This window comes from Mixophyes fleayi, chromosome 9, assembly GCF_038048845.1.
Source record: "Mixophyes fleayi isolate aMixFle1 chromosome 9, aMixFle1.hap1, whole genome shotgun sequence".
Classification (NCBI taxonomy): Eukaryota; Metazoa; Chordata; class Amphibia; order Anura; family Limnodynastidae; genus Mixophyes; species Mixophyes fleayi.
The window spans coordinates 49,738,129-49,882,307 of NC_134410.1; the positions used below are offsets into that span (position 1 = coordinate 49,738,129).

Consider the following 144,179-nt stretch of genomic DNA (forward strand, 5'->3'; position numbering starts at 1 on the left):
CTGGCTCCTGTTTATTGCTTCCATCTCGTTGAACTATGGATTCGGCAATTACACTGCGGACTATTGCATACCTGTCTCATTAATTTAGGGTGTGTTTCTCTCCTGACCTGATTGGACCTTTGGAGTTTAAAAATCCCTTCCTGTTCTATGCATTCAGTTATAGAAGTTACTCTGGACTCCTGAGTAGCCTGTTCTATGAGATTCTTCACTTACCGGTTTCTGAATTAACTCTGTCTCAGTACCTTGGCAAACACTGCTACTACTCTAAACTTTTTGACATCCAGCTTACTTTGAAATCTTCTGTGAGTAATGCAGCTTAAACACATAACTGCTTATATGAAACTATTATCTGCTGGCTAGGAAATAAATATTTCTACATCACTCTGCCTGCTGATACTACACTGAGGGTTCTGAGCTTGTCTTAGTTGTATGTGGACTTAATATGACTAACATTAGTAATAGGTTTTAAATTTATCTCAGCATTCTTTAAATGGGATCTGTTTTAAGGCTATAACTAACAGAATTGTAGGGTTGGATGATAATATATGGATATATTTCTAGAAACACTGTGGACCTGATTCAAGTTCGGACAAATACCTGTTTGTGTAGCATGTCTTGCGTGAATTTGCACTGCACATGTCCAGAAACCAAACTTATGCAATTGCATAGAATTCATATATACATGCCTTTGACACTTACAACCTCTTATAACTTGGAAGGCGGGAAGGACAGAATAACATAGGCCATGTACAGTAAGTGCATGTTCATGCAGATGCGGATAATTCAAATCTTGAGTTTAGCGTAAGTATGAATGTTTTCAGCCATATCTTTTACACCTGACACAGATGGATGCAGTGAACATAGTGCAATTGCTCCAAAAAAAACTTTTTCCACTTGTATGTGTGTCTATGCTTATGGAAAGTACGCATATTTATACGAAACATATTTCCACCCCTATTCACATTGTAATGTATCTTAAGAGATGTTTGTATCTGAATATGGGTGTAAAAACACAAAAATGATGTATTCTTTTTTAACAAATAAATTACACAGTTTGTGTTCTGGCTTGTATCAGGCCCTGCATGTCTTAGTTGCTTTATAATTGCTTTATAAATATTTACACAGGAAACCTGTCTTTAAGACACCTAATTATCTGAACCACATAATAAAGTCCACAGTCATAGGATATCAGGTAAACCACAAATGAGGTGTTACAATTTAAAATCACCCTGTAACATAGGATGTAAAAAATGAGTGGCAGACCTATGGCCACTGCAGGGAGTGGGGCGACCCTTCTGCTCTTCTGGGCATGTGCAGTGTAGCCCAGTTTAAGGTTTCCAATTTCATTTTTTTCCATTTTTTTTCCTTACAGGCTGTATACATATTAATATTATTTTTTTCATTCACTGTTAATGATATTTTGTGTAGCACTCGTTTATAGCAAACTATTAATAAAAAGTATTTTTTAATAAAAAGTTAAACTTCTTAATCGTACTTGCCAGCTCTCCCTGAATGTCAGGGAGACTCCCTGAAATAGGGATGATCTCCCTCACTCCCTGAAGAGTCTGGCATTCCACCTGATGCTGAGTCAGTACAAGACGTGTTTGGCATGATGACACAGTTCAGAAATTGTGTCCTATGCCCATGTATTGATGCCAATGGAGGTGGCCATTTTCATGGAGACAAAGATTTAATCAAAGGCTGACAGGTAGAACAACATGACTTCAGTTAGGGAGACAGAAATGTTAAAGACACTTCAGTCTCAAGAGATTCATTATCTGCTTTTCTTCAACTCATAGTTGCCTACTCTCCTGGAATGTCCGGGAGACTCCCGCATTTCTGGGAGAACTCTCGGGCTCTCGGGAGAGCAGGGCAACCTCCCGGTTCTCCTCCCCACAATAGATAAGTGGTGGGGGCGTGGCTTAATGGCGCAAATATTGCGCCACCTTAGCCCCACCCCCTGCTGTAATTGGCCCAAATTGTTACAATCTTTTAGGGGGCAGGACCAAAATGATTTGATTCGTTAAGCCGACCCCCCCCCCCCCCGCACGCCCACCTCACCTGAGATCTCCCTGAAGCCAACGAGGAAAAGTTGGCAAGTATGTTCTTAGTTGTGTTCAGCTTACTAGTTGATAGTGTTTATAAATATTGCTGTGTGAAAAAAAAAATCCTTTTTCCCTTTACAACTGTGGTTCCCCCCACTGCCCATTCTACAAGTAGTATTATTACACTGTCCTTGTACCTATGGAAACTTTGTTCCGTTTGAACCTTTGTGCTGCCATACCTGTTCCATATTACTCCCTGTATACCTCTACTGTTTCAGACCTCATTGTACCTGTGCCATATGTCCTCTCCTTAACACTGTCACAGCCAGACTGTTTTTATACTGGTGATATCACCCCCACTTTGCTTATATGTATGTATGACTTGTATGTTTATTGGTGGTCACTGGTCCTCTAATCCTATCCACATTAGTTAATGCATGGAACATCACTTCATTAATGAATTCACAGTAAGGGTACTGCATGACCCTGCTTTTATGGAGATCCAATTGAAATAACAAATCCAGAATTTAATCTAATGAAATTGTGGGGCTTCCGTCCAGTGAATTTTTATGGTGGTTTCAAGAAACTGAAGCTTTGTGGCTTCTTATTGAAACCATTTGGCTTCTTGCTGGGTGAACAGCTATAGCAGATTTAATTATGAAACTAATATATAAGCTAGAAAATGGAAGCTCAACTAGCCTGCGCCTCAGTAAAATATACCAACTAGCAAAGGCTAGTTGTGCTTCCATTTTCTAGCTTATATATTTGTATCATTTAATTGGTAACACAACAGTTTACAAAGGGAGCTGCAGTGTGGTTTCTTCTCCTCTGCAAAAAAAGTGGTGGTTGCTACTTTATTTGTGATTATATTGAATATTTTACTGTTATTACATTATTTTTCTGTTTAGAATCGTCTCACAGAAATATCCACAAAAGGATATAGTGTCTTGTAAGTGTCTGAAACTGCATGTTGCTGTGTCTTAGGTGAACCCAAGGTGGTCACTGGCTTCCAGACTGCAAAAGTGGTTTCAATAATGAAACCGCTGGCTACTGCCTGCAGTGAGCCACCAGTGAGCCCTAGTCTGGAGAATAACCATTGATTGATTTTGTGAGTTATACAAGATGTATTTTGGTAGTTGTATGTTAAACTAATATGAACTCAGCAGAAGTAAAGTTACAAGACAGCCCTTTTACTTTACTTGATGAGGACAATGCATTTGATGACAAGGATTATGGGGGTGGAGGTGATGATGAAAATTATGACTTGATGTCATCATCATCACCATTTATTTATATAGCGCCACTGATTCCGTAGCACTGTACAGAGTACTCATTCACATCAGTTGCCACTCAAGCATCTTCTAATGAATTCTGAAAGCTGTAATTGCTCCTGTCTATAGTCACTAGACCATATATTGGTTATGGCATGAACCATTGTAAAAAGAGATTTTGACAGACTGCTCTATATGCTTAACTATAGCAGAGAATAAAACGGGTATTGCTTTATTAGAAAAATAATGCTGACTAGGTAGTAGTCACCTCGACTCAGCACATGCCATTAGTTTGTGAAATCACAAACATTCAGCAAACCTGATTAGCATTAGTTCAAAACAGATCATTTTGGCTAATTAGGTACACAAATCTGGGGGGTGTATTGGTGCACTTTTGAAATTAAATTTGGCTGATTTGGAATTTTCCAATAGAATGTAAGATACTAACTGATGAGTCTGGCTGATGAAGACGGGTTAGGTTCGTTTAAGCGATCTTGATATCGCCAACATAGTAAATCCCTACAAAATAATGATTGTAATAAACCTAATAAAATAAAATTCAGTTAACTTAAAAAAGACAGAGTACATGCCCGACATGTCAGCTACACGACTGATATATTTAGCAATTGAAGGAAATGCCGGGACTTGGTATTTACGTCACTAATGTGCGCGATTTAAAGTGGCAATACCATCAGTTGGCGCATTTACAATGTAATTAGAATCCAATGAGAAACCATTTATAATGCAATAACCCTATCCCTATCCCTATCCCTATCTTTAACCCTAACCCCTAACCCTAAGCTTTCAATTAGATCGTAAATGCGCCGACTGATGGTATTGGCGCATTAAATTGGGAAATGTCCCATTAGTGACGTAAATATCAAGTCCAGGCATTTCCTTCAATCGCTAAATATATCAGTCGTGCAACGGACATGTCGGGGATGTACTCTGTCTTTTTTAAGTTAAGTCTGAATTTTATTTTTATCGGGCTTATTACAGTCGCCATTATTTTGTAGGGGTTTACTATGTTGGTGATGTGAGTGACGGTAATGTGACTACCACCGATGAAGACTGGTAGTCATAGCACTTTATTGCATTGTCATTTTTTGTTACAGTCTGAAATTGCATATTTTTCCAAAAAGTGGATTAATATTTTATTTTCTTGTTTACTGTTATCCCTGATTCAGATGGTTGAGTCGATTTATTATCTTTCCATGTTTCACGTATCTGCTGAATGGTTGCAGCATCTGAATGCACTGCAGTTTCCCTGCTACCAATTTCACGTGACACACGTGCACTTTTTCAATATAGATTGTAGCATATCTTCATCTTAATCATTGTCATCTACAAAATCTGGGCCTCACAAAGCACACTGAATGTGCCCACAAAAAGCCTTGGTTTTGCAGTGCTACACCAAGACGGTCCGCTCAGTGATGATCAGGTGCATGCCTACTCTCTGCTTTTCATTAGATGCCTTGAAGCGCTCTGAGGTGCACAAATATGAAAAGGGCACTGTGCAAAGGTGTAAATGTCACATGACCACTTTAGAACGACTCCTATAATTAAATGGAGCCTTTGCTCCTAAAATACTCAATTTGGCCTAATTGTGTGTTTTTTTGGTTATTACATTGGTCAGAGTTTTCCTACAAATGCACTTCTCTACTGATGGGCTCAGAAATACCATCCACATAGTATTGGATAAACACAAGCTCTGAACTGGGGCAAAACCAAGTTCTTTTGTGGAGTGAAAATGGCCATACTTTCCTCCACACAGCAAGGAACATGTCTAACAATTCTCCCTCTCCATCCCTGTATACCATTTTAATACTTTTACTTTTCAAATGAGAATCTATTTATTTATATTGCTAAACTGGGCACACTGGTGTGCCAACTCCGTACTTAGCAATGATTGCCCTCAAAACTACCAGATCCTCTGTCGGCCTTCTGCTCCTCGGCAAATGCCTTCTTATAAACCTATGCACTTTGGCACAATGCTAGCCACTTCATGATTTAAGAAGCTTTGATAAAAGCGGAAAGACAAATCTAAATTGCTAAAAAAAATAAAACATGTTTCCAATTCATATAATGTAAACAATACTTAAAAAGTTATTAATATGAAGGACAGATATTACAAGACGTGTACCAGCTCTATATACACTGATGGATTTGTGCAGTATACAGACTGATCAGTGTGGACAGCAATGTATAAAAGAATATTAGTGAAAATATTTAATAGACAGAAGTGTGCAAGAATCAAGAGTGCTTCGTTCGTTCAACCAGGAAGAATGAGCGTAAAACTGGTTCATGCTGTGTTTATAAGATTATTCTCATGTGATCATGACTGTTTTATTTTAATTGCATCCTTTTGGATTGCTAGGCAATGATTGGTCTGATACTATAAGATGTGGTTTTAATGGACCAATCTCATCCAAATCTATCCCAATTTGTAAAATTAATTGTACAGGAATGTCATGAACGTACAGCCTGTCCCAGATACAACAATCTGAACAGTTGGCCGTGACTGAGTCACCTTAGTCACTTACCAATGAAAACACCTTTTCTGCCACCACAAAGGAATTACTATGGCGTCCTTGTGTTCACCAAAACTACTTATTAATGTTTCACACTTAAATCACATACACATGTAGCATGAGTCTCACTTGGCTACATAACTTCACAAAGAATCACGGAGAATATATTAGTTTAAATTTATTTAATCCGAGAAATGTTTCCAAAGCTTAATTACAAAACAGTTAATAACAAGACATAAAAATAAGTTGCACAAATAAGTTTCAGAAATAAAATAGAAATAAAACAAGAGTCACTAACTTACTAGATTTAAGACTTGGCGTGAGAGAAGTACACTTTAAGAAGGATGGCACACTTCAACCTAGATACTGTAGGTCTCCTCTTTAGAAATGCACAATTTTACTAGGTAAGGCAGCTGATTTAAACCTTTCTCACATAACTCTCACCCCTACCTTTGGAGGTTAGCTGTCAGTCAGGCCAGATTGATTCCCAAAATGACACAGGGCTTTTGAAGTGAGTTATCTATCCCTGAGATATGTCTGACATCTCAGAGGGCATGATTCTCACCTCTGCTCGTTCTGCCCGGCTGGTCAAGTCCACATCCTCTGTATACACAAACTCCTCAGAGATACTTTTCTGTCCCTGGGCCTGGCTAATTTCAAAAGACTCTTTGTCAATTGCACAGGTCACTTAGGTCAGTCAGCAAAGCACATTTGAAAGGTTACATTCAATATACACATTGTCATACATGAATGTTAAGGGAAAATAACAATAATACATAATCATCACACGGAATTTAAAAAATATCTACAGAATTCAATTTCAAACGTATAGATTCACTCAGTTCTTGTCATTGTCTACCATGCTCCATATGTGACAATGTATGTCAAGTTATGTGTTCTTACTTCCATGTTTCTCGAATGCAGTTGGCTGGATGTAATTCTGGTGATGACCCATTCTTTATACTTCCTGGCAGTCTTAAAAAAAACAGCAGCATCGCCGTTCCTGATATAATGATGTTGGTGCATATGGCACCTACTAGCATGCAGATTCTGGTCCATATTACCTCTGAATTTCACATACATGTGATTTGTTGGTATCGTCTGTGCTGTTTTAAATAGCATAGTCTACATATAGGACTAGGCCACTTTTTTATTGTGACCTCACCTGAATTTCCTTTGTTGCAGAGTGCTATGGCCCAACCCCACCTCATGCCATGATCATGTGAATAAGGAAACAAATGTACTGTACCAATAATTATAATTATTATTGACTGATGGTGCTGCAGTCCATAGCATAAAATTGTTATTAGCTTGGATCAATGAAGTACATTTGAGACTAATAGAAGCACTTTCTGCATATTTTTTTGTTATCATTAGCATACATTTCTAAAACTAAATACCAGAATTTTATATAATTATAGAATTTACAAGAACTACATTTATAATAAAGGTGAAATGTTTCTGTGTTTGCCTGACTTCTGATCCCAAACTATGACCCTTCTTTTAAACATAAAAATTGAGCATGTTTCTTTGATCCAGCTGCCAAGTAGTGCAATGAGCTTGGTGGATTGTGCCACAATAGAGCATTCTGTTTCAGTGGTAGCGAAGCAAATTAAGAGGCTTCTGCTGCTCAATCATACCTTCTATTCAAAACAATCCTGTTCAATCTGTACCTATCTGTTTTACTAAAAGGGGTAAATAATCATTTGCCCTGAATTCAACAACACAGCAGATGGATGTTTACATATCCTAATGGATCCTGGATAAGGATAACCAGAAGCTGCACAAAACTCCTGTCACCTATGGGTGGCTGACAATGTTACTGGCTTATAGTAGCCACTCACAATTTCTCCACCAACAGCTATAATTGTTTTCTTTTAACTTTTGAATTTCTGAAATTGTAAGCTCATTTGGGCAGAGCAATCTTTACCTTGTGTTTCATGTAATTGTATGCATGATTGCATAAATAATTGTAACATATTGGTGTTTGGTGTTTTATAAATTAAGGATTATAAATAAAAAAAATAATAATATTTATAATAATGAGGACTTTTAAAAGCTTCAATCTTATTTTCCTGGTGTCATAGAGAGTCAAGTGATCCCTTATTTCAAAATAGAGGGCCTCCTCTTTTTTTCTTTGTTTGTAGCCAAAAGCATGGAATTTTTGGGGGGAATGGTGAAGGTGACCAGTGATGCCCTTGTGTCACTTTATTGGAATGGATACATGTATCACTCTGCCAGAGAGTGCCAGCAGCTCATTTCCTTATAGCAAACATCAGTAGGCTCACTGTTTACTGGTCCCTGCTCTGCCACTTGCTGAGTACACAAGGGGGCGGGGCCTACTCTACATTAGCCACCAGATTGGGGAACTGCTCTATATTAGCCAACAGATTGGGGAACTGTTCTACATTAGCTGCCAAATTAGGGAACTGCTCTACACTTGGAGGTCTGCATTACACTACCCATCATACTGAGGTGTCTGTTTTACATTAGCCACCAGATTGGGGAACTATCATACACTAACCACCAGATTGAGGGGTCTGCATTAGCACCAGATTGTAGAGGGGAGTGTCTGCTCAATAAGAGCCACCATCAAGGTAAATACCAAATTTAGATTTTTGCATTAACAAAATTGCCATTTTTTTAAAATCGACTTCCTTAATTTTTCTGCCCCTTAAAATGTGCCTCCTAAGGCAGCTGTCTCAGATTTGGCCTATACCTCACATTGCACCTTAGGATTTGAAGTTTTGGTTAACAATAAACTAAAATAAAAAATTAAAGTTAAATTTTTAGAACTATCCTACGTTTTAACAGAGTTCTAATCTAGCCTCTCTAAATTTTAAACGTTATGAACATGTAAGATACCCCACAAGCAGCATTATTGGTGACAGGGAAAATATAAAAATATATTTGTTTTTTTGTATTGAGAAAATTGATACATTACTATTGGGATAGCAGCTAGCAGCCAGGCAAGTGATTCACCACTAATATACATAGTTTACAGCATTGTACAGATAATACTGTAGTCCTACTTACGTTGTTAATGATAACATTCAGCTTTGGTCAAATCAGTGGTTTCTTATAATGGCTGCAATGTACTGAATAATGAATGCCGTTTACACTTACTATGCATTGAGGTAATGCATAGATTATAAGATATGACTAGGATAAACATGTGCAGAATATTTTATTAGGGTGTGCATCCAATTAATTTGTTTTTTGAAAGGCAAAAATTAGTACATCAATCATTAACCCCTTGTCCTCCATCAATCACCTCTCATCCTCTATCATTGACCCATCATTATTCCATCACCATTAACGCCTCACCCTTAATTATTAGCCCCTCATCCTCGTTCATTTACTACCTTGCATTATCATTCTCCAATCTTGTCATCATCATTATCATTAAAAATTAACCAACTCTGATCAGTATTCTCCATTAACCCCCTCATCCTCCTGATATTGTCCACCTGACCGTCATCCCCTTTCCACTCTCCCAGGCTACCGTACAGCTCCAGCTCCAGACTTATGTGCTGAGCCCTGCACCCATTGCTACTCGATCTTGATGCCTAAAAGCAACAGGTCAGTTCCCTCCAATCAACGTTCTAACGTAAGCCGAGTACAATAAAGGTTGTCTATGTAAATTTGCCACACATGCAGAGTCAAGTATATATACACTGATGATGACTCTTCGTAAACCAAGAGCACATGCGGCAGACTCGGACACGTCTCCAGACGTGTATAGCTCTGCATATGGGTGGAAATGTGCTATTTTTCTATGGTTTTTTTTTATTAAACCCATTTTTCCAACAACCTTTCATCAGCCCCATAGTCTCTAATCATGGACTAACCTATTCCATGAAGTGTGTGAATGAGCTGTTCTTACTCTGATATGATGGCACTTCTTACTCTGATCAGTTTAATGCTGGATCTTTAGGAAGACAACCAAATAAGAATTTTTTTGGGGAGCTGATTTTAGCCCAGAGCCCTTCTCTTACCCCCGCTGCAATACATGGTCCAAAATATATCAAATTGGACATTAGAATAAGAAGACTCAACTTGTAGTTCATGTCAGTGATATAGACAATGATGCCCAAATAAAGTCTAAAATCAATTGAAAGATAGTCCTTTCCTTTTGGAAAGAAGGGGTGTCTTGTATTTATATGTCACCAGAGGCCTAAGTTAAAGCCTTATTCAGAGGATCCAAACACAGAGTTTAGCTTTCAGGTTTCCATGTAAAATATAGTAAGTAGCAGTGCTTTGGATACATTGACATGCCTTGTTTCTTAACCCATTTGTGTATCTTGTACCTCCCTAAGGCTCATGTACAACCTTCAAAAAATGCCACCTGCAATGCTTTGTTGTTTGCACACATGATCCTACATATGTCAAAGCGCACTTTATGGTGCTCAGAACTGCTCCTGGAAATTCAATCTGCACCTAGATTTGCAGGAGAACCACCTGAAAATTCTTATGCTGAAAATGATAAATACGTCACTTCAAGTCCAACCTTCACTTCTTATTCATTTCATATTTTATGTTTTTCTCCTAAAATACGGATTTTCAATTAATCCTGAGAATTAGGGGACATTGGTATTCACTTTATTACATGTATTACTTTTGTGTGTTACTACATTGGTGGAAGTGTGCCTAGAAAGGCTCTTTTCTAAAAAAAATGTGATTCAACGTTGCGCAATGTGGCACATTGAAATTATAGGATGGGATATAGTTTCCATCACCTCAGACAACGTCAGACAACCCAGAGAAATCAAATGGGCTGTGTGCCTACCTGGAAAATGGGCCCTGTCTACCAGTTAATTTAAATAACCCCGTTCTGCAAATGAAACCTCATTTTTCTCGAATGACCAAACCTAGGCACACTTGTGTGCGTAATCCATACTTAGCAAGACATGCTCCATCTGCCCAAATCTCCCCCTAGGAAAGTGCAAACTTTTGAGCACAATAAAATACACAATGCAAAATAGTCACTGTCAACATTGTGAACAGAAATATACAAATACAAAATGTTTTCCACTTATAAATGATTGTAATTGACCATTAAAGGCCAAGCAATTGTCATATTTTCTTAGGTTTGTTAACAATAGCTCATGTAGATGCTACAGGGCCAGACACTTGGGGCCTGGTGAGATTCAGGCCTCTATGGCTAATTGCATATGGGTGCCTAATGAACTGTATCCTTTTTATATTGTGTTTTACTGCACAGAATCACAGCACAGAAACGCCTAGGAAAATAAAATGTGCTACGCAAAGCAACCATATTCCGTTATCCTTCTTAAAGAGCGGTTTTAGGTGGGAAGGTGAAGAGAGTGCTGGGATCCTTCAAAATGCTGCTATGGGGCCCAGTTATTCCTAGTTACACAATCTGGGACTGCTGCACTAGGAATTACTCTTTTTCCCTATGATACTGAAAGTTACTGTATGTATATTTAATTGTTTTCTGGAAACTTATGTTTTTTGTTTGGTAGGGTGTAGTAGTTAATATATTTTTCATTTTGTAGGATTAACATAGTAATATATAGTGGTATGTGTCCTAAGCTCACCAAGGTACTATTTAGAATTAATGTAATTCTTTTTGTAATTCTATTTGATCTCACAAATTAGTCCACATCAATTAAAAATGAGAAAAGGAATTTCTCTTAAAAATTTGCTTGAAACTTGAGTCCGCCAAACAAACAAAATTACAATTACTTTATAGAGAATGATCTTGATGTGACTTGTATGTAGGAAGAAAACAGAGCAAACTTCTTTGACATTACAGATGGGTAAGAATTCAGTATACATTGTGAAATAGAATTAATCGTAACCATTCACTTGTGGAAAAGACCATAGTAATAGAAACGCATCTGCAGCTGGCCCCAAGTCCCACAAACTGTCTGCCTCTATGCTGGTCCTTTCTTCCAACACATGCTGCCACAGCTCTCATTGTAACTTACTATATATTGGCACTGGGTGCAGCTCTACCTACATGCGTTATACAAAGGGCAATGGGGCGCTGCATTATACACGTGTGCTGTTGTATATATCATATATTTTTAATATTTTTTTTCCATCAAATACATAAATCAAGATGTTCTTAATGAGTAATGTACATACAATGCATTTTTTGGTCTATCTTACTTGCATACACATGTTCTGTGCTAGCTAGTGGTATGCATATGTGTACTCAGGGCCGTAACTAGGCCTATAACAAAAGGGGAGACCACCCAGGGCGCAACACTGAAGGGGGTGCAGTTTATGAATATTTTAGGTTAATTTGGTTAAAATTCATGGCTAGGGGGGGCGGCATGTTTTTTTCTCACCCCAGGCGCTAAAACTTTAAGTTAAGGCTCTGCATGTACTGTTTCAAACAAAGACTATGCCAGACATCAAGTCTGCACTTGCACCTGCCCTATAGCTGGTGCAAATGATACAGCTTAAGAGAAACCCAGGACTTGAATTGGCCGCATCTGCCTCGACACGTCCTTACTGAACATTGCCTATGTCCCACCTGTATCCCGCTCTCCAAGTTGTAGGCCGTGTTTGTGTCATTTGCGTTCTGACATGAGCTGCATGCAACTGCATTCATTGACATCAGGTCCATTTCTGAGCATTCACATAGATATGGCGCACAAACACACTTACGTCCAAACATGAATCAGGTCCAAAATATCTAGATTTGTTTAAATGCTACCACCCCATCCCATTTATTTGTCTGTCTATCCTTGTCCCTATCTTCTGCTTTGCATATGTTTCATATGTTTCATACCATCAGGAAGGAGAATGTTTAAAACAAAAATGGTTACTTTTGACCTTGGGCCCTATAACTGCATCAGACCTTGAATAAATAACTCAACTATATTATCACTGTACTCATCATCATCATCTATTTATTTATATAGCACCACTAATTCTGCAGCGTTGTACAGAGAACTCACTCACATCAGTCCCTGCTCCATTGGAGCCAGGGGCGGGCTGGGCCGAACCGAAAATTTCTATTTTGGGCCTGTGCATTAACCGGCCCAAGTCTGTATTATTTGGTGGCTGGCCCCTCTTCCGGGACCAGCCACATCTCATCAGTGGCCGCGGCCCCTCCTCCCCTGGCACCACATGACAGGTGCCGTCCCATGTGTGAACTGCCGCAGATGCAATGCGTGGGTGAAATAAGGTAAGTGTGTGTGTGTTATATATTGTGTGTGTGGGCAATGTATATATTGTGTGTGTGGGCAGTGTATATATTGTGTGTGTAGGCAGTGTATATATTGTGTGTGTGTGTGTGTGTGTGTGTGTGTGGGAAGTGTATATATTGTGTGTGTGTGAGTGGGAAGTGTATATATTGTGTGTGTGTGTGGGAAGTGTATATATTGTGTGTGTGTGTGTGGGTAGTGTATATATTGTGTGTGTGGGCAGTGTATATATTGTGTGTGTAGGCAGTGTATATATTGTGTGTGTGTGTGTGTGTGTGTGTGTGTGTGTGTGTGTGTGTGTGTGTGTGTGTGTGTGTGTGTGGGAAGTGTATATATTGTGTGTGTGTGTGTGTGTGGGAAGTGTATATATTGTGTGTGTGTGTGGGAAGTGTATATATTGTGTGTGTGTGTGGGCAGTGTATATATTGTGTGTGTGGGGGGGCAGTGTATATATTGTGTGGGGGGGGGGCAGTGTATATATTGTGTGTGTGTGTGGGGGGGGTAGTGTATATATTGTGTGTGTGGGGGTAGTGTGTGTAGGCAATGTATATATTGTTTGTTTGTGTGTGTGTGTGTGTAGGCTGTGTATATATTGTGTGTTTGTATAGGCAGTGAATATATTGTGTGTTTGTGTAGGCAGTGCATATATTGTGTGTTTGTGTAGGCAGTGATATATATTGTGTGTGTGTGGGCAGTGTATATATATTGTGTGTGTGGGTGTGTGTGGGCAGTGTATATATTGTGTGGAGGGCCAGTATATAAATATAGTGTGTGGGTGTGAGGGGGCAGTATTTAAATATAGTGTGTTTGGGGGCAGTATATTAATATATGTGAGGGAAAGGGGGGGTTTAATATAGTGTGGGAGGTACGCTATTTAATGGTGGAGTGCAGGTGGGGGCTAATTATTTAATGAGTGCTATTTTATTTGTGGGGTGATGCTGGGGCAATTTAATTTAAAAGTTGGGCCTATGAATTTATAATGGGGTAATTAGACCTTTAGTTTAATGCTGGGGTGGTTTGGGAGCTATTTATTGATTGTGGGCTGTTTGTGTAAAATGATATTTAGTTATTAAATGTGATTATGTATTATTTAATGCCTGCGATTGTTGTGGGAAATTGTAATATTTGTTAAATGTAAATGCTATTTAAATTATTGCTGGGGCTGTTTGGAGGGAGGGAAATAGGTTTATCTATTAAATATGTTTGCTATCTAATGTCAGGGTTGGTTGGAGGGAAAGAGATCAATGTAGCAAATATGAATATTATTATTTTAATGTTGTGGCTGGAGGGAGACCTAATTATAAAACGTGGGTGATATTGATTTAACACTGGGACTGGTTGGAGTTTTCTAATTGTTATGTACCCATTTTGTTTCCAAATAGGGCCTCCACTATTCCAGTATCCAGATAATTAGCAAATGAGCTAAAGTAACCAGCAGCCACAAGTGGTGACAGTGACAAGACCAGGTAGGAGAGAGCAGGACAGTCTGCCAACTGTCCTGAATCTGGTGGGGCAGTCCCGAATTTGGGTGACTGTTTCGCTTAGGACTGTTAGGAGGTATGTCCCGCTTCACTGTGTACTGCTCGTGAAGGTGCACCTAACGTTAGTGCACACAGTATTTCCTGTGTATTTGTCTAAAATAACCATGCTACATCATAGGGGGTTACCCTGTCTAAAGTGCCCAGGCCCCTCAGAGCCGTAATCTAGCTCTGGGAATGGGCATAAAAATATATATGTGGATTAAACAACACTAAAATAGCCTCTTTTTATATAGATAAATATATATTGTGCCAAAAACCACCCTTTAAGGATGGGCCGCTACTTATGGGCCAGTGCTGTGTGCTTGCCCCCTGGGCTAAAGTCTGCCAGGCCTCCCCTGATTGGAGCTTACAGTCCAAATTCTCTAACATACACACAGAGAGAGAGAGAGAGAGAGAGAGAGAGAGAGAGAGACTAGGGTCAATTTTGATAGCAGCCAATTAACCTACTAGAATATTTTGGAGTGTGGGAGGAAACAGGAGCACCCGGAGGAAACCCACGCAAACACAGGTAGAACATACAAACTCTGGTCGGGAATTTAACTCATGACCTCAGTGCTGTGAGTCAGAAGTGCTAACCACTTAGCCACCGTGCTGCCTACTCAGGAGAACTCACCCTTTAAATTGTGGGGTAACTTTTTGGGGCTGTACCAATTGCATTAACTAGTAATTAGGTAATAAAAGAATGAAGAGATCATTGAAAACTGTAATGTTTGTTTTCCAATTTTTGCTTTCTTTCCCCTAGTTAATGATTATAAAACATATTTCCTCCAATGAGCTACCAAAAGAAAGCCCTATCTAACCCAGAGAAAACACTCTTAAATTATTTTGGGAAGACTAGTCTAAGGGGCGAATTTAGCTAGCCGCAATGTTCCTCAGAACAATGTGGCTGCGCATTTTTACCGTTACTACGGTAAAATCTTGAAGGAAAATGAGTGGAGATTTTACAGAAATCTCCGCAGCTAAGTGTTTCCAGGACTTCCTTGAGACACTACACGGCTGATTGAATTTCCCCCTAAGAAAAATATTATTTATTGCTACTTAAACATACGCAACCCAAAAAGTGAAACTTGGTCTGGTCATTAAGGGGTGAAAACCTTCTAGTCATTAAAAAGCTAATTTGTGATTAAATCCTTTCCATTGAACTTCAAGGGTTGAATAGATTACATTTTGGGGGGGGGGAGAGTGGGGGACAATCCCAGATTTAGTGGGTGTTCATCTACACATTCCTTATGACTTTTAATTACTGCATATCTCATCATAATAGATTAATCAGATAATAATATTTGCTACTTATAGCTTATAGAGACCTGAACAATTATTTTGTTGAGTTGTGAAGTTAATAAGAAAGGTTACACTTTATTTTTCAAGAGCAAGTGTTTTATGCACTCAAATTAGGTAACTCGTCATAAACTGCTGACTGCTTCCAGATGGAAACACAGAAAGGGTTAACCTGGCAGGAGGAGCTTGTGCATTTTAGGCACTAGGACCTGGAAGCAGACTCACCCACCCTGGCAGGAATCCCTTGGCTAGAAGCTCGGATAACAAAGGCAGATTGAAAATAGCCGTCATTCCAACAGCATCCTCAGCTAGTACCAGTGGCAGCACGGTGAGTAGCTGCTTTCCAGTAATATCCATGCATGTTCATTTTAAACCCACTGGCTGGCAGGGGGTATACTGGACTAATGTAAGGAGTATTATCTGTGCCAGTTAAAACAATGTATCACATACTTGCATCAGCATCTTATTTTCTGGGCAACAATATTAATGATTCAGTGTAATATTGATTGGAGACTGTGCATTATCTACTCTTATTAGTATTCTGATCAGGGATTTAGGTAAGGAAATGTGTGGAATTTTCATATTGTATTTAGCAGAATGAATGGCACTGTAGAAACATAGAAAACAAGAGGTACATAGGACTGTCATGCCTTGTGTCATAGGTGACAGTGAGCAGATAAACGTGCTGGTAATCTCACATAAAGTGGTTGTTACAGTAACAGTGGGCTTGATAGACACACGTACATGAAATGTGGTCCAGTGGTCCTACATTATACAGGTTTAGTAATAAGCATTTAAATGCACATGAAGATTGTTTAGTGGACAAATAATAGTATTCAATTTAAAAAAGATGTACTGTAATATTTCATGAAAATGCAAGCTTAAAAAAAATGTTTGCTGTTTTTAAACTAAAATATGTAAGATACCACACTGAGGACCAAGAGACACCAAGCAAAGCAAATAAAATGGAATTTTGCTCTGAAAACACATTAAGGAAAGAGGAATTTAAATGAAAGAATGCTTTTTTCTAGGAATTGAAGTGTGTCAGGACAATGAACCTCATTTCAATGCATTAAAAGAGGTGTGGGCTTCTATTGTTAATGCTGTTATACAGTATTGTAATAATATATCCCTCAGCGCAGTACATCGGGAGGTGAAGGATTGGTGATATACTGTAAAACATGCAAAGTACAGAGAAATGGGAGAGGCCAATTGTCATAGGAAATTAACCCATCGGGTACCATTCCTGAATTCAGTGCTGCAGTTGTATTGTAAAAATGTGTTAACAGTTCCCGTGTTCCACCCCTTCTCTGCAGCATGGTGTTTAAGGTGGATGTGATAGACATGTCTAGTTACATCCAGATATACATTTGTCGTGCAGGCACGTCTGGAACAATACACAGAGCTCATTTAGAACCTGTTATGATAATTTTAGATGCATTTTCATACTGACAGTACTGTTGTATTATATTATCTAGCACAAATAAGAAATTTCTTTCAATTTGGATAGCTAATCCCCAGGAGTATTTTTGGTTGGTGTAGGCGTGAGAGAGCACATGTAGGCGTGGGTTTGCTCTTCAGCTATTGATCTATAACCCTTTGTTATTAGGAGACATGGTACACTGATCCTATATTTTATTGGTATACATTTTGTGACTAATGCTACTGTTACAGTCATTTGCTTCATAGTATACATATTAACATACACAAATACATATGCCCACTGGTTACCTGTCTATATGCATTTTATGTGTGTCAATGCACATTTGCATATTCGGACATGTCTTTTGGTCTACATAATTTAATATGTTCATGTGTAATACACTCATCCACCCATTTGCAAAAGTATGTTGCTACCTTGCTTGTAGGTATTGCTGCAAATGCTATTTTTTTTTACAAATTAAGCAATTTAACACATGGTAATCAAATTGCAATTGTGGTTTTTATTTCCATTGACTTGCATGGAAAAATGTTGGTTATAGTAATGCTCCATGTGCCAAAAACTGTTAATTTGTTTTTCCTTTACCAGTGCATTTATTCAAAGCAATTTCTAACATTGATGTCTATAATGCATATATATACTAAATACAAGGTTAAAATATAAATGGATAGCACAGGGTAGTTGCCACCAATAAGCCACTATGACGTTACAGGACTGCTTAACACAAATTAGGGCTCATTCACTGATATAGCATTTAGGTGCAAAATTTGTTCATTAGATACTAAAAGTAAGTGTCTGGTTTAGTGCAACACTAATAAATGTACCTATTGTCACTGTCTTTATTATGCTGCGTAGATTTGATGAGGTCCATTGTTGAAGAGCTCATTTCTGTGCATGGTGGTGGCAAGTTCTGGGCAGATTGGGCATTCCCATAGTGAGATTCCAGATTATGCATGGGTTTAAGCACAGGAATCACAAGATTTTGTTTTGTGGACAAGATATTAAAATGAGCTCCAAAATGTGGACCAAATCAGAAGTCCACATTTCCACGAATGCCATGTCATGTAATATGTAATACTGTGCACAATGACACATGAAATAGAGGCCAATCCACACCCCTGTATTTAAACAATAGCGAATTGAGGTTCACACTCATACCTCCAAACATTCCAATTTGTGGAATTAGGGTGGGGGTGTGGCCATAGTGAGGTGAGAGCGTGGCAGGGTTGGTGCGTAGCCATTTCTTATAGGATCCTCTGGAGCGCTACTTTGCCCTCAACCCTCTTCACACCCAAAAAACTTGGCTATGTTATATGTACCAGGGGCATGTGCATGCATTACCCACTCACTGCTGCTCTGTTTTGCAGTGGTGAGTGGGACATACCTCCCAACACTCCCTGCAGTCAGGACAAACTTAATAGCTGTCAGGATGTCAGATTCCCAGAATTGGAACTAATTGAGACAGTTGGAGTTATGCAAATGAGCAGTACATTTGGTGATAAAGAGAAACGTGGAAATTAAGGGGTGTGGGAGGGTGATATCAGTCAGGAATTTCAATTTACTGTTTCACTTTTGCTAGACATGTGAGCTTTAGTCACAGTAAGAAACAATTGACAATAACCATGTACGGCATTAGCTCAGATCTACCATCTGGTTACACAGCTTATTAAAATGGGTGCAATGATGCATTAAAAATACATGCAGTGCCATGAATGTTTTCAAAAATTCAGATTAAAATTACTGTAAGGCAAGAATCTCATGCGAGTAGGTAATCTTCATTTTTACATTGTCATGTTCGGTTTAGACATGTCCTTTAATCCCATTTGAACGTCCTGCCTCACACGATGCTTTAGCTAGCAGCTTTGCCTTTGGTCCTACTACTTGCAGGACATGCCATGTGATAATTGCCTTTCTTGTTGCATCCCTCAACCATGGCAACTGATTCTTTTGTGTCGACTAGGGCTGCGGCAGAATCAAATAGATGACATCATGCCACATGTACGAGGAGTGTCTTTTATATTTAGGAAATGTGGTGGCTCGTGAAAGAATAAAACAGATTTATGAAGATGAGTCATGGGAAATGTTGTAAACTGTATTTGCTGAAATGATTTTTTTTATAGGCAAACTTTAAAACAATGTACAATAGATTTGAGAATAAAAACATAAAACAGACGATTAGAGAATGTGTTCGTAGTCACACCTCTGCCATAATTCAGGATGCTGGAATAAAAGCAGTGGGTGTCGCGTCAGCTGCTTATCTGCTTTTAGACTAGATGGTGTGTAAGCAGCATGGAATCCAGCCCTCTGGATCATACTCATCATATTTCATCAAGCTGATATACAGTACATTTCAAAATAGCATTTATCATTATGTAATAAATGTATGTTCATAGTGTTTCATTTATCTGTATATTGTATTTTGTGATTTTATTAAGACTTGGATCTCCATCACTCGATGACATGTACATTTGGTATGCACATTAAATTCCCAACAGTTAACACATGGTGTCAGCTGTCTGTGTGCTGGTGAAAAAGTAGGTGTGTCTTACACAGATTGATCTGTTACATACTGGCAAGTACTTGGATGAGGCCTAGATTATTTAAAGCAGCTCCACACCTTCAGATACATTGAATTGATCGGCCACAGTTCATTGACATGTCTTCTTTTTTTTACTAAGTACATTGATTCTGTATCTTTCTGCCACATAATTAAATAATCAGTTGATTGTGTAATTGCTTATTTTCATTGCATATATATATATATATATATATATATATATATATATATATATATATAAATATATATATATACATATATATCCATACACACACACATATATCTATATATATATATATATGTGTCTGTGTGTATATATATATATATATATATATATATATATATTATCTATAATGGTCAAAGTGGAGATTCAGATGTGGCGGTATAGAAAATGTTGTGTTAATTAATAGAATTTGATAGTTTTACAGTCAAAGTAGTAGGAGAATACCAGTGTATAACAGCCCTCTTTGACCAATATACTGTGTATGTATGTATATTATATAATAATCTTCCTTGAAGGTGGAAAACCCCTTTAAATACAAACATAATAACTTTCCTATGCTGTGGTTTTTATTAAACCTTTGAAATTATATGTAAGGCCAGAAGCCTTAGATAAAATGTCACCTTTACTTACATAATCTAAGCTCATGAATTTCCAAGGTCCAGACATCATCATGGGTTTCCTTGGGCTCAGGTGTTAAGTCTGCTATTTGCCTCAATTAGCGATCCCTCTAATTAGCCATGCCTCAATTCAGTCACTTTTAGTATCAATTATTCACAAACTTTGAGTAACATGAGAATGTGCTTGTAACAAGTAAAAGGAATTATTAATGTTACAAGGGGATTGCCCTGTTTGCTGGAGTCTGGTCGAGACATGGGAGAAACATCCTAATCTCTGCATGATTGCCTCTTCTAGGTCTCCAGAGGAACTAAGACATGGAGCTCGAATTTGGTCATTTTGATGAGAGGGATAAGACCAGGAATGCACGAACATCTCGAATGAATGGATTGCCCAGTCCTACACACAGCGCCCACTGCAGCTTTTACAGAACCCGCACTTTGCAGGCCCTCAGTAACGAAAAGAAAGCCAAAAAAGTCAGGTTCTACCGTAATGGAGATCGATACTTCAAGGGTATAGTGTACGCGGTGTCCCCTGATCGCTTCAGAAGTTTTGATGCTCTGCTGGCTGATTTGACCAGGTCCCTCTCTGATAACATTAATTTGCCCCAAGGTGTTCGCTACATCTACACCATCGATGGAATGAACAAAATAGGCAGCATGGACGAGCTCGAGGAAGGTAGGCTAAACATTTCTAATCTTTCTATGATCTGTGCTGTAATAATATAGCAATGCAATAAATGTCTCTAAAATTTTTTATTCAATTCTATATTTGTTCTGTACAAATCTGTATCCTAAAACAGACATGAATGCGTAGCAGGTGATCTGTAGACCAAAAATAGATATTATAAGAGGATATATTGACAAATAACTTAAGAAAATGTAAAATATATTTAATCACTTGATTATAGGTATCTCTGATAATAATAGCAATAGTGTTCTTGTTCTGTAACTCATGGAAACAAGATATTCAAAGTAGACAGTATAAAGCCTAAATGTGATGTTCTGTGGTTGTCTAAACAAATTCTGACATCCTTGACTCATCGTTCCTGTTGTGTCTTATCATCTCATATTGCTGGACATAACAGGTCATATAGGAAGATAGGAGCACAGTACTGTGTCTCATATTACTGTGACTCAAACCATAATTTCCTTTCATTTTCTAAACTGCTTCATAAAAATGAAAATATTCTGAAAATAGTATTTTTTGCTATGGGTCACGGCACTTTTAGAGTATCTAGGTATCAGTTTTTATTAATGTCGTATTAGTAGACCAAAAGAGTGTGAATTTGGCATCTAAGAGGTACATGGGGGACTTGGGTCCTTACACTTTATGGCTCTGGGCACTTGCTTAGGTTGCCTTGCAGGTAATCTGTTCCTGAGTGATTAGATTTTTATGAAAACCGCCATCTACACCAAACACATTCATAATTCCCATTCACAGTAATGAATGTGTCTTGTACAAATGGCCCTTCTCTCACATGCAGTAATGGAGATTCATGTGGGAAAGGAATTCCCCTATCACCACCATCTGTCACTGGCCAATGGGCGCAGGTGCGTTCTCCATACATTAGCACGTGTGCTGGTGACACAGCAGATGATACTGTATAGCCCTAGGGTGAAATGTCAAAAGCGGCAATGACAATTATTTGGAGGGAATGAAATTATATGGAAAATGTAAACTAAATACAGATTCATATGTAACTGAAGTTAAAATATACAGTGTGGAAAAGTATGAAAACTGGATCTAAGGAAAAAGGGATTTTGCTCAATCAGATTTTTGTTTTGATATAGACAGTTATAATGTGGTTGCTATAAGTAAGACCACATTTGTTTTTTACACCAGTTTTTTGTAGTTCAGTATATTTAAATTCCTTGGGCCTGATTCATTAAGGAACATAATGAATATGTGCAAAACAGAAAACTAATTTTCACCCCTTGCATTGTAACATGGTTTTTGTCCAGGAGACTTAAATAAGAAACTTCTTAATTTAAGTTCCTTAATGAATCAGGCCCCTTGTGTATACTTCTTCACTATTACAAGTTATTCTGCACAAAATAGTATTCCCCTCAATACTCACATAAAATAATGTGTTAGTAAGTATTGGTTAATGCAATATTGTTTGTTCTGCTAAGGAAAAATGAATTATTATCCATAAACAGCAAAAGAACAGACATCCCACTGCCTAATGTATCACAGACAATTGGAAGTGTTTGCAGGGTATTACTAAGTAATTATGCATGAGAGAACCTCTTTCAGATATCTGAATTTTATTCATGAAGTAGATGCCTTGTTTCCATGTTATATAAACTAAGGCTGAATTACTTTCATGAGATCTGTTTTCAGCTTTGTCAGTTATTATATAATGTTTTTTAGGGAACATTCCGCTTTTAGCATTATAACAGCTATATACCTCAAGCTAAATCCTTTAATTACATAAAGTTGCTCCAGCCAGCATTACGATTTTGCCCTAAATGTTTAAAGACCACTTAGGGGCTTGGCACATAATCTCCAGGAAGTTCACACTGCTGTGATTGATGAAGTGCACACATCACTTATACTCATTTTGGATATTCACAGTTGGTTAAAAAAACATTTACCAACAGCAAAATTTGTGTCATGTTAACACTTGGATGCCCATGTACACATGTTTAGACAGGCATAAAAGTATGATTTCAACATCCAGACATTTGGGGTAAAGATGGAAATAGAAACACTTACTTTTAATCAAGTCAAGGGGCTAGATTTACTAAGCTGCGGGTTTGAAAAAGTGGGGCTGTTGCTTATAGCAACCAATCAGATTCTAGATGTCATTTTGTAGCAGGTACTACATAAATGAAAGAATCTGATTGGTTGCTATAGGCAACATCCCCACTTTTTAAAACCTGCAGTTTAGTAAATCTAGCCCAAGGTCTCTGTTTTACATATAGTACCTTCTATTTACAATCACATTTCATTAAGGTCAAATGAAGGACTCTTATAACTTGACTGTATGTGTAACATTCATATATTATAAATGACACATGTACATTTTGGACAGTCTGTCTTTGTTGATCTACCATCTCATGTATTGGACCTAAACTCAGGAGAGTTCTGGTGTAATCAATTTAAATGAGGATATGGATCATGAGGCCCTTATACCCCACTAACTAAATATCCTGGTCACATTCTCCCGCCATTCTCCAATCCAGACATATTTTGCTCAGGGATAAATAATTATTCATATACATATATTGCAGAGACATATCTCCCATTGCAAACCACATATTGCAGAGATACTCCCAACTGCCAAGCACCATTTATATAGCGACCCCCCCCCCCCAATTGCCAGCAACATGTTGCATAGATTCTCCCTCCCAACTACCAGTCACCGGTTTCACAGAGACTTCCTAACTGTTACATGTTGAACAGAGATCACAGAACTACTAGTCACCTGTTGTAGCGCAGAGTCCTACAGCCAACCCCTCAACTGACCATGCATTCACCTGCTGCTTGAACATTCTCTTTCAGATATTGCTCATTGAGTCTGAGTGACCCCAATAGGCCTGTGTGCTTAACCTTTACAGGTCTTGATGATCACTGCACAGTACAGTGACAGTAGAGGTGACAGCGGCCAGTGTCTGCACATATACAATAAGTCACGTTCACAATATACCAGTTGGTAATTTGCAGTTGTCCAGTGGAACACAATCAACCACCTGGACAAAAGTACCTTAATCCCTCCACCAATTCCAGTAGTTTTTTACTGTGGGGCTTTTGGGTTTGAGATATATGTAACCACCGCCCAAAAAGAAAAGACTGGTGGGATTGGCATCTTCATGTCCAGTAGAGGACCATGATTAATTTTATCACACATATGATATACAGATTAACACCCATGTAAAATACAGTCCACATGCACAGTGCACTGTTTAAATGAAATAATAAATAGATATACAATCCTCAACCATTGCTTGTGTAAAACAGCTTAGACTAGTTTCCACTATAACTGGGAGACCACAAGCATGGGGTCACCTTGCAATAGTGAAAACCGGCCATAGACTGGTCACTGTGTGACTAGCGTCTATATGTGGCGGAGGGGGGTTTCTGAGCCCCTCTAAGGTGCGGAGGCCTGGGTAATTAACAAGATTGGAACCCTTGGCATAACTATTTTGACATCTCAGAGGTTCCAGATTAATATACCCATGCCCATTATAACAAAAATTAAATAAAGACAAAACACACACATTCAATTTTAAAGTTAAAATGTATTGTATAAGAGACTCTCCAGAACCCTCCTTCAGCACTTAAATAATAAAAAAAATCTATATATTTTGTTATTTCTTAATCCATTGTGGTCCAATGAACTAAAAGAAAAAAGTCCCAATCTTCACCAGCTATTCCTAGGTATACTACAAGCAATGTCCCAATGTTCAGATGTCAGATGATTCCTAATAGCACAATTGCAGCATGTTTGGCCAATATTGTTCGATTTTTACTATAGCAAGCTATTAAAAGTATCAGTCTGACGTTATGTTTGTTATCTCTATTTTGAAAAGTATTCCACTCCCTAATCTGTTTTATGACTAAGGCTGGTTACAGACTACAGGAAATTTCTCCTGCTGTGATATTAACGATTTTTACCAATGACTGAAAAAAAGAAAGTCCCGATCAGCACCCTGATTCATGTGTACACACTATACACGGTTTACAAGATTTGCCTGCAGATCTGTGCTCTTCATCTGTCATAACCATCGGCTGAAAAGATTGTGACTCTGCACTCTCCATAGAGATCTATGGACACTGCCGTTCGTGAATCCATACACAATGCTGAATTGCAACAACATCGTTCCATCGTTGAACGAGATTTTTAGTCCGGTTTAAAAATCAAGTGATATGATACGATGTGCTTTGGCGCGATAATCGTTCATCACTGCAGTGTACACACTAATGCGATATTGGGCCGAACAGTCGTTTATTATGTTATTGGCCCGAAAATCGGCTGAAAACACTGTAGTGTTTACCCAGCCTAATAAGGTACCACTCTATTTCAAACCTGTGTTTGTATAGGGCTTGTTTTCAAATACAGTTTTATATCCGCCTACGACGCGTTACCCTGAACTGCATCGTGGACATAATATAAGCGTACTCTAAAAAATGTGATCTAATCACCACTATAAGAAACACATGCAGCAAGCATAGCCAATACATTCCTTAATAGCTTATGCTGCATTCACTCATACAATAATTATATTGGACAAAAAAATGTTCCATGTGGCCATAGGCTTCGTCTGGTTAGTTTACAAATGAGGCTAAGATTATATGTCATATATAGCTATGGAATCTATTATCCTGGATCATTGTAAATAGATGTACAGCTATTATGAATGGATGTATAACTATTATTATGATAATAGATTTGTAGGATAAGTCTTAGGGCTAGATTTACTAAACTGCGGGTTTGAAAAAGTGGAGATGTTGCCTATAGCAACCAATCAGATTCTAGCTGTCATTTATGTAGTGCACTCTACAAAATAACAGCTAGAATTTGATTGGTTGCTATAGGCAACATCTCCACTTTTTCAAACCCGCAGTTTAGTAAATCTAGCCCTATGTCTGACTTTTTATTTTACTGGAGGTTGAACAGAGTCAAATAGTCAAAAGTACTCACTGAAGAAATGTAAAAATGGACAGAGGAAGTGATACTACTCATGTTATAAATACACACAGCATTGTTTCTTATCTATGCCACCCATTCATTGGAAACTTCCAGTCCAACTAGCTCAGTGACAGGAAAGCAGAATAGACAGACTGCGCCTCTTTTTTCCATGACTTTCTACATGGAATTGTGTGTCCAGAAAAATAGCATTTTTATACACTATTATCTTAGTTTTGTTATTTAAAGGATTTTAATATAGTTTTTAATTTCTGTATATTTAGGTTTTTGATCACTGTGCTGCACACTTTGCATGCACAAAAAAAGTATAATAACTTCAAAATGGCAATTTAAACTGTTACCATTCTTCAATATCAAAACACCTGCCACTAGAGAAATAAGTTAGTATCCAATTAGCGTATGCTCAAAGTAAAGGGGGTTTCGAGAATATTTTATGCTGGAGTAGTGCTGCAATTGATCTGCTTTGATGCACTTGTAGAACCCAGTTACTTTGATGGCCATATAAGCTAGAGCATGTAATCACTCATTAGTTTCACTGTCCGGTGTCTTCTGTGCTGACATTACCATTGGGCCATCTGTCATTCCTGTGCTGACTTGGCAGTTCAGCGTCGCTGTCACTGGAAGGCTGCCCTGCATATTATATAGAGGCAGATTTTGCATTGTAATACCAGGTGGTACAGCTTTTACATGACAATGTGTTCTTATATTGTTTGAAGGATCGGATTTATATGAGCGAGCCGGAAACGGTCAATTTGTTTAACCTTCTTTTTTGCCACAGTTAAGTACTGCATAGTTAGTGCATTAAATAAAAAGAAATATACACACTTCACATAATTGACACTATTATGTATTCTCTAATCATGACATCAGATAGGACACGAGAATGAGACCTGCACCATTCTCTAAATACACAAAATATTCTCAATGCCAAGTGTCCTGGGATGCTGAAAACACTGCACTTTAGAAAGCAACTGAGCTGTAAGCCATTAGTAGCCCTGGTTCTATGGCTTTATTTAGATAGCTACAGGAGATTAAAGGAATGTGTACATAGTTCAGAAGATTTGTACACATATTTAGCACATTGAATGCTTTGGGAAGGAACCTACCTTAATGCATTGGTGAGAATTTAGGCATTGGTGGCCCTTCAGAATCTTGCTATATAGCCAGCTAGTTACTCCCCTGTTCTAAAAATTAGAAACTTTTCCTTTAAGTTTTTCAGTGGTACCAAGTAAAAACTCATTTTCATTGCACCATCCTTCCTAGGGAATCATCACATTTATATTTGCTGTTTTTGATCATTAGCCGAATGAATGACATAGGGGCAGGCCCGGCGCTCCCATTAGGCAAGGTTAGGCACTTGCATAGGGCGCCGGGCTCTGGAGGGCGCCTGGACCATACCTGTCACGGCTGCCGTACAGCATTCAGATGCACGGGGGAGGGGGGAAGAGGCTATTGTTCACCACCGCCGCCTCTCTGCTCCGTCTCCTCCCCTCCACTCACTAGTGTCAGTGAGTGGAGGGGAAGAGGTGGAGCAGAGAGGCGGCGGTGGTGACGTAAGGAAAGACGGGGTGAGGGGTGAGGAGGGAGGAGGGCGCCGTTTTTGCGGGGGGGGGGGGGGGGGGCGCCGATTTTTTCAAAATCCCTAGGGCGTCATGGACCCTAGCACCGGCCCTGCATAGGGGTCTACTCATTATAGGGAGAAAAGCTCTTGATCTGGTGAAAACTCTGTATTTACCAAAACCCCCAGGCTAGTTTCTGGCTATCACCTCTTTACCATGGACAGTGACGGTACAAGTGCTGCTCTCCTTCTGTCACTGTTGTCATCTCAGGATGGGATACATAAAGAAAAGCTTTGTTTATTTAAATTAAAAAAATTCTTTGAATTGGAATGGTCCAATTCAATTAGTTTTTATGTATATTTCTGTAAACAATTGATTGATTTATTTTTAATTATTCTTTACTTTTTTAATGCATCTGTAACTGGAAGCCCAAGCCCCGGATTCCAGTTCCAGAACGCAAGCCGAGTCCTGCCAATATTGAGTATCACTCAGCTGCCCCAGCAGAAGTTTATTGTTGTATTGGGCTAAAGAACACATTCTAACTCTACAATCAACAATAGAAAATCTTCCATATCGCTGGGTCTTTTTAATAGACCCCATAATATCACTCAACCAGTGCTTTTAATGCCCCTGAGATGCTCCCACACAGAGCGCTGGCTACTGACATGAGAAACAGCCAGCAGCTTCTTACATGTGAAACTATTGGCTGCTGCTCATCCTTGTCACGTTGAGAGTGTGGTGCAGCCAAGTGCCACACTTCCAGTCCCAGGAGGGGAGGATGACGACCCCACCTCCCACCAGATAATGGAAGCAGTGGAGGTGGGAGCACAGCGCGAAGGGTGTGCGCTACTTCGGATGGGACGTAGCACCTGCCAATCAGTCTGATAAACTTTTGTAGACATTCCAAAATACAAATGTCATAGGGTGGGTCAGATATAAGTCACAGTAGGCTGGTGCTTCAGGCCAACAATAGATCTTTTTCTCCCAAGCAAGTCAGGTTTTTTTCTTGGGCATTATTTGCAATATTCCGTGGTAAGTGCATATCCAGGACTAAGGCTGTGCGACTGCAGACTCAAAGGGGGATACTCAATTAGGTCGGCATTCACGGCACCGCACCGGAACAGGCCGTGAAGACATTCTGCCGGACCGCAATATCCTGGATTTTTCGTTCGCGCCCCATCAGGATGCGAACGAAAATCTGTGATGTTGCAGTACCGTATTAACATACTTACTTATGCAGCGAATCCCGGACCTAATTGAATACCCCCAAACAATGTAAATCTTGCCCTGATTATAAGCATTCAACTGAAGTACTGCAAGAAACTGTAAATGAATACAGGACTGCATAAAGAGCTATATGACTGGAGCATACAGCTACTTGTTTGGTGCACAAAAATAAAATTGTTCCAGCATTGGGCCTTGGCTCTGATGACGCTGCTGTGTAGTGCACTTTGTTTGTAGCATGTATGTCACAATAAATAGTAAAATAATCAAATAAATAATCAGCTATGTTTACAGCATCTGAATCCCATAAACAATTCATAATTGACATCTATATAGTTTAGGATTTGATGTCGTTGCACATAGATTATGCACCTGACAGCATCAGGGATTAACCTTTATAAAATACATTCTGCTAGGACACCTAGATTAAAAATAAACATTTTACTGTCGCATACATTTTTCATAAGCATCCCGTAAAAAATATTAAGGCAGTACATTGAATTTCTATTCAGAGTAATTAGTAGTGTTGTCTACTAATGGTTTGCATTTATAATTACAAATAAACACTAACTAATTCTGTGCAGCTTCGTTACTGATCTAAGAAAAAGTGAATACATTAAAGAGGAACGTGCTGCGGGTCCTACTGACAGGGAGGGTATAAAACAGAATTTTTTAGCATATATATTTATAAATGAGCGCAAGAGCAATATGGCAGAATTTCATGACAGTCACACAGTACAGATTTTATAAATAGTATGCTGGAGTGAAGGGGGTGTTTAGATAAGCATGTGCTTTTTTTCAGCAAAGCAAAAACCGCTCCAATTAATTTGCAAATCCCATTGAGGCCTAGAAGCTGAAAGAAATTAAAATGGATGGGTATGAGATGTGTTTAGAGGGACTGGCAAGCAATACTAATCCTATAAGCAGCGCAATTCCTTCCTTGCCTGCAGAAATGCATATTTAGGCATAGCTGAATTTTGAAATCTGTATTTCTATTTATTTATCAAGGCTTCATTTTCTTAAAAATAGAGATTTGCCAGGCACATTTTGAATGCAGTCTTTTGTGGACGATCGTTTAGAGATTGCATTGTTTCTATGACAACCACTTTCGGTTTACCTTCAGCGTCTTAATACAATGGTTGCCTGCTAGATCTTTTGTTTTTCCTCTTACAGGAATATATTTACACATTGTAGACATGAGCTAGGTAGATATGTAAGTAAATATGTAGTACCTATATCTTACATTAGTTACATAACATTTTAAGGTCACAGTTCAACATACAAGAGTTTTAATGAGATATATTTATAGGTATTTGTAGTGAATACAACCTAAACCTGATTAGAAGATGCACAATCCCTAGCAGTACATACAGTGCTTACAAACTACAGTCTGGAATAAGGTGACAACATTCTTTTGTAATGCTAAAGAATGAATGAAGAACATATATGCAACATATATGGGATCTATTATTCAGAATGCTTGAAACTTAGGACTATATTTACTAAACTGCGGGTTTGAAAAAGTGGAGATGTTGCCTATAGCAACCAATCAGATTCTAGTTATCATTTATTTAGTACATTCGACAAAATGACAGAATCTGCTTGGTTGCTATAGGCAACTTCTCCACTTTTTCAAACCTGCAGTTTAGTAAATATACCCGTTATTAGAGTTCTCCAGATAAGGTATTTTTTCAGTCATTTAAAGCATGATCACTAAAAGATACTAAGGTACATTTAAATATTACCCATGTATTTCCCTATACAGTCCCTGGTTTTCTCCTCCTCATAAAATTGTTAAGTTGTGTTTCTCAGAGTGACTGTAGGAGGAGACGCCTGGTGACCATGTCTGGTTGTATGATGCAATAGAAATATACAGGAATATCTATATATCTGTTTGTATGGCACCTGTTTTTTCTGTTTTTAGATTATTTGAGATATTAGTCCTTATACAGTGCCACTGTGCAGCACCTTAAGTCGATAATTAAAGTAGACCGTTCACTATTCATTTTATGTGATTACTTAATAGCCAATCAACTCATTACCCCATGAGTACAATCAGACCTAGTGAATATTAAGCAGACAGTGCCTCAGTGATATCACTTGTTCCTATTAATTTGGTAGGCTGCATACTCATTCAACCCACAAAATGGATGCCTTCATCTATGCAATGTCTTTTAAATCAAAAGGGGATACTGGAATACTAATACCTAATCTATGGAAATATTATAATTTTCCCATTTGTCCTCAAACTTCCAGAGGTTTCCCTATTCATTTTTGCATCTAATCTATGTTATATCAGCTCAGTTTTCCCCAGTATTCTCTCATTTTACTCTTTGCTTATTTTAAACCCTAATCACAATCTAAAGTGTAATACTGTTATTTATTAACATTTATTTATGTAGCACCAGCATACTCCACAGTATTTTACAATTGTGACCAAGTACAGTAATAAAACCATGCTTGGCAACTGTCCCGTAATGTCCGGGAGACTCCTGAATTCCAGGTAGGCCTCCCACACTCCCGGGAGAGGAGGACATTCTCCTGCATCCTGCCTACTTTCTAGTGAACTGGGCAGGATGGGCGCCAAATTAATGCAATTTGTGTAATTTTGGCCCCACTTCCCGTGGAAAAATTACAAAGTCGAACCATTGCTTTGCGGGGGCGCTGCCAAAATGACTCTATTCATTGCGCCCTGCCCTCTCATTCTCAGTGATTGAAAGGTCAGCAACTATGAATAAAATAAGGCTGGGTATTAATAAAACAGACAACAAGCTTATAATCTGTAAGTAAAATAGTAGTTAGATACATGAGGTTAAGTGCCACAAATTGTATCCTGGACCAGCTAGATTGCAATGGGAAAAGTGGTTAGCGGGTTTACATGGACCATTCACACAACATGTTGGATTGGTGATCAGTAGGTTGTTTGAATTTATATGTAAGTTTTGTGGGAACTAGGTAGAGGGATATTCATTGTGTACAATAGCCTACCTAGTGTGGTTAAGAGAGTGGTTCGGGACTATGATAAACTTCCCTAAGCAGGTCTGTTTTCAGGAAACTCTTGAGGATTTGGAGGCTAGAGAAAAGTCTTGTTGTAAGAGGGAGGAATTTCTACAGTGTAGGTGCAGCCCAAAGAATAATATATAACCAGTAATGGGAGCAAGTTATGAGTGAGGATGAGAGGTGCAGATCTTGAGAGTGGAAGGGTTGAGTTGGGAGATATTTGAAGCAACTGAAGATATGTGGTTGTGCTGTCAGCAGAACTATTGGCTGTTTTTGTATGATTGAGATTGAGATGGAGAGAAGACATTGAAAATGAAGGGACATTACATTTATTAACACCAAACAACACGGATGGAGAATGATGAGAAGAGGATAGATAAATGTATGTTGTGTTATATGTATACTAAAAAGCTTATTTATTTTCCAAGAGACTTGGTATATAGATAGGGAAGATCAGAGAGTCTAGAATTGAGACCTGTGATAGAGGGAGAGGAGGTTGATCCAAACTCCGACATCACTCTATATTTTAACTTTACTCTAAATTATAAATATACTCTGAATCAACAATCCTAAAGTCCTGTTGGAGCCTCAGTTCCTGGTCTTATGGTATTAAAAAAGACCTCTCTGAGGTGCAAGCAACAATCAAAAATGTTTTAGTTCCCTAAAGGCACGCGGTGTCTCATCACGTGAGGCTCCGATGGAACTTCGCACTGAATTGAATTAGTCCCTTTGTTTCAAACATCTATAATGTAGCAGAGCCTTTACAAAGTATATATATGACTGCCACTAACCAATGCTTGGGGTCAGTCACATAAAATAATAATTATTATTTTATGGTCTACAAAACTGCTATGTATAGTAAATATACCAGCTGCTTATATACCAACTCATAGTTTGTAACTGCCTCTACTTTCTAGTCCCAGGATTTGTCCCTGGAAATGCCTGTATGTTTCAGTGCTAACCAACTGCATTTTAGGTGACATTCTTACAATTAATTCCTATTATCTAGGCTATATATGTGAATATGTATTGTACAGGACTATTTCAAGTAAAAATGTACACATTAAAATAAATTCAGTAAACATGACATGTTGAGTATTGTAGTGTTCCAAGGTCTACAGAGACCATATCACAGGATCAGTGGCAAAATGTATCTGTAAATTGTTTGAAAATGTTGCCAGGTGTTCTTTCAACAACATAACCTGCAGTATGGTTCCAATTTCAACACCTCCATTCTCACTTTAAATTATTATGTTCACCCTGTGTACTGTAAAATACATTGAAAGTGTAAGTGGGCTTCTCCACTTAAAGTAGAGAAAGAAGTACATTGGTGCTCTAGTAGGAGAAGATGATATCATCATTCATAGTTGGCGTTTAGTGATGTTATCAATGTATTAATTAATAACAAAAATATTATATACACTCTGCTGTAGATAATGCTAGAATACACTAGTGACATTTATTAATGTACTATATAAATTACTGTGAATATCTTTATAATAGAAAAGTGATGTTAACATATGTATGACTTCCTTTAAATAATATCTGTATAAACAGAGTTCTAATGTCATCGCTTGTGAGTTATGATGTCATATCTTCCATGTTCATTGGAAAAATGTGTAAAGAATAATGCGCCCCATTACTGAAAATGATTTCAGATATTAGCAGGCATCTCATATTTTTGTGAACTGTATAACAGAAATCAGCCTACAGCCTCATGTTTAATATATCAACAAAACTCCTTAGTGATTCTAAATCTGAGATGTACAGAAGGGAGTGCATTAGCTCATATAAAATATATATTATATCAATAGACTTTGTCTAGTGACTTTTCTGTAACTAATATCTATACAAATGACAGGTTGTTTTACTATTGTAAGCAGTTGCTGTAAAACTTGTGAATTATAAGGATGAACGTACCCCTTACAGTAAAATATCACTGATATTAGAAGTCACCGCACAGTGACCTTTATAAGGACGTGGAAAAGCATGGTGACCTTCACTATCCTTATAATTTAAAGCATGGGAACATTATACCATATGTAATCAATGCTTAATGTTATTTTCACTGTAGAGTTTTATAAGTCACCCAAGAGTTCTGTGTATTGTGATCTTGTTTCTTTATTTGAGCATAAAGCTTATAAGGGACTTATAATATCCTTTTTATTTACAAATGGAGTACATACTGGATATAATAATCATTAAGGAACAGTACTGTGCTTTTCATGTCATGTTAGCTTTAGATAAACTACCTCTTTGTGCCTTTGAAAAGCTTAATTGTATTGATGACACTGAGGATTAGTTTGCCTAAAGCAAGTAAAGATTATCTGTCTACACATATCACAGACTCTCTGTATGTCTGTTATATCTTAGGTGAAAGCTATGTTTGTTCATCTGACAACTTTTTCAAGAAACTGGAATACACTAAGAATGTCAACCCAAACTGGTCGGTCAATGTGAAGACTTCCGCCACTCTTAAGTCACCCCAGTCCCTCGGAAGCTGCAACAACGCCCAGTTCAAGGAGAGCAAGGACTTTGTCCGTCCCAAGTTGGTCACTATCATTCGAAGTGGAGTAAAGCCACGCAAGGCTGTACGTGTCCTCCTAAACAAAAAGACGGCTCATTCCTTTGAACAAGTTCTTACCGACATCACTGATGCCATTAAACTGGAGACCGGAGTGGTCAAGAAGCTATACACTTTGGATGGAAAACAGGTAGGGTAAGATTTGGGAAAATGTTTGACTTACTGTTGCACAAATTAATAAAATTATAGACATCTATATTTTTTGGCATTAATGAGGTTTACAGTAGTGTAGTCATAAGATGAACTATTGTTTTATGCAGTGCCGGTGCTGCTGTTTTTGCTGCCTTGTGCAATCTTTAATCTCCGGACCCCTTTAAACCCACACACTGTTCAAATTCTAAGTCAAGAGGGTTTTGTTTGTTTGCACCAGCTACAAGGAGGAGATGAGTGGGTTGAGGCCCACTTGCACACACGCTTTTACACTTCTGTGCAAAAATGAGATTTCTATTTGCGAGGCAAGATTATTCTAATGAGATACAGTGGTGGAGTTAGTGAATTTAAAAGGCATTCCTTGGTTTGCGGGGAGGGTGAACAGCCTTTCCTCCTCATGAAAAAGACAGAGGGGTATATTTACTAAACTGCAGGTTTAAAAAAGTGGAGTTGTTGCCTATAGCAACCAATCAGATTCTAGCTTTCATTTATTCAGTGCATTCTACAAAATGACAGCTAGTATCTGATTGGTTGCTATAGGCAACATCTCCATTTTTTTCAAACTCGCAGTTTAGTAAATATACCCCAGGGTGTGCAGGTTGGGAAATTGTCTCTATACTGTGCCTGCACTTCAGCAGGAAAATGCAGTTTTCACAAAGGAGTTATTATTCATTTATGTGTATAAGTCTTTCTATTGTACGTTGCTTAGCTTAGTGAGAACATATCTGCACTTTGTATCCATCCAGCACTTTATATTTAATAAATTTTACCTGCACCAATGTAAATCCAACAATAGTTGACCATAAGATACAAGAAGTGTTCTATTGAGCTGCCTTTATGATGCCAGAAATATCACCTTGAAACATTGTTGTTGACAAGGATATAAAAAGATGTATGTAAAACAATCAATATACTACATGTACACTGTAGATACATGGAACCAGTATGCCATGTTACAATAACAGAATGACTACTGTAAAAGTGCTATTATATTGGTTAACAATAATGTACTTCAATGTTATATTGGTTGTAAAATTTTTAAATATAGTGCACTTCAATTACTGTGACATTAGTTTTCTCGTTTCTGACAGATATACTGTAACAGACTAGCAGACGATGCAATACGTAATGTTTTAGAGAGGTCAACAGTATGACCTCATAAATCTGGGTAACATGCACTCATTTCACTTTTATATCCTCATGCACCAGCAAGTCCTAATAACGTGTGTAGCCAGCCATTATGATAAAGATTTAATGCAAACTGCTTGGCGAGTGCCAGAAGTGCATCCCTTAATACATAGGGTTCTATTTATTAAGGTGAGAAAGGCCATATCCCCAGCAAAAATCTTTGTTGCTGAAGGTAAGGCTTCACCCTTATCTATTAAAGGCTATTGTCATGTTTTTGCCAGCAGTAGCTCCGTTGGCAACAAGAGATTCTCTGATGAAAGCTTCCCCATGCAAGCTATGGAAGACAATTTGACACATTTATGTACTGCTGTAAACCTCCTGTCATTATCACCATTGCAGCATAGCAATAGTAGAATAAATTCATTAAAAAAAAAATCTTTACTTATTTTAAAAAGAACATCTTTTTCTAATACTTTTTTGGATACTTTTGAACATTTTTTAATTTTTTTTTACCCTTTTAATTTTCCCAGTACTGTAATAAATGCATAAACCATTGTTTCATGTACTTGGCTTTACCCAAATAGGTCTCCAAATATCAGGTAATGTATTGCTTGATAACTCAACTGGTGGATTGTTTACAAGGCACTGACTGGTGCAAACATTTACTTTTTCTCCAATTTGCCATCTAAGTGTACAAAGACTCAGGCAATACATTGTCATCTCAACTTATGTATTTTTCACTTCTTGTCTATCCCCTCTAATGGAAGCACTTATTGTATTTGGGAATTTGGAATCCCCAATATCATGTTTGTTGTATTGACTGTCAATTACTTTATGGAAAATGAGGGCATATGCAAAGAAAAAGATAAAGTACCCTCCCCCCCAAAAAAAAAAATCTGATTTTTGTAGATAAGTAGTCAAATAGTAAATAGTAAGTCAAACATATGAAATTATGGACTGGATACCCCATGTTTGCAATTCAGATGACAATGAAACTTATGATTCTCTATCATACTCTTTATAAAATCATGACGCAAAGGGCCTAATTTAGAGTCAGATGCAATTTACACTGAAATCGTAAATGTAAATTGCATCCCGTAATTTACACAGTATTCCAAGTGGCACGAATCTTTAGATCTGTGCGACTTAGAATACTGTGCAAAGTGCACAAAAACGCCTCTTTATCTGCCTTATGGGTCGGCATGTAAGTGTATCGTGCACTGCACCCTGTAAAGCAGATGATTGGATAAAAAAAAGTGTAAAAAAAATTCAAAATTGTGCTCCCCCCGAAACCAGCACAAGGGTTGGTTATGCTATTTGAAAGGAGGTGCACATCTTTTTTTAAATTTAATTAGTTTTTTACTTTTTCTTTTAATACATCAAGGTCTCTTGCACCAGCTGAAAGCACCTGCAAAAGATACGTCTCCTAGAGACCTATCTGGGTGGACACACCTTTGCATTGCTCGGGTCACCCACTACCTCTCCCGTTCCACCTCTCAAAGTACAGAGAGGATCAACGGGGAGATTTGTCTCAGTCAGAATGCAAACTGAGAAGGATCTTTGGCCAAAACTGCTTTTTGCACAGATCAGAAGGACTTGCGTCCAACTCTAAATCAGGCCCAAAGTTGTCTTTATTTAGCTATGCCTTGGAAGCCAATAAGTTCAGGAAAATTCCAAACCATTCACGTTTTTTGCCGCCAACCACAATTGCTGGACGTATGACAGGGAAAAAGTACGGCAGGACACGTTAGATCACTTTCCTTAAACATGTACATGATAGGATTAGAAATCCTGTCTTACTAGTTTGTTAGATCTGCATCCTGTTGAACTGAGATGGCAAGTAACTCGTCTGCATTATTTTTCAAACCAAGCCGTCCCTGCTTTATACACCAAAACGGAAAAAAAAAAACCCTCCCTAGCTTTTTTTTTTGCAGTGTTGTTTTTCAGTTTAATTAAATCCCAAACACTGATCGGAAAAGACACAGCAAATCCTACATGTGTGAAAGCTGCATAGCTATCAACCACATATGGGTTGTGTGTAAAGGAATACATCAAATAGAAATGGAATAACCTAAACAGCCTAAGTAGCCCCTCGGTGTCCTGGGCATTTCTACAAATGTTTTGTGAGGGCCCTTTTACATATATCCATAGAAGAGGCCTGGAAATTATGGCAGGACATTATACTTGCCGAATGGAGACTGGAATTAACATCAAAGTATTAAATAAATACCCAGTATAAGGGTGTTTCTTATTGTGGCAGGCATTAAGTTATTCTGTACATGTCATGATGATCTCTGTTCTCACCAAGTGATCTTAATTACATTGATCCCTGGCTCTATTCGCGTAATACTCTCCAGGTCAATTCCTACTTAATGCCATAAATTTGTACAGATTGATAGTATAACTTCAGTAACTCATAAAGAGGAACCAGAAAGCTCTGCAAGAACATGTAACAAAGGACAATATTCCCATGCACTCAGCTGCCTGATAGCAAAACAGAACACATTTGAATAAAAAACTGCTTCTACAATAGAAAAGCAGAAGTCTTAGTTGCATACATTTGCAAAGACATGAGTAAGCCACCTAGCACTTTCAAGGTGCTTTCGCTAATAGGATGGAGCCAACTCTAATTAATGAAAGTACCAAAACTGGATCATATACATATGTTTTATATTTGAAAAAATTGAGAGTAAAACTTATCAGGAAATACAGGAGGTATCTTGAGTGCACTCATTGTCAGCATGGTGGCTCAGTGGTTAGCACCTCTGCTTCACAGAGCTGAGGTCTTGAGTTCGGTTCCCAAATAGGGCCTTATCTGTGTGGAGTTTGGAGTACCCAGAAGAAAACCAGGCAATCACAGTTTCCTCACCCATTCCGGGAAAAAAAACTATTAGGTTAACTGGCTGCTGACAAAATTAACCCTAGTCTGTGTGTGTGTGTGTGTGTGTGTGTGTGTGTGTGTCTGTGTGTCTGTGTGTCTGTGTGTGTGTGTTAGGGAATTTAGACCATATGTTCCAATGGGGCAGGGACTGATGTGAATGCCAAACATTCTCTGTACATCACTGCAGAGTTGGATGCACTATATAACTAAATGGTGATAATATGCTAGTTATAAATTGATTCAACAAGTACCTCCATTTTTCATTTAATAGCTATTGAATGAAATACGTAAAATATATGTATATGGAAGGAACTCTTCCCCTTTAAGTCTAACTTTTACTAGTAAAGATTGTACTAATTTATTGGATGTTAAAAACTAGGAGACACAGAAATAATATGCTGCCAGGCTTATAACAGTATCCATAGTGTATTATCTTCCCTGTGGGATATCTGTCTGCAGAAGCACAAATAGTGGGTTTATTTGTACTTAGCAATATGTAATAAAAGGACATGCGTTTTTTGTTGTCACTGAATGCTTTGCTATTATTTACAAAAATACCTAAATCATGTCATAGAATTTACTTACCCTGTCATTCCTTGATGCTTTCTACGCTATTTGGCATGGCTACAGTGAGATAAATGGCTGCAGAATTGTTTAGTTTCACTGAAAGGTCAGCATCATTGTTAATAGGAAAATACTTTTGTATAAATTAACTTTGAAATGCATGAAAAGGCAATGTGGTTTAATAGTAATTGTATAATAGTGTTCTAGCTGGTGTGCCCGTTTATGTATGAGTGTGTCAGTCTACAGCTGTGCCAACCTTCATCAACATGTGGCACCCAAACAAAGACCACCTGCATGAAATATTTCTATATTATATATTTACATATTATTATACACATTTAATCATGGTTTGAATCAAGGATGGATGATTTCCATTTTTATTTTATAAAATAGCAAGGAAACCGTAAGTATAGAGTTGAGGTTATGGGTAGGCACAGTAATACAAGTCTGGGGGCAAGAATTATAAGGCCACAGGATGAAACTTTAAGGAACAAGCTGAGAACGTGGCCTGACTTGTGGGTCCTTCCCCTATATCTATACACCTAGGAAACACCATACCAGTCATTAATTTAAAAAAGCAGATGTGCATTGGAATAAAAACAAAGGGGCCTATCATACTCCAGTGACTGACAATGTTTCTGCATACCAGCTTCAATTACCAGAGCCATGTAGTAGAAGAACATCTTGATTTTAAGTATGGTTAAGCTCATTATGCAGTGGCGCACGCAGGGGGGGTTTCTGAGTCTCTAGAACCCCCCCCCCTGCGCTAACTAAGTGGCCAATGTCCTATACAGCAGCCGCGGCGCTGTCAAAGAAGCGTCTGCGGCGGTGCTGTATTGTATACAGCACCGCAGCAGACGCTTCTTAGACAGCGCCGCGGCTGCTGTATAGGACAGCGCTGGCGAAATAGGTAATATTGCAAGGTATGGTACTGTTGTGGCCAAAACTGTAGAGTTGAATGGTAAAATAATTTATTGTTAGCTCTCCTGGCAAACCTGCACTAGAGAAGTCTGATCCAGATATAGACTGATTGATAATTTTCAATATAAAGCATATTTTTCATATTTTATCAAATTGAATAGTTTTGTGAGCCACATTCATAAAGTCACTGAATTTGTATTGTTTTACCTCTACTGGCCATATCATACATATGTATTACTATATGCCACTGTTACTGTATGTACAATTTACAGTTTAAATGCAACTACATTACACACAGCAGGCTTTTATGAATATATTTTACAAAAACAGACATTTCCCTGTTGGCAAGATACATTAGCCACTATTTAAACATTTAGAACAAACACCCTTTTATTATTCAGGCCACAAAATTTCATTAAAAGTTCATGATTTAATGCAAATCCAAGAAAGAAATTACTTGGAAACTTAAAAGTGGAGGTCTCTTGAGACATCTGACATATAGTTCCGGGACACTAATATCCGTAAAATCATTTAAAAAGATTACTACAACAAGCATATTAAAAAAAAGCTGAGCTGACAAAACTAGGAATAATCTTTATATTAAGTCCACTTGCCATATCTTGAACCTTATCAATTGCTGCAGACTCAAGGATTACATGTAAATTAGACACAGAAAGAATTTAATTCGTTCCTCAGCAAAAATAGTTCTTTAAATAACGTGTCTGTAACATTTTCAGCCGCAGTCTAAGAGCACATTTCTGCTCATCCTTATCAGAGTAGTATAGGATCTATATAATTTATAGTATAAGGAAAATATAAGTTTTTACATTTGCATTCTGTTATAAGAAACATGGGAATTGCCATATTGTTTCCCTCAGGGGTACTAATTAAGTGAAGAAAACGAGTAAAGTATTGCATAATGTTTATACTGTAAATGCTGGGTGCAAGAATGACTGAAATGAGTTGGGTGAATTGTGACCATAAGAATCCTTGTATGACTTAGATGACTATACTTAGACTTTGAAACATTGGACGCATAATGGATGCCCCAGCAGGCTCACAAAGAATAGGCCCCGGCATTCTCTGGAGAGCCAGTGTGTGGAGAGGACACACTCTCAGACAGAGGTAAGGTGTCTGGCCTCTGCCAGCATCAATGTTGAAGTTCTGGCTACATAGGTGCAATTTTTAAGGTCCATTGTGCTCACTAAGTTTGTAAAGAGTAGTGTTCACACAGCTTGCTGTACGAGTTAGAGCTTAAATACACATGTTACTGCACTCAATTTGTAGCCTGCTGGAGAATTGATTCCTATATTAAATGCATTGTCTTTTGTCCTTGTTTTATTTTTATTTTTTTGTATAGAAAATCCATTTACCTTAGGGATTTATGATCAATGTCTAAACTCCCATGTATGTAAGCTCTAAAGAGAGGTGAAAACACTCATGTATGCCCCAAAGAGATGCATACATACTGGGCCTGAGCCCTCTTTGCATGTAAGTCCCGTTGCGTGCTCTATCTAGCGTAAAAATTGCTCTGCACATGCTCAGAAATGGACCTTACGCCAGTGAGCACAATTGCATCCAATTCAGTGGCGGATCCAGGGGGGGGAGGCGATCGGGGCGATCGCCCCCCCCCCTAGCAGGGGCTTGCTGCTGGCGGCTGCACACTGTGCAGGTCCATTAGGCGGTGATAATTGTGATAATTGTTTTAAACACAATCAGAGCATCGGGACAGCACATTATCACTGCCTAACGGACCTGCACATACTGTGCAGCCGCCGGCAGCCTTAGAAGTTAGAAAGGGGGCGGGGCTTAAATCCCCCCCCCCCTACATCGCCCAGGGTAGAAAAAATTTCTAGATCCGCCCCTGATCCAATTCATGTTCAAATGACAGTCCCGTCTGCCTACATCTTGAAGGGAAAAAGTGGAGGCACGTAGACAATGTACAGTAAGGGTGTGCTCAGGTCACTCATGCACATCTGTCCCATTCAAGTTCAGGGCATCTCTTAGGTACATGATTTTTAGCCGTTTCTCTTGCACCAGCTACAGAGCAGATGTAAGTGCCAACTGATAGTTATGACTGACACGTATGCATGCCGTATCACGCCTATGTTTACAAATAAGAGAAACTATAAAAATCTATTTTATGTACAGTACATATTAAGAACATCCTGAATTATGTATTTAATTTAAACAAATTACAAAAAAATATTTTTAAGTATATATTTTATTTCTGATTATAGTATCAATAATTGTAAATTAGTTGTGTGCAATCTTACTTTTTTGTTCTGATGGGACTTGATATTACACATATGCATTGTGCGTACCCTGTAGTGTGCTCTGCCTGTCTGCATACAGCAAGTACCATATAGCCAGAGTGTACTTACACCCAGATTCAAATGAAAATGTTTCTTGAGATGCGCTTGTACTTGAATACGGACATACGTGTGCGCAAGTTACGTCCCATTTTTTTAAATCCAAGTTACATTGCGTTTGAAGATAAACCAAGCCCACAATGAATAATTTTTATGCAAATGCATCAAGTTTACTGCCATGTTATGCTGAGATGAGAATACACATGCAGCAAAGTACAAAGTCCTGCCTGCTGCCATTTTCCATTCTTGTTTTTAAATTTGGTTGCAATAAGAGGCAAATTTTTGTTCTTACACTGCATTTAACAAAGAACACCCTAAACTACCCAGCTCCACCCACCAGAGGAAGCAAGATTTTGCGCTCTCGTTTAAGCGGTACACTTTCCTGTACATACATGTGCAGTCATGCTAAAATAGGCTCATGTCATCACAACCTTCTGTCTGGGTGTTTGTAGCTTCATAAATGACCCTTACTGAATTTCTATAGAGCAGGTGACTTACCAAAAAAGCTATTACTATAAATTATAAAAACTGTAGCACAGAAAATTGTGCAAAAGGTGAATTATGGGAAACATGCATAAGTGCTCCACAATTCTGAAAACAGTAATGACAATTTCCATACATTCCTCCAACATACACATTGCATTGGATCTTCAGCAGGTCTGACTTGTCACAGCAAAAGTGCATAAAGTTGCCCGTTTCAGCTTTTGCTCAAAAAAGTGTCATGTTCCACCTACAATGACATTAGCTTGATGTCCTTTAACCACTAACCCTCCCTCCTCACCCTCCTCCTCTATCTCTTCTGTATCATTAATCCCCCCCAATATTTACAGCAATCTCTCAATAAAAAAATAGTTTTAAAAATTAAATTATAGCACCACCCCATTTCTCAGGAGATTATAAATCAAATTTGCCACTCTCCCGGAATGTCCGCAAAATTCCCTAATTCAGGGTATTCCCAGACTCCTGGTAGAGCTGCCACCCTCCCAGAACCTACTTACCTAAGTTGTGAAGTGGGCGGGGTAGGGCCTTGATGACATGATTTGCGTAATCAGGCCCACCTCCACTGCGCTGCGTTTTGCATCACTGTTCAGCAGAGGGAGGGGATTGATGACACTAATCACATCACCAAGGCTCCCCCCCTGCACAATAATGGGAATCACATCATTGTGTGACAGGAGGACTTCATCACACCCCCCCCCACACTTGCCCCTCTGAGCTCCACAAAGTAGGCAAGTGTGCTTTAAAGAACCTGAAGCACAAAAGGTCACAGGTGAAAGTAAAAGTGCCTGTTAGTGTGAGCCCTTCTTGTAGTGTTGATATAAATTTCCCCCCGAAGAGGGATGTATGTAAAAGAAGCCTATTGTTTGTTAAGCAACCAAGATACATACAGCTGTAATTTATGCAGCAACCTTCCCCCATCCCTGGTCTTCCCTGAATTAACTGTCTTTTAGTTAAGGTATATAGGAAATATATGTGATATATTTTCATTTAAACCTGATTGCTCATGTGCCGTCTTTCCTTTTTAATATTGAAAGAGTATATGAAAATGTAATTATTAACACAGTAGCGATGGGGGAGAACAGGGTGTGTGACATGTCAAAGGTCACCATCATTTCAGGCTTCTGCATCTGTTGGAGGGCTGAATGCATAATATAGGTCAATGGAAATGGCCAGAGGACAGAAAATGGGATACTTGATTTGCATATTGATTCAGCAGATGATGTAGTGTGAGGACAACAAAGTGTTCCATAAGGTGCAAACAAACACAGCTATATCTCCTTATACCAGCTGCTGTGTTACTAATAAACAGTTACTTAGTGCTATACCATTGGAGGCAAGCAGCTAGGATAGCTTTAGATAAAAATCTCTCATGTCCCCCATGAGATAGGCAGATCATCTGATAGAGTCTTATCATAGAAGGACAGATGTAAAGTTATATATGTATAGTAAATATCATCATATCAATGATAGATGTTTCTTATGTTGTAAGTAATCCCTTAGGGGTCACCTAAATTAGAGGTCAGGGAAAGTCAGGGAAATAAGGCAGGTTCAAGCTGCACCTAGGAAAATATATTCCTTAAGTGTCCCCTACCCCTAACCAAAGCCCTGGGAGCTGCCCTGACCTAAGTCACTGAGAAGGGGGGGGTGTAAGCAGTAGGACCAATCACAAACCGATTGACATTGGTCCTCCCACTTACATTCCCCATGACTATTACAGAATCGGCAGAGCGACAGGAAAAATGGTTGCTTTTTTCTAGGTACTGCAGCTTTAAATGATGTAGACATCACTTTATAGTGGTAACTTTATTCTACATGATCAATATCTATCCTACCCTATATTGCAATTGTTTCTTACATATGTTCTGTATACAATGAGAAAACTCACATCTCGACAAGCCCTTAAATATGCATAACTTGACACATCAGTGTTGCAACCTTGCCCGCCTAATGAATACAAATGGAAGTCAATGCTGATGTTATTAATCAGAAAGAAACATTATATGTCATAATAAATGTAACCTTCATGGACATTAATTTATTATATGTCATGACATTTCATAATTCTAATTTAATCCCCAAACCTATGCTACAGTTCTTGCTAATATGTACATTATAATATTACATTGTTAATACCCATGTATTTTTAGATACATGAATAATATTTTTTTTTCTCTACTTCCCACGGCTTCCATTGTATTCAGATACACATATATGCATAAGCAAAAAAAAGAAGCTTCCATGAAAATAACATTATGGTGACACTGCATGGCCAGTCCTTAGCATTTGTTCTAGACGCTTCTGAGGACATAACTGTGATGTATATCTGCGACACAGAGCTGGATTCTGCAGTCCCACCTTCCATTCTTCACATGTGTCTGTATTGCTATAATGGCGTTTTATACTTGTAGTCTGGCAGCTGCAAATTCAGGTTGCTAGGAAACAGCCTCAGCAACACAAAGGGTTCTCAGCTGGATTGGTGTGATCTGTCCTCCTCAGAACAGCTGGGCAGCATTGTCTTACCTCCTCTCCAGCTCTCCATCTGAGGAGACCAGCTGACTCATGTTAGGTATCTTTTGCTAAAGGCCAGGCGCACCTTCGGACTCGCGCAGTAATTTATGAAGTGGAAAAATAACGCATTGCAGCACATTTTTTATGAGCTATTGTGCACATTTGCCTACAAATTGCAGCCTTTGGAGCATTGTGTCCTTTCATAGTCTGAGCAGAAGATTTGCATAACATTTTGCAAATGTATGGACCGAGAGGAACATTTGCAAATTACTGTCTGCTATTTCAGTAGGACCAACCCTTTTTTAATTATAATTTTTCATTTTCCCCATCTAAAACCACTAGTGTTATATCCATATTAAATATCTCCTGACATTGAGGGTCTGTCAGCAGGGCTGCCTTTATGTCAAGTGTTACCATTTTAGACTTTCATTTATCAATAACACTGGGAGATTGGTACACGTTGATGCTTAGTCAAAGCAATTGTGTCCCATTAAACGTATTGCTGAGTACCAGCTATCACCATCTTCAAACTAGTATTTGGGCACATCAATCAAATTAAATGTTTTAATTTGTATGCATTTGTTAGTGACCAAACTGCATTTTGTATGCAATGGCAAATCCCCACAGGTCAATATATCATCAAGAGCATAGAATTGTTTGTCTGCATTTAACAATGTCACATAATAATTATCAATGTGCATGTCCATTATAACTGTAGCACTGGGCAAAATAATAGGCATGTGCCATCACACTAAGTAAACAGTGTTTGTGCTGTGTCTTCATTTTATTCTGGATGTGGAAACTGTTCTCTATGTCCATTTCTTCTTAAAGGTTATCTCTGCTGATGTTTTTTTATTCCCATCCACTTCATTACAACACTATAATAATCTATTGTTCTATTAATGAGCTAGGGTAGTGGTTTATTTGTACTTCCCTGTATATGACATAAAACTGCTCTCTGAGTACAGTTGCACATAGCTTAGCTGTGTCATGTCTGAGGACAGCAATAAACAGTTCTACCTAGATGATATAAAGGCCTGAGTGAAAAACACAGAAGAAGTCCAAAAAAATCAATCAGAGTTGAGTTGCAGTGGGGCATATACAAACCAATAAATGAAGATATCTGGAAAACACTATTAAAAGTTTATTGTTTTCTATAAAATACCAAAAACAATTCAAAAGTACTAAAACTTACAATACTGCATATGAGTTTTGAAATAAATAGATTGATTTATAGATGGAGTAAAATTACCCAAATGGTGAGGGACGGATGATTTTAAAATCACATATATTCTTCCATTAATACTCCATTGCAATTTGCAATTCAGTTTCTGAAACACCAAGGCTAAAGTTTCAAGCCTCCATGACATGCCATAACACTCAACAATGACAGTGCAAGTATCATCTTTAATCATAAGATGAAGGCCAACTCTTAAAAATCAGTTTAGTTTTCTATTTTAAATGTTTATGGAGGGCCTGATTTAGCTAAGTAAATGTTCATAAGCTCCTTGCTTTATCCCACTTACTGTGAAGCCATTGTTCCAGTCCTTCAAAAGACATGAACCAGATGCGCATCTTCACAATCTAATGAATGCAGAGCTCTGTGTCTGGAGCTGGCCATGGTCCTGAATGTTTCCACTGCCCACAGAGTCTTTGATGATGTACAAGAGACTATCAACAAATCAAATGAAACTGGTTTACTGTGCATCCCCCATTGTTGTCTGAAAGCTGACTTCAACTTTAATGAAGCCCCAATTATTGTTGGCTCAGTTATGACATTATTACTGTATACTGATTACATTTTTTCACAGACATGAATAATAACTCAAAAAGAAATGTCTGTAGGTTAAGTACAAAGGACTCATATAGATATTCCTGTTTTGTGAGCTACACTTGAGCATACAGTACTTGTGCACATATCTTAGCAAATAGGGAAACGGGACAGACATATGAAAACTGGCGTACGTGAAAAAAAAGCTTGGCACTAATGAAAAGGGTGGCGCATAGGAAAATGTGTTGTAATCAACCAGATATTGATATCTTTTTTTTACAGTTTAGAAAATGAAAGCAAATTACTCATTGGTTGCTATGGGTTACATCACCATTTTCCTGTGCATAACAGATGAAAAAGAGTTTAAAAACGATAACATGTCACTTTGCATTTGGCTGCAAAATTTTGCACAGCAGAATTTGGCTTTAAGTGTTCGCAGTCCTAATTCAATCCCACTGCACAATCAAATGCATTGTCTGTCTTTGTCCCAGCTCTATTCATAGACTGTTCAATTCATGAAATGCAAATTTACAAACATAGTGTGGAATGCCAAAAGCTTGGAGATGGTATCACCGGAACTTCTCACCTCTACAAATTGGCCGGTCCCACCGCAAAACTGTATTTAGGTGAAATCTCGCCACCACTTTACTCATTTTCTACTATGCACAAGATTGTAATGTGAGACTTTCCATGGTATGTGTAGCAATCAAGACTTATGCATATGAACCTGGTTTCAGGGATGAAAAAAACTATATACATAAATTAACATTAAGGCCAACATTTCTGGGACTTATATTAGTTTGCCATTGAACATTGAGAGGCTTGCATTAAGTTGAATGCATATTGAGTTTCTATAATATGCTTTTTTTTACGTCTGAGCAGGTGCACACACCACTGTTCTTTGGAAAAAAGTGCTTTGTGCACTTACCCAGAGGTGAAAAAAGTGTATTATACACCAGAAACGCAATGTGCGTTCAACTTAACATAAGCCCCTGTGTTTGTTATTGAACAAAGAAAGGCAAACTTTAAATGACCACAAAACCTAAAATGTAAATTGATTCCTTATTAAATAGTCTAATATTTAGAATGTATATGTAAAACATCTCATATGTTGACAGAATCTAAGATATTTGATATTTCATCTATGCAGTTGAATGTGAGCCTTCACTCTCTGTTATAATTTATACACTGGCTTACTGCAGTATCATTTAATGGATAAGGGCATGAAACAGTGACAGATACTATATATATATATATATATATATATATATATATATATATATATATATATATAAAAAAACAAAAACAGACATAGATCCTCTGCACTCACCATGTACAGACTGGGGTGCAAGAGGGGGTTGCCCACATTTTATAGACAAGAAAACAGGGACACTCTGCACTCTCCAAACACATAATTAATATAATTAATTATGTGTTTGGAGGGTGCAGAGCGTCCCTGTTTTCTTATATGTATAAATATATATATATATAGATAGATAGATAATATATATATATATATATATATATATATATATATATATATACTATATATATATATACATACATACATATATATTTATACTATATATATATATACATATATATATATATATATATATACATATATCTATTGCCATACATATTTTACAAACATACTGTCACTGTAAAATATTAGGCAATTTCAATTTAAAATTAGTGGGCAGACTAGTATTTTGATTTGGGGGGATGCAGTACACAAGATACACTGTTACAAAGCAATGTTTAATATACAGTAGACCACAGCTTTATCTCCATATTCATTTGGTGTTCCAAGCTTTGCCAATCTCTCTCATGTTCATTCCGTCTTCTTGCTGCGATTATCAATATAAAAACACTTAGTTCCTTTGTGTATACAAAGGTGTCACTGGTGACTAACAATAACCTTATCATTTACAGTATATACTACATAACCACTTTACATACAGTCAGTCATGAAGCCTTAAAAACAATGTTACAACAAAACCTGTCTAAGCAGCATAGTTGCAGACTCTCCCGGGATGTATGGAAGACTCCAGAAATAGTAGGTTATTTCTCGAACTCCCAAGAAAGTCTGGCAAGCTCCCTGATAGCGGGCCAGAATGAGAAATGGTTTGACGGAGCACAGAGTGAAAAAACTTCATTCGTGTTAGCTGGGTCCGCCCACTACTATATGATGACCAAATTCACATTATCTCCTCAGAGGAGACAGAGTTTCAGAGGGGAGCTCTGTAAAGTATGACAGACGGGTCACTTCTCATTCATACTCACTGATGTCTTCTCGTGCAGTAATGGCAGCCATAATTACCAATCAATACGGAATCCTCAAAATACTGTATGTAATAAATATATATATCATCATCATCATCATCATTTATTTATATAGCGCCAACATATTCCGTAGCGCTTTACAATTGGGGACAAACGTAATAAACTAATAAACAAACTGTGTAAAACAGACAAAGAGGTGAGAAGGCCCTGCTCGCAAGCTTACAATCTATGGGATATATATATATATATATATATATACACGCAAGTTAGCCCGTGCATGATACTCATGCATTCTAGTCAAGCCACTTAAGGTGTTAAAAAGGTTCTTGTCATGCATTTGGGCCTAGCCCAGGCCTCCTCAGGGGAAGAGCGTTACTTCCCGACGCAAGCGCCCTTTTTTAACGTGGTTTTTTCCACATGTCACCACCTCATCATTTTTCTTCATCACCTCATTCTTCATCTTCATCGCCACATCCTTCATCAAGCTACTTAAGGTGTTAAAAACTCCCCACTGTCACCCCCGGCAACCACCAACCACTCCCAACTGTCACTTCTCATTCAAGAAATATATAGGTCAGTGTATAACTCTGCCCAGCAGGTGGCGCTGCAGCTTGTTGTTTTTTTTTTCACACACGCCACTAGGCATTTATATAGTAGATACACTTACTGTGTGCTTCCTTTTTACTGAAATGTCATATATAATATTTGTATAGGTGGAGATTAATTGGGATCACTGGCAAACTTTATTTAACAGTTCCCTTAATGCACTACAAGGTATGAGACGTATATTTTGTATCGTTTAGGAATTATTGCTAAGATGGGTGTCACTTTAAAACACAAATAAAGTTTTAGGCAAAATTATCAAACTGTAACAAAGATTATTAAACAAATTAACAAAGACAGTTGTCATAATACAACTGTAACCAGATGGACCTCCTGGACATGTAATGGTTTAAAATGAGATCTGGAATTAGCCATGCATATACTGGAAATCTGGGACTGGGATACAGAAATCTGTTTATGCATTGTTATAGTGATGTATTTACTCAGATTTTTCTATATGTTTATTGCATTTATAACTTGAAGACAGCACACAATGAAATTTGATGCATATATAGTGGCTGAAGAGGAAATGTAGAAGTGGCTCTATGGAGACTGTAAATCAGTAGGAGAAGTGGCGGTATAGCACAATTCCAACGTGTGTCGGCCCACTTTGACCACTATATATGTATATATCTAAATATAAATATATATATATATATATATATATATATATATATATATATATATATACATACATATATTTAAAATCAGTGAATGTATCCCCACATGGTTATATAAATAAGTTGTATTCAAAATGTATGATTTAGATTTCACCAACAGCGGAACACTACATTACTGGACTCATCATTTCAAGGGGGAGCATTGAAATTTAGTACGTTATATTGCCATATTCTTCTCCAGAAGACCCGGACCACCGGGCACATCCACAAGAGGTGCCAAAAAGTGCCCCCTGGGTCACCACACCTGGGGCATTCCGAAGAGGCGCATCGTCCCATTCTGTGCAGCTTAGCCGGGACCAAATATACTCTATAAGATGTGAAAGTGGGCCTGCTGGAATCCAAGACAAGAGATGGCATATTTTGTACCCCCATCACCAAACTCTACTCCTCATCGGAGAGAACACCCAGATCAGCCTCCCATTTTATTCTGAGGGGAGCCATTCCTGCCGGGATACCTGGGGAAGCAACATTGCATAGAGCACAGATATAGTCTTATAAGACCCCACAGACCGTAATACATTTTTTTTTTTAACTCAAAAGCTGACCGTAATACATTTTTAACTGGAGAGTCCACCACCTGAGGCAGACCCCCAGGAAACTGGACAGTTATGGCATTTCTCAGCTGCAGTTAATGGAAGAACCGGGTATTCTGTAACTGGAAGAACTCTCTCAATTGTGCATATGTTAGTAGTTGACTGTCTGCACATGTTTGACCAACTATATGTACTCAGGCCCTTCGCCACATCACTGAATACTCCAACCCCACCAACTGTCTGAATCCAGTATTTGACCAGAGGAAAGTGTCTGGGTCCGTCCCTTCACCACCCAGGAGAACATATGCTATTGACCATACCATTGATGCCTGTTTTATAATAGGGGCAACCACACTCTGTCTGTGCCTAGACAACAAAACCTGTAAATTACCTAGGGAGGGGTCCGTCTGCTCGCCCAGAAAGTGTCTGAGATTGGAGTCTTGGATAGCGCTCAACCATGAAACCACGAGTGTAAGCTGGGAAGCAGGGTAGTACATACAGAGATTAGGCAGGGCCAGTCCTCCTGAGTTTTTTTTAAATCGCACCCTTGATCTCTTACCACCGCAGACAAGGGAAATGAGATACTTATTAATGTTTTGGAACACATATAACAGTAGGAACACCAGTAAATGCTGGAGCGGATATAAGTACTTAGACTGAACTACCATTTTTTAAGGTTTATCCTACCGGTGACTGTAAGGGGAAGTTCCTGCCATGTGTGGCTCTTGGTCTTTAAATATTCAGTTAATGGGTCAATATTAAGTGCAACGTATTCCGAAGCCTGGGCTGTCACCCATTTACCCAAGTGTTTGAACTTATTTGTCCAGAGAAGCGACTGACAAGACACAACACCAGTCGGAGCTTGCCACCCTAGCGGAAATACCACCGATTTATTCCAGTTAATCTTGAGCCCTTAGTAGATTCCAAATTCCTACACCACCTCTAAAAGGTGTGTCAAGGATCCATCAGGCTCCTCGATCAACATGTCGTTTAAATACAGTGCTATGCTGTCAGTGGCTCTTCCCATCTATAGTCCTCTAATGTTACCATGGGAATGAATCACACATGCCAGGGGTTCAATTGCTAGGGCGAACAGGGCTGGGGATAGAGGACAGCCCTGGTGAGTTCCCCGACCAAGACCAAATGGGGCTGTCTTGAAACCATTAACACTCATTCTGGAACCCTGTGAGGAATAAAGTAGCCAAACCAGGCTAATAAACCTGGGGCCCACACCAAAGCTCTCCAGTACCTACCAGAGGTAGTCCCACTCAACCGAGTCAAAGGCATTGGCCGCATCCAACGAAAAGACCACTGCCCTTGCCCCAGCTGACCGGGTCCTCTGAATTTGCATAAATAATCTGCTAACATAAGTAATCGTGGATTTGCCAGGCATAAACCCCATCTGATCCGGGTGGACAATCTCATGGATAACCCTATTGATTCTAATGGATAAAAGCTTTGCCAAAATTTTGGCATCAGTAGTAATTAAAGAGGTAGGGTGATATGAATCTGGATACAAAGCATTTTTACCAGGTTTAAGTATAAGGATAATTATGGCATCAGACATAGAGGAGGGAAGTGAACCATGCTCCAGCAATTGGGAATACGTCTCTAACAATTTGGGGACAATAAATTGTCTGCACTGTTTGTATACAACAGTATAGATTCCTATAGTACTCAAAATTCACTTCGGCAATTTTGGGCTCTGTATACTGTGTGACATTATGTTTGTCTATAATGGCTGGAAATGTCCTAGTGGAAATTTCATCTCTCGCTAGACAAGTCAAGTAGCTACCTCCCATGTCGGATTGGAAATACTGATTGTTGCTGGAGAAGAGAAGCCGCTGACTCTGTTTCTCATGTAGGAAATTAATCCAATCTGACTGTGCCTGAAACCATTTCAGCCTATCAGCAACCGTGCGTGACTCAATATATAAAACCTTTAGGTTCCGACATCTCTGCTCCAGCTCTCCCTCTCTATGCCCATTAAGTTTCTTTATACTTGCTATTTCCTCTATAAAAGCTCCTCTCAAAAGACCTTAAACAAGTCCAACAGTACTGCTGGGTTAACCCCATCTCATTGTCTGCAAAGTATTCCTCGCAGAGGCATCCAGGCCAATACCCCGCCAAGTCTAGACAGCCAGTGGGGATTCAGTTTCCAGAGCATAAAATTCATTTTTACAGTTGCTTTTGGTTGCGGACACATGTTCTACAATGGATACACGACCGTCAATCACAAGTCATCTGCACTTACACCTGACCTGTAGCTGGTGCAAGTGATACGACTGAAAAACCCGTACCCTTCAGATGCCTAAAGCTTGAATCGAATACTGCTTCGTGCGCTCAAGCTTGATATACTCTTACTGTACATTGACACCATGCATATCCCATTCTGCTCCTGAAATCGTAGGCTGCTGCAAGGGTCCTTTAAGCTTGAAGATGAATTGAATGTTAGTGTGTTTATTGGCATATGGTCTGGTTCTAAGCATGTGCAGTGCGATTTTATGCAAAATATGGCACTTATCGACATTTGTGTGCCTTAATGAATCTGGCCCTAGGCCTCCAGTACCAGATTGCAGTTTTATTCATTGTTATACATCGCCCCATAGGGTAAATATGAAGCTAATGATCATGTATATGCTTTCCACTTGTTATCCTTCTATTTTCCTGTTTGCATTTTGTTGGCGATTCAATTCTGCGTGAGTTGTTATAAATATAGTGCGATGCAACTCGTGCAGAACTGATTTTCCCTCTTAGAGTATATAAATGCCATTTACAACATATTACAGTATTTGTGACTTATGATTAGAACTGATTAATGAATTAATGCTTTATGGTACATTTAGTTAGGCACTTTCCTGACTCTCAGACAAAGAATAAGAACGGTTGCCAAAAGAAGGATACACGCATTTCTATTGTACATACCTATTGAGAACAGAAACACTCAGGAGAGATTCTGATGTGTGATGGTTTCTGACACATAATGACACAAGAGGGTTTTCAACTTCTTGAGATTTTTCTAATCGCAGATTTGCGATTCTAGCAGCACAGAGCAAAGCTTATCACACCAACCTTTGGGTATTGTGCTCAGAGCACTGGGATTATTTTGTAGAACAAAGATGTGTGAGCCAGAGTGCGCTCCCACTGCAAATTCAAAGAGCTAAGTATCTTTAAAAAAATAACATGTTTGCAGTACATTTAAAGATGTATCTACACTCCCCAGATGCTTTAAGAGAAAGAATAAATGTGTATCTTTTAATTAATTCAAGTTGTAAATGAATCAAGATACAATCTGTTAAATCAGTGACAGTGTGTACTGTTATTAGCCAGGTCTGGAAACAGTTTCCAATTTGTAGTATTGTGATACTCTTATAGGCATGAAATGTAAATAAAACATAATTTAAGGATTTTGTCTTCCAGAGCATGCCTTGAGCAATGTAAATATTAGTGTCGGGGAAATTATTACTTATGCTCATGCATACCTAACACACCCCTCTCCTTTGCTTAATATATAACATAATGTAGCATGTTTGGTAAAGACATTGGAAGGAATTCAATTGGCCGCGTTACTTGAAAAAGTAACATGGCCTGCGCACTATTACCGTTATTAGCAATCAGATTACAGCTTTCATTTATTTAGTTCTACAAAATGACAGCTAGAATCTGATTGGTTGCTATAGGCAACATCTCCACTTTTTCAAACCCGCAGTTTAGTAAATATTCCCCCAAGTAGAAAAATTCAAATGAAGTGGAAAAATGTAGTATAATTACAAATATAATGTTAGGAACCCCTCTAGCCGGTACAGCACAACCCGGAGTCTGCTCTGCCAGTCAGGTGTTCACTGGAGCCCCTAGTGGTGGGGACAGACTTGGCCGCAGACTAGCAGAGGGTCGTGAAGTGCGTACCGACTGCCTTAAGTACCCAGATGGACCAATCAGGGCCTGCCCCTGGACACACACTTGCAGGTTAATGCCTGCTAATTCAGCCCACAGGCTGAATCTGATTATTTAACGATTTGCGCGTGCGCGCCCGGCTGCCGGGACGCCGCGCTGAAGAAGCGTCCGCCCATTGCCTTGGCAACGGTCGGGCGCTGGGCGGAAGTGACGTCCCGGTCGTCAAGGTGACGGCAGGGACGTCAGAGGGCACAGGAAGCGAGCCGCGGCAGCCGTGGATACCGCCGCGGCTCGTGACACATAATTAATAGTTCGAGTTGTCAGTTTTACAAACAGAGCCCTGTTGTCATCTATCAGTACACATAGCTCAGAAAGTGCAATATTTAGGAATGCTCACTTACAGCTCACTAGAACTAATGGCATCACAATATATAGGCCGAATATTGGTTCAGACCAGAAAATGGCAATCTTCACTCAAAGTAGGTGGTGGATCCAGTCTAATAGCTAGAAAAGAGAAAATGTGCTGTAATTTACAAAACAAACCAGAATCATGCAGAAGAGTTCTAAATACCTGCCAACAGACTGAATTTACATGGGACCAGATTGTCAGCCTCAAATTGGATATGACCTAACAGGTAAATGGACATGGCCTTATGTGAAATGGGCACAGTAGGGAGGATCGAGGCATGGGTTGGGGCTGTGGCCACAGTTGGTATTTAAGTGTCTAGGCTGTATTAGTCATGCCCCCATTGAGCTCACAAAGATGTCACTACCCCATCTCCTTAAACAGAAAAATCTTGTTGAATATACATATTTTGCAAAATGCCACCGTTATGTTATCCTGCTTACTGTATCTGTATAGTATAACAGGATGTAGAAAATGTTTCAGCTTCAGAAGTCTAATGGTTTACATGCAATTTATGCAGTATGTTTACATTTTTGTAAATCCCCTTTTCCTTGACACTGAATTTGCAAAGCTTACTTGCTACCCCAAACATATTTACCGTATTTATCGGCGTATAACACGCACAGGCATATAACACGTATCTTCATTTTAAGAGGGAAATTTCAGGAAAAAAATTTAAATTTCTAAATAAAAACTTTGAAGCAAAATAAGAGTAGCTCAGAACTTTTTTTTTATTAATATTATTACCACTTATAAGGTAAATAATGTAAAAGGACAGTAAAAGCAACTGTTTTAACAAAAGAAACTTGGATATTTTGTTTTTACAAAAGTTTACTCAGAAATCACTATCTGGGAAACCAAGAAACTCTTCATCTTCACTGCTATCTTCAAAATCGCAATGAACACTGCTGCTTTCACTGCTACTATCTTCATAAATCAGCTCATCTTCTTCACCATCCAAAGCATTACTTATGCCACATTTCTTAAAAGATTTGATAACAATATCTTCTTTAACTGCGTCCCACGAAGTCTTTATCCACTGACAAACTTTTGAAATGCCAGGTCTTTTCATTCGCCCAGAATTCGTCATTTCATGTTGGTTTTCATCACACATGTATTTATTCCATTCTTCACGCATTACGGCTTTGAAGGGCTTGTTAATGCTAACATCCAATGGCTGCAATTGTGATGTAAGTCCTCCTGGAATGACAGCTATTTCTGTTTTGCATATTTGAAATTCTCTCTTTGTTGGTTCTGTAAGATGAGATCTGAATGAGTCCAGTACTAACAAGGATGGCTTCTTTAACAAAGCACCTGGGCGCTTCACCCACACATTTCTAATCCAAAGCTTCATGCCTTCTTCATCCATCCAACCTTTGGGATGAACATGCACCTGTATGCCACTTGGAATTTTCTCTTTAGGCAAAGTTTTCCTTTTAAAAATGACCAATGGTGGCAGCTTGTTTCCATCTGCAGTGACAGCAAGGACCACGGTATAATGATTTTTTTCATGCCCTGAAGTTTTAATTGTTACTGTCTTGGCACCTCTTGCTTCCACAGTTTTGTTTGAAGGAACATCGAAGGTGAGTGGTACTTCATCCATGTTGCCTATTTGACCAATTTCAAAAATTTTTCTTTTCCTTTGTTTGATAATAAACTTATGAAAATTTATTATCTTCTCTTCATAATCATCCGGCATACGCTGGGCAATCCTGGTTCTTGTTCGCATCCGAAGCTCATGCCTCTTCATGAATCTTTGGCACCATGATGCTGTTCCTTTGAAATCATGTATTTGCAACTCTTTGCTGATTTTCACTGCTTGAATAATGATCATTTTTGTTGATAAAGCAATACCAGCTTTTCTATGATTTACTACAAATTCCTTCACCTGTTCTTCTAATTTTGGCCATTTAACAATACCGCTGCGAAAATTGCATTTTGTTTTTGATAATGTCTTGAGTTTTTCTTCCATTTTTTGCCACTCTCGTATTGTGCATTCTGTTGGTGGCTCTCCAAAATGCCTTGCTGCAGCCCTATTTCCGTGTTGTTTGGCATATTCCACAACCTTCAACTTGAAAGCAGCTGTATATGCTCCACGCTTTTGTTTTAAATCCATTAGGGATACCAGTAGTCACACTGCAGTGGTATACTTTTTACCTAAGTTTAAATTTAAAAAAAGAGAATTAGACGTGAGGAAGGCGCGGCTTGCCGTTGCCTACTGATTGCCTCACACTCCACACGCTGCTACTGATTCACGCTGCTGTGCGGTATGTACGGAATATTACCGGTATATCGGCGGTGTATATGGTAAAAACATGGCTTCTTAACATTATATCGGCGTATAACACGCATACATCATTTGCCCCCTATTTTCAGGGGGAAAAAAGTGCGTGTTATACGCCGATAAATACGGTAATTATATGAGATTTTTCCAATTGCACTGTTATCTACAGTTAGGGACATTCCTTACACAGCTTGGAAAAATATTTGTTTATATTTTGAAAAATAAAAAAAGCTTAAACAATGAGATGACATCACTATGGACCATATATACATGTAACATAGGTAATTTAATATGCAGAAATAATTTCAGTGTCATGTTGGTATTACAATTTATATATGCCCTGTTTGGGGTGTGTGAGGAGTCACTGTGAGCTGTTTCTTGCACAGTGATTGTGTATATTTCCTAATTATGCAAACATATTACAAAATCATTAATATATGCTGGAGAACAATACTCACGTCTCTGCTGAAAATGTTGTTGAATAGAAAGTGTGAAAATCGTATTGAGTTATCCATACTAAGATGGTATTCTTAATGAAGATTAAATGGAATTAAACTCTTTTAATTACAATTAATACAGCCTTTGGCTACCGTGTGGACGGTGTTCTCTCTTCTATGGTCGGTTATGCTCCATCACTAATCTGATTTCTATGCTTCTGTAGAAAATTTCTGCCTCTGTAGAAAATTTGCCAGTAATAATCTGGCTGCAAGCCATGTACTGGATCCACGGACAATCCAACGTGAGACTGCTACAGAGATAGACTAAGGCCAAGTTGTTGCTGAACTATAAATCAAATAATTCCCTGTCAGCCATAACAATGGCACTAACTTACAGAAAATGTAGCTCAGCAAGAGTTCATGGTCTGAAAGTGAATGCATCTCCTTCTCCTTGGTTAGATGGTATTCACATGGCAGCATTTACACCTCTAACTTAGTCCAGAAATATGGTGCAGCCAACTCAAAACTATACTTAGTTAGAAGTGAAAACATAACCTTTTTAGCCTACTTAATAGACGACAGACGATCAGAACTGGTCTCTCATTCATCAGAGGCAGCTGCTGATTGGCTGCCTGTCTAGTACCAGAATTAACTTATTTCGCATTATGAGCTCCTCAGGAGCGGTCCGTGTGTTACACCGGATCAAGAACAGAAGAGAATCCCAGGTAAATATATATTAATCCCACTGCACTACAGAAAAAAATTGGAACACATTTGTATTATATGGTAGCAATATTATTTATTAATTTATTGTACATGGCAATATTTATTTTATTTATTAAAACAGGGCAATATTTAATTATTTATTTATAAATAGGGGGCATTATTTAGTTGTTCATTATATAGGCACACTGAGTGCTTGTCCCTAGTGGACTGGACCTGATGATGAGCAGTACTAGGCCAGGCCTGGCCAACCTGTGGCTCTCCAGGTGTTGTGAAACTACAAGCCCCAGCATGCTTTGCAAGTAGATTACCAGCAGATACTTGTCAGGACATGCTGAGATTTGTAGTTTCACAACACCTGAAGAGCCACAGGTTGGCCAGGCCTGTACTAGGCTGTTGCACAATGTATGAGAAGCATCCGGTTTGACCATGTGGTTTTTCCTTAAACCACATGTGATTTAGGGGTTTTGAAACCTCTGCACATTGCCAGAATTTAGAGTTTTCACCCTCCAAACCCCTGGATAGTAAATATTTAAGCTTGGAAGGCAAAATCGCAAGCGTTGTGCAGCAATGTGTGGTGGCCTATGTTAGTATAAGCTGCTAGTAAGTGCTGTTTTAAAAATGACAGAATCTGGATTACAGCACATTTGAACTTGTTGGACCGTATTATTTAATAAACTCAAGTATATTCTACTAAAGGGGAACACTTAAATAACTTGTATGTTAAAAAAGACCCTATTTACTAACCACTAATGAAAATGTGCAGCCTGGGGTAATCTGTCAGACATCCACTTCTAAATCAACCATAACTAATTTGCGGTTGATTGTCCAATTGCATTTTTGTAGTAAATAGCCTTTTCATGGAAATGTAATAAGGTTGTGTAAAAAGCAATCTGTTTGCAATGTGCTAAAAATAGACTTTGCAATTACAGTATTTTCACAAAAAGTCACAAAATTTTTGCAGAAAAGTCACAAAAAACGTGATTAACATTATGCACAATTTAAAATGAAGCACTGAAAATATAACAAAAGCATCAAGTTAAAGTTGGTGCTTTCTGCAAATAGAATATAAGTGGTCAGGATATTTAGCGAACGCATGCAGCTCCTAATCCTGTGTTTGAATTGTACTATCTGCTAAGAGTAATGATGAACATGTTTGCTGTTAGCTTTTCCATTACCGTATGAAATAAGCATGCATGTGTCATTTGGTTGACCATTAAAACATTTAACCATTATAAAACCTGGTGCCCAAATTTTAGACTTCAATTTAGTCTTAATTATAAATACAAATACAGTACATTTATATTTATATTACTGCTGACTGTCAAGATTTTCAAGGACACACATGTGGATACTTTACTTATTATTAAAGAGAACATTTTTATTTATTTTTGAAAACCACAAAACGCAGCTTACTAAGCTGAGATCATTCTCCAGAAGATCTGACCTTGCACAATTTCAGTTTCCATGAATAATTCTACTCCACTGGCCTCCTCAACCACAACTTGTTCATTATTGACATAGTACAGTGAAATATTCAACCTGGGAAACACTTCATACAAAACACTGCAATGTCTTCTGTTGTAGTGTAGCTCAAATTACATATTCAAATTGATATCTGGAATCTGATGGACAAATATAATGTAATATTACTTTTCTAAGAAAAACTCCTCTCCCTTTAAAGGATATCTGCAGGAAGGATGTGACAGGAGGAAGGCAGGAATCATCTGCCCCAGACATGCTGCTTTAAGCTAATAAAATGTATTATTATAATCCCATAGCCGATACAACAGAATTTTAGCTGCGCTAAAAACTTGGCATTTGCATTATTTAACTAAAGACATCTTGGCTGCCTGTCCTGTCAGTTTCACTCAGAATATATTATACCTATCAGGCAAGATCTCTTACCACACAAATCATGGAACATTTGCTCATAAATCTGTGCTAGCCAAGTTTGAGAAATAAATGTTTGATGATGAGTGCAGTGAAATTTAGAATGATAAAAATATTAATATCAGCACGATAAATGCAAGTAGACATATGTTTAGAATGACGACAGATATTGGATAGTGTTGCGAATATTTAAATTAAGGTAACAAATATCCAGATCCACTGTGAAATAATGTACAATTTGAGCCTAATTTATGGGCAAATCCATCTAAACAGATCTAATTTGCACCCAGATAAAGCATGTTGAGGTTGCAAGGGGAGCAAATGCATGAAAAATAATGCCTGCTTTTATGTGTACTGTAAGATTCAAACACTGGGAAGCTTTATCGTTACACTGCGATTTAGAGGTCAACTATGACGCAGAGTGAGAACCCCCCACAATAGGCCTGCAATAATTCTCAAGCCCGTGATTTTATGTTAGGGACAGTGGATGTGGTTGTTATATACAGGTTGTGTGCTTGTAATTGTTTTGCAAAATAGATGTCTTCACACACACAAGTTGCCCTTTTTTCCAACGCCACATGTTGCAATTTCCATCTGTTACCAGTTTTTAATCAAGATTAGTCCTGGTTAATGCTGGAAATCACATGAAAAAAAAACTAGGGTGTAGAGTTTTTTTTTGTTCATTTGTTCATTTCAAAACACTACTCGTAGAGCTATGAGCCAGCCCTTTGTTTTACAACGTGGGCAACATTCTTACATTGTCACTGTTCATCCAATCTATTGCGAGTACCGGATGCTCCAATGCACATTTCTGTCCTCTGGTACCTATAACAAGCAGTTTTCAATGTAAGTACTAATGCAGAACAGAATCACGGTAATGTCACATTTATATGGTACTGGAGATCTGGGACAGAGGATACAGCACTCAAATCATTTTCTAAAATTATAATAAATATAATAATCTTTGTGACATAGAGTAGCTTTGATTTGCCTTTGAGCACTTTGCTGTTTTGTTAATGCTCTTGCTACTGTTACATCTCACAGTAGAAGCAGAAGGTGAAATCTATACAAATTACACAGGTATGCTATATTAGTGGTGTATCGTTTGATTTACAAACATAGTAGGCTCCCATAATGCATGCGTGTACAGTGAAGTACAGATTATAGTAGTTGTTTGAGGCAAAAGTGCAGTTTGACAATTTCTCTCAGGATAAAGTATGAGTGATTGGTATCAATGCAGCACATTTTCTCCAGTCCGTTACATGCCTCTATTTCAATTTGGAAAAGTCAACAATGCATAATATTAAACATGATAAAGATAGTGGAGGTGCAAGCTGGGTGCTATAGGAGGCAGATGTGTCGCTTGTGCTCATTGGAGGTGAAAATGCTCAGTGAGTAAGAGAAACGGCTGCACCCAGAAGTTTACATCGGGGCTGACCTATTTCATGGTGCAGAGATGCCATTGAAGATCACAGATAGTAAAGACCAGAAGACTAGCCTAGCGTATGATATCTTCATATGCAATATGTGCCATAGACCTATAGTCTTAGCCGCTATTAGTATCAGAGGCCCAGCATTTGTTTCTACATGAGCCATGGTTATAGTTGTTAAGTGTAATAATAAATACTTAAAAAATAACACTAAAAAGAGCTTTATAACTTATGGGAGCTATAACTATTCCCCATACTTCACTTGACAATGTTTACATTGGACTATATATTTCTAGAGGGATCCCGGCCCTTGTTATTTAAATGAATTTAATTAGATATTTGCTTCTGGACTGATTATTAAATGGTCAAAGGGTCAATAGCTTTAAAGTCAGAAATGTAACAGATACGGACTAAATGGATTCTTATTTTTTCCCCATGAAACCCTTACATCCACCTTTCCTGCATTATCAGAGTACTTCACATTTAACTCATGTGAGGAAACAATTGCGGGTACTTGGTTGAAAGCTCATAAGATAGTGGTAAGGGCCATTTTATCAAACTGGCCCACATTGCTAAAACGTATATTAAGCATGGCATCAAAAATCCTTAGAGAAAAAATGTTTAAGGTGGGTCAATCTGTACATTAAGGAATGTCTGAAGAATAAAATACCAAATATTTCTAATACTATTAAAATAAATGGGAACAATTTTATTTTGGTTAGGTAAAATAATATTATTTGCTAATAAATACCATGTTAGCTTTCCCTGGAGATTGACAGATAAGATAAGATATTATATTCTTTCCCAAGAAACGTATATGTCTGGTCAGCCAGCTAATAACCTGAGCTCATAATGTTGGAGTTTAAATCATTTTATATGAGGCTTTACTCACATAAATCATCTATTCCCTCTGCAGTGATTAATGCTTTCCTATCTCTGAATGACCCTATAACTCTCAAATAGATGGAAATTGTAATCAAATAGCTGAGGATGATATGGGTTCAATACCTACCAAATTCACAGGAGAAGAGATGGAATCACAAACTAAATGGATGTCCTGCTCCACCAGTCCTAGGATAAAAATCTAGAATAATGATGGTGGCATGTATCTCTCCAAGCACAACTATTTGCAATTAAATATATATAAAACTGCCAAAGCCCGTGCCAAAGCAACATTATTTATACAAACAACTCTATCCAATGAAATTAAAGACACAGGTAATATATATTTAAACATGTGAACAATACATATCTCATGCTCCTCATTGGCTGGAGTAGCAGGAACAAGGGGGGTCCTGCTGTCTAGATTGCAATTGACCCTTTGGTCATATCTGTCATACATCGGTAGTGTGCTACATGATGCCAAAAACAAATCAATGATTCCCTCGTAAAATGTAATATAGGATGTTATTCCCATGATGATGCAATATAATGTTTCCTAAGTATTAGTCCCAAAGCTGACTCCCAGACTTAATCTCCTCCTTATTCCACTGCTGACAACTTGTTTGTTTAATTTGTATTCTTCAGTATGCTTGTTTCCTAATGGGAAAATGCATGTCTGACATCACCTATGTGACCGTCACCAGGCACTTCACCCCAGAGGTATAATTCCACATAAAAAAATCCACAAATCTTAAAAAGTTTATATGACAGATGGCAGCTAAGTAGGCATTCGTTTTTCTACTTGATTACAGTGAAAGCCAACATATGACAACACATAGACTAGAGCAGTGGCTCCCAAACTTTCTCAGTTGGGGGCACCCTTGGGTCTTCAAAATTTTTCCAAGGCACCCCTAGGGCAAGAAAATTACAGAGTAGTCCTGTTTTTTAAGTACTAGGGTCAAAATAATGTTTAGGCCCATCACCACCACACTGTGCCCCTTGATCATTACATTGTGCCCAACGCCATCACCATTGGCCGTCACTGATGGCTTCGAGGTAGACCTTTGTTAATGTCTGCATACAATACCCTCTTACTGAAGAGATGAATCAGCAGATTCAAGCAACGTTAAATTAATTTTGCTAAAGTGTGTATCTAACCAACAATGAAAGTTAGGTTATATAATAATAAAAGTCCACAAAGGTAGACATGTCCTTTAAAAACATTTTACTAACAATGCCTTAACATATGTAACATATGTCATGTACCTGATTCCTTATCAAATATTGACAATGTCTTTTGGCTATACTGCATGCAAGGAAGTGAGTTTACAAGAGACAAATAGAATAAATTGATAAAACAATTGTTAGCCTAAGTAGTCTTTGGTGCTAAGTACAGTCAGGTCCATAAATATTGGGACATCGACACAATTCTCATATTTTGGGCTCTATACACCACCACAATGGATTTAAAATGAAACAAACTAGATATGCTTTAACTGCAGACTTTCAGCTTTAATTTGAGGGTATTTACATCCAAATCAGGTGAACGGTGTAGGAATTACAACGGTTTATATATGTGCCTCCCACTTTTTAAGGGACCAAAAGTAATGGGACAATCGACTCCAAAGATATTTCATGGACATGTGTGGGCTATTCCTTCACTATTTCATCATCAATTAAGCAGGTAAAAGGTCTGGAGTTAATTCTAGGTGTAACATTTGTATTTGGAATCTGTTGCTGTCGACTCTCAATATGAGATCCAAAGAGCTGTCACTATCAGTGAAGCAAGCCATCATTAGACTGCAAAATCAAAACAAACACATTAGAGAGATAGCAAAAACATTAGGTGTGGCCAAATCAACTGTTTGGAACATTCTTAAAAAGAAAGAACGCACCGGAGAGCTCAGCAACACCAAAAGACCCGGAAGACCACGGAAAACAACTGTGGTGGATGACAGAAGAAATTTTTCCCTGGTGAAGTAAAACCCCTTCACAACAGTTGGCCAAATTAAGAACACTCTCCAGGAGGTAGGTGTATATGTGTCAAAGTCAACAATCAAGAGAAGACTTCACAAGAGTGAATATAGAGGGTTCACCACAAGATGTAAAACATTTGTGAGTCACAAAAACAGGAAGACCAGATTAGAGTTTGGCAAACAACATCTAAAAAAGCCATTACAGTTTTGGAACAACATCCTATGGACAGATGAGACAAAGATCAACTTGTACCAGAGTGATGGGAACAGAAGAGTATGGAGAAGGAAAGGATCTGCTCATGATCCAAAACATACCGCCTCATCAGTGAAGCATGGTGGTGGTAGTGTCATGGCGTGGGCATGTATGGCTGCCAATGGAACTGGTTCCTGTCACTCACCGGACTGTGAGTGCTTCTTCCCGGACTATTAGGAACCGTGGACGTCCTCTATCCTGAGGGACTGCGCATGCGCAGCCCTTTCCAAACCTTCAGTGTATGTTCCTTTAACTTAATTGGCAGATCAGGCAACCTCCCTATATTAAGCACCTGTGGTCAACACCACGTTGCCTGATCTTGGAGTCTCATTCCCCATGAGTCTCTGAAGGTGTTCCTGTGTTTCCTCGTTTATTCAGCCCAGCTGATTCCTGTGGTTTCCAAACCACTTCTACCTCTGTGGTTTCCAAACCACTTCTACTACTGTGGTTCCCATACCACTTCTACCATCTACTGTATCATCGTGACTGTGAGCTGATTCCTATCCGCTGCCTCCGTGCACTACAGTCTTCAAACCACTTCTCCTACTGTGGTTCCCATACCACTTCTACCATCTACTGTATCATCGTGACTGTGAGCTGATTCCTATCCGCTGCCTCCGTGCACTACAGTCTTCTAACCACTTCTACTCTACCATTTATTATTGGGACTGTTAGCTGATGCCTATCCGCTGCCTCCGTGCACTACAGTCTTCAACCTGCAACTCGTCTGTGTTTCATCATCGTGACTGCTAGCTGATTCCTATCCGCTGCCTCCGTGCACTACAGTCTTCAACCTGCAACTCGTCTGTGTTTCATCATCGTGACTGCTAGCTGATTCCTATCCGCTGCCTCCGTGCACTACAGTCTTCAACCTGCAACCCGTCTGTGTTTCATCGTGACTGTTTAGCTGATTCCTATCCGCCGCCTCTGTGCGCTTCAGTCTTCAGCCCTTGTCAACTCTCCCGTGTTTCCTTGAGTCTGCTGCCACTATTGCTACCCGCTACTCTCCGTGATCAACTGTTCCAGTTCAACTCTGCTCTGGTGTCCCATCGTTACTGCACCTGCTGGTTGCTATTGGCTACCTCCGTGTTCCCGCAGAGACCCGCTGCTGTTACTTCTCAGCGCTACGCATCCATCTACTGCTGATCCGCTCTCCACGCCTTCCTGGGTTCCCTGCTGGTCTACCTACCTGTGCGCTGCACCTGCTAGACCACCGCTTCACCCATCCAGGGACTTTGCATCCTGCCGGCCTCCTGCCGTTCAGGTATCTCTGCACTTCTGTCTGACTGCCTTCTCCTGAACCACGGTATGCATACTTCCCATTGACTGTGCTGTGTATTGCATACCTTGCTGGACTGTGTTGGTTCTCCTCTGGAGTGTACTATCCGCTGAGTCTATTGCCATCATTGACTGTGTTATCTCATGCTGGATTACTTCAAGAGACTTTCTATATTGGCAGTGTTGTTCAGTCATTTATACATTTATATTGTGCATATTACTGTGGATCAAAGTCAAGGTGCCCGTGTATATATTGTGTTGCAGTCTCTCCCCGTGCACCTCCTCACGTATATATTCAGTGGTACAACTTGCTAGTGGCAGACCACTGACCCCTGTTTCCAGTTTCACCTGCTCCAGTATCCTCTCACATAGCAGTGGTACAACTTGCTAACGCAGACCACTGACTCCCCGGATACCTCCACTTGGATTCCATTCCTTCACTCAGACAGCGGTACAACTTGCTATCCGCAGACCGCTGACTCTCATCACCTCCTCGTTTCTGTTGGACATTCCTCCTCACTATAGCAGTGGTACAACTTGCTACCGCAGACCACTGACTATCTTCACGTGTCCTTTGTCCATACAGTTCCTCGTGTATTACTACCTCCATATTGCCAGTGCTGCTAGTCATAGACTTTCCTGAGCATCTCATCATCTGCTATTTCCTGTTCCGTGATCACCCTGCTACCAGAGTACCATATTACCACCTATACTGCTCTGGTAAGCCTATCACCTGGTGATCCCTGGGTAAAGACTCCTAGTGCCCGTGACAGTAAGATCAGGCCATGACAGACCCAGATACGGAACCTACCGCTAAAGAGATGCTGCAGCATCTGGTCAGCCGTGTGGAGCAACAGGATGCTCGCCAACAGCTGTTACTTCAATGTTACCAATCATTAACCTCCCAAGGAACATCTGGACAGACTGTTACAGCTAATATTGAAGCTCCTGTGCTTTCCTCCATTTCCCCAGTGCCATCCCAGGTGTCTACAGCTCCTACGCTTCACCTGCCTACTCCGTCAAAATATGACGGGGACCCCAAAACTTGTAGAGGTTTCCTTAACCAATGTTCAGTCCATTTTGAACTCCAACCTCAAAATTTTTCTACCCATCGTTCCAGAGTGGCCTATCTTATCTCATTGTTTTCGGGACAAGCCCTGGCTTGGGCCTCCCCCCTGTGGGAAAGAAACGATCCAATTCTACAAGATAGTGCCAAATTCATTTCCACGTTCCGAAGTGTGTTCGATGAACCAGGTCGTGTGACCTCCGCTGCTTCCAGCATTCTTCGTTTGCGACAAGGCTCCCATACAGTAGGACAGTATGTCATTCAATTTAGGATCTTAGCCTCTGAACTTCAGTGGAACACTGAAGCATTAGTTGCCACCTTCTGGCAGGGGCTCTCCGATAAAATTAAAGATGCACTGACTACCCAAGAGCTTCCTTCGTCACTAGAAGATTTGATCTCTCTTTGCCATCGTGTAGATATGAGATTTCGTGAAAGAGAGTCTGAGAAAACAACAGCTGTCAAAGCACCTCTTCGTTTAAACCCTCAATTTCGTCCAGCTCCATCCTCTGTGATTCCCATGGAGATAGGACGTTCCAAATTATCTTCAGAGGAAAGGAAACGAAGAGTAAAGAATAGACTCTGTATCTATTGTGCTGATTCCACGCATATGCTCAGCTCTTGCCCTAAGAGATCGGGAAATGCCAGGCCCTAACTAGTTCTGGAGAGGTGAAGTTAGGGTCCCTGGAGTCCTCTCCATTGTCTATGAAATCTAAAGTCTGCGCTTTTGATGTTACGATTTCCTTTGCTACCAAATCCTTTGAGTCACAGGCATTGATTGATTCCGGAGCAGCAGGAAATTTCATTTCTAAATCTAGTGAATCAATGGTCCCTACCAGTGATCACTTTAAAAACACCCATTACTGTGACGGCTATAGATGGATCACGCCTCATCAATGGTCTCATCACCCAGAGTACGTCTCCAGTAACCCTTCAGATTGGTGTACTACACCATGAAGAAATTTCGTTTTTAATTCTTCCAGTTACGACAAGTCCGATTGTCTTAGGCCTTCCATGGCTTCAGTGTCACTCTCCCCAGATTGACTGGCGCACCCCTCAAGTTACGTCTTGGGGGTCTGAATGTCACCATCATTGTCTCTCTCAAATTATTCCTCTCAAAGTACAGGAATCTTCCATTTCATCTTCCTCACCGGGACTCCCTCCTCAGTATGCTTCATTTGCCGATGTGTTTGATAAAGCTCAGTCTGAACGTCTTCCTCCTCATCGTTCTTGGGATTGTCCGATCGACCTTCTACCTGGCAAGACTCCTCCCAGGGGTCGGGTCTATCCTCTCTCGTTACCTGAAACTCAAGCCACATCTGAGTACATACAGGAGAATCTCCAGCGTGGGTTCATTCGACCTTCCACCTCTCCCGCTGGAGCTGGGTTCTTCTTCGTCAAAAAGAAGGATGGATCATTACGCCCTTGTATAGATTTTCGTGGACTCAACGCCATTACTATCAAGAATCGGTATCCCATTCCGCTGATCACTGAGCTATTTGATCGCATCAAGGGAGCTCGGATATTTACTAAGTTGGATCTTCGTGGTGCCTACAATTTAATTAGAATCCGTTCCGGTGACGAATGGAAGACCGCGTTTAACACCAGAGATGGGCATTACGAATATTTAGTAATGCCCTTCGGGCTGTGTAATGCCCCCGCTGTTTTCCAGGGTTTCATCAATGAGATCTTTCGGGACTTATTATATGTATGTGTCGTTGTCTACCTAGACGACATATTGATCTTCTCACAGGACCTGCCTTCTCATCACCAACATGTGGCAGAGGTCCTCTCCAGACTACGGAAAAACTCGTTGTTCTGTAAATTGGAAAAATGTTCATTCGAGTTGCCCCAGATTCCATTCTTGGGGTATATAGTTTCCGGAGTTGGCCTGAAGATGGATCCAGACAAAGTAAATGCTGTACTACATTGGCCTCAGCCAACTACTCTTCGTGCCATCCAGCGTTTTTTAGGTTTTGCCAATTACTATAGACGCTTCATTCAAGACTTTTCATCCATTGCATCTCCCATTGTGGCCCTAACTCGGAAAGGGGCTAATACTAAGCAATGGTCATCTGAGGCTCTCCAAGCCTTTCAAATCCTCAAAGAGGCCTTCTCGTCTGCTCCCATTCTGCGACAGCCTGATGTGACACTCCCCTTCTTCCTAGAAGTAGATGCCTCTAATGTGGGCTTAGGAGCTATTCTCTCCCAACGCTCGGAGCAACAAAAATTACATCCTTGTGCCTTCTACTCTCGGGGTCTTCTGCCCGCAGAGAAAAATTATACTATCGGGGACAAGGAGTTGCTGGCCATCAAAGCTGCATTAGAGGAATGGAGATACTTGTTGGAAGGAGCTCGCCATCCGGTGACGATCTTCACGGATCATAAGAACTTGTCATATTTGCAATCTGCTCAATGCTTGAACCCTCGTCAAGCAAGATGGTCTCTTTTCTTTTCCCGTTTTGAATTAATTATAACCTTCAAACCAGCCGCTAAGAACAAGAAAGCTGACGCTCTATCTCGAGCTTTTGTGACGTCCTCTGATGTAGAAGAGGTTCCCAACCATGCTATTCTAGACCCCAAATGTATTTCTCTGGCTGCTTCATCCACCAAAATGCTACCATTTGGGAAGACCCTTGTGCCTCCTACTCTGAGGAGGAAAATCCTTTCGTGGTTCCATGCCTCTCGTTTTTCTGGACACGCCGGTGAACACAAGACCTTTGAGATTCTCTCTCGTAGTTACTGGTGGCCTTCAATGAGGAGAGACGTCAAAGAGTTTATTGCTTCCTGTGATTTATGTTCTCAGTTCAAATCCTCCCGCAGAACTCCAGCAGGGTTGCTGCGACCACTACCCATTCCGTCCAAGCCTTGGACCCATATTAGTATGGATTTCGTTACTGATTTGCCACCAAGTAAGAATCACAATACTATTTGGGTAGTGGTAGACAGATTTTCGAAGATGGCCCATTTCGTCCCTCTGTCCGGTTTACCTTCCTCGTCTACTCTGGCTGAACATTTCATTAAAGAAATCTTCCGCATCCATGGATGTCCGTCTGAGATTGTGTCGGATAGAGGAGTACAATTCGTTTCCAGATTCTGGCGGGCCCTTTGTAAAACCTTGGGCATACGATTAGCACTCTCATCGTCTTACCATCCGCAATCTAACGGACAAACGGAACGAGTCAATCAAGATCTTGAGACTTTTATTAGGATGTTCTCTTCAGCCAACCAAGACAACTGGGTAGAATTGCTCCCTTGGGCTGAATTCGCCCATAACAACATGTACCATGAGTCATCATCCAAAACTCCATTCTTTGTGGTCTACGGTCACCATCCGTCTTTTCCGGAATTTCCTGCCCTCCCGCCCACCCAAGTTCCTGCTGTGGAGACTGCTTGTCAAACCTTCAAAAATATCTGGTCTCAGGTCAAAACCTGTTTAAAGAAGACATCTAATAAATATAAGTCTTTCGCAGATAAGAAGAGGCGGGCTATTCCACCACTAAAAATTGGAGATCGTGTCTGGTTATCTACCAAAAATATTCGTTTGAAGGTTCCATCTATGAAATTCGCCCCTCGTTTTATTGGTCCATATAGGATCATTCAAGTTATCAATCCAGTATGTGTTAAACTTCTTCTTCCTAAGAATCTTCGGATTTCCAATGCCTTCCATGTGTCCTTACTCAAACCTCTTATTATCAATCGTTTCTCGACTCCTCCCTCAGCACCGCAGCCAGTTCAAGTTCATCAGGAGGAGGATTTCGAGATTACTGAGGTATTGGATGCAAAAATTTCGCGAGGAGTCCTCCGTTTCCTCGTTCATTGGAAGGGCTTTGGTCCTGAAGAGCGTTCATGGATCAAAGCTGAAGATCTTAATGCTCCTGCCCTTCTGAAGAAGTTTTATTCCAAAAATCCGGACAAGCCCGGTTCCAGGCGTTCTGTGCCCACCTTTAAAAGGGGGGGTACTGTCACTCACCGGACTGTGAGTGCTTCTTCCCGGACTATTAGGAACCGTGGACGTCCTCTATCCTGAGGGACTGCGCATGCGCAGCCCTTTCCAAACCTTCAGTGTATGTTCCTTTAACTTAATTGGCAGATCAGGCAACCTCCCTATATTAAGCACCTGTGGTCAACACCACGTTGCCTGATCTTGGAGTCTCATTCCCCATGAGTCTCTGAAGGTGTTCCTGTGTTTCCTCGTTTATTCAGCCCAGCTGATTCCTGTGGTTTCCAAACCACTTCTACCTCTGTGGTTTCCAAACCACTTCTACTACTGTGGTTCCCATACCACTTCTACCATCTACTGTATCATCGTGACTGTGAGCTGATTCCTATCCGCTGCCTCCGTGCACTACAGTCTTCAAACCACTTCTCCTACTGTGGTTCCCATACCACTTCTACCATCTACTGTATCATCGTGACTGTGAGCTGATTCCTATCCGCTGCCTCCGTGCACTACAGTCTTCTAACCACTTCTACTCTACCATTTATTATTGGGACTGTTAGCTGATGCCTATCCGCTGCCTCCGTGCACTACAGTCTTCAACCTGCAACTCGTCTGTGTTTCATCATCGTGACTGCTAGCTGATTCCTATCCGCTGCCTCCGTGCACTACAGTCTTCAACCTGCAACTCGTCTGTGTTTCATCATCGTGACTGCTAGCTGATTCCTATCCGCTGCCTCCGTGCACTACAGTCTTCAACCTGCAACCCGTCTGTGTTTCATCGTGACTGTTTAGCTGATTCCTATCCGCCGCCTCTGTGCGCTTCAGTCTTCAGCCCTTGTCAACTCTCCCGTGTTTCCTTGAGTCTGCTGCCACTATTGCTACCCGCTACTCTCCGTGATCAACTGTTCCAGTTCAACTCTGCTCTGGTGTCCCATCGTTACTGCACCTGCTGGTTGCTATTGGCTACCTCCGTGTTCCCGCAGAGACCCGCTGCTGTTACTTCTCAGCGCTACGCATCCATCTACTGCTGATCCGCTCTCCACGCCTTCCTGGGTTCCCTGCTGGTCTACCTACCTGTGCGCTGCACCTGCTAGACCACCGCTTCACCCATCCAGGGACTTTGCATCCTGCCGGCCTCCTGCCGTTCAGGTATCTCTGCACTTCTGTCTGACTGCCTTCTCCTGAACCACGGTATGCATACTTCCCATTGACTGTGCTGTGTATTGCATACCTTGCTGGACTGTGTTGGTTCTCCTCTGGAGTGTACTATCCGCTGAGTCTATTGCCATCATTGACTGTGTTATCTCATGCTGGATTACTTCAAGAGACTTTCTATATTGGCAGTGTTGTTCAGTCATTTATACATTTATATTGTGCATATTACTGTGGATCAAAGTCAAGGTGCCCGTGTATATATTGTGTTGCAGTCTCTCCCCGTGCACCTCCTCACGTATATATTCAGTGGTACAACTTGCTAGTGGCAGACCACTGACCCCTGTTTCCAGTTTCACCTGCTCCAGTATCCTCTCACATAGCAGTGGTACAACTTGCTAACGCAGACCACTGACTCCCCGGATACCTCCACTTGGATTCCATTCCTTCACTCAGACAGCGGTACAACTTGCTATCCGCAGACCGCTGACTCTCATCACCTCCTCGTTTCTGTTGGACATTCCTCCTCACTATAGCAGTGGTACAACTTGCTACCGCAGACCACTGACTATCTTCACGTGTCCTTTGTCCATACAGTTCCTCGTGTATTACTACCTCCATATTGCCAGTGCTGCTAGTCATAGACTTTCCTGAGCATCTCATCATCTGCTATTTCCTGTTCCGTGATCACCCTGCTACCAGAGTACCATATTACCACCTATACTGCTCTGGTAAGCCTATCACCTGGTGATCCCTGGGTAAAGACTCCTAGTGCCCGTGACAGTTCCCTTGTATTTATTGATAATGTGACTGCTGATAAAAGCAGTAGGATGAATTCTGAAGTGTTTCGGGCAATATTATTTTCTCATATTCAGTCAAATGCTTCAGAACTCATTGGACGTCGCTTCACAGTGTAGAGGGACAATGACCTGAAGCATACTGCAAATGCAACCAAAGAGTTTTTAAGACTAACAAGTGGAATGTTATGCAATGGCCAAGTCAATCACCTGACCTGAATCCGATTGAACATGCATTTCACTTGATGAAGACAAAACTGAAGGGAAAATGCCCTAAGAATAAGGAGGAACTGAAGACATTTACAGTAGAGGCCTAGCAGAGCATCACCAGGGATGAAACCCAGTGTTTGGTGATGTCTATGCGTTCCAGACTTCAGACTGTAATTGACTGCAAAGGATTTGCAACAAATTATTAAAAAGTGAAAGTTTGATGTAGGATTGTTTAGTTTGTCCCATTACTTTTGGTCCCTTAAAAAGTGGGAGGCACATATAGAAACCGTTGTAATTCCTACACCGTTCACCTGATTTGGATGTAAATTCCTTCAAATTAAAGCTGAAAGTCTGCAGTTAAAGCACATCTTGTTTGTTTCATTTCAAATCCATTGTGGTGGTGTATAGAGCCCAAAATATGAGAATTGTGTCGATGTCCCAATATTTATGGACCTGACTGTATTTAAAGAAATAAGGCAGGCAGCTGATATCCTACCACTGTCAAGTGTGGCGTTGGATTAAATCCACAAAGGTTGCATACCACATTCTTGCATTCTGTGCAGGTATTAAAATTAGGACTTTCAATAGAAGTCAGTCTTTTGTTTGTGATTTCTAGGGATCAACTTTTTTTGTGTAGGTGCAGGTTGACTAGAAGCTGTACCTTATGTGCCGACTCCTGGTCACTGATAGACAGGGAGCCCAAGCGCACGGTGATGACGTCACAGTAGTCGCGCAGTTCCAAGTCAATCAGTTACCGGGAGCCGCTACATTGTGTGGAGGCAGACAGACGGTCATACTAAGGGGCCCAGACAGACCAGGGAGCCTGGACAGACGGTGAGGTCTGTACGGGCCCCATAGTCTGCCCGGGCCTCTCACAGCCGTACTGGTTTTACCCCCCTGATGGCTGCCCTGCCATGGGTACATTTTACACTCTTTAGATGAGACTGAGGGAGGTAATGAGGGGGTTAATGAATATGAATGGAATTAATTGATGATGTGAGGATTCATTTTTAATCAGTATGAGGGAGTTAATGCTTATAAGGATAATGACGTTTAATGGGTTGTTATAATGAGGCTCTAGTTAATGATTTTGAAGAGGGGTTAATTAATGATGAGTGGTATGGTATTGTGTGACAGTCACAAAAATGCTCTTTGTATTATATGGCGGTCACTAGGATGCTCTCTATAGTATATATGTATCACTAATAGTGGCAAAATTATCATGCAGTACAGTATAAACCTTGCAATATGTTGTGTATGCTGCATCCATTGGCGTATTTTCGTTGAATTTGAAAAAAGCATTTTTTAATTCATCATGGTAGGGTGTTTACATGTAATCAGAGTTATATATGGGGGCAGCACGGTGGCTAAGTGGTTAGCACTTCTGCCTCACAGCGCTGGGGTCATGAGTTCAATTCCCATCCATGGCCTTATCTGTGTGTAGTTTGTATGTTCTCCCCGTGTTTGCATGGGTTTCCTTAGGGTGCTCCGGTTTCCTCCCACACTCTAAAAACATACTAGTAGGTTAATTGGCTATAAAAATTGACCCAAGTCCCTCTCTCCGTCTGTGTGTGTGTGTGTGTGTGTGTGTGTGTGTGTTTCTGTTAAAGAATTTAGACTGTAAGCTCCAATGGGGCAGAGACTGATGTGAATGAGTTCTTTGTACAGCGCTGCGGAATCAGTGGCGCTATATAAATAAATGATGATGATATTTAAAATATGTGTTTTTTTAATCTTTACATGCCACGCTTGCCCCCAAGAAGAGGTACAGAGGGCATTGAGAGATTGAGAGGGTGGAACCCCTTCTTGGGGGTAGGGGCACACACACCACCATGGTTGGAACACCCTAAAGTTTGCATACATGTAGGCAGAGGCAATGTTTAATTTATACTGCTAGGGAAACCTTTGAAGTGGAGGGAGATCCAACTACTATTACATTAATACTAACCCTGCTAGGTCCCTGCTACTGGATCAGGGGAGGGCTGGCAAATTTTAGCCCGGGGGGCAAGACTCGACTCAGCAGTCTATTTTAAAGGAAAGTAATGCAGGTGACCCAGCCCAAAGTAGTCCACTATGGGACTGGCTCCCCTGTTCCCCAGCCCAGCCTGCCCCTGTGCTGAATAAAGCTGCCCCACTCACATAACCAATGTGTGTCCTCCACACTCACTGCTGTCTCTGACTACTTTGTTTGCTCCACCTACCAGTTCAATGTTTTGCCTACTTGTGTTTTAGCTCAACAAGCTGTGATATGTTCCACCTGCTGTTGCTGCTACTCTGCCTAACATAGCATATTGCATTGGCCTTGCCTATAACCCAAGGGCTAATGGTGTGCTCCGCCTACTTTCATATTGGGCCCGCCTACCGTTGATTTGGTTCCGCCTACATGAGGTCACTTCTAGTATTTTTTCCAGAACCACTTTACGTTCCCGGTACACCCCTGCATTTGTTGTTATTAGTGGTTTAAACACATTGAGCTGTTGCCATGGTTATATTGTTACAAATGTAAAAAAAAAGTAAACAAAACGAATAAAACTGATCAATTCCAGAGTTCCCTAGAAATGAATTGCTCTGTGCTAGAACCAGCAATTTATATATCACATAAGTACTGTGTCACTTCACTTTGTCAGTGCTGATGTTGCTGCTGTCTATCTTTATGATCCAATATTTTTGTGTTACATGTTGTTCTTTTTGATACATTCCTGCCTAAAAGCAGCAATGAGTGTTGCAGTACAGGCATTCTAAGATGGAATATGTAAGTCCCCTGTTTGTTCCTAAAGAAGTAAAATATTCATTCAAACATCTCTTTGAAATGCAAAATGTTGCAGCCTAGTACTTTACTTGTCAAAACATCTGTCACCTAAGACATGCAATAAAGATGAGTTTGGTGTATTGAGAGTGATGAGGAATGACAAAGTCACAGTGTTTTGGGCTGTTGTTTCACCAGCTGCTCTCTAGTTTCAAACTGCCTAATTCAGAGTCAGTTTGGACACCAAGCTATTTTGCCTTTCTATTTCCTCTGCTATTTATGTGGAGAATGAGACAATATGCAGAAAATGGGGGTGCTTTCAGCATTTGATCGATGACTATAATTACCACTTGGTTGACACGTACATTGGAGCAGGGTCTGGTAATATATCTCAGTGCTGAAACAGACCTGCGTCTTTTTAACTCAGCCTATATTTATGTGGTTGTCACAGTGATTATCAGTTTGCAAGGGAAGAGTTCTTTCAGAATGCTAGAAAAAAATAGACACTAATTTTAGATTTTCCTGGCTGCACTATTTACATATTACTATTATTAGCAATAGTAATATAATAACATTAGACCTCCCAACGTATAACAGTCATGACAAAATAAATCCATTTTTATTTGTCTAAACCTTGCTCCCAGTGTGCTCAAACCACCCAACCACATCCACACATCCTAGAGGCCATTTCCATTTTCCAATAAGCCTTGATCATGACATTTACACCAAAATCAGGACTGTTGTCAGGTACATTACATTAACACCTATGATGACACACAAAAGTTAGTGACCATTATCTTTATATATATATATATATATATATATATATATATATATATATATATATATATAAGAAGAAGTTTGTTTGTTTGTTGGCGAATATCTTCAACAGCTCTCAAGGTAAAGCTGCCAAATCTTTCATAGTTATTTAGTATTGAAAAGTAAGCTATTAGACCACATAGCGACAACGCGACAAAATGAAACTACTACTACTACTTCTGTACATTTCCCTTTCCTAAGAGACTGGACCCATAAGGTTTTAGGCTTCCGTGCACTGTCCCTCTTCTTTGTACATCCCTGAGCAATGCATGAAAGAGAAGTTCCAAGCACCAAAACAGCTTTTATTTATTTATTTGAAATTCTCTTTATTGGTTTTAAAAAAGAGAAAACAACAATAATAAGTACATCGAACATATAAACGATTCCATAAATGAAGGCATCATAATATAAATGATAACATCAGCTTAACTTATCAGAATAAAAATTGGTTAGATATATTAGTCAAAACAGGCATCCAATGTGCATAACGAGGAACAATAACTATATTATAATGATATGTATAGGAATCATAAGCATCCATAAACGAGAAAAAAAATATCCAATGGGTAATAGGGGATAAGGAGATATCAACAGGGGATAGTAAAGGAATGGTAGTTGTTTACGCCAGGGTAGCATAAGGTTATGTCTATGAGGGTGTGTCCCCCAGTTAAAGGACGAATACATACACGGGGAGAGGGGAGAGTGGAGGACCTCAACAACAGGGAAAACAACCATGTTTACCAAAGATCAGAAATCACCAGCAGTGGCGGATCCAGGGGGGGGGGGGCGATTGGGGTGATCGCCCCCCTACCAGGGGCTTTCTGCCGACAGCTGCACACAGTGCAGGTCCCTTCAGCAGAGACAGTATGCTGCCTGACTGCTCTGATTGTGTTTTAAACACAATCAGAGCAGCGGGACAGCACACTTTCACTGCACTTACACATACTGTGCAGCCGCCGGCAGCCTTAGAACACAGAAAGGGGGCGGGGCCTAAATCCCCCCCCCCCCTAAAATCGCACCGGGTAGGGCAAATGTCTGGGTCCGCCCCTGATCACCAGTGGTCATGAATCGGAAGAGCAGGACTTGTGTAGTCTCAGCTCAACTGCCTAAGAAGATACCACGTAGTAAATTCAGTTTGAAAATATTCTGTTGAACAGGGGCTGTTAATGATTCAATTTACAATCCACACTTTTTATTTATCAAAACAGCTTTTAGATGAGTTTGCTCTCAACAAAGAAAATTGAATTTCAAACTAGAAGCACTTTATATATTATAGCTATAATATTGTTGGAAAAAAGTTATGTACAGCACTATTAAATATTTAGAATCTAATTAAAATTCAGAAAACGTTTCTGAATAGCATAGTCTTGGTTACGTTAAGTGAGCATCCCACTAGTTACTACCAAATTACGGATATTTATTGACCATTGTTTCATTTACTGAACCCTGATTATTCAATGCCTACATTTCTAAAGTGAATGTAATATAGCCTAAAATGATGAAGAGTTTTGTAGCTTAGCACGACATGTAAGACCCATGTAGACCTGTTCTTTGAAGCAAATTTGAAAGGCATGTTGCTGTTTATAATACATTGGTGTCAGAAGAACATCATTGTACTGTCAACTGTTATATATTAGTTTTGTGTGTCTCACATGTGCCATGTACATCTGATTTATGATAAAGGCCTTTTAGGCATCAAATTACTGTGGTGCCCCTATTACCTCATCTATAATAGAAGTGCTGCTTAGGTAGCGAATACTTTATAAGTCTCTGATTCTTTGGATGTCAACCAGCTGAACCAAGTAGCACTGAACTCTGCATTTCTGTCTAAGACGGCCAAAGTGATGTTTTCCATAGACTCCATCCACCTAAACTTAATCACCTATGTGTTTATATCACAGAGGTGATGAATACCCACCCTTCATCATCTGCACAATTTACTGTCTGAATTTCACCATGAAATTCTATGCGCAGTTAAGTAAAAAGCAGTGCCTGGTTCACAAACAAACATTGGTGATGTCAAAATGGCTCTTTTGGGCTCATTGGGGCATATTCAATTCTTTAGTTTCCCTGCGGCGTTAAAACTATTACCGATATTACTGTAATAGTAAGCTAGATTTCAGCTCACCACTGCCTGAGCCGCGACCTGAAATCCAGCGAGAAAAGTACCGTAATACCAGTATTTACTTGCACTATTACCGTAATGATGGTAATAGTGCGCGCACCGCAAGATTTTTGGCTGTAACGCCAACAATTGAATATGCCCCATTATGTTTTACCTACAATTTGGAGGCTTTGATTTAAAAATTTAGATAAGTTTTCCATAACCAATAAGAAAGGTTAAAAACTTTTAAACTCACAATAACCTGGAAAATAAAAATAATGAAATGAAGCTTGTGTTTTGAAAGCAGGTCCTTCCCTACTCTTTGTTTTTGTGTCTGCATTTATTTTTTCTGCCTTGTATATCCGTTTTATGTATGTCCTGTATTTCCCTCCTGTTCGGTGCTGCGAAACATTGTGGCACCTTACAAATCTGCAATAATAACAATAACTCAGGCATTCCACTGCAGTTTTATTAAAACACAATGGTGTAAATCCTTCCTTTTAATCAACAAGCTACAAAAATGCATTCTACAAAGTAATTTGTTTTACCTGCCCCCATGTAGTATTTAGGGGGATCCCTTCACAATATTGCAAGTTAAAAAAATCGGGACAACATGTGTCCATGCCACACTCACAAGCCACTCAAGCATGCCCCAAATCCGCCCAGCTACACCCACAATCCACCCAACCAAGACCCATATCCAGAACTGGCCCCAAATTGAGACTATTCAGGGGTATGCCCTGGGACTCCTCCTATTAGCTGAAGGCTGAAATAATGTAATGCTGAGAGCTCACAGGTCTCAATCAATCCTGTCCTCCTCAATAGTGCCAAAAGGAGCTTCAGGTAACACAGTAGGTCCCTCTAATTGCTACATGAGGGGTAGGTCAAAAATAGGGAGTTTTCCAGAAGTAGACAACTCCTTTAATATAAAATTAAGTGCTGCATGTTTAAACCTCTTTCTGCCAATAGTATAGCATTTTATGGGAGTGTATATTGTCATGTGTGCTATATGTTTTTAAGATCTAACTAGCTCCTTGACTGCACTCTCCCATTTCGCTGTTTCTCATTTATTATAAGGTGGATGAGACTGCTGCCTTCTAAAATCCCTGGAGTTTAATGGGATGCTGTCCAAGTGAAATCTGCCTGCTGCACAACAGGCAGCAGACGTGAGGAGACTGTCAAACAGGGCTATTTTTTTTTTCAGCATAAGAGCTTTAATTCACTGCAGTCAATTATGCAGTTTGCTGTTTTAAACATTACACATTGCACTCTTACTGCTCCCAACTAGAGGCACTGCATACTGATACTGAATACAAATGGCTCAGGCTTGTCTTTTACAGTACCGGGTACAAGCAGAGAACAAAAAGGGAGACATTTCCAACACCAAACGAAGGACAAAGTTCTGCAACCATTTTTTCTAGTACTAAAATATAGCAGATTATTGTGCATGATGTAATTGTTCATACAATCAGGGAACAGGAGCTTGAATAATGCATTGTCATGTCGGAAGGATGTTGCCCGTTCCCCATGTCCAGATAATTCATTCCGACAGAGCAGACGGCCATGGTATTATCGACTCACAATAAATGGCATCTTTGCTAAGTCTGATGTACAGGATGTAGAAGAAGTATCCATCCGCTAAATATTTCACTTGCCCTTTAAGTCTTTGTTTGTATCATCAATAGAATGATATTATGCATAAGACAATAGAGGGCTACAGTATAATAAGCTATATATATAACATGATGTGTGGAATATAATGCTAATAAAGAAAAACTCCATACAACTTTACTATTAGGAAAATATATTTAATTAACTCCTTCAAGACTAATATTTTGTGGTGGTTTTGTCCTATTTGTTCTTTGCTGCATTTAATCCAATTCAGGGCCATCTTTTCCATTGGGCACGGTGGGCAGCTGCCCGGGGGCCCCACGAGCAAGGGGGCCCAATAGGCACGGCTCTTAATGAGAATAAATAATCCTGCAAAAGAAAAAAACCTGCAAAAAAAACCTACAAGGGTCACTGAGCAAGTACATCTATCTATCTCTATCTCTATATATCTATATCTATATCTGTATCTGTATACATCTATATATCTATATCTATATCTATATCTATGGGCCCCGGTGCACTGCTTTGCCCGGGGGCCCATAATGTTGTTAAGATGGCCCTGATCCAATTATCTTAAATTCTTAGTACAGAAAGTAAACATACCAGCTGTAAAAGGTCTGTAAGTCAATATGTCCACTGTCTGCAATAACAAGACTTGTCTATGTATGTAATCATGTAACACAATACAACACTGAGGTTACTCCCTTTGACATATGGAATAATCAGAGCAATTCTGTACATTCTTGATATAGCTTTTGTCTTGCATAATGAATGCAAACATGTACATTGCAAAAAAGTCTAAAATGTTTCTTGGGGACACAAATAATGTAGAACACTGTGACTGAACAGGAGGTAAAACCACATGCTGGGTAAAGAGTATGGGGTTGGGGTTCTTAATATTTTTCGATTACAACCAAAAGAATGTTTGTGGCTCAGCTTTGCAAAACATGGTTCAGTTTTTATTATGGCTGTGATCTTCTTCCTTTTAAGTAAAAGTTATAGAACATTCACAATAATAATAATACAATCTAATTCATATGTTTATTAGTTGGTAGTACATAATAGGAATCATTTGCACCCATCCTAAATGACAGTGGAACGTATTCTGGGTCTTGACCTATAGGTTAAAAACGACTGGTCTAGAGAGGGAAGTATTGGAAAATGAGAAGTCTAAAATTGTAAATCTATTATATTTCTTAAAGGAATGGAGTAGATGTTATGAAGAGTAAGGCTTCTTAAAGACATTAGTGGGCCCAAGACACCGATCACATTACTCAACCCTCATGACTCGTACAAAACATGAATTAACTAGCAGCTGCATCCCAAACAGAGTGGATCAAATATGTCTCCACTGGTGCACATTACGCTGAATTTGAGGAAAGACGATGAGAGCTCTGTTCTGAAGACTCAGTTTTAGAGATTGAAGGAAGCCAAGTGTTTAGGATTAAGATGAGGTGTAAATATATATATATATATATATATATATATATATATATAATATGTATATATAATTTTTCATTTAATTTTTATTGTTTTTTATATAGCTCCACTCATATTGCACAGTACTATACAGAGAATACGTAATCACTCACATGTGTCCTAATTCTCTACACATACTCGCACACACACTGACTAGGGTCCATTTTTCCAGATGCCAATTAACCTATCAGTATGTTTTTAGGCTTTTAGGCTATGGGAGGTAACAGGAGCACCTGGATGAAACTCAAGGGAAGAACATACAAATTCCAGGGCCCAGGTCAGAATCAAGCTCATGACCCCAGCGCTGTGAAGCAACAATGCTAACCACTTTGCCTCTTGCCTTTGCGAGAGATTCCCTAGCGAAAAATATTCTGTGGTCTGTTCCAATACACAAAGAATCAGTGGATCAAAGCCTTATTCTGGCTTCAGACACCAGGGGCTAGATTTACTAAAGGGCTGTTTGGGTGAAACCACCGTTTTTGTTAGATTTGCCGGATTTACTAAAGCCCAAACCTCAATTAAAACGGACAAAATTGTCATTTTTCAAAACCACCACTTTACAAATCGCCATCCCGATTTTAATAATAATGAATATACAAAGCACCAGATTTACTACTGGTGTCTGCAAAGCCGCCACAAAACCGCCATCCAAATGGCCAAAATAAAAGAAGTGGTTGTAAGTGGCGAGATATTTTGCCATTCAGAACATAAGAGAAAGCACTGTTGACATTTAAGTTATTTGGGCAATCATTATTGGTTAAGTAGCAAAATTAATTTAATATAAACTTATGGAGGAATTTTCTTTTTTTCTATTTTTTTTTTAAAGAGACACTATTATAGCATTATGTTATGGTGAAATGTGAATATATAATAATATTAACTGATTGTTAATGGTGGATATAATTATTTAAGTTGCACAATTTGGCATTATATAGTGCCCGAATAATATAATAATTAAATAATTTTGTCCCCTTAATATAATGAGGTGAAAATTTTCCTCCATAAGTTAATATTAAATTAATTTTGTCCCTTAATCAATAAATAATGATTGCCCAAATAATTTAAATGTCAACTGTGCTTTCTCTTATGTTCTGAATGGCAAAATAACTCAAACAGCATGTTTGAGCTATCTAGCCATTCAGAAGCAGATATTAAAACTGTCCTGTCCTGTCTCTTGGATGGCGGGTTTGACCAAACCGCCGGCGGTTTAGCTTTTTCAATACGCCACACATCGCCAGCTTCATACCCGCTGGCGATGTGTGGCAGTTTAAAACCGCCAACCAAACTCGATTCTTAGTAAATCTAGCCTCAAGTCTCACAAAAGATCACCGATTGAGGGGGAGTGATGTGATCTTCCATCTGCCACAAGAAAGAGGCATGGATCCATCTTGAAATAGCTTCTCAGAAAATCAAAATATTGATATTGGTACAATAAACCTTTTTGAAAAGAGTGCACTATATCTGCTTCTTTTAGACAGAGGGGCAGATAGACAGACATAGACAGATAAAGCGAAAAATGGATACATGAATCAGACTTGTCTTCTTTAGATATATCTTGGTGAGCAAGTTGGTGCTGTTCTAAAAAGCTTTCAGAAAACTAAGCAGGCTAAAACATCTGCTTATTCATGGAATGCTACAGATGAATTACATGCTCAGAGAGTATGTAATGTTCTGAGACTATAACTTTAAAATCTGGATTGATATGGGTTCCTTATGGGCTGCTTTGAGAAGCAATACAATAAATTACAGACCTTATCAGTGAAGTGAATAAAGTATCTATTGCCAGATTTGCTTACCAAGGCAACCCATCCATTAAACCACTAGATAAAGTTGAGAATATAACTTACCACAAATTACTAACTATTCTCAAACAGGTTTCTGTTACATGCTCCATGTTGTCACCATGCTGAACACAGGTACCAAGCTGCCAGGCAGCTATCTAAGACCAGACACATATGAAGTAGATGCCACCTGAATAACTGTATAGTAATAATATAGATCTGGGGGTAAATGTATCAAGCTCAGAGTTTTCCATCCGGTTTGAAAAACCAATCAGATTCTAGCTATCATTTATTTAGTACATTCTACAAAAACACAGCTAGAACCTGATTGGTTGCTATAGGCAACATCTCCACTTTTCAAATCCTGCCGGAAAACTCTCAGCTTGTTACATTTACCCCCTGATCTACTTCTAATGCAGCCATGCACTGTGTGTTTCAATGTGTCCTCTTTAAAATGGCTTACTTGGCAAGTGTAACCCTAATGCCAGATGTTTGTAATAATTAATGTAAGATGGTCATTGTCTAAACTTTTTCCTCATAATATGAAATGGAACACACTCATTGGCGCAGAACTAGCAATTCAGACGTTATATATGTCATTATTCTATTTTGAGTTACAAGCAAACCTAAAATACAGTTTTATAACAAATTCCCTAATGGCCTATTGTGCAGTCGTATGCATGTAACTTACTGGCTGTGTTAATGTTTTACTCAACATCATGAGATCAACTAAAACATATTTTTTTTATTAAAATGCATTTCTTTGACTTCTTACTGAAGTCATCAAGGGGTTAACATCTGCTTGCCATAGCGCCAACAATGACATCAGTTTCCCCAGCCATTTCTTCTGGCAGCGGGTAATTACCGACAGCAGGGCAGACAGCGATGGGTATAATTATTAATTCTGCAGCAGATAAGGATGTGGCTGGTGAGGAACTCGTAAAGCAGCATGGTGGTGCTTAGGGCACTGACCTTTGTTGTGGGGCATGACACTGCCGCACTGTGACAACAGCTGCTTATTTAATCTTTTGTAAGAACAATCAGCTCCATATACATGGGCTTACTCTTCTTCCTCGTTTATATAGTCTAAGCAAATAGATTCAAATATGTAGAATAAATCATGTATGATAAATTATGATGCATATGATACATTATGAATTGTATTATTCATGATACTGGTTTGTTTTTTTTAGAATACCAATTTCATGAGCGTTTAAATAAAAATAGAAACCAAGTAAATGTGATCTAATGCATAAATGCATAGTTTCAATACATTGTTATTTGAGTTGACCCAAAACTATGTTTCTGTGGTGGTTTTAGGATTTGCAATGTGATCACCGTTGAGTAGATTTCTAAAATTCTCAATGCCGTACTCTCATACTCTCATGTATGGAAATTATCATCATCATCATTTATTTCTATAGCGCCACTATATCCGCAGCGCTGTACAGAGAACTCATTCACATCAGTCCCTGCCCCATTGAAGCTTACAGTCTAAATTCCCTAATATAGACACACACTCACACAGACAGAGAGAGAGAGACTAGGGTAAATTTTTGATAGCAGCCAATTAACCTACCAATATGTTTTTGGAGTATGGGAGGAAACCGGAACACCCGGAGGAAACCCACGCAAACACAGGGAGAACATACAAGCTCCACACAGATAAGGCCATGGTCGGGAATCGAACTCATGACCCCAGTGCTGTGAGGCAGAAGTGCTAACCACTAGGCCACTGTGCTGCCCATTCTTAAGCTTTGCCTACATAAGAGTGGAGCAGGGGGTGCAGAGGTGTGGGGTGCATGGTAATGCAGGGTTGCACCCCCCTTCAATTCCCCTGTACCGCCCTAACACACCGAGGCTGCTGCTCTAGTCTAATAAGAGCACAGCAGATGCCTCTTCTAAGAGCGCGCCAGTCCAGTGCATATGCAATGAGAGCAAGCGCAGGACCTCACATGCTCAGTAGAGGCCACCCCGCTGCTGTTTTGAGGGCAGAGTGGGGGGCCTGGGAGTGACATCACTGGGCCCCTACCCAAATTCTGCTATGCACCTGGCAATGCACTGTTCTACAAGCAGCTACTCTGTTGAAATGACAGGATATATGTCAGATTTGGCCACACACATTGATCCCAATTAAATATTGTGTTCAAACAGGCAGCGATTTGTGACCTGTTTAGTTTAAAACAAATAAATTGTCTGCATGGCTTTGTGTAAAGTCAGAGAAATAAATAAACGAATGAGATATGTTCCTGGTAAACCGCACTTAATCCCTATTTATCCCATTATTCTATGTCAAATGGTTTAGTAGCATCTGACAGCTTGTGATCTTCTAAGCATTATGGTGGTCACTGGCATCCCCCTGACTGCAGTCAGCAGAAGGAGGGGAGCACTACAATGTGAGAGGCGGGGCACTGCTTTAATGACTGCACTGCCATTGTTTTTGACAGTCCTGCTGTGAAGGGAGATCCCTCATCCAGCCTCTCTTTGTTTTCCTAACTCAGACAAAATGTGCAATTTCAGATCTTCTTTGCCTACAGGCTTCTGGAAACGTTGCTATAAATACACAGTATAATGAGCTGAAGAAATTTGAATCAAATTAGTAGCTTGCTTCCCCGAGCAATAATCTGCTATCAGCTCACTTCCCAATGCCATAAGACATGTCTAGCTGGCAGCTCAAAGAAGCATTTAAGATGATTTAACTCCTTGAATACTACTTGGGGTGACTGAGTGGTGAATTGGGAGAAATTCTGATTATCCAGGGAAGGTCATCAACCATGTATGATGTCACTGTTTTTTCTTTTTACAATGCATTTTAAGTCAGCCCCCAGAAATGTAAAAAAAAAGTTAATATGCCAAAACCAGCAATATTATGTATTGGCCTGTTTCCCAATATGCTTTACAACTTAAACGGTCATAGTAAATTATCTAAAGAATAGAGAGAAGCAGCAGAATACAAAATAATTCTGTTTTAATACCTTACATCTAGCAGCGCACATTGTCATAGTTACAGTATGTATCAGGGTATGGTATTATGCAAAATGATATGTCCTCATTTTTTTTGTTTCTCTCTCTTTCACATAAACAAGACCATAACCCCCACCAATTCTTCATACCTTAGAAATTAGAAATACCAAGATCAACTCTATTTTAAGACTTTTATGACAAGTAAAAATATCTAAACCAAATATCTAGGTGTCCTTTTATCAACAAGATGGTTATATCACATCACTACCAGGGACAGGCTGGGCTAAGGGGCAGGGGGACATTTGCCCCCCGGGCCGGTCCCATAGTGGGCTTCCTTGGGCTGGGTCACTGGGCCACCTGCAATTTGTTCCTTTAATTGTCTCTAATAGGCAGCTGAGTCAAGTCTTGCCTCCCGGGCTAAAATTTGCCAGCCACACCCTGATGACTACCTACTGTAAGAATGAGCAGTCCAAACTCTATCTGCTGGCTACACAAGACGTATTTAAACTCTGTGGTGTTTAGCCATACTTGCCTACTCTCCCGGAATGTCCGGGAGACTCCCGCATTTTGCGACAGTCTCTCGGACTCCCGGGCGAGTGTGGCAATCTCCCGAATTCTGCCCACTTCACTAGGAAGTGCCCCACTTCCTATTGAAGTGGGCAGAATTAGATCCCAAACGCCCGATTCCTGGTGAATCGCGGCGTTTAGCCCCACCCCCGCTGTCAAATGACACGATTTGTGTCATTACATTGTGGGGGCGGGGCCAAAATGACGCGATTTCGGCGACCCGCCCCCCGCACGCCCACCTGCTACAGAGAGTCTCCCGGACACCAACTCAAAAAAGTTGGAAAGTATGTGTTTAGCAATAAGCTGCTTTGCTACGGAAACCCTGCAATGATTTGCAAATGCAATATGCTTGTCCAGCAGCACAGGGAGAACAGATCATTGTCACATAATAAATTATTTGTCTTATGTTTAAAACAAACAGAACATAAAGGAAAAAAAAAAAAGTCATATGTCACTTTATAACCTGTGGCTGCTCACAGAAGTCTTTGACATCTGCAGGAGAGCAGGAGAGCACGAGTTTGCATCAGAGGATTTGGACGAATTATATTTTTGGCACCAACATGCAAAAACAACTGTTTTTATTGGCGGGACAAGATTATTGAAATGAGATAAAGGGGTGAAGAGGATAATTTCTATCGGTGTTCCCAGCTTCGAAGGTGGCTGACTGGGAGTTAGTGTTTCCAAAATGTTTTTAGCTCTATGACTGTACTTTACAGTATGTGTAATTTATTAATTTAAAAGTTGATTGTTGCCTGACATTCATTGCAAGACAAAGGTTTGATAATATCTCCATGTTGTTGTTATGATGTAAATGATGGTGCAATTATAGTAAATATCTGAGACTTAGTGGTATTGTGGCCTGTATTTTGGACGGGTATAACAGATACCTACTGTACAGACTGTTATGGTCCCATTGTCAGGGTTTGTTACCCTGTCTCGTTCTGTCATGGTGACCATCAATTACAGTTTTGTTTTTAGTTCAAAGACCTATTGGCCTTTTAAATAAGCAGCGGTGGATGTAGGGTGATATTGGGGGCAGAAAGAAAAGGTGACAGGAGTGGTAAGCGTTGCCTCTTTTGGGAACCAGGTCCTACACAGTTAGAGGAGAGTTCTGTCTAGGTCATGGAGAGATGGGTAAGTGACAGCAGGCTATATCACATCCAGCATACACTATATTGCGGCACATGACACGACACAATCATACTGAATATGTGGTATATAGGCTGCTGAGTGGCATTTGAGGCTTTATAGAGGTATTTTGACTCTATGGTGCCTATCACCATAGGCTGCATAAGTGTAATATTTAAAAAAAAATAATGTGTGAGTGAATGGTGTACAAAAAAGTTTTATGGGCGAAATGGCGGCAGTGGTGATAGGAGACTTGGCTTAGCCAATAAAAAAATCTGACTAGAGAACACCATTGGATGAAGTCTGGTTATTGTAAGAGTGTACTCGTCCACTCCACTGCTGTGTGACCACTATGAATCACTTTTGCCATGTGCAGTGCACTACATGTTATTTCTCCCCTAACGGCATGTTCATTTAACTGCTTCATTCTAACTGAATATATTGATTGTGCGTCATACCATGGTGTTACGTGTAATTTGTACCTGACAGTCTCATTGTACAATAGTTGGCTTTGATAACAGGGCCAGGACCTTTTAAGTTGTGTCAATTTATTACTTAATTTCTTTGATTATTTTTACTCTAAAATATGTAAAGGATTTAAAATTTTGTGCAGGTAAACAAGGTTGTTGAATAAAGTGCTGTCTTAAGCTGCTTCTCTTCTTCCAGGTGACCTGTCTCCATGATTTCTTTGGAGAGGATGATGTCTTCATTGCGTGTGGACCAGAGAAATTCCGATATGCCCAAGATGACTTTTCCCTGGATGAAAATGGTGAGACTTCTTAAATAAATGGTAAAATATTGATTCAGAGGCAGGCAATTCTGTGCCATTTTTTATTTCTTAGGAAGTATGTAGTATTGTTTGTGGGCAGGATTGTTTGTCTGGTAGTGCAAAGGGGCAAAAGCAAGTTTTCCTATACTGGTATGGGAAAGGTGTGATGACTAATTGAAATACAAGAGTGCTTTCTGCTCTACACCACCATAAATATCACACTTTGGTAAACAAAATATCCAATTATAATACAGTATATGCATCATTACACTCTTATACATTACACAGAATACTTCAGTATAATGCACTAACAGTATAACATTCTAAACACTCTCTAGTTGTATAATAAATAATCTACCGACAGTCACTCCATTCATAGTCACAGCCACTTGCCCAACTTCTGTATTCATAGACGTAATAGTCATTATAACAAATTAAGTATTTCAAAACTTTTTACGTATGATTTCAAAGTAAGCAATGAAATGGTCACCTTTAGTAGTATAAAACTATTTTGGACAGCTGGATTCATGAATATTAGTCATTTGATATAGAGATATAAAATTGTAAAATAAGAGACTTCAAATACAATGAAAATATCTTAACAAGGACTATTAGAGCCACAGAGCATAGATAGCACTGTCTAAAAGTTGTGAGCTAGTTAAGTTCAAGCCCGTGATTGGATGGTTGCAGCGGGTGTAGTACCTATTAACGGTACTGACTACCCTGACACAGAACAGAACGACATGAGGATTCCGAATGAAGACTACACCGACCTGTAAGAAAACCTACTTACTGTAATGCAGATGACTTCACATCACGACTCCCTGTCTTGCAGAAAATTACGTCATGAGCAAACGCGACTTGGCTTAAAGCGGGGATGGACGGACCTGCCTGTCATTTATGTAAAGTAAGTACTTTTTTTGGGATTGGGGATATTAGGGTTAGGAGTTAGGGTTAACCCTAATCCAAACCCTAACCCTAACCTTAACCCCTAAAATAGTACTTACATTACATAAATGACAGGGGGGTCCGTCCATCGCCGCTTTAAGCCAAGTCGCGTTTGCTCATGACGTAATTTTCTCCAGCTGGCAAGACAGGGAGTCGTGATGTGAAGTCATCTGCATTACGGTAATTAGGTTTTTTCACAGGTCTGTGTAGTCTTCATTCGGTCAGTGAACTGTAACTAGGTAAGGCAGTGGGAAGTATTGCACGATACATTCAATTACAAGCAATTGTTTGTTTCCAGAAGTTGCCAAAATATCTAAAAAAAAAGAATTGGGTTCAAGTATACTTCCAATAGGACTACAGCAAAGTCTGCAAACTAGTGATGTTTGACCATATTGTGCAAATGCCTAAGCAGCACCTTACATTTTTAATTTGATCAGCTTAGAATATTGTAAGCAATTTTTATTCCATCTGTTTTTTGAAATTGTGTCCCAGATAGAGCTGGACAGATAGTGGCTTGGTCAAACAGACCTATTAAGTCAGCAGTTATTTTGTAGCACATCTAATTCGTTTGACAATTTTCTCTCCTGCAAGCGTTTCTTACAAAAACTGTGTTACTTTCCAGTGTGTCTTTCTACAAATGTGCAGCAAACCATATAACCGCTTTGGGGAGCATGCTGACATGTTGCTGATTTCTTTTGCTGTTGTATTATCTCTTTCCTGGGGTTCGGTGTGAAAACCTGGCATTGTGTGAATAGAAATTCTGCCTGACCTAACAACAAACTCCACGGCTGGAAACCTAGGAGCAAATAGACTTTGCTGTCTGGAATATTTAATGCCAGAGGGGGAATACAAAAGGAATGATATTTTTATATGGTTCCTACTGACAAAGCATGTATACTTGTGCTAAAACCGTTTATTTTTGGTTGGCCAAATCTGTCTGCACTTTTTACCCTGCTTTTTTTCCCCTTAATTTCTTTGCTTCCCAAGAAAACTTTTTCAACCAGTTTAAATAGGTATTTGATTTTCTATTTCTGTATTTCCGGTCGTTTTGTCCCAGCAGAGTGCCGCGTCATGAAAGGAAATCCAGCACAACCAGTGAAGACTGGTCCCAGTGCTCTGAAAAGTTCAGCAAAGAGTCCAGCGCCAACACGTCGTAGCAAGTCTCCTGCTGATTCAGGTGAGTAACAGGACTGATGAAGGATTTTAATTTTAATACCTTATGGGACAGATAGGGTCATTATTACATCATTATAACCTGTAGGCTTACAGCATATACCACCTTTGCCCATACTCTAAACATTCCATTCTTACGTTAGCATATAGCTTTTCAACCCCTTACAGAGCAGAATATAGCACTATCCCCATCTCAGATAAACTAGCATCAACTGATTATACCCATCCCCTCAGTTCATTAATAAAATAAAGAAAAGTTTTATGAATAATTTACAGGGTGCATCTCTTAGTCTCTGCCACCCCTACGGACAGGCATCCTGTGCCTAATGGTAAGTTCAGCTCTGGGGACATATGTAATACTAACTGCTGTGTCAGGCAATCAGCATGGGAGGTGCAGCCACAACTGATTGCTTTACCATCTGTGATGGTTTGAAATAAAAGTCCACAGCATTTAAGGGTATAACTGCACATAAAAGAAGCATCAGTAGTAAATAGCAACAGGGGATTGGACTCTACTATCGACTCCTGTTACTTATTACTGATACTTCAACATTAAACAGTGATTTTTATTTGCTGCTATACCCTCCACTTTTACGAGTTTTCCCTTTGCATTAAATATGCTGTTAGGTCATGGGAAGACATTTGCTAGCACAGGGGTTATTGTGCAATAGGCAGATGTTCATCCGACACAGTACAAATCTACCATGGACCATCCAGTATTTTTTATACTTGGTGACAGCTCGTTGAGATTTTCATTGTAAAAAAATAGATGTTGCCCATGGTGTTTATGAGCCACTGTCGATATACGTTGTATGAGTTGTCTATGGACTTCAGGAAGTCATTTGTTTAGCCAAGCTCTTAATAATGTGGTTTGATGTTGGGATGTGCTGTACCAGTTTTGTGTCACTGTTGTTATCTTATATAAATGTTGCTCCAATAAACTCCATTCTTTTCCAATCTGATTTACTTAAGCACAATTATTACAAAACAATTATTTTGCTGAATATTCTTATAAATGCCCCTTAATGTTTCCATGAACATGTTTTTACAAGAGAAGTAGGCAGGTTCATTGAAACATATTGATGCAGAATCAATTGACCACACATCAATAGGAATAATTACAGTATGTTAACCTTGTTGTCCTAACTTCACTGCTTCTGTATGTACCCATTACTCCTAATGATCATCATTGTTTATTTAAATGGTGCCACAGATTCCGCATGCGCGGTACAGCTAAAAGTACAAGAGTGCAGAAGGGTTAAATCAATACAGAATAATACATAAACGGGAGGTAATGGGCACGATTAAGTGTATTAACAAGTACACAAATGCAAGTAGATGTCATAGTAAAAACAGGATACCATGCACAGAATAAGAGCAAGTGGTGTAGACACAATACATAATACCACTAACACATAACAGGGATGTAGATCAACAGACAAGAGACATAGGGTTGAGAGGGTTCTTAACCTTTTTTGGGCCATGTATTCATTTTGCAGCCTGGTAAAGCCTATAGACCGACTCTCGCAGCCTCCATGCCTATCCGCGCCAAATATGGTATGGAAATATCTGTGATTTCTATTGGTGACAAAGTCAGAGGTACTGCTAATACTGCTGTGGTTTGTTTCCTACATTCAGAATTGAGGGGAATTATACATTTCAGTTAGAGGTTTCTGAAAATAAAGATGTACTTTTCTTCCCATCCAAGTTCACAGACGGACTCCCAGGTTGAGAACTTCTGATCTAGAGGGGGGGGGGGCGTGAGTGACAGTAGAATGAGACGGAGCAGATGGGAATGTAGAGGGAGAAAGAAGAAGATGGAGCAAATCATAAGAAGGGCTCTAGGAGGGGGAGGTATAAGAAAACAAGAAAAGGGAGGGAGCGTTAGAAGGCTTAACAATTGGGGGTTAGTCCGATGACTTTATAAATTAGATCAGAGGTGGGCAACCTGATACACTTCGGGTGCTGCCTGCTCTAACTTTTAAAAGGGCCGTACTCTTAATCCCAGTAATTATTTAAAATAGTACATTTAATCATATAAAGAAACGCCTATCTGTAATAATATATCAGCAGGCATTTTAAACAAGTGTTACAAGCTATAACAAACAATTCTGACAATAAGGCGAACAGAGCCGGTGAAGGATCTAAGGGCCACAAGTGGCCCCAGGGCTGCCTGTTGTTCATTACTGATATAGACACACATATTCCTATAGCTGTAAATGTATTTATCTATGTACAAGTGAAGTTGTTCTGTAATTAATTCATAATCAAGTACAGTAAGAGCATTACAATGCCTTCACAAGCAATTCAGGATGTCTAGTATTGTAATAGTTACAAATTAATCTCTGAAACAAGACAATCTAATCAGCAAGGGATGTTTTCCGGGCTTTAATTTCATGCTTCCTTAATGGAGTGGTTGGAGTAGGAAGACAAAAGCATTTCTTCAAGGCTGCTGCAATTATAGAATACAGATACAGTGTGCCAGTCAGGTCCTGAGTTTACATTCCTCTCCTAGGGACTTTTGAAGATGTCCACTGTAGGGATGCAGCAGATGTCATGGTGTGGGGAGAAGATGCTTGATGTTGATGTGTAAATGGATGTTCCAAACCTAATAAAATTATACTGATTTTCTGAACACCTGATGTAAACCTATGGAAATAACAGAAATGTAAGAGCTATTTGGAATAGCAGCTGGTGCAAAGGATTCAGTGGTCCTTTTATTAATATCATAAATCATCTATGTAACATTTTAGGGTCACCATTTTAGCCATCCATTCATTTTACAAGCAATGGCTCTTATCTGCAATTATAGCCTTGAGTGCAGCGGACCTTTCCTTCTCATTGTTCTTCTTCATGAAGTGCTTCTAATCTACTTTAAATATAGATCCCATTAAAACATGCATGGTTAACAAATTAGGGATAGGCTAGGTGACATCATACACTTAATAAATGTAAATACATACGTCTCTACTGTCATTGTTATGAATACTGCAGGTCTTGATGGGGTTTTGTTGCAAATTAGTTAGAGGTTTCTCAATGTGGTTTTGCACACATCTTCTCTTATAGAGGATCTACCATCAGGTTTTCACATGTTATTTTTTTTTGTGTTTTGCTACATAGTGCATTTTGCAGTATGGTGTAAAGCTAAAGAAAAAATAGGGTTCCACTGGAATCTCATTCATTTAGCAGAGCACATTTTATTCATAGCACTGCCAGGCCAGACTTCCTCAAGCCCTTACAGCAATAGAGCTGTAAGTTATGGAGGAATTTGACCTCTGAGTGAGCTCTCTACTCGGTCACACTGACTTGCCTTTCGGCAATCTATTAGACTGCACTATACTATTTTCTAGACTGCCACTTGGCAGGGATAGCTGCCAGAGACACACCACATCTGACCATGCTGCTTAGTCTTGAGAGGACTGGTTGTGGGAGACACATCTGAAGCCAGCGAGTTGGAGAATGTAGAATTGTGAGGAACAAAGCTGAAGTCGATGGGTTGGAGAAGGTAGATGTCACGCCTGAGGATCTGTCCGTACCCAGATTTGGTGGGTCTCTGGTGTTAGGCTGGTGACTTGATACACAAAGCTGGGTGACCTGATTATGTTCCTTTGCATGTAGATAAAAGGACTAGTACAGGTGGTGATAAACTAGCAGAAGAGACCAGACAGAAACTGAATTGTTGAACTCGAATGATACCAGAATACTGGAACCGGAATGCTGGAACCGGAATGCTGGAACCAGAATGCTGGGTGACGGAGCTGGATGATTGAATCAGAACGAAACCGGAATGCTGGAACTGGTAATACTGGAACCAGAATGCAGACTGCACTGTAACAACAGAAAGGATTGCAGACTGCTGGGAACCAGGTTGGTGTTTGAAATAACAACGTTGCACTGGGAACAGGTGAGGGCTCCAGGAAGTCCTTTTATAGTAGTTGATGATTTTTTATTGGAGACTGCGGTCGAATGAGCAGAAGCAACACTCTGAGTTGCTGAGTTGGATCAGGTGACCAATAGGGCAGCTCCCAGGAACTGGTTTTGGCGGGAAACCTGAAGTGCAGGCTGCTATCCCCTAATTGGCTGGGAGGAATCATGTGACCGAATCCAAGATTGTAGCGCCCATACCCTGATTCTGGATGGATTTCTGGAGTGGAGACAGACTGGGCAGCATCTTGCAGAGAGATTTGAAACCAGCAGAACCTGAGGCCCGCAGGGATAGCTTGGAAAGACAGCGGAGAGGAAAGTGACAAGACCTGAGAGCCTGGTGTGGGACAGTAGAATAGTGAGGGACAAAGTCGATGTCGATGGGTTGAAGGTAGAATAGCGAGGGACAAAGCTGAAGTCGATGGGTTTGAGAAGGTAGAATAGCGAGGAACAAAGACAAAGTCGATGAGCTGGAGAAGGTAGAATAGTGAGGGAAGAAGTTGAAGTTGGTGAACGGGTACATAAAGCAAGACTCTTTGAAGCACCAACAGAGAAAATCCAAATTTTGCTCATACAAAGCTTGGTAGGAGTGAGGGTCTATAAAAGCTGCATACAGGTGTGGTCTCTTAGTGCTTGACCTTTAGCAAAAGTGCTGATTGCAGTAAGTGATAAAAAGTGTTGCAGTTGTCAGTTTTGACAGTGTAGTGCCACCTGTCATCTGCAGCTGGTATTGCATCGGATCTTTATACAAATCAGTTTCCTCTACAGCTCTTACTATCCTGTTGTGGTAGCTGGTGGAAACTTGCTGAGATTAATGCTGTAAATATGTGCTATTGTATTAAAATATTATACTATCCTATACTTGTTGGAGGTATAGCAGGGACGGATGTAAACTTTTTTGTAGGGCAATTTATAATGACCTTGTATACTTTGCTCCTCAAACTTCATGTGTGTCATCCCTGCAGGTAATGTATGCCTTATAACTCTCAGTCATCTTATAACTCTCAGTCATGTTCTTAACTATTCTAACTATTATTTATCTTTTTTCACAATATATGGGGATTGTAGCTTACAAAAACAGTTTAGCACAATATAACTGTAGACATGTTATCAAAACAGACTTACCCCACATGATAAAATCAAAAGACATGACACCATCATTCCCACTATTAAATCTCCTCCCCACCACATCATAAAATCCCCAAAATAAATCTCGAACACCCCTCTACATCAGAGATTTATTACCTGTCCCCAATACTCCACATGTTGAAGCACTAATAGCAAAGCATTTTGTTGCTAAGAGCAAGGAGAGGTGCTGGGTGAAATAACCCAATTGCTTGCACTAGATCAGCCACTGAGGTAAAGTAGATTGATAATGGAAGGTTGGTTTGGAGTATGGAGAGACTGATATTCGGAGGTTAATTGGGGGAATGGGAATGTGATAAAAAGTTTGGTTGGGGTTAAGGGAAACTATTGCTGGGAAGTTGATTTGTGGTAAAAAAAATAAACTGATGATGGGATGTTGTTGAAATTGATCATGGGAGGTTGATTTTGAGTTTGGTTAGGGCTTGGAAGGATAAAGGGAAATTACTAAAAGGAAGGCATTTAGGATATAGGAAATGCAGAAAAGTCGGCTGGTTGGTGTAAAGGAAAACTGATACTGTGAGGTTGGTTGAGGTAAATGGAAGTGAGAATGTAAAGTTGGCTGATGTAAGGGGAAACTGATAATGGGAAGTTGGTTAGGGTAAAGGGAAACTGAAACATAGAATGGGAAATGTATTGGTTTAAAGGAATATTGATAAAGAGAGAAGCTAATAATGAAAGCTTTAGATGAGACTTAAGTTTTTAATGGTAATAGAATAGAATTGGAAAATAAAGGGATAGTGTGGGAAACAAGCAGTAGTAGTTGATATGGGTAAGGGCATCAGTGATATAGTTAGATAAAAGGGAACAGAATTCTGCTTGGGTTTTAAATTTTAAATGTTTTTTTTCACTAACATGTTGTTTATGCAACAATTTCAGCTACATGCAAAACATTCATAAACATAGATAGTCAGAACTAGATTAAAAGGGACACAACCTCTCTGGAGGCCCTCCAGGCCAGCTATACCTGGTCAGGGTGCAAATCATGTGTGGAACAGATGAATCAGGTGCTCCGGGTGCCAGAGGCAGGGGGTGTGTGTCCTTGCCATCTCCTCGTCTCCCTGAGCAGGGTCCAGGGTTTCTGCAATGTAAGAGACAGACTCCCGCAGAAGCTTAATGGAATGTGGCATTAATTAAGGGAGTGGTGCACCCTATGAATCTCTGGCCTTGGTATCTACAGCTGCAGCCTGAAGAGCAATTTGGAGAGCTGAGAGTCAAGTGGGGAAGGTGCTTTGGTGGCAGCACCACTAGAAATTGCTGGGAATAAGGATCAGCTTAGTTCAGCTCCTTGGACTAAGAAACTGGAGAAACTTGGAGTATAAGGTAAGGAGGGTTTTGTATGTGATACAGTGACAGCAACAGCAATGCAGAATGACAACACAGTGACACCCACAGGAGCAGCTGCCACACTGGAAGTACAGCAGTATTGCAACACATAGCACTGCCAATGCCGCTGTGCACTAATAACTATTTAGGGTGAGTGTGCACAAGTCGATAAATAATAAGTTATATCATTTAAATGCTTTTGGACGGTATACACAGGGGGGGGGGGGGGGGGTGTATAATATACCCAGGGGCTGAGTGATTTGTACAGGGAGACAACAATAATATACCCAGGGGCTGAGTGATTTGTACAGGGAGACATGTATAATATACCTAAGATATTTGAAATAACATATACTATTTATAAGTCTCAACTGGAGTGTGATCCCAGCAGGGAATCAGCAGAACTCTACTTACGGCCATACAATTACATCACAGATATGTAAGTGCATAATGTTTATATTAGAAATGCTAAGGCTCGGTTCCCTGAGAACCGAACACACCCAAACTTACCAGATCCGAGTACTTTTGCGCGCCCTCAGAATTGAATATGAGACAAAACATCATTGTTACGTCGTCAGATCTCGAGAGTTTTGGATTCTATAGGTACCACCCTCCGCGGCGATCCAGCGCCATTCCACAGAGGGACACAGAAGGGGTAGCACGGTTCTTGGCAGTCTCTAGTGCGGTTGGGCAGTGCATAGCTAGAAAAGAAAGAGGAGGAATAGCAGTGTTCTTCAAAGTCTCCAGTGACATTCAGGAGAGCTCCATTTCTAATTGTCATTGCTTAAATAGAAATAATAGGGCTGGCAGTCTTGGTCTTCTAAATCACAGTCACATTTTACTGTGTTATATAGCTCACACACAAACAGGAGAGCTCCATTGCCATTGCTCCATTGCTAATTGTCATTGCTGAAATAGAAATAATAGGACTGGCAGTCTTGGTCTAAATCTGCAGTCAAATTGTACTGTGTTATATAGCTAACACACAAACAGGAGGACTCCATTGCTAGTTGTCATTGCTGAAATAGAAATAATAGGGCTGGCAGTCTTGGTCTAAATCTGCAGTCACATTGTACGGTGTTATATAGCTCACACACAAACAGGAGAGCTCCATTGCTCCATTGCTAATTGTCATTGCTGAAATAGAAATAATAGGGTTGGCAGTGTTGTTCTTAATCTGCAGTCACATTGTACTGTGTTATCAAAATGGATTCACAGCAGTACACAGAAGACCAGTAGCACCAAGCAGCTGCTGGCACCAGTCATGATGATAGTAATCCCTCTACGTCATCTGCTAAAGCCTATGTTAAAGTGCATAGTGTTTTTAAGTCAGGGAAACAAAAATGTAAAAAAACACCTTTTACCTTGGTCAAGAAAAAAAAACTTGTAATTCAGGCAAAGTTATCTGCAGAAAAAAATAAAATTGCCAACATGCCATTCTACACACACAGAGGCAAGGAAAGAATGAGGCCTTCTCCTTTCTCTATGAGTGCTAGTTCTGCAACTGTCACTGACGCATCTTCTTGTAAGGTCAGTCATGACCAAGCAAGACCTTGTCATTCTGACTCCAAAAGTGGTGTTCAAATACTTTTATGTGTAAAAGCGGAGCTGGAAGAAAACAGTAAAGCATTAGAGCATAGGCAAACCGAGGGGGGGTTTCCTAGTGCATGGAAACCCCCTCCAAGTCTGGGGCACTGTATAATTGAGGTGGCTGGACCCTTCCCCAGCTTCACACGGCTCTGCTTGAAAAGGGAGAACTACGTGCACCTAACAGTAGTGCAGGCAACATTGCCCATGTATATTATGGGGATAGGAAGAGTTGGAGAGCAGCCAAGCACTGTCTAATATTATAGCCACACCCCCATGCATGCTGGTCACGCCCACTGGCGGTGTGGTGTGGAAATCCCCCTCTACAAATCCTGCGTTTGCCCCTGTAGAGGATAATGTATGTTCAGATTCAGAAATGACACAAATCCCTGAGAAGAATATATCAACGAGAGCTATGTGTAAGCCTGACCTTTCTGATAGTGTACCCATAAAGAAGGCCCTTTTCAGCATTTCTGCAGATGTGTGTATGAACAGCCTAAGTGTAGCCGGTGATACACAAATTGAGGATGCCAATTTGGAATTGCAACAGGATGAGGGGGATATGTGTGGTCTTCTTCTTATCACGTGCAAGAACTGCTTCCACTGATGCAGGACTTACACAAACAACATCATCCCCATCAACATCCTCATTAGCGCCCTTGTCATAATTGGAGTGACTGAATATGGATTCAGATTGGCATTTATGAGGTTCGGAGACATTTTTTCATGTTTTTTGGAAACTACTTTACTTAGTGTTTTGTTTTGCCATCTTCTGGTTAAATGATAGAAAAGGTTAAACTTGATGGACTATTTTCCTGGTAATTTATATTCAAAAATTAATATAAAGTGAGCTGCCCCTTTCTTTGCTAGAGCCTTTGTCTCCTGTACAAAGGATGAACTCTACTTGGCCCTTTCCAAGGAAATAAATGTAGGACTCTTTGGGTCCAATAGACTATTGGCTCCAATGTACTTATTTGTAAGGTGAAGTAAGGCCATGGCAATGTCTGTGGAAGGTATGGATTTATAACTTTCACCAACATGCATTATGGGAATGTCAATTAATTATATTTGCTTTATTGTCTAGACATACACATAGATGCCTTGTTTCAGAAGGATACTACAACACAACTTGTTTTTGTTCTTAATAGCAGATGGGCACCACTAGTAGTCATACTTTCCCTTCAGAGGGCACCCAGGGAGCTGAACAGAATAATAATATCCCAGCCAGTTCAGATTAATGGGATCAGTGGGCAACTAACATTGTCCCTTGACCGTGGACTCCAATAATTTAATTTAATAACTTTATACTCCATTCCCTACAACTCTGTATCAGATGGTAATACAGTTTCATGCACTCTATTGATAATCTAATCCTGGGTGTGTCGTTGTTACTTGGTATAGTAACCTATGCCTTCATGTTACCATGAACTTGCCATGAATGTCTTTGAGCAGTGTTGCAAACTACTTTAGATAGAGGGATGTAGATGGCTCACTCATCGCTAAAATTTAATACAGGTGGAAATTCTTGTATTTAAACAGCTTCTTTTTATGGTATACTATCATCATGGTTGAGCAAACCATGAATTACCCTCTGTGTAGCAGAGTTGTTTTGGCTTCTGTCCTATAAGAATATCTGAGAAAGGCCAGATGCACAGGTGATTATAATCACAATGGATAAATCCTATGGGAGCCAAACTGTCCAAACAGAAGTATAAAAAATATAGTCCAGTTATAAGAACTGGACCCTTAATGCAGCTATGTATACAGGTGTACATAGCGCTAAAGTCTCCATAACCTGGTTGTATGCAGCTACCTTTCCCTGAGCACTTTATATGCTTATCAGAAGCATCTACCCTGCATTGATTAACCCTAAAGAGCTGTTTATAGGCAGGACTCTGAAGTGGTACTTGTTTATGTCATGCTCACAACACCCAGTGGGTAAAGCAGTGATTTAAAGGATTGCTATATTAATGGTAATCTTAGAAGGTGCCTCATGGTTTTGAGCCAGCACCACACATCAGACTTAAAAAAATAAACATAGTATTCTCAGACATGATGGGTTCTAGAGAATTTTAGGTCCTTTATATACTAAGTTTCCCTTCTTACTATTCACAGATTCACTTTCTACAGTTATGGATCCACATACCATCTCTTTGCATTAGTCTCCCCAAAACGTCCATGTGTCACCAGGCAAGAAGCAAACAGTTTTTGCTAGCATCAGCAATGTAAAAAGTATTCAGAATTTCCGCGACTTGTTCTAGAGTTGACATGGCAACATTACATTTTCAAGTACAATCCATGTGTAAATATTAAAAATAATTAAAAGAGTAAATACGTACAAAATGTGAATTGTATATCAAATCAGAATATACTTGGTTACAGATTTAAAGCCTCCTTTCCTATTATGAACTCGATTGGCTGGAGATAAAGCAAGGAAGAGCAACCTAGGCGCCTTAACCATTAACAGTACAAGTTGTTTCCCAATTAGTGTCTATTATTTTCCAAGCTGCTTTCGTTTGCTGTGTGATGATGTCCAGTCACTGAGTAACCATGTGTTACAAATTGTTTTATATTTTTTATTTCATAGTGGAAAGAATTTACTTATTATAGATTTATTTCAGTCTTATTTCACATTGGTGATCTTTTGCCTTTTACGTAAATGTCAGGAGCTGTCCACATAATCATGTCGGCATGCTGCATTTAACAGAAAGGTAGAAATAGCATATTCCCTCTGTCCTCTATATTTCTATCTTCCTGTCTTATTCTGTACATATCAAGGGTATGGTGATGATGCAAAGGTCTGGCCTCCAGCAGGCCTGAGCACAGATAGTTCATACTGTAAATACCAAGGTATGTAATATATTTAGACATAAGATTTGACTTACTGTGAAAGCTAAAGCATTGGCATATATATATATATATATATATATATATATATATATATATAAACGCAGAACTTCAACATTTGAAATATTTGTAGTGACAAATGCCAGGAGGAGGGAATCTCCTCATACCCACACAGGGTTCTTAAGGTAGAAACTGAGTTGAACCAAAGTGTGTACTCAGAACTATATCTTACAAGGAACTTCCATTAGGGATACCATATTTGAAAACAAGAAGACCCATTTTGATGTGCAGGGTGAAGCACAGCAATTGTTTAGAGCACACTATTTTTAAGTATGCAAAGCTTCCTTTTAATTATGTTATGCCTTCAAGTCATACTTGCCTACTTTTGGCAAGTTGTATCCAGGATAGGGGCGTGTCTAGAGAGCGGGGCGCAGTGAATCGCGTCATTTTGGCCCTACCCCTGCGACAAATATGCCATTTTGTCAATGGGGCGGGGCCAAAATTATGCGATTCACCGCAAATCGCATCATTTTAACCCCGCAATTGCAGGATGCAGGAGATTTGCCAGCTCTCCCAGGAGTCCGTGAGACCGACCCGAATTTCGGGAGTCTCCCGGACATTCCGGGAGAGTTGGCAAGTATGCTTCAAGTCAATGGCAGCTTAATACGAAGATAACAGCTTGATACATGTGGATGTTGTCAGACCAGGGGAATAGTAGAATAAACCATATAACCTTCAAGAGCCTCAGAGTTCTGGAATACTTCATTGGAAATGGGAGCTATTTCTAAATAAGGAGACACTCTTCTTAACTCTGATTATATGTATACAATGCAGAGTCATGTCTGATGAACAGTATTCAACAGAGCCCAGTCTCACATAAAATATACAATACAGAGCCCGTTCTGGTGAATAGTTTATACCCACAGGCATCAATCTCGTTAGTACAATACAAGAAAACAGGTCTGAAAATGTTTCCCAGCCCCCATTCTGGTGTTACTTATGTTCATGAGCGTTGTGGCACCCTGCTCCATTCACTTGCAGTAAAGGCATTGGGGAAGCCTAGGGACCTCCAGTGACCTTCCAAACTCAATTAAAACCACATTTAACAATTGCATGTTAAAACCATTTGCATTTGACACGCGGCTTCACTGGCATTTATACCTGCATTTATTTTTTACACAAAACAAATGCCAGTGGGTCTAAGGCCGGACACAGTAGAGAGCCCATTTTTTAAGAGTACATAACCCACTATGGTGATTATTGTACAATTCAGAGCCCCTGTTGTTGCATATTGTACAATATACTGACCATTGAATGGAAAAGAACATAAGTGCTGCTTATAAATGGTGCACATACTGTGCCTGATTCATTAAGGAAAGTTAAGAAAAATATTAGTAGTTTCCTCAACAAAACCATGTTACAATGCAAGGGGTGCAAATTAGAATTCTATTTTGCACATAAGTTAAATACTGACTGTTTTTTCATGTAGCTCAGAAATATCAACTTTAAATTTCAGTGTACAAATAAGCTATCATGTTTTTGTGTGCTACATGAAAAAACAGACAGTGTTTAACTTATGTGCAAAATAGAAAACTAATTTGCACCCCTTGCATTGTAATATGGTTTTGTCCAGGAGACTACTTACTCAATTTTTACTCAAATTACTGTGTGTTTTACATGTATTCCCTTTAGGTGATAAAAATGTTACTTTTATTTACAATTACTATAAAAATCTTTAATAAAATAGCAAAATATTTGTGTAATAAAGGGATTTAAAATTGCTGTGAGCATTTCAGGATCTCTTTATTAATTTAAATGTCTCATAAGTCTGGATCAGGAATTTTCGTGAATATATAATTTCATTAATCAGTTTCCATAATTAACTAGTAGTGTGTACAATACGCTGTTTTATCTAATAGCAACAAGCCCTTTAAATAGCCCTACAGTATGCAATTTATACATTGTTTCAATTGGAGGTATTGAAACAGACCAGCTTCTGGAACCTCAAATCAAACTCAAATCACTGTTCTATAGTGATTAAAGGGACCTATTATTATAATATATTCTTCTATACTGTATGTTTTTCATATTGCAGTTTGACCATATTGTGCAGTCAGCCTGTCGGCCAGCTGTGGGCTCACACACACAGTTATCTTCCAGCTACTAATCTAACAAAGGGGGCAATACAGAAATTTACTCAACAAAATATCCATACAGATGATAAATATATATCTTAGTTTAGCTAAATATACACAGCATATACTGTAGTTATTCTCAACAGAATTAAAAAAAAATGGTAGTGGTATCACCAAAGTTACTTATATGAGACACTTACAGTATAGTATGGAGAGAGTTTAGAGGTAATATGACTTGAATTGCACCAGTAAGTGTTTGACAGCCCTGTCCTTTAAAGGTCTCTAGTTATGTGTAGGTGCTGGCCATGCCAGACCTACCTCCTGCTGGTCTGCTCGCTTCTCAGTTCATTGCTGACTATATGGTCTCAACTATAGTACATTTTCAGGGGGTACCTCCTGACAATCTAAGGACAGTGTTTTGGCCTATAAATCAGGGACAGTTATCAATTAAATGCCTAGCAAGGTGGTCTTATGGTGCCTATTAGATATGACCAAGGATGATGCCCCCCTTAATATGCAAGAAATCCTTCCAACTACTAGACCTCACTATGTGTTAGCTGGATTTTGTACATTCACACACATACTAATTTGCTAATTAATTTTACCTGAATTGAGAGAACACAGGCAACCCATTAAACACCTGTTGGGCACATAGAGTGGCTATGTGAGCTTTACTTCTCTGGCTCAGTGTCTCCCTATTGATCCCTTTCATAACAGTGCCTTATCCTCTACTATGTCCTTGGAGAATGGTAGCAAGTACCTGGGCACAGATGCACCTTGTACAGGTCCTGGGTGTCCCGGGGCTACTCAAAGTACATTAATGGCTAGATATATTGGTGCATGTTCAATATTGGTTATATTGGTAAGATTGGTGAAGGTTGACTCTTTCCATAGGTCTGTAAACAGTGTTTTATTATAGACTTGCAGTGAACCATTAATAAGTCTTATTTGTTTATGTTGTTTAACAGCTAATGGAACATCAAGCAGTCAGCTATCCACACCCAAATCTAAGCAGTCCCCAATCTCAACCCCAACCAGTCCTGGAAGTCTTCGCAAGCACAAGGTATTATGTTTCTTCTCCTACTTAATAGTTATGTAATCTAATATCTCACTACCTTGTTATTCCAAACTCTATCTGGCTAAATTGTATTATACTGTATGTACATTATTTCTAGGTAATAAATTGTCTGCAGTACAGCTTGTCCGTTCAATGTAAACCTGATTATAAAATGTTACAGGGCAGAACTATTATAATGTACAATTGCTGCATGTAAGGCAAACATTAGTGAGCTGTTTTTCTTATGGTGTTATCTCCTGTTTCATTAATTTATCTGTAAATGCCTTTAAAAATGTGAAGTGAGTTTATTTATAAAATATACCAGGGCCGTCTCTTCCATTGGGCACGATGGGCAGGTGCCCGGGGGCCCTGCAGGCAAGGGGGGCCCGTCCGAATCCTAAAAAAATAATAATAAAAAATAAATATATATATTTTTTTAAAATACTTACCTTGCGTTCACATCAGCGGTGATCCGGCTCCCTCCCTGGTCCCCTCTTCCGTACTGTGCTCGCAGTGAATGCTGGGCATGATGTCACACCCAGCATTCACTGCAACCACAGCACGGAAGAGGGCAGAAGAGACTCAGCGGCGCGGAAAAAAGAAGAGGATCGGACTTAAGGTAAGTTAAGGGGCCCCTATATATATATATATATATATATATATATATGTATAAAAAAGTGATTATATATATAATCACGTTTTTTTTTACATACATATATATTTTTTTTACACACACACACACACACTATTTATATGTATATATATATATTATTTTTTTTTTAGGGGCCCGGTACACTGCATTGCCCGGGGGCCCATAAAGTAGTTAAGGTGGCCCTGAAATATACAGTAGGCAAATTACAACAAAGGTGCATAGAATAATGTACAGGTTTTCTATTTGATCATTTCAAATGTAGCAATTTACCTTGTTTGACTACATTTGGTCCCAATCCAAGACTATCAAGGTGAACTTCGAAACCAATGAGTTTGATGTATGAACTATTTTTTAAATAGTGTAGGTGAACATGTGCAGGATTCCATTCAATTTAATAAAGTCCTACGTAACGCATCAAAATAGCATGAAAAGGGCATATGCTTTTTAATGTGAGATTATGCATTTTGTGCAGGAACTACATTATCATGAAAACAGTTTATTACAACCAATAGTTGATGGTAAAGAGAAGTTGGGCAAAAACAATACATTTTATCTAAATGACTGTAATACACCTTTTCATCTGATCTCTTAACCCCTCAAACTGCTATAAGCACCATGTTATTTAAAAACTGACAACAACCACTGGATCAATATTAAATATTATTATATTAGATAACAGTTTTACCATGTCACATCTCTTTTATGCTGAAAAAATGTGTTTTAATTGTGCAACTGTGACATGACAGCCCTATATGCAATAATTTCTAGATTAACTAAATGTATGTCCACCAACATAATAGTAGTTAGAATATATAGTAAACCTTACAATTAAGTAATGAAAATAAACAGGAGGTTATGGTTATACAGAGAAAAGATCTAATAGAAAAACATGGAATTATAGGTGTTAGAAGTGGTGTTCTCCTCATTCTAATCTGTTATCCCTACTCTGTTGATCCAGAAAATCAAAGCAAGAAACTAACTGAAAGCATTGCATAACTAAAGTGAAAACAATATGCCAACGGGATTGGCCTTGTCTATATTGTCTAATTAATTTTTCCTGAATTGGGTGAATACAGGCATAGCAATAAATGACTGTTCAGCAAACATAGTACCTATGTGAAATTTTCTTCTCTGGCTCCGTGTCTCTCTGTCAATGTATCATGCTAGCCATTTGTTATAGAAATGTTTTTATTTTAATACTATTTATTATTAGAGTAATCTGTTCAGAAGTGCACAGATTCACAATACATTTTAATAGTTCTAGTACCTGCCACTAGTATACGAATCACAATGTATTTATAAAACATATTTTTTATTCCAGCCATACCTGTTATTGTGTATCAACTAAATGAGACATGAATGATTCTTGCCCAGTTATAAAGGAAGATGTTATAGAGTCATGTCTTCTTAGCGCTAAATGATCAATGAAAACAAACAGAATATAATTCTAACTGGCTTGTGTTCTAAGACATTAACACATCCCTCTCTTGCTATTTTTTACAGGATCTGTACCTACCCCTGTCCCTGGATGACTCCGACTCTCTTGGGGACTCCATGTAAAGAGTAACAGAGTATTGTGTCCCCAATGAGTAGGATCACACAGCAGAAAAGATCAGATCAGCACACTGGTGCTTTTTAAAGGATCCAATTACAGCTTTTAATCTTTTTTTATTTTTCTGTGATTTATAGTTTTTGTCATCAATGTCATGTGACCCAACCTGACGGGGAGAGCCAACTATTTTATAGTGATGAAGCAGGCTTCAAAATTATGTACTGTATGTATGGGTGCCATTCACAAGTTGTCCCAAGTACCAAACTTGGTGCTTGTATCGGCTGTGGATGATGGCAGACAGCTGACACCAGCCATTGTGAATTGTATTGTTATACAGTGATGTAACAATCAAGACACATGTAGGTTTACTAGGGAATGTTTAGAGTGTGTTAATGATCATTTTGTACGTCTGTTTTATATTGATAACCTAGACCCCCTCTTGTAACATGAAATTAGGAATGCCAGTTTAAATCAGAATAATTAATTGTGGGTTTCTACTGACTCAATATCAGCCTATCACCTTCTAAAGTTAAAGGGTCACTCCGATTTTTAAGAGTTGCTCAAAGTTCGCTTATGTATGCAGGGCAATTGGATAGTGATTGAGAAGCATGATTCATTCTTCCATTCTTGGTGGAACTGTTTAACCCTGTTTCTTTTATAAGCATGGATATTTAATTCGCTTTTGCAGTGAGAGGGATAAACGTTACTACATACCTATTTGTAATGTTCACCTACAATTTGAGCCACTATTTTAATTGTTATTTTTTGACAGTTTTGAGAAGTCAATTTAACAAACAGAGAGATTTATTCATCATTTCTGAGAGTGACTGGCTTATGTTAGATGACCTGGGCGCCAGTCGGCCTCCTGACTTTCTCAACACAATTTCAGCGCCCTCCCCTTCCACTGGTTCAATGGTTCTGACCACATCACATTTTATTATACTTCGGATTTTTCTCTAGCACCAATGCCACATTAGGGAAACAAATGACTCCACTTCAGCAGCAGATGGCAGAAGTATCGGCATTATGGGAAACAAATATGAGTATTATTATGTTTTATATATTTACAGACAGTGATTAATGTTTTTGTATTTTATAAGCGGTTCCTTGAACCGTCAGCACTACAGACACACAATTCATTTAGGGACATTACTTATGATTGATCGGTTTAATCAGAAAACATGTAGACAAAAAAGAATTCAATAACATTATATGCAATAAGAATATTTCATGGTAATCTAAATTCACTGTCAGGATTTAAACTCTACATACTCTTTACATAGCTAATTATAAAATGCAAGTTATTCTGCCAATGCATCTGTTTTTACAAAAAGAGAATCCTTCTTGATATCAAATTGTTAAAGCTGCAAAAGAATAAATATTGTTAGTGTAGAATGATTATTTCCTCTTGAGTAAATCTCATTCGGCACCATGTCCCACCATATAAATTGTAGCACCTTTTTTTCCAAATTGAAATGATCTTGCCATCTTATAACGTTGCATTAGCGACTGGTACAGTAACTTGACCTAAGCTGGAGTATTCAGTCTTGCACATGTCACAGATGTGATGCGGGGCGGTACAGCCTAAAATTGACTTAAAGGGACACCTATCATCCAGCAGAAAATCAATACCATTAAATATCATTGATACATTTCTATCCCTTTACATTCTAGAAGGGAATGGAAAGAAAGCTACTAGTTAAAATTTAATAAGTTCATATATGAAAGAACAGTTTATATAATTCCCTTTGATGTGATAACGTTTCCATGTCTTTAAAGAAGTTTAGTTAGTCAACATTTTTATTTTATTTTATATAGAGTCTGTGTCATTTCCTGTTCATTAATCTTGCAATCCAGAATCATTATCTTGGAAACCAAGCACTAAGCTTAATTCCAAGTGTAAATTAGATTAGGTTGGTTAAGGATAAAATTACATGATTTGGAATATTTTGGGATAATTAATATGTTAAGTGTATATAAAGTTCAAAGTATGGAACTATTGCTAACTACTCTTTCATAGGTTAAACACATATATGTAGGCGATTTTGTTTTCCCTGTGATACGCTGCACAGAAAATGTGCATTTATTAATTGTTAAAAATAAAGTGCTGGGTTACCATGAAATATTAAAAGGATCTGTTTAACTGGAGACAAACCCTGCCTCCATATATACTGAACGCCTTGTGCTTCTCAATAAACCTGCCATTTGGGTAGCAGTGGCATCTGCTAAGCTGTCCATGTTTAGTGGATGTCGCTGCGAGTGCCTTATTGTCATATTAATCAATACATTTTAAGCAGGGTATGTGTCCACAAGGTATGAGATGAATTTATTCCAAAGACTAAGCCCCTGATGTGCAAATTCTCTTAATACACCGATGGGAACTAAAATTGAGAAATTCCAAATTGTAAAATGTACTTATACTAAGAAGCAATATTCACACATCTACATGGAGAAAAAACTTCAATGCTAATAACAACACATATTTGAGGTGTGTTTTTTTTTCCATGAGTTCTTATATATTTTCAAGTTGAATTAATGCATGTCAAACATAACATGTCGCCGTCTAAAATATTAAAAACTGCGTTAAGAATTTAGAACCAAATGATGTGAACTATACCAGGGGCACAGGCAGGGGGGGTTTCTGGTTCTCCAGAAACCCCTCCCCACCTCGGAGAAGGGGGGCTAAACAGTGCCCCTACATAGCTGCACTGTACTGTACAGCAGCCGCGGCGCTGTCAAAGAAGCGTCTGCTGCGGACGCTTCTTTGACAGCGCCGCGGCTGCTATACAATACAGTGCCGCCGAAATGGAGCTGCTGCGCATGCGCCGCCGCATGCGTAGCAGCTCTCTCTCTAGATTTTTTTTAAAAAAATCCTGCGTGCGCCCCTGTATACCACTGATTTTGGTTCTATACCACTGGTTATTTTGTTCTATATTTGAAAGCAGAAGAAGCACATTAAAACAGAGAGGTGTGAACGAGCCCTTCAATCAGTGGTTACGAACCTTTGGGATATCGTGACTGACACAGAGGCCACATGATTTGTTTTTTAGTGATGCAGGAATATAAAAATATTATAATAAATATCATAGATTCAATAATAAACATCTGTGTGTAAACAGTGCATTACAGCGTATATGTATAATTTACATTTAAAATACAACTAATATATAACATCTATTGCATATATTCAACATATTTTCTCCTGTTTTTCCTGAATTGTTGTGGCCCATCCAGCCTGGCATTGTGACATACATATGTGCCCTGACTTCTACACACCAGTTGGGAACCATTGCCTTAGATACTAATGATATAATGTGACATATCCCCTCACCCCCATGCAATATTGCAGAGAATGTAAAATGTAAATCATTGCACGTCAGTGGTCTGTCTCTAATAAATCCCTCTTGCCTTGTCACAGTCACTCCTGAAAACACTGTGATTCTTTGTTTTCAGCTATTAAAATGTTTTGTATTAGGAAACCTGGTTACATTTTTTATAATATTTTATTTTTCACTGTGATTTATCAGGAACCTACTTTTATAAACTGGTTGTTTGAAATGATTTCCAAATCTCTAGTGGAGAACTCATTTTCTGAACAATTACTCATTTTGCAGACAAAATGTTCATACAAATACACAAAGGGTATCTGTCATTTTTAAGTGTTTTGATATTTTTTGTAAAAAGAAAATCAATGTTTCTGTTTTAGGCATAAGAATAACTTATTTGTAACAACTGTAACTTACCATTTAACTTATTGAACATTGTCGTTGTCATATTAGATACTGTTTACTGTCTGCGGCCTATTTGTGAGTTGTTTGGCACACGTATGCCTTTACACAATGCATGCTTATATAATGTGACATGTTACTTACTATGAGACTATGGACATTAAAAATGCAGGACTTAGGGGCATATTTATCATAAGGCCATTTCCCCAGAATTATAGGTGGCCCTATACATAAAGTGGTCACTGTCAGTGATAGCACTGCAAAGCATGAGGGAGCCTATTTACCAAGCATTGCACTGGTTATGCAGAAGCACCTAAATGTTGCTTAGCTGGCTTAACGAGATTTTATTCAGAAATTGCAGAAAGGTAAAATGATATAAACCGAGAGTTAGGCTGAGGGATACACAACCAACACAGCCACTAATCCCAGTAACAGGTTTTTTATGAAACACCAAATATGATTTTTCGCTGTCTCACACTGTGGTCATGATGGCAGAAGAATAAGTGGCTGGAACAAGCTCTGTATTGATACTAGCTACCAGCATTAATTAAATGTGCAGAGTTTTCCAAATATTCATAAACAGTTTACCTAAAGAAAAGTGTTCTAACCAATGCTGCATGGTTTATATAGTTTTTTCCAAGAGGGAGCACATTTAATTTGTTGCCAATATATGTTATTTGTACCATATGTGGGTATGAAGATTCAGTGTAAGTGGAGCAGACATCTAGCTCATCCGGCCTCTACGGTACATGCCCATTCCTTTTGATATGTGATTGGTATCTGATGGAGGGCTACCAACTAGTCAGACATCTGACCTCAGTGTGAGAATACAAACTAGTATCTTCAGAAAAATTAAACTTGAAAATAAATCTTCAATATGTAATGTTTATTAGTCTTTTAACTATAACATATGTACATATTCTTGTAGTAACCAACATTTAGAAATTCTGTATAGGAACACATTGTTTAAACAGTGTGTGTGTGTGTGTGTGTGTGTGTGTGTGTGTGTGTGTGTGTGTGTGTGTGTATGTGTGTGTGTAGCACACAATTCTAATTTCTTATTGGTATAAAATAAAAGTGCATATCAACACAATGCAGCTGCAGCATTTCCTTCTAATACCATTACCATTAATAACATTGTTTTAAGTGTGAAGTCAACAAGGCTTGTTTTCGGGTCTCTGTGGAATAGAGCAGATATGTCAGGTACCATTATAGAAGTGGGTAGTTGGGAACATTTACTTTCACATGGGGGTACTTGTTAAAAAAAAAGGTATGGAAACTCTGTGGTAGACTGCTTGGCTCTTTAATACACATATCTTGTTAAAATTCTTCAATTCCCATTGGTGTGATCAGGTAACTTCCTACTAAAGCAGATCACTTACAATATATGCATTACTGAAGCTCATTTATGGGAAGATGTTGTTTCGTGGAAAACACGCTTTATATTTGGAATTCCCATGTTATCCGCTTTAACCCATCGCCGCTTGTATTTGTGTACTTATGAATAAATGAGGATGCAATCTGTATAATTGCAGAGTAACCACTGCCGGCATGCATGCAATGTGAATCACATCCATCATAAAACTATACATTTGATTGTGGGTTGCAGCTTGATAACCTGCAATTTTTTATAACTTGTGATGTGAACTAGGACTAATGTTCACAGCGTGTCATCATGGGGTTGTTGTGTACTAAAGCCGAGTGACCGCCAGAGTATATGTTCTGACAGCTAAAGCAAAAATGTATTATGACTTGTCTTAATCTGTGCGCTAGCTATTCAGTGATCCTCTCCAGCATGCAAGAGGTTACAGAGTAATTAGGTTGCTTGTCTCTGCAGAGCCCCATAGGCTGATTGATTAGCGAATGTTATGACCCAGTGATCTAATTATCTGGTGGCTGGCTGAAACGTCAGACTGCATGTTGTTTATCCATCACATAGATCTATTTTGATTTGATTTACATACAGGTATTTGATTAATATGATAAGGTTCATATAGCAGTGGATTTGTACCTGCACAGTTAGATTTTGGTTTATTTTTCCAAGAACACCGTCTCACTATATTTAGCGTAATATTACTCCACATAGAAAATAAGATCCCCTCATAAGTGTATTCAAAGGCAGGAATATAGAGCGAGCGCTCCCATTTCTTAGGTCTGAAAGAGAAACAGCTTCACATAACCAATGTGAATTTGAATGTTATTTGGAGAAAATGTTAGCATGAAATTTAAATGATGCCCTGGAGTTCCCTTTACAAATGAAACTGAGGCTATGATATTATACCTGTAACTGTTCCAGAAATAGAATTTTTTTAACATTTTGATCAAGCCAAAAGTTGGCACCAAAGCTTATTTTTTTTGTTCCTAGTTATTTCTTATCCTGGATTTACCCAAATCAGATCTATTAACAAAACAAGGGAGAAGCACAGAACCACTTTAACACTAATCTAATGAAGTGCGTGATAGCGTCAGTCATATACATCTACTGTGAGAGAGTTCCATTCCTCTACTACTAGGTTAGCGGAACAAACCAATTTGTTTTGATAATAAATTGTGTTGCTGAGTACAACCTTCAAATAAATGGCTTTCATGATAAAGCACCTGCAGAAGTCATGTGAATATAAAATATGAATGGGCCACCTTAGTGAGCCATCAGTCAGGGGTTGCCCCATTGCTGCCACAGAACATTCTCAGTTTTGCACTGTGCCACAATTATTGTACAGTATGTTTTTGTCCTGCGTGTCTTCTCTACAAGAATGTTTAGGGGATGTATTGCACTGTTAGTTATTTAGTGTCATCAGACAGATGACACAGGAGACTGAATGTAAACCTGCACATAAATATGCTAGCGGGATGGGGAAGGCTCATTAAGAAGTGTTTATTTGATTTATTAAGGCAGGTGCTGGCATCCTGGATGCTAAACTAAAGCTCCCAGCATACCCTGTCAGTAAGCTGGGCATTGCCTACGAATGCCTCATAGAGTGCTAAGGATTTATTCTCTGAGCATTCCAGATGCATTACCACCATTGTCATGAGAATGTCCGGATTTGAGGCAAAATATTTATTTGCCCACATATTAAAGCTGTTTGCCATAACTCCCTTAATTGATAACTTTTGGGGGATAACTAAGGATATTACAGATGGTCTCTAAGCTGAAGGCAGTTTATATAGTTTAAACACCTTAAAAATAAATAGTTATGGCAAAAGTAAACTATAGCACTGCTGTTTTTGTGCTGCTAATTAGGCCTAAATGCACAATGAAAATATAAACTTGAGCCCAAGCTATTTACCTGATGTTGAAGTCAGGCATGATATGGTTAAGTCTTGCCCTTAATCCTGGGCACTGATGTAGATTGTGTATCCTTGTTTATTTTACATGTATAAAGACTGGTTTTGGCAGAAATGTTTTATTCTGCAGTTTTAATTTTTTATTTTTGATAAAATGATGCTTAGCTGCATTTGGCTCTTTAAAACAGAGCAAGGATGAATTAAATGAGACATTGGGGAATAAGGTCAGTATATAACAACTAGGATTTTTAGGAACATTAAGGGTCATTTGTGAAACGCAAAATCTGAGCGTGCACAATGCTTCACGTGCACAACTACTAATCACTGCAATCCCCAAATCAAGGTGCACGACCAGTGTTCTTTGGAAACACCTTGTAAGGTGAAACTGCACCTAATTCTTGGATGACGAAGAAACCTGAAAAGGTGCAGGGGAGTGTAAAACATCACATCAAAGTCCAACCTCCTACTACTTTTTAGTTGTTAAATAAAATACTGCTCAACTTCAATTAATTAGGAGTGAGAGGACCCCAGGTCTGTCTGCATGTTGTGTTACTTTTGTGTGTTTGAAGATTTTGATTGCATTGCTCTAAGTGATGTTCTTTCCAGCAGAAGTGCAAATGGAAAGTTCAAATTGTGTAACATTATAGTATAGAATTAATAGTATAGAAGTATAGAGTGCCAATCTCTGGGACTTTTGAGGTTGTACAGCGGAATTAGTGGCGCTATATAAATAGCTGATGGTGAGTTAATGAAATCTCGTTTTTGCACTTCAGTGCAGTACAAAAGGGGCAGCGCAAGAGTGCCTAATCTACATTCAGCAAGAAACAACCTCAATCCGGCCAACTCCTCCCATCAGTCTGCGGAAAGTTCTTTGTGTCCCATTTTGGCTGGCAGATCAATGCGCTTCCCCAAAAATGATGCACCTGCAAATAAAAGAATGACATCACAAAAGAACATTTGCGCTGCACTGCTCCAATTTTGCAGTGCGTAAATGACCTTTACTGGCTGTAAAAGAATGGGTGATATGTACTAATAATATCGCGTTATTTTTTCATATTCCATTTCATAGCTTTGCCCTACAATGCCTTTTTTAATAAATGAGTCTGTTCATAATGTTTTTCTTTACAAACCAACGTCTTAATTGCAAAGTAGCCAATGAGGAATAATTGTTCCCACTTCTATTGGTTATCGAGATGTTTTTTTCAAATACAATATTGCTACCAAAACATGCCATACTAAACAAAAACCTCTTACAAAAGTATAATACATTTCTTATGTATATATATATTGTGCCATATTTTATATGTGAACCCCAATAAAGTGACCAAATTAATCCAGGATGTATTTAGCCGACATTATTTTTAATTTCACGCTCCTTATAAAAGTCCTTAATGTCTGCAATCTGATAACTTTTCTCTCCCTCTTCTTTGCCCAATGCTATATTTATTACTGACCACAAAGGTATTTCATGAGCAAAGGGCACTGATTCAAATGTTTGAAAAGCTGGTGAATACCAGAAGGGTTGAGCCAAACTGTTTTCACTGTATCATGTTGTAATATAGCGCAGCTTGAAGCCAATGATTTCTTGCTTAATGTATACAGCACATGTATGGTCTTTGATAATTATGCCTCACTTGTGGTGCGTTTTTTTTTTTTTTTTTTGTTTAGCATTTATTAACCCTTAAGCTGCTAGATGGAGTCCTTAGTGCACTGCAGAGCAATGGGCAGTGGATTTCATTTGGAAGCATTGGGCTGAACTAACATTTGTTTTGCCATCTAAAATGTACAGCAAAGCTTTTTATTGATGTTTAAAAAGAAAGATGTTAGGCATAGATGTAGTTAGGATTCAAGTACTTAGTGGATTAGTGGGTGTAACTTTTTAGAAGTTTTAGCTTGTTCGTTAACAAGACATTTGGGGTGCATGCATGGAAATGTGCAATGCATTTCTTCATATTTTACTACTGACAAGTATGGTTATCTTGCTTGACTATTTCATGATTTTCTTTCAAAGGAGTTGGGTTATGATAAAGGATTTGCTAAGTAGACTTAGGCAAGTGGTTTTTTAACCTTGATTCCATCTCCATCCTTGACTGTTAAGGGTGCAGGAGGACAAGTGTTGACTTGTGGTGGACAAGATGATAGATAAATGTATGATGGAAAGATAAGATCATGCGGTTTGTAGAGCGAGTATCTCCTATTGTACTGTAATACTGTTATCATGCTGTCAAGGACAGACAGCCACAGTTGTACATTAATATTGCAGCATTCTGTGGCTTTAAAAACCACTGACAGTAGTAACTTGATAGGTATTTTAAACAACGCAACAAATAAGGAAAACACATATTTACAAAACACAAGACTCTCAGTTAAAGGGTAATGTCATTGTTTCAGCAAGAGCATTACATTGGTGAGATCGTTATAGGCTACAGGGACAGACCCAATAAAGGTTCTGGGGCTAAATATTTTGAATCATATTCTTTGCATCAGCAGTATAATGTGAAGAGATTCCAACAGTTTGTATGTTACTAAAATGCAGTGTTTATCAGTTTAGAACTAAAGGTAACAAATGTGTCCATTGAGGGAGTTAACCAGTTTCCCCGTGAAGTGAGAGTATACAAATACTCACTTTATCTCACAAAGAGGTCAGAGACGGAGGTGTGTGACTTTAGGAGCTGATTGCAAGAAAGGTAACATTTTTACTTGGTATGATCACCAACAAGTCTTATACACCATATATGGTATCTCATTGCCTCACCGCAGTTTAATATTATATTGTAATGTGTTAAAAAATCAGGCAGTCATTGCCTTTAATAATTGCCAGGACCAATAAGCCAGATCTACTGCCAAATAGTGAAAAACTTATTGTTGGTATAACCACAATCATACCGTAAAGCAATTTAAGTATCATGGTACAAATAGCACTGGAATGTGGTAAGTCATAGCAACCAGATATTAGCTTTCACCAGGGATGTAACTCCAGACATGCAACTGGTATAGAACACGATGGTGAAGGGGGTGGGCTGGCATTTGCACAGTAGGGCCCTGTTTCGGCTTTCAGTTCCGCAATAGGGGGCCTCTACTGAGCATGCTCAGAGGGACAGAGATGAAAGCACATGCACAAGATCAAAGCTCATATCCGGTGAAATGTAACACATGTGTTCTATTTGCACCATGCTAATAAATATATCTTTGTATTTGAAAGAAGTGGCATATCTCTCATTGGTCAATGTTGTGTACAGATTTGCCCTTCTAAATCTGGTATATTAAAACACAACCACCTCTGTCTTAACCTTTGTATAGATTTCTTACAGAAAACACTGTTCAGCCCCTAACCTATGCACCATGTAATGTTTCTGCACTGACTGCTACCTAATGAAATATTTCTTATCGTACAATGCTATTCAGCAGAAATTGTTCTCCTTTTATAGTTTTTTATATATAAGTATTTGTCTTTTTTCGCATTGCCATGTAAATTTGGAATGTGTGTAAACTCATTTACAAAAAAATAAATAAAACTTGGTTTAAGATATATCTGAGTGATTATATTATTAAATTGTCTACTGTATATCATTATTTGCTTTGACCATGAAAGTCCAATAAATATGTAAGTGAATGGCCCTGTACGCACACCTTTTGACAAGCGTTTGGCTCTCTTTGTGTCAATTTCCACGAAATCTGTAACATTGAGAAACACTCATTCTCAAAGCAATGCAGTTCCATGGGATTGCTCTTTAAGTACATAATACTCTATGCTGCAGAGAAGGTTTGAAACGTGTTAATGAAAGAGCTTTGAACACTCTGTTAAAGCGAAGACTATGTAAAAGGTTTTAGGACCTATTTTTTAATGTCCACATTTCCCCCCGTTAATTATCATCCTGACAATGATAAGGAATAATAAAACGCAGCCAATTATTAAAAAATGATCCGGGGACAATAAGAAGCTGTCCTGGCAATGACTTTACTTTAGCAATAACTCTGGGATCTGACCCGGACTTTTAGAGTAATTTTCAGGATTTAGCAGAGGGGAGAGCACCTACGTTGCCAGAGAGGGATGTGAAACTCCCTCTGCTGCGATGCTCTCCCAAAATGACAGAATGGTGAGATAGGGCTAAAAGCCCAACTTATGTCCCACAATTTTTTAAAGGCAGAAGTGATAAAAAGTGTGTGTGTTTGGGGGGGGGGGGGGGGTGTCCTAGTGGTTAGCACCTCTGCCCCACAGCACTGGGGTCATGAGTTCAATTCCCGACCATGGCCTTATCTGTGTGAAGTTTGTATGTTCTCCCTGTGTTTGCGTGGGTTTCCTCCAGGTGCTCCAATTTTCTCCCACACTCCAAAAAACATACTGATCTTTTTTTTTGTCTGTTTTTCCTCTCTGTCTGTCTGTGTGTGTGAGTGTGTGTCTATATTAGGGAATTTAGACTGTAAGCTCCAATGGGGCAGGGACTGATGTGAATGAGTTCTCTGTACAGCGCTGCGGAATTAGTGGCGTTGTATAAATAAATGATGATGATGAAGTAAAGTCATCCTAAGAGGAATCTGGTATGCTGCACAGTGAAATGCATGTTAGGATTCTTCACCCTTACCACCTTAGTGGTAGTTAGAGTAGCCGTGTCATTGAATATCACGTTAACCCGCAGCAAAAGCTGAGAGTCTGTTGACTCCAATGCCAAACCTGCACTCCCAGGAATGGTGAAGAGTTTCTTTGTTACATTTTATATTATTGAGGAATCAAAATAGCCATATTTTCCCCAAAGAATTCCCACTTATTAAGTAATTGAAAACCACACTGTATGAAACTATTAACACTGCTAGCTTGTTTTACTAATGCTTGACAAGACAAAAATAGAAGCTTTTGTAACCAATAGTGTGTGGAAAAAAATGTAAAAATCATGGAGAAACTAAAAAGAAACAAATACAACTAAACTATTAAAATAACAGCAGTAACCAAGTAGGAAAATAGTAAATAAATACAGAGTAATATGCTAGAGAATGACTGCTCCAAAAGTAAAAACAGAACTAGTGCCTATTAATTAGAGATGAGCGGTTTGGATTCCTTGAAATCCAATGAAATCCATCCGATGTTGGGATCTGAGTGAAACCGAGTTTCTCCCCCCAAATTCGTATCGAAGAGGACGAAAGTAATTTTCTGCCATCTTTTTTATGCAAAATGTATTTATATATATATATATATATATATATATATTAGTCCTCCCTCATTTTCTTCAGTGTGATTTTAGAACAGACAGCGTGTACGGAGGAGGTTAGCTGCAGTGCTCTGCCCAGAAAGTAGCATTAAGGGTGAACCAGGGACTTAGGAAAGCAATAGCATCCTGTCATTATTGTAAAGCAGTTCTATAGAGAATAGTCAGTTACAATAGTTTGCTTTTAATTTCAATCTTAAATACACTTTGGCTACTACACTAGACTAGTGGCTACTGGTTGTTAATGCCATTGCATTGCATATATATATAATAGTACGACACAATACATACAGACAGATAGATTTCATTGTAAACTAACTAGTATATTTATTTATTTGAGAAAAACAGTGCTTTTGCTGACAGACTATTAGCAGCAGAATCCAAAAAAACAGATTTCTTTCGTTTAAACTTGAAAGTTTTTCTAGTGAAAGTAATCTTGTGTGGGACAGTGACAACTGAAATAATTTTGATTCAGCAGCAGTTTCACACCCCAAAAAAGGCTATATATTATTATATTCTAATCTTCTCTATTTTGCAATACTTTTCTATTTTGGAAGGGTCATTCAGTGAAATCTATATTTAAAGAAGGCTGTTTGTGAGGGTCAGCATGCATCTGGAACCCCCAAAAAGGCGCTATATATTGTAATCTTTTCTATTTTTCAATACTTGTCTATTTTGAAAGGGTCATTCAGTGAAACATTTATTTAAAAAAGGCTGTTTGTGTGTGAGGGTCAGCAGCAGCACACCCCTAAAAAAGTAAACAGGGTGTTCTTGTCTTTGACTCAGAGCAGCACAACCCGCCGATAAAATATAAAAGTTGTTTGTTAGAAGTATATTGTGGAGCAGTGTCATAAGAATTGTAAGATAACATGCCTTCCTTTTCCTGTGTCATTGGGCGTTCCACTAGTATGGTGGTAGGCATCTACATGTAGCTCCAATCTGTTCAAGTAGCATTACTCCTCTTGGCAACCATGGATCACTGTATAGATCAGGAGCAGCCTAGTACCAGTACTGGCAGTAGTACTACTGTTTCGACCTCTACTAGTAAAAAAGGTAATGCGGGAAGAAAGTTGACGAAAACATCCTCAATATCCAAATATTATTTCTCAAATTCAATCTCAAAGAAAACATTAGCTCTTGATGTAAGGAGGAGGATTAATGAATGTGGTGATTTGTCCAAAAAAAAGGGAAATAGCTAACATTCCATACAGCACCCAGAGTGGCAAGACTCAGACCATGCCCACTTTTTACTAGTAGGGGTCTTGCTACTGCTGGTACTGGTATACGTACTAGAATGTCCATTCCAAAACAGAGTGCCCAAAGTGGTCGTGCATCTTCCTCAACTTCACATGCACCACCTTGTCGCTCAGTGTGTACATCTGTTACTGACACCTCCAAAACAGACAAATCAGTGAAGGATAACCCTGAGGTTGCCGAACAACTTAAGGCACTCACAGAATCCTGAGGAGAGTCTAAAGAGGGCATCCATGAGTGCTATATGTGATTCTGAGGTTTCAGATTCAGACACTGTAAAAATAATAAAGTAGCCTCCTTCAAAAAGTCCTCAACCTCTTGGAAATGTGTGGCTGGGTAGTAGTAGTATTAGTGTTGATTATTTGTAAAAAAACAAAACAAAAAAAACATAAACTGCTATCTATTCTGTCCAGTTGTGGGGGCCCAAACAAATCTAGCACTTGAGGCACAAAAGTAGCAGCCCCTGTCACTGAAGTAACATATGGGAGGGGGGGGGTCCGAGAACAATTCCATCTTGCACTATTTTACAGTTTGGAATTGGTCTATCAGCTTGTGTAACAGTCGACAGTATTATTAGGTTGCCAATTCACATAGTGGACAGTATGATTAGGTAGACATTTCAAATGTCGACAGTATTATAGGATTAGGGTCAGGCTAGGGATATGGTTAAGGACAGGGACACAGGGATATAGTTAGGCATAATACTATCTACATTTCAATTGTCAACCTTATAAATAGTGTCTGCATTTCAATTGTTGTCCTAATAATACTGTGTCATTATATTGTCATCTTTGTAATCCTGTCTATTCTGCTGCCCACCAAACATTTTATGTCCAGGCTGTAGCTGTCGAACACATGTATGTATCACACCTGTTGAAAAATGTCTACTGATACCTACGCGGTCTGTCTAATGAGCTTGTTACGGAGTGTTTTGGGCTGAAGGTCACCTGCTGGTATTGGTGCTGCTAAGCAAGGAGGTGCAGAGTCTAACACATCTCTGGTCTTCACCAGGGACTTCTGCAAGGGAGTTTGGGGTGTGCTGCAGGTTGCGGACCTCTGAGATAGCTACCGGCGAGGTATGAAGTGAGCAGACGTAGTCGTACAGGCAGTAGTCAAACAGTGCTGGCAGGCGAGGTACAGAGGAGTAGGCAGAGGCGAGGTCAGGAAAAACCAGATAGCAGAGTCAATGCCAAAGGATTATCCAAAGCAGAGTCAGAGGAAGCCGTGTCAAAACACAGGAAGTCAGGTAGAAGCCTGTAATTAATACAGGAGTGCTGGAGTTTAGGGAGACTTAGATACTCTGGCACCCTAATGGTGCCAGAGCCTCCCTAAAATAGAGGACACTTGATTCTAATTGATGGACAGTGGTTTCGGCGGTCAGAATAGCTGACCACCGACAGGAAGCTGAAAGAAGTGTCTCGTTGCCCTAGCAACGGACACTCATGTGCTCCTAGTGCCGGGCCCGGCAGGCGAGAGTGGAAGCGCCCCGCTGCTAGGCAACGGGGCGCACAGGAACATCCGGCAGGCGTCCATCCCCGGCTGTAGAGGACAAGTGGGGACGGCGCCAGACAGAGCTCTAAAACTGCCAATGTTCTCCCCTCTCCAATATATTGCTGCTGACCGTCTCCAATGTATTTTCTTCATTGCTGACCCTCTCCAATGTATTTGCTGCAGTGCTGACCCTCTCCAATGTATTTGCTGCAGTGCTGACCCTCTCCAATGTATTTGCTGCTGACCCTATCTAATGTGTCACACATGCTGTCTAACTAGTACGTAGTTGGTGTATCTTCTATATTCAAAGGAAGATGTATCTGATGTAGACATCTTCAATGAGGATGATGATGAGGGTGACCATTGGTTATCATTGAGGGGACCACTGTTATTCAAATTCCCATTATTAATTTGTTAACATCCCTATTTAATCTCCAGTTGAACAACCAACAACCAAAATGTTGGCTTTTGTGGCGGCCCAAACAAATTAAGCACTTAAGCCACAAAGTGGGGCAGTGCCTGTTGCTAGAGTGCTTGTTTTGTTATCCTATGTGCATGTCCTTTTTTAACATTTGGGTGGGTGGGTGTCCCCAAGGATAATGCCATCTTGCACGATTTGGGCTATTCCACCTATTTACAGCATGTTATTACCGCTGGCAACTGGCTGCTTGTTGGGTGAACAATATGTCCAATTTTGTCTCTTAATTTTTAAGAATGCGGATTTTAAAATTAAATTGCTTTATCTTGTCAAGACAGATGTTTGGCAACCAAATCTGCATTAATGTGAGTTATGCATACTCTGGGAAGGCCAACTATTACCCAATCTGAACTGTCTGGGTTACATATATTTTACACTTCACTAATATAACATATATGTATTATTGTACATTCCAAATTTATATACATTCCATATTGATGTCAATGTTAACGTTGACATTTTTAAATACTTGCAAATATATAAGAGTGGCGAGTTCCCTTGTTTGATTCACAAGTACAGCATTACAGCACATATTCATTTATTTTCAGTCAGATTTACCTTACTCATACCGTAACAAGCACTTATAGTATTACAAGGTGTTTGAAATCTCTGCTCTCAGTTCCCAATGATAAGTGCATAGTAAATAAATCGATGAAGGTGCAGGCCACCTTCATCTATTTAGTTTTATCAATGTTTAAATGTATTAATTCTACCACTGTCCATCCAATGAACTCTGCCTGTTTCTGTAGCATAAATCTCTATAATGGATGCTCTAATAAATTCCAAATTGTATGCGTACTTTTTTAAATTTTTTACTATCGGTGCACTCCACTTTCGTTGATCATCATCCAAATGTATTTATATCTCGCCATCAAATTACGTTATACTTTACAATTGGGTATCTATCTAACTCTCTAAATGTTTACTAATGCTGCTGTCAATTTTTCCTACTTGATTTCTAAAAGACATAATGCATATCCCTTCTTTCCTGAATTCCACCACAGAAGATTAATGAAGGTTCTTATGATCTCTCAAGTGCTTTTTTGCAAGGTTGCCAGATCATCTATTGTGTCTCCTAGTCTAGGGTTTGTATAATTTATTAAACTGCCATATATTTGTGCCACTGCTCTGACACTAATTTTAGCCATCCAGATCGCTGCAGACTTGGCTAAAATTGGTGAAAATTAGGACCACTGTGAAGGGATAAAATAGGCTGGAAATGAATGTTAATGCTATAAATAGTAATATAGAAGCAAAAACAGCTCAAAATTACATTATTTTACATATTTTTCACAATTTTTAACTAAATCCAGATCCAAAACTAAAACCAAAACCTTTCATGTTTGTTCGACAAAATTGGTAGCAAAGCCGAAACACGAAGTTGGGTTAGAATCGAAGCCAATTATAACACAATCCTCTTGAAAAAGTCCAACAGATGGCCAAAACGCATTAGAGGAGACGATAACAAAAATTATAAACTCACTGAGTTATATGTGGACTAATTGACAAGAGATATAATTAGGCTAGAGTATTTAATTTTCAAAACATCTATGGTAGGTGCCTCCAGAATGGCCGCAAGACACTTTGTGCAGATTTTTTTGTACAGAAGTAATGCTCACTTTTTCTCGTGCCCACAGAGGTACGAGCAAAAATGAGCATTATTTTTTACTGTAGTAATGGTAAAAAAGCGAGTCAGGTACATCAGGGGCAATTGAACCCGCCCCATAAAGTGGTATAGAGGAACAGCAAACAGCGTAACGGTACCTGATAAATTCTATCCAGGATCTTAACTGCAGTATACATGTAAACATTTACTGTTTTATATTGAAATAAATGTGTTACAATTCTGTTTTTTACAAACTAGGTCCTTGTCATTACAGTCACAGAGCCAGAAATATGTCGAAAACATTAAACTGTTTATTGCAGTGAAAACACAGTCCAGTTGATGCAATGTAAACACAGACCAGGTCGGTGAATAAACAGAGTTCCAGGTATTGCAGAATAAAAGGTATAAGGCAAATATCAGGTTTACCTCCATGTGAAAAGGTACAGGTGAGTGGTAAATGCTTACAGAGAAGCAGGAACTGGCTAAAGCAAGGATTTCCACAGAAACAGAGAAAAGCAAGGCAGTTAGTCCAAGGGTAAACTAACATTAATGACCAGCAAAGGTAATTGGGAGAGGCAGGCATATACAGGAGTCAATCAGGTGTGAATGATTAACTTAGTGCAGCTAGTTAGTCCCTGATAGTGAGAAGAGAAGGAGGAATAGCAGCACGTCTGGTTCACAGGTACTGCAGGGTAAATACAATAACAAAGTCCAATATAGTCGTAGAGGCAGGAGCTGCTAAGATGAAGCAGCATCCTGAGACAATGCTGCAGAGGAAGCGAGGCAGATCCTGACAAAATGTTATGATTTTTACAAAGATGAATCTCTATATCTATAACATCATGCTGAGAATATCACACTGAGTGGACAGGGATCGGACTGACTACAAAAGAGCAGAGAGAAGTATGGCAGCAAGAAGCCTGAAACAAGGTGTTTAGCTACTTGGAACATAGTCGGGCTCAACAATTCGAACTAGTTTATGTTACATTACTTACTATTGAATCAAGCAGCCCTATTTAATTCCTTGTTTTTTCTGCTTTCTTTACATATGATATGTGGATGGAGAAATCTTATCCAGACACCAGACAGACTTTACTATCACAAGGAATTGGATTATTGCTGCTCATGTTACAATACAACATCATTAAGATTGTATCTTTGAACTGCATATTTTCACTAATTTGGACTCACATCGGACTGATTCAAGTATGGACTATAGAAATTTGGTATGAATATTGAACTGATATTGTGAACTGATTGGATGTGACATCGGATAGTACTCATAACTGAATAATAGAATATTTTGGAGATTGAGTGCTGTTGCTACATAGTTTTCATTATAGACCTAGTAGGACTAAATCGGAGTGGTTGGCCATGCTGTGCTGAAAGTGCCAGTGAGCTGTAGGAAAACTTTTCCCCAAAAGACATTCATGGGCTAGCTGAGAGCTGGGCCAGACATTTAATCAAATTATCCTTTATTGCGTGACAAATGGGTGCCCCTTGTTCTCTATCAAATTCAGCTAGACTTCCAGGAGTCTCTCACCACAGGTTGCCTGCTGCAACCTGAGGACTTGGGGGAAAATGAATTGCCACACACCAATAAGCTGAAACCCAATCTAGTGGGAATGTTTAAGGCATGGTGTCCTGAGAATATCTAAAATGAAAAGTCAGTTTTCTCATCTATTTTAAACACTGGATACAATGTTTAGGTTTTGTAAACTTTTATGAATTTTTGTGGATTGTCATGATTTTTTTGGATATTTGTTTAAGATTTTATATTGGCTTTGAAATAATGTATAACTTTAAAATATTTCATTTTATTATTTTTATTTCAATAATGAATTTGATATAAAAGTTGTATTACTGTGTGTGGTGTTAAGGGGGGATTGTGTTATCGAATATATCTACCCAAAATGCAGATTTCAATGTAGAATTCAATAAGATATGCTATAATTCAAAATTCAACAGGAATGCTATAATGGAGAATGATACTTACCTAAGGTCCAGTGTTTCCCCAGATTTCCATGGGCTCTAGTAGTCCAGGGATGCTCTACTCTCTCCTACTACTACTTGTTCTACTACTACTTATAGTAGAGGAGTGTATTTCTGGACAGTTGGGGCCTTTAGGGGACCTGTCAGTTTAAGTGGATCCCAGACTTACCAGAAATTAGCATTCGGAATTTTAGCATAGTTTGATCTATACTAAAAACTAAAATTTCAGTTTTGGGTTGAGTTATTCCTTAAGCACAAACTGACAGTATTATGCTAGAGTAAAATGTGGTTTTTCTATCATCAAAACATATCTAAGACCAGAAATCCTAGTTGCATATTTCCTGCAGACTATACTTAAGCCAGTTGCAGCTTATTGTGCAAGATGTATTTGAAAAATTGATACTAACATTGAAAACATTTAAGGTAAATGCACCGATATGTTTAAGCAGGAATTGCAGGAGATGAATGCACCACTCAGCTAATGACTGTGCTGCACAGTTTAGAGCCTCACCAGATGAGACTTGTAGCGACATGAAATCTCACTTGCTAAAGAGCTGCACACCGATTTGCATACCGCCAGAGCACTCACGGATTACAACGAGGAACAGTGGTCTATCTCTACAGCACGCTGCTGTAAGTTATAAGTTCTAGTGTAGCTCTCTTTGACAGATCTTGGAGGACAGTGGGACAGAGGAGAAAAACCAGGGGGTAAATGTATTAACATGCAGGTTCTTCAACACCTGCGAGTTCAGCGTCTTCGGCGATGAAATTTAAAGCGGCGCTGCATTGTAAAGGGAAGTTTTCCTTTACAATGCAGCGGCGCTTTAAATTTAATCGCCGAAGACGCTGAACTCACTGGTGTTAAAGAACCTGCATGTTAATACATTTACCCCAGGACAGTCCCACGTAAATCAGGTTGCTGGGGAGCTGTGAACCAGAGCCGTAACTTAGAATTCTAGCGTCTGGGGCAAGAAAGACAAATGTCGCCCCCTAGCCCCTAATTTTAACCAAATGAACCTAAAATATTCCTAAATTGCGCCCCCCCCCCCTTCAGCGTTGCACCCTGGGTGGTCGCCCCGTCGCACAGCCCTAGTTACGGCCCTGCTGTGAACTAACAAGTGAGTTAGGAGTAGAGATGAGTAAAGTCTATTTTCACAAATCTAGTTTTTGGTGTTACAATCTTCAAGTTGCACTTTGCTTTGTCATTACGTGAAGTGCTATTCTGCACTGTATTTGTAAACATGCATGTGGGCCTCGCGGAGTGGGTGTAGTCAGGGTGTCCATTACGAGAGCAGTGATTGCTGGTTGCTATGCCAACAATGCACACAAGCCTGCTAGACTGCTGAGGAGAAGAAGGAGGGGCTGTCAGCAAAGGGGGGTTGGAGAGGAGGAGGAGAAAGTAAGCACCAGAAGCAAGAGGAGAAGGAGGAGTATCTGTCACAGAGGGGATTAAGGAAGAAAATATGTGTGGGAAAAACTGAGAGAGAGCAAGAGACAGAGAAGGGAAAGGATGGGACAGTTGTGGGTAGGAGGTCCAGGGCTCCACTGGCATTGCCTGGGAATGCGTAAATGGCAGATGCCATGATGGGCAAGTTTAAGTTACTACTGAAAGGTGGGGGAGAACCAACAGACAACAAGACCCTAATAAAGAGAGCGGGCACACATAAACAGGGGTCCCCAAAATATAGCAGTCATGAGGCTCCATAGAGAAAAAGGAAAGTGTCCCTGTACTGTAACACCTGCCATATGCTGTCACAATGCATTTTTTGCAATGCAATACTGTTTAAAACTATTTATTTAATTTCAATTAGTAGAACTGATGACCAAACATTGACTTTTAGTTCCACTCTGCATGTGTAAGCCAGACAAAACTAAAATGAAACTGGATGAACAAGCACTAAGTTAATATTTTTTTTATCAATTTCAATGGATAAATCATTTTTATATCCACGGCAAATAAAATCCTACTTATCACCGGGATCGGTGACATATTAAGAAATATGTCCCTTACGCTCCTATTTCGCTGGCAAAGCACACAAAATTGTGCATCAACATTCACAACTGAGGTGAAAAATTTCTGGAGCAGTTTCGAAAATTTTGCTCATCTCTTGTCAGGAGCCTTTTATGTTTAACAGTTTAGCTACAAGTGCAAGTAGTTACTTTACAGTCATAATATGAGGTCAAACAAGGAGGTATAAGCCGTACTAGAGAGGGAGCTTAGCCAAGATCCTTTGACACCCCTATAAGAGCTACATATGTCTTCCTAGAGGGTGTCAAATGTGTGCTAAGAGAGCGTGTTGAGGCATTAGTGCTCTGTGTCTGAAAAAAGACAAGTGAGCTGCTTGTGTAAAGCCAAATTAATTACATTTCAATGGGTTTACCAGCGTACTGAAGCTCCCTACCAAGCGTGCATGTACAAGTGTCTAACATCACAATTCCTAACTAAAAACAGAGCATACACACATTTTATTTTATTGGGATGAGGATATAGTAAAAATGCCAGAACTCTATATTAGTATAGGAGAGTGTGTGCTCTACTAGGCTAGACAATAAAGCAGTTAACTAGGATATTCTTGGATTGTGCCTTAGCAATACATACAATGTTTTTTAACGGCATTATTTAAGAACCTGTCTAGCTATGGAATGCTCAGACCACATAATTGCAAGCATTTCAAACTTCCAAGTCAATTGGGGATTTCAGGATTAATACCATCATTTTTTAGATGACCCGTAGGCCAAGAGTCCTAGTAAATATTCGTGAAGCTTCTCCCCCCATATGTCAAACACTTACATTATGATAGGAACTCTGCCGGCAGACACAGTTGCTGGAAGAAAGTGATATAAATAAGCTGCTGCAGCTGTTCAATAATTGGCAAATGCTCTGAAACAAATGTGGAACTGCTTAAAATAAATAAGGTTATATCGCAGAGATGGCAATTGTGCTTCTGGTGGTGAACGGAACCTGTTAAATAATGTTAATTTTGCGACCATTACAGTAAGGGGCCAATACCTGATCAGACCGTCTGCTCTAACACAACATAGACATTATGACACAAACATACCAGAAACAGACTTACACTTGAAGAAACCAGTTGAGAAAAGTGGGGTGAAAAATGTTGCCTATTTTGCTCTCCATAGAAGAAAGAGAGAAAGTACCAATTAATAAGTGCCTGCAGCATTAAAAAAAATAGATAGTGCCAGAGGCTTTATTTGATATTTTAAATGTGGTGTAAGTATAACTGGATACACACGAGTGACAAGACTGGAGAATTTGGTCTGTTCAACATGGCTGCCTGACTGTTAATAGATGACAGATACATTTTATAACCTCCTCAGGACCTGAGGTTCCAGCTAATGACCAGACCATGGCTGCTGTCATAGTAACCAAAAGGAAGCCTATTGATTGCTGTAACAGCAGCTACAGACTGATCAGTACATCATCACTGTAAGCTGAAGGAGGTGAGAAACTGTCTGCTTCATGTACATGGGCGCCCTTACAAAATTTTGCTATAGGGTTCACAAATGTTTTGATAAGCTCCTGGATACACTGTAAGTGACCCACTAAAGGCAACCATTAATATTTCTCTTATTACTATAAGCCTTCAGAAGCAGGGGAGCTTTCCCTTTGTCTCACGTCTTCACCTCCCTCATCCGCTTTGTAAGTACTTGTTCTGTTTTTCTGTAGGAGTTGTATTTTGCATGGTTTGTCAGTCTGACTGTCCGTCGCTGCAGAACTTTGTGGCCCCTTACAAACAAATGATGAGGATGATGTAGATGACACTCACAAAGAGCGATGCTTATATCTACAATCATACCGTGGTCACAAAGGAAGGGAATTCCCTCTCTTTTTTTACTTTAGTTTATAAATCATCACATAAATATTTTTTTTCATAGCAACAAGAGAGAGGTTCATTCACCTTTGAAGCAGAAAAGTGATTTTAGTGTATTAGTGGATGAATTTCAAGTTTTTAAACCCCAAAACAAAAATAACAAATCAAATTAAAAAATTAACAACAAATATCTTACCAAAGGGAGATTTTTATATCCTGTAACAAACTTTTTAAATCACAAAATGGTGGCATGTTTGTTTTATCTTGTTACATGTAACGGTTTCCCTGTTTAGTTTTGTGTTTTGTAGAGTTGTCAGAAGCAACTGGGACAGAAATTGATAGAACAATTATCTTAGCTAACAGCATTTTTACTGTTGCTTCTAGGCTCTGGATGTCTGGCTGTTTGAAACAATCTGAGGGCACATGGTACATATCTTTCCACTCTGTCTCCTCATTTCCTTAAGAGCATCCTCTTATCAAGGGGATATAACTGAGTGTGAGGAGTTTTATGACACTTTTACACTACAAGACCCTTGAGTGTAGACAACTCATGAATGATAAACACTCTATAACGCTCATATTCCTAAATGATCAGTGTGAGGTTATTACATGCTCATTTAACTGCAACTATTGTGAAAGGAAATAGTAATCAAATAATACTAATATTCAAATATTATTTACAATTTGTTTTATTTTTAAAAACTCACATGTGAAGTGCCATCCATGTCACCCATTTATTTTGGAATTTAATTCTAGAAACAGCCCAGTTTACAGTACTCTACAAGACGTTTCAGGGACACCATGGGGACAATTTACTAAAGTTTATTTTTTTCTGCTGTTTTGAAACCAACTCACATCTCTGGCAGTTTTCACCCTTTTGGGCCCAGCACCTGCCCAATACTAAGTAGCACTGGGCCCTTCTGATACTCCTGGCCAGTTGATACCAGGGAAATATTAAATACTGCTAAAATGTATTAAATAAAACTTAGTGCCCCCAATAGTAAATATTTCTCTAATTGTGGACCCATTATAGAATAAATAAATAATAGTGCCTTCATTATAAAATAAATAAATCATAGTGCGTTCATTATGAAATAAATAATTCATAGTTCCTTATCAATTAAATAAATCATATTGAAAGGAGTGGAGTGCTTCCATGCTAAATGGGGTGCATATATAGACACCTTGGAAGAATCATCTCGCCTCCATATCATGCGGGTCTTTGAGGATACTAGGTGGTCCTTACTGAGGAATCTGTGAGGAAGGTAGATGGAGGTTGAGTCGGATAAATATTAGCCTGAAGGAGAGGGATTGGCAAATAGCCAATTAACTGATGTTAATAGGATGCCGCAGAATATATCATAAGACACACTAGGAGACTACATTATCCAGTGACTTGGTCAGTCTCCTTTTCCCCTCCCCCCCGTTTCCATTCTTGCTCCCTTTTATTTTTTTTCTTATTTATGTTACATGTATGTCTAAAAAAAAAGGAAAAATGTTATTTGTACATGGAGAAAATGTGTTGTAATTATCTGATGTGATGTAAACCTGTTTATTTCTTTGTACAGTAAAAAAGAATTTCAAAAAATAAATAAATAAATAAATCATATTGGCCCCATTATTAAAGACATAAATCATTGTGGCCCCATTATTGAAGAAATAAATCATAGTGGCTCCATTTAATAAGTAAATCATATTGCCATCGTATGACCACTGACATAATTGTGCCCCACATTTTATTGTAGTGCAGTGGGATTAGTACATACTTATCTGGAATCTTTTTCTGTTCTTGACCCAAAGTAATCCATATAGGTAAAGAATAAAAAACTCAGAGATGACACAGACAGCCCCCGGGGGAGCTCTGTTTGAGATAAGATACTACTCCTAATTGGCTACTAATGTCTTACCAGACATTAATACATTTTACAAGGAGAGCTCCTTAGGCATAGAAAACTGGCTTGGCCTAAAAATTTGTTGGCGAATGCAATGTGTCCTCTTTTTTACTTTCAATATATCATAACCCTGTGACCTAGCCACCAGTTGTATGTAATAATACTAATTTGTGTGTGCTTGTGGTACAAAGAAAGGGGGGTGGAGGGTTCCTTGATCTTCCTCTGGAGTTGTTACAAATAGGACAAAGACCATTTAGTAACCAGACCAAGGTGGAGGTACTGTGCGACTCGGAATACAAGTTACTGAATTGATTTGCAGCCCGCACACACAAATTGATACATACATCCTAACAAGGAAAAGGGGTGTTACACTACTAATGTTTCCTATTGATTTATGTTGCAATACATACATAATATCAGGGTTATCAAGTATCTAATTCAAGGTATAGTGTACCTTACAATTGTCTTTGACCTTCAACACTGGTAGTGCTTCAGTCATAAGCCCTCTTTTGCCCTCAGAGCCTACTGTATTTTTCTCAGAGCTCATTGATGTTCTGCTGGACCAACCATTTTATATACACACCAGTAGGATCAATGGGCCAGCACTCTATGGGCTAGATTTACTAAGCTGCGGGTTTGAAAAAGTGGGGATGTTGCCTATAGCAACCAATCAGATTATAGCTTTCAATTATTTAGTACATTCTACAAAATGACAGCTAGAATCTGATTGGTTGCTATAGGCAACATCCCCACTTTTTCAAACCTGCAGCTTAGTAAATCTAGCCCTATATCTCTGGACTCCAGGCAGGGGTTGGCCTACCCATTTTGTGGCAATGGAAATAATGCTTTTATCTTCCCTTAGGCAAAGTATTATAAACATTTGTGTGGTGAACATTAATTATATAAAAGAAAAATTCTGTCACTATTCTTTGATTAACCAACTAGGAGAACATTTTCAATTTAACCCCCTAAATTGTCTAAGGGACTCGTTTTGCCTCATTATAAGTACACCCAAGTCCAGAGCTGGTGGGTGTGCCTTGAGCGCCATAATCCCCATAGTCGCTACCCTGTCTCCCTTTCTCATATTGTGTAGAGCAGGGACAGAACCATATCTTCTACACTTAGGAGTGTGAATCTAGTGTGGAAGTCAAATGATTGGATGAAGTAAGTTAAATTGATTAATATTGTTTTACCGTGCGATTGTAGTACGCCACGTGTAATGACGCAATCGCACTGATTAACAACACACACATTTACATTTGCACTTACACTTGTAAATAATACACATTTATTAAGTTACAATTAGAGATGTTCACTGACCCCATGTTCTGGTTTTGGCTTTGGTTTTGGATCTGGATAAACTTCGTGTTTTGGTTTTGGCTTTGGATCCTTTTTTTTTTCTAAAATCCCTATATTTTTTTGCTAAAATCACATAATTTTGCTTATTTTTCCCCCTACATTATTATTAACCTCAATAACACTAATTTCAAGTCATTTGCAGTCAATTTTGACCATCTCACAGGTAACAATATTATTTAGACTACAGCGACCTGGCTGGATGCTAAGCAACGACACACACGGCAGTTCATAGCACATCTAGGAAACATTGCAACACAGCAGTGGCAGAAAAGAAAAGTGGTGCAAGATGGAATTGTCCTTGGATCATGAAATCAGTTATGATTCATTTGATCGCTCCACCCGTTACTTGGATAACTGTGGTAATTCTACAGCTAATACATGACGCAGAGCGCTGACACCCCCCAAGATGTATGCTTTTATCAGACCCAGACCAATCCAGGGTGCCAGACAATGCACTAAAAAGAGCCATTGTAATTCACAGCAAAAAGCAAGTTCGTCACTGAGCTTCAAATCAGCCCCAATTCCCAAAAAATTATAATATAGTTAGGTACCTTTGACGAAAAGTGCAGGTTACAAACACTTTGTGCAATACTGATGGAACAGCAACAAAGTGGAAGGTAATACATATACACGTCTAGTTAGACATCCATGCTTACATTACTGTGGCTTTACAAATGCTACAAATGGCTAGACAACTGTTGTCAGGATTTGGGTAAAAATAATTTCACACATAAGAGGTGGATTTTTTGGTCTTATGCCCATGCATGACAGTGGCCTTCTTCTTATCACGTGCAAGAACTGCTTCCACTGGGGCAGAACTTACACAAACAACATCATCCTCATCAACATCTTCATTAGCGCACTCGTCAGCTACACAAATATCCCCCTCATCCTGTTGCAATTCTAAAGTGGCATCCTCAATTTGTGTATCACCGGCTACACTTGGGCTGTTCATGCACACATCTGCAGAAATGCTGAAATTCTTTATGGATACACTATCAAACAGGTCAGGAGTACACATAGCACTCGTAGATTTCTGTCATTTCTGAATCTGAACATACATTTTCCTCTAATGCCTTACTGTTTTCTTCCAGCTCGACTTTTACATGTAAAAGTATTTGGGCACCACTTTTGGAGTCCGAATGACAAGGTCTTGCTCGGTCATGACCTTACAAGAAGATGCCTCAGTGACAGTTGCAGAACTTGCACTCATAGAGAAAGGCGAAGCCCTCATTCTTTCCTTGCCACTGCAATTGTAGAATGGCATGTTGGCAATTTTATTTTTTTCTGCAGATAATTTTGCCTGGATTACAGGTCTTTTTTTCTTGACCAAGGTAAAAGGTGTTTTTTTACATTTTTGTTTCCCTGACTTAAAAACACTGTGCACTTTAACATAGGCTTCAGCAGATGACGTAGATTACTATCTTCATGACTGGTGCCAGCAGCTGCTTGGTGCTATTGGTCTGCTGTGTACTGCTGTGAATCCATTTTGATAACACAGTACAATGTGACTGCAGATTAAGAACAACACTGCCAGCCCTATTATTTATATTTCAACAATGACAATTAGCAATGGAGCAATGGAGCTCTCCTCTTTGTATGTTACCTATATAACACAGTACAATGTGACTGCAGATTTAGAAGACCAAGCCTGCCAGAACTATTGTTTGTATATCAGCAATGACAATTACTAGCTATGACGCTGCCCAACTGCATTAGAGACTGCCAAGAACTGTGCTACCCCTTCTGTGTCCCTCTGTGAAATGGCGTTGGATCATCGTGGAGGGCGGTACTTATAGGATACAAAACTTGTGAGATATGAAATTTCAATGACATAACGATGCCGTTTTGCCTCGTTTTCAATTCTGAGGGCGCGCGAAAGTACTCGGTACTCGGATCTGCTAAGTTCGGTTGTGTTCAGTTCTCGGAGAACCGAGTCTGAGCATCTCTAGTTACAATCCACATTTATTTATTAGTAAATTGTATTAGAAATTATTAATACATAAATAAAATTACATTAAAGGTATCTAAGGCTCAGGATATAGGAAATGTATCATGTTTAGAGTCATTTTGATTTGGAAATGAGCATCAGGAACCCTTTACTATTGGTGAAGCGATCACTTCCTGCATTTGCTAGTTATGGAAGTTAAAGGATTAATGCTCACAATGATATTGTGTTTGGAATGCAAATAGGTTGGTTTAAACTGGATTAGGCCGGTTCCCTTTGGCACATGTTGTTGAAGTGAGCTGGCCCCACCTTATCAGAGGAATCCTTTGAACTGAGCTATGATTTGCATTGTACTGGACTGACCTGACCCCTGGACCAATGAAGAAAGACCTTAGTTTATCTTTGTGTACATTGTGACATCATCACTGTTTTTATGCTAACTGAAGCTGCATAAAAGCAAGCCTTGGGCCAGTGTTAAATCTTTGTTCCTGCCTACAAGGCTGAACATGGACCTGGGCCCAGGATGCGCTTGCGTAATTTAAGCAGCTGCATCCTGGGGATGTTGCGTCATTCTGACCACACCCCCTGTCAAAGTATACCAAAGTTGACCAATTACAGCAGGGGGTGGGGCCAGGAGGACACGATTAGCCCCACCCCCACCCACTTGACCAACAAAGAGGGCAGGAAGTGGGAGGTTGCCCAGCTCTCCCGGGAGAATGCCCCAAAATTCGTGAGTCTCCCGGACATTACGGAAGAGTAGGCAACTATGCCTTAAAGTGTGCTTGGCGTTGCAAAACCAAGGCATTTTGAAGTGCTTATCAGGTGCACTTCGTAAGTGAAAATATTTTTACATGAGGACTAGTAACACATTATAGCTTCTAAAAATAAACTAGAGGTTGACAGTGGCTTTTTAACTGTTATGTCCCAACCAGTTGCATATACATTGGAGTAGGAATAACATAAATTTAGGGTTTGATTCACGGTACATAAATGCCGATACTTGCCCAATTTTCGTGAAATCGCTCTGCGCATGCCCAGAACCTTACTACAACCCATGAATTCATGGGCGGAATGGGGAGGGGAATGGGCGTATGCCAGGGTTTCCCCAACCCAGTCCTCAGGGCTCCCTAACAGTGCAGGTTTTCCATATCTCCTTGCTGGAGCACAGGTGTATTCATTACTGACTGACACATTGTAACAGATCCACAGGTGGTCCTAATTATGTCACATGTGATCCAGACAACCTGCACTGTTAGGGAGCCCTGAGGACTGGGTTTGGGAAACCCTGGCGTATGCATTTAGTCAATTTACAGTAAGGACGTACCAAGCTCGAGGGCAAGCAGCAGCATCCGATTCAAGCTTTGGGCATCTCAAAGGTATGTGTTTGTCTGTCGTATCACTGGCACCAGCTACAGGTCTGGTGTAAATACCGATTACTATTGAGGACAGTCATGTATGCATGCTTGAACATATGTTTGCAATCAGGAGCAACTGTAAAAATGTATTTTATGTACAGCAGACATTAATACATCCTAATAAATGTATTTTATGGGGGAGGGGAGAAAACATTTTTTTAACAGGTGACATTAACTAAATTTTAGTTTTTTCTTCCATATATGTATTGGACATATCTTGCAATGTATTGTCTGTTAGAGCACAGTGGACCTAGATCCTTATTCCTCAACAGATGTATCTTTACATCTGCTCCTTGTTGACTACGGACATGCATATGCCCGATTTATGTGCGTTTTTAGTCAAATGCACAATACTTTCATTTTGCATGCCTTAATGAATCAGGCCCTTAACATTTAGTGCATACTTGCCAACTCTCCCGAAATCACGGACTCCCGGTAGAGCAGGCAAGTCTCTCGCATCCCGCAATTCCCTGGCCAAAATAACGTGATTTGCGGTGAATCGCGTCATAGTCACCATAGTCAATCATAGTCATCATAGTCAATCGCATCACCCCATGACAAAACGTAATTTTCTTTGAGGGACGGGGCCAAAATGACGAGATTGACCGCACCCATCCCCTTCCGCCCTCTAGTCCTGCCCCCTGCCCAGGATATCCCGGACCTCACTGCCTGAAAGTAGGCAAGTATGATGTAGTGTAAGCATCATGCTAAACCAAGGTTTTGTTAATGTTACTAATGTATTGCCTTATGTGTCTTTGGAGCAGAGATATGCAACTTGTGACTGTTGGAAAGCTGTGGAACTACAAGTTCCAGAATGCCCTTTTCCTATGGCAGGATTTATAGTTACACAATTGCTCAACAAATACAGGTTTTGCCTAAACATATTTTAGGGATCTTCTCTTACTGACGTACAGTTAACACCGGGTAACAAATGTTGCTTAATGTGTTTGTGTTAACAGACAGCCTCCTTTTCACATAACATATAGTACAATAGTGCATTTTACTATTTTGAAGATGAAACTGCATAATGCTGCCACCTGCTGTCCAAATTTGGCAAAGCATAATTACTATATGTGTTATTGAACGTGAAAAAACAAGATTAAACACAAAAAAGACGACTACACACCATAAACACTACTGTCCCCACAGGTATTAACCCACTGTGTAAGTAATTTTTGATAGAGCGGAGAACTGCAGCATTATGTTACAAAGACTGCACAGAGATTAAGATGGTCCTCATGAAGTATAGGGTAAAGATATAATTGTATTAAAAATGAACTCCCTATTGCATTGCTGTTAAAGAAATGGCCAGCTACCATGGACTGCTTACATGTTACACATAATTGCCTACCTTTCATATCTCGCTTTCTGTATTTATGCTGCATATCCCTGCCCACATGCAGGTAGGTAAGAGCTCTATCAGGAGAATGTCTGAGCTCACAGGAGTCCAGGAAAGCTCACCGTAATCTGGGAGTCTCCCAGACATTCTGGATGAGACAACTATGAGCTTTATATAGAGTTGGACATAATTTCCGTCTAAAACGCAGAAGAAAATTGCATCCCAAAAAAAGACACATCTCACAGGGGTATGTTGAGCGAGATGCATCTAACCTGATGGTCATCACGATTAGTTCATAACTTACACTAGTCAGGGCCCTCTTAAGAACCTCTTGGGCCCCCGGGCACAGCAGTGCACGGGGCCCCTATATATACAAAAAAAAAAAAATGATTATATATATGGGCCCTGCAGCCCAGGGGAGCCCTCCAAGGCAGGAAAAAAAAAACCCCTGCAAAAAAAGAAGAAAATACTTACCGTGCTGTCAGCTGGCGATCCGGCTCCCTCCCTGGTCTCCTCCTCCGTCGCGCTCCGCAATGGATGTCGGGCGGGCGTGATGATGTCACGCCCGACATGCACTGCCAGCGCGATGGAGGAGGAGACCAGGGAGGGAGCCGGATCGCCAGCTGACAGCACGGTAAGTATTTTCTTCTTTTTTTGCATGGGTTTTTTTTTTTCCTGCCTCCGGAGGGCCCCCCTGGGCTGCAGGGCCCCCGGGCACCTGCCCAGTGTGCCCAATGGGAAAGATGGCCCTGACACTAGTGATCGAGCACCTGCAAGTTTCTCATCTCCTGACACGCACATGTGTCTGAGTCTCAGTCTACACAAGTCGCATTTGCTCCAACATGCCCTTACAACCCCCTCCTTCCTTTGTTCCTCCTATTCAATAGTTAGTGGCGGCTTCTAAGCACAAGATGTAACGCAACCATAATTTTGTGGGCATGCGCATGTAGAAAAGCCTATTATACACTGAAAATGCTATTTGCGTACGACACTACATGAGCCCCCTATGATTTTAAAAATAAACTCTTGCAAGTCTGCTCCTATTAAAAATGGCCAGTTGAATGCTGTGGCTGTGACAAGAGCAATGGTTGTTATAACATCCACCTGAGTAGTTGCTCTCAGCAGCACTATGCAGTGACCCAGTGAATAGATTAACACAATCTTGGTACCTTTAACAATTTGTTCCTTTATTTCAGGCTCAGAGTACTCAGTACCTGGCTTTTACATTTGATACTTTCTAGAGGTCTTTTCAAAGCCCCTGCGATTCTTTCTAAGCACTTGAATTTCTTGAAGGCAGGATCAAAACTCTATACAGGATATGAAATTATTACAAGAGATTACAGGCTTTATTATTGAATAACAGTGAACTTTCTTTTTGGCTGAAAGTGTGCATACCTCTCCCTCTCCGTCGTCTCCCTACCCCCTTTCTATTTTGTTTCTTACTCTGCAGTTCAGCACACATTGTAAGAAGACCCAATGGGATATGATGCATAGATTATCAGAATGCCTGTCATGATATTATCATTTAAGTTTTTCAAACAAATTCCAGGTTGTCAGATTTTTTTAAATAAGAAAAATATAATGTGAAAGACTAAAATACTATAAGATCTTAATATGTATAGTTTGGAGCAGAGAAGGGAAAGGGGGGGCATGATATAAACTTTCAAATATATCAAGGAGGGAAACATTCTTCAAAGGAAGACACTATAGGTCTGCAGAACGTTATAGAGGTTGGGGAGGGAGATTGATGGGTGATAGTGAAAGAAGGATGTCATCCGCAAAGAACGAAACTTTGGAGTTGATGCTGCCCACCTGCACCCTTCGAATATCAGGGTTGGCACTGATCTGTGGTTCAATCACGAGAGAGAATATTAAATTTGATAAGGGGCAGCCCTGTCTCATACCATTAGTAATAGAGACTGTATTAGAAGGAGTTACGTTAATCAGGACATTTGCTGAGGGGGTGGACTAGAGTGCCAGAAACGTCAGTGAGAAAGGAACCAGTTAGGCCAAAAGTGTCAAGAATGGCTTGCATGAAACCCCAGGAGATCCTGTCAAATGCTTTTCAGCACATAGGTAGAGCCTAATAGTAGGGGATTCCCTGGAGATTGCAATATGGATAATATCAATAGCCAGTCTGGTACTATCCCGTGTTTGGCGACCCAGAATAAAGCCCACTTGGTCGTGGTGGACGAGGGTAAGGATTCCTGTGACAGGATGGACCGCCTATGTCACCCTGTCTGTTGTTGCTGGGAACCGGCTGGGCTTAATTTGCCACCGTCCCCTTTCGTTATTCTGAATATATGCCTCTCCTGCCGCAGTAGGAGGTGTCTGTTTCCAACACTGGGCTCCTTTATGGCGCCCAGAACCACATTCATTCTGGGTTACTGTCACTGCTGGGGTACCGCCTTACTGGTATTCCTGGGCTGGTACTCTGTACCTCTTACTATGGATCAGGGTTGCTGTGGATGGACCCCCCCTGGCCTATCACACTGACCAGAGCTGCAAGGTAGCAGACAGAGCGGTGGTACCAGAAAAGCTGGGTCCATCCTCAGAAACAGCCGGAGAACGGATTAGATTTAGGGTCTATTCTGCAGGTCACAGGATTACAGCAATATTGAAAAAGTTGTCAAGCAGAGTGATGTTTATTTGCTCTCACACTGGTTGAAGGTACCAGGTGATCAGGTCAGAAGGAACATCAGAATGATACATTTTAGTGTACAAGACAGTGCTTTTTATACTGATTTGGACACAGGCTATTTTTAGAATCAGGATGCAATGTGTTTACACGAACATGGATTTACATGCATTGCAAAGCTTAAAATATTTACGCTTATCTGTGATATCTTAGAGCCTTGTTGTGATATCCTGCATCTTACAGTGGACAGCAAGTCTAATTACATTTTCATATGACCCTCACACATCAAAAGGTCTAATTAGCATGAGATTCGCATGAGTCCTTCTTCCAACAGATGCAGAATACACATTTCCTTCAAAGAAAAGAATTCCCCAGGAAAAGTTGTAAACCCCAAACAAGACATTTCCTTGCACCAATATATACAAAAGGCTTTCTAAACAAAGGCTTATTGTATCAGATATATACATCAGAAATAAGGCATTTCCTCTAGAAAGGTTAAAACAAAAAAACTAATTTTCTACCCTGGTCTCAGAAATAATGATTTCCTATATCAACAATATACACAATATCTAAAATAAGTGCATTGGCAATAATATAAATAAGCGCCCTGCGCCATTTACTTTAAATACAATTATGCCATAAGTTATTTATAAGTGATCCAGTCACAATTCCTTTTTAATTTTTCATTCTATCCCAAAAATATTTTACATTGTTTATTCGGGACACATAGGCATTTATTTTGGTGATATATTTAAATAGCCTTTTAGCTTGTTTGTGTTAGCTGGGAAAATCAGACAGTATATATATATATAGGCCTAAATGCATTTTTGGTCTCCAGAACTCAGTCAGTAATGGAGGCACACTGTAAGACAAAAGCTAATACCTCTGAAACTGATATTCTAGGAAAAGGTCTATTTAACAAAACCTGCGGTTCTCCTGTTTATTTCTTCCACATACCATGCTCAGCATCCATCTCATCACACAGGCAGATAAACATTTTACTATTCTAGCGATAATGCCATATTTCTGTTCTGTGTGTGTGCATGTATTCCTATACTTCTGGGGACATTGACCTTATTACACAACTGTGGGAACCTCAGCAATAGTGTGGACACAAAATGAAGTCCAAACAATACTGACTATGCTAGTCAATGCAGGAGACTTTGCTAATATACCCAGCACCAAAAATTGGTATATCCCAACCAGCCGGTTCTGTCGAATAAAAAGTGTTTGTGTGTTTATGTTGTGGTCGGGAACAAGTATGGACTCCACCAACGGCAAGGGTCCTCAGTGCACCAGAAGAAAAGGATCGCAGCCTTCTCACCTTTTTACACATAATGGGAATCAGAGAGAGAGAGACTTTCACAGCATTTTCCTGATGAAAGGAAGGTAGGAACAAATGGGTATAACACAGCCAGTTGGTGGTGATTCTGTTTGTAGCCTGGAGGGCAGTGGAGATAAATATGTCTCTGACTCTTCAGCGGAGAGTGGTTCAGACACCAGCAACAACAGTGGTGATGTACCATTGCAGAGTAGTGAAACAAAAAGAAAGAACACAGAGATTTGTTCTGCACACAACTCAACAACAATGTATTTTAAACACAGAAGGCTGAAGCCTGTACTGTGAGAAACCTGTCTCAAAAATAGCCTGGCATATCAAGTATGAACATGAGATTACATGGAAATCCTCCGATTATTTTGTCACGCTAGACGTGGCAGCTTAATATATTAGTATTCCTCATAAAAAAGGGGTGGAGTTTATTTGGGAGAGACTCTCCACCTCTATGGAGATCTCTGAGGTACAGCAAGGTTTCATTATAGACTTCATTATTTACATTCTTACGCTCAAATATTTTCTGTTTGACTCCAAATACTATCTTCAACTCACTGGAATGGCCATGGGCACCAGGCTAGCCCCTTGATATGCAAACATCAACATGGGCCACTTCGAACAGAAGTTCATATCGGATGCCCCTTTTGGGGCGAGCCTGGTGTTCTATGGTTGTTATATAGGTGATCTTTTTATCATTTGGGATGGCACTGTTGATTTAATGCACAATTTTATTATATTTTTGAATATTAATGATTATAATTTAACTTTCACATACACTTGGAGTCCACAGACAGTTAATTTTTTGGATTTGACACTCTCGACTCAGGGTTCCCTTATCATTGCTGAAAACTACCAAAAGACTGTAGATGTGAATAATTATATTGCTTTCAATAATAATCATTACAAACCTTGGCTCAAAAATATTCCTAAATGCCAACTCAATTGCATTAGAAGGAATTGCTCCTTAGAGAGCGGATTTGAGAGACAAGCAAAGGAAATGATTATTGTTTTTCAGGAAAAAGGATTTCCTAAAGAGACTCTAGATGAAGCTTATAAATATGCTAAGAAC

At 39.3% G+C, this 144,179-nt stretch overlaps 1 protein-coding gene across 3 annotated transcripts; it reads left to right on the top strand.

The window, feature by feature from the left end:
• Positions 1-16,128: 16,128 nt before the first annotated feature.
• On the top strand, positions 16,129-118,863 carry DCX (doublecortin). 3 transcript variants are annotated; one of them, XR_012678868.1, is made up of 8 exons: positions 16,129-16,178; positions 20,765-21,145; positions 34,280-34,620; positions 89,875-89,977; positions 91,983-92,102; positions 106,029-106,123; positions 108,273-113,050; positions 113,091-118,863. XR_012678868.1 is itself a non-coding variant. In XM_075184314.1 (7 exons), exons 2-7 carry the CDS (start codon positions 20,785-20,787, stop codon positions 108,327-108,329), a joined length of 1,077 nt encoding a protein of 358 aa, XP_075040415.1. In that variant the 5' UTR covers positions 16,129-16,178; positions 20,765-20,784; the 3' UTR covers positions 108,330-113,062. The 3 variants fall into 3 exon arrangements, 1 of the variants encoding a protein (XP_075040415.1); XR_012678869.1 differs by having other exon boundaries at positions 91,986-92,102; XM_075184314.1 differs by lacking the exon at positions 113,091-118,863 and having other exon boundaries at positions 108,273-113,062.
• Positions 118,864-144,179: the final 25,316 nt, after the last annotated feature.

Coding starts and splice junctions, on each gene's coding strand:
- DCX (XM_075184314.1), top strand. CDS start 20,785: ATGGAGCTCGAATTTGGTCATTTTGATGAGAGGGATAAGACCAGGAAT. Junction 89,978..91,982: donor CTTTTCCCTGGATGAAAATG/GTGAGACTTCTT, acceptor GTTTTGTCCCAG/CAGAGTGCCGCGTCATGAAA. Junction 106,124..108,272: donor GAAGTCTTCGCAAGCACAAG/GTATTATGTTTC, acceptor TATTTTTTACAG/GATCTGTACCTACCCCTGTC.